This window comes from Camellia sinensis, chromosome 6 (genome assembly GCF_055761805.1).
Source record: "Camellia sinensis isolate YWXY chromosome 6, ASM5576180v1, whole genome shotgun sequence".
In the NCBI taxonomy this organism is placed as follows: domain Eukaryota; kingdom Viridiplantae; phylum Streptophyta; class Magnoliopsida; order Ericales; family Theaceae; genus Camellia; species Camellia sinensis.
Window position 1 is genome coordinate 69,798,526 of NC_138966.1, and position 113,569 is coordinate 69,912,094.

General features: G+C 39.1%; 1 protein-coding gene and 1 long non-coding RNA gene across 2 annotated transcripts; both read left to right on the forward strand.

Moving 5' to 3' along the window:
• Positions 1-5,658: 5,658 nt before the first annotated feature.
• On the forward strand, positions 5,659-58,911 carry LOC114305096 (protein kinase and PP2C-like domain-containing protein). The gene is made up of 8 exons (XM_082873927.1): positions 5,659-6,221; positions 17,918-17,950; positions 18,767-18,854; positions 52,432-52,501; positions 52,610-52,829; positions 52,990-53,094; positions 56,015-56,110; positions 58,539-58,911. Exons 1-8 carry the CDS (start codon positions 6,006-6,008, stop codon positions 58,569-58,571), a joined length of 861 nt encoding a protein of 286 aa, XP_082730053.1. The 5' UTR covers positions 5,659-6,005; the 3' UTR covers positions 58,572-58,911.
• A 16,965-nt stretch (positions 58,912-75,876) lies between these two features.
• LOC145792685 (uncharacterized) lies at positions 75,877-87,272 on the forward strand. The gene is made up of 3 exons (XR_014332430.1): positions 75,877-76,449; positions 81,467-81,570; positions 86,497-87,272. It is a non-coding gene; the product is annotated as an uncharacterized LOC145792685 (long non-coding RNA).
• Positions 87,273-113,569: the final 26,297 nt, after the last annotated feature.

The window sequence follows — 113,569 nt, forward strand, 5'->3', positions numbered from 1 at the left end:
AAATTTACTGAGAATTTAATGATTAATTTACTGAGAATTTGTTGAGTAATTTACTGAGAATTTAATATGAATTTACTGATTAATTTACTGGGAATTTAATGAGTAATTTACTGAGAATTTAATGGGAATTCATTGATTAATTTACTGAGTTATTTAATGAGAATTTACTGATAATTTATTGAGTAATTTACTGAGAATTTATTGAGTAATTTACTAAAAATTTACTGGGAATGCACTGGGAATTTACTAAGTAATTTACTGAGAATTTCCTCGGAATTTACTAAGTAATTTTCTGGAAATTTACTGATAATTTATTGAAATTCACTGAGTAATTTACTAAAAATTTATTGGGAATGCACTGAGAATTTACTAAGTAATTTACTTTGAATTTACTTAGGAATTTACTGAGTAATTTACTGAGAATTTCCTCGGAATTTACTAAGTAATTTTCTAGAAATTTACTAAAAATTTATTGAAATTTACTAAGAATTTATTACGGATTTACTAAGTAATTTAATGAAATTTTACTGAGTAATTTAGTGAAAAATTACATGGGATTTACTAAGTAATTTTCTAAAAATTTTATGGGAATTTTCTGAGTAATTTTCTGAGTAATTTATTGGGAATTTACTAAGTTATTTACTGGAATTTATGTAGAATTTACTATGGATTTATGGAGTAATTTACTGGGAATTTACGTAGAATTTACTAAGAATTTATTGGTAATTTATTAAGTAAGATACTAAAAATTTACTAAGAATTTATGGAGAATTTACTGAGTAATTTACTTAGTAGTTTACTTAGAATTTACTGGAAATTTAGTGAGTAATTTATTGAGAATTTACTGCGAATTTACTGAGTAATTGACTGAGAATTTGCTGATTAATTTACTGAGAAGTTAATAGGAATTTACTGATTAATTTACTGAGTTATTTAATGAGAATTTATTAAGTAATTTATTAGAAATTTACAAGTAATTTACTGAAAATTTACTAAGTAATTTACTTATATTTTTTTGACAATTTACTAAGTAATTTACAGAGTATTTACTGGGAATTTACTGAGTAATTTACTTGGAATTTACTGAGTAATTTACTGGGAATTTACAACGAATTTACCAGGATTTACTAAGAATTTACTGCGGATTTACAAAATAATTTAATGAGAATTTACTGGAATTCATTGACTAATTTCCTAAAAAATTAATGAGAATTTACTGAGGAATTTACTGAGAATTTAACTGGAATTTACTGAGTAATTTACTAAGAATTTATGGAGTAAATTATTGAGAATATACTGAGAATTTACTGAGTAATATACTGAGGATTTACTGGAAATTTACAGAGTTATTTACAAGGAATTTACTGAGAATTTACAGGGAATTTACTGATTAATTTAATAAGAACTTACTGTGAATTTACTAAGTAATTTACGGAGAATTTAAAAGGAATTTAACGAGTAATTTTCTGAAAATTAACTTGGAATTTACTTAGTAATTTACTGAGAATTTACCTTGAATATTCTGTTAATTTTCTGAGTAATTTACTTAAAATTTATAGAGAATTTACAGGGAATTTACTAAGTAATTTTCTGAGAATTTACTGGGAATTTATGATAATTTACTGAGCAATTTACTTGGAATTTACAAAGCAATTTACTGAGAATTTACTTAGAATTTACTGAGAATTTTCTGGGAATTTACTCAGTAATTTACTGGGAATTTATAGGAAATCTACTGAGTAATTTATCAAAAATTTACTGGAAATTTATTGGGAATTTATAAGTAATTTATTGGAAATTTACTGAGAATTTACTTTAAATGTACTGAGTAATTTACGGAGAATTTCCTAGGAATTTACATAGAATTTACTGAGTGATTTACTAAAAATTTACTCAAAATTTATTGAGTAATTTAATGAGAATTTACTGAGTAATTTACTGAGAATTTATTAGGAATTTACTAAGTATTTAATGGTAATTTACTGAGAATTTACTTGGAATTTACTCAGTAATTTACTGAGAATTTACTGGGAATTTACTGAGAATTTATTGAAAATTTACTGAGTATTTTACTTGAAATTTGCTGTGCACTTTACCGAGAATTTACTGAGTAATTTAATGAGAATTTACTGGGAATTTACTGATTAATTTAATTAGAATTTACTAGGAAATTTACTAAGAATTTACTGAAAATTTACTGTGTAATTTAATGAGAATTTACTGATAATTTGTTGTATAATTTACTGAGAATTTACCGAAAATTTATTGAGTAATTTACTGAAAATTTACAGATGTTTTTACTGGGAATTTATTTAGAATTTTATGGGTAATTTACTAAATAATTTACTGAGAATTTATTGGGAATTTACTGTGTAATTTAATGAGAATTACCTTGTAATTTACTGAGAAATTTAATGAGAATTGCCTCGGAATTCATTGAGTAACTTATTAGAAATTTACTGAGAATTTACTGGGAATTTACTGAGAATTTCCTGAGAATTTTCTTAGTAATTTTCTCAGAATTTAATAAGAATTTTCTGAGTAATTTGCTGAGTAATTTACTGGAATTTACCTAGAATTTACTGCGGATTTACTAAGTAATTTAATGAGAATTTACTGAGAATTTAACGGGAATTTACTGAGCAATTTGCCGAGTAATTTACTCGAAATTTATTGAGTAATTTACTTAGAATTTAATGAGTAATTTATTTATAATTTACTGACAATGTAGTGAAAATTTACTGAGTAATTTACTGAGAATTTATCATGAATTTACTGAGTAATTTAATGAGAATATAGTGAGAATTTACTGGCAATTTACTGGAAATTTGCTGAGAATTTACTGGTAATTTACTGAGAATTTAATAAGAATTTATTGGGAATTTTCTGAGAGTTTACTGAGTAATTTACTGGGAATTTACTGATTAATTTACTTTGAATTTACTGGACATTTACTGAGTAATTTAATGGAATTTACTGAGAATTTTCTAAGTAATTTTATGAGAATTTACTGTAAATTTACTGAGTAATTTTTTGAGAATATTAGGAATTTTATGAGTAATTTATTAAGAATTCGCTGGGAATTTACAGAGTAATTTCCTTGTAATTTACTGAGTAATTTACTGTGAATTTTCTGGGAATTTACTGATTAATCAAGTGAGAATTTACTGGGAATTTACTCAGTAATTTACTGAGAATTTATTGGCAATCTACTACGTATTTGACAGAAAATTTATTGGAATTTTACTGAGTAATTTACTGGGAATTGACTGAGTAATTTAATTCGAATTTACTGAAAATTTACTGAGTAATTTATTAAAAATTTAACGAGAATTTACTGAAAATTTACTAAGTAATTTACTGAGAATTTAATTGAAATTTAATGAGTAATTTACTGAGAATTTACTTGGAATTTACTGAAATTTTTTTGGGAATTTACTGCGAATTTACTGAGTAATGTACTTAGAATTGACTGGGAATTTATTAAGTAATTTACTGAGAATTTACTTGAAATTTACTGAAAATTTACTGTGAATTTGAAGGAAATTTACTGAGTAATTTACTGAGAATTAACTTGGAATTTACAGAGTAATTTATTGAGAATTTATTGGGTAGTTTTCTAGGAATTTACTGAGTAATTTACTGAAAATTTGCCGAGTAATTTACTGAGAATTTACAGGGAATTTGGAGAGAAATTTACTGAGAATTTACAGGGAATTTATTGAGTAATTTAATGACAATTTACTCGAAATTTACTGTGAATTTACAAGGAATTTACTAAGTAATTTACTGAAACATGGAATTTACTGAGAATTTACAAAGTAATTTACTGGAAATTAACTAGGAATTTGCTAATTAATTTACTGAGAATTTAAATGGAATTTACTGAGAATTTACTGGGAATCTACGGCGTAATTTACTAAGAATTTATCGGGAATTTTCGGATTAATTTACTGTGAAATTACAGGGAATTTACTAAGTAATTTATTTTGAATTTACTGTGTAATTTACTAAGAATGCTGGTTTTTTGATTTTTTTAGTGACTTTTCGGCTTTTTGACTAAAATCACCACTTGCCAAACGAGACCTTAGTCTATGTAGGGATGCATATTCAGTATGCGTAGAGTGTGCAAGTCAAATCTGTGTAGTAGTGCAAGTCTAGTCTGTGTTGGCGTGTACGTTGAATCTGTGTAGAGGTGAAAGTTTAGTTACTGAGAAGTGCAAGTTTAATTTGTGAGGGGTGCAAGTTGAATCTGTGTAGGGATGCATGTCTAATCTATATAGGACACGAGTTTAATCTATGTAAGGTGTGGGGTGCAAGTCTAATATGTGTAGGGATGCAAGTCTAGTCTATGTGAAGTGTGAGTTTAGTTTGTGTGGGTGCAAGTCTTACTTTGTGTGTGGGATCAAACATGGCCCCTATTTTTTTATTATATTATTATTTTGGTTTGAGTTATTATTTGCGTGGTTTGAATTAATATATTTTTATTTACATTTGTATTATTCTAAACGTTTTCTCCTACCAATATATATATATATTAATTAGAAAAGTAATTTATTATTTATATTAACTTAAGTCATACAAATTATTTTAATTCTATAAATTTTTATATATTTTAGATTATTAATTTAAATTTTTATTAAATATGTGAAATATTAGTTGCATTTTAAAATTTTACATATATTTTTAGAACAATATCAATTTTATAAAAATAGAATTTGTATATTAAATATTAAATATATTTTAATAAATTTTAAAATACAAAGATAATTTTTTTTTTTTTTTTATTAAAAGAATGAGGTGAGTGCATGTGTGCTGGGATAAACCTAGGAGAAGATTATGAGGGGTCATGACCCTTCTGTCTCTGTGAAAATTTTATTTTCCATAGTACTTCTAAATATATATATATATATATATATGTATGCATTATTTTATAAATAAAATAGCATCTTAGTACAAAAGATATATACTTTATTCTTTTCTCATCTTTTATTCTCTATTATTTTTCTAGAAAAAAATTTATTCATTCTATTAGAGATTGTTTATATGATATTTAAATTTTTTGTTATTCTTTGGGCAAATTACAAACATCCCCTTCGAGGTTTGGTAAAAATACAGATTCCTCCTTAAAGTTTGAGAAATTACAAATTGCCCCCTAAAGGTCAAATTTGCATAACAAATTATGGGGAATCTGTATGAAAATAAAAACCTCAAGAGGCAATTTGTTATGGAAATATAAACTTCAAGGGGCGGGATGTAATTTTTCAAACCTCAGGGGGAATCTATATTTTCACCAAACCTCGAGGGGGTGTTTGTAATTCGCCCTTATTTTTTTAAGTATTGGCCAAATAATTTGTTATGGTTTAGATATATATGGCCATCCAAATTTTTTTGAAATTAAAAAAAATAAAATCATTATTTTAAAACATAAAATAAAAAATATTTTTAAAATTTTTTCTTTAAATAAAATTTTAAAAAAAGTTTAATTACGAGTTTTGAAAAGAATTTTAAATTAAATTTTGAGTTGTGCGCTTAGTTATACATTTGAAAAAGAATTTTGATTTTTTTTTATTAAAATTACAATTTCAAAAGAATTTGGTTACCAGAATTTTTATTAGTAGAATTTTGAGGGGTGTGTTTGGCACCCAACAACGGCTATATCTTTTTATCCTCCTCTCTCCTCATTTGCGATTACGCTCTCTGAAAAGTTTTGGTTAGGGTTTCTCTCTCTCTCTAGAATGGACAGTGAGAACCCCTCCTCCTCCTCCACTTTCTTCACATTCCCAACCAATCCGCCTCCATTCCTCGCCTTCTTCGGCAACGGAACCCCCAATTCAACGTCCTCTCCGTTCTCTTCTCCCCAACGATAGATCCAGCATCGTTCCCCGTCAAATTATGTGAATTCACCATGTCTCTCACTCCATAAACGTTGAAGATTCCCAAAACGGCTTCGAAGAAAGAGAGATTTGAAGAGAAACCTGCACAGAGAAGAGAGGTGAGAAGCCATGGGAGGGCAGGGAAACCCTAGAGAGAGAAACAGAGAGGGGGGAATGGGGGAGGGGAGAGAGAGACGTTTAGGGGAAAAAAAGTTTAAAAAAACGATTGGGAGGAGATCGCTTCTTCCTGCTGTGGCGGCATCCACCCGGATGTCGTCTGCGCTGATTCGGCGTCTGGGGATTGGGAGGTCACGGAACATGTCCATTTTCGCCACAATTGACAAGGTTAGTAATTTTACATACATAATATGTGCTATATATTTACATATATACATATTAATTGTGCCAAATTTAGTTGTTTGAATTCTCAACTTGTATCTGTAGAATTTGTGTGAAATTCTTGTAGAACATTCTGGTAATCTCGTAAATTCCCTACTCTGAAATTGATTGCACTGTGGTTTCCTTTTCATTGATTTTTTTTTTTCTTTGTTTCTTTGTGTCTGAAATTGATTGCAGTTTGCAAGTATCTTTTTCACCTTTATTTTGAATCCTGCAATCCCAAATCACATTGTTGTTAACCTAAGATAACATGGACATAATAAAAACGGAATAAAAACGATAGTTCATATATATACCGGAAATCTTGAATTACACTTGTTGTTGGTGCCATTGACTGCTCAAAGTTTGACAGGTTCAGCCCTTTGATCCCCACGCTGCTGTGTCTTTCTGAGAGTAGATTAACAAATTAATACACCATGGTTTTGTTTTTCCATATCAAATTCTGATAATATTCATCTTTTCAATGACAAAGCCCCAAAGGGTAATCTATCAACAATAGAAAATTTTCTGTGTTTTACATCCAATTTTTGTTTACATGATGGAAACAATCAAATCACACTAAGTTAGGTAAGCTACCAAATATCATACAAACCAAGCAGATAATGAAGATTTTAGTCTTTCAGTTTAATGGGTGCGTGGCTTGCACCCATTACACAAAGATTCAATTAGAAAACTGGCCCACCAATAAATATTATATCTATATTATGTTGTGGTTTGGCAAAAAAAATTTTAATTGGCTTTTTAGAATTGAGATTTATTTTAGTTGGGATTAAAAAGTTTGTTTGGGTTGATTATTTTAGTTTAATGGGCTTGGGGTATAGGCTTTTGAGAATCTAAAATGCTTTTGGTTTACTATGATTATCTCTTTTGTGACTTGAGGAAAAGTTGCAGACTTCAAGGATTGCATTAGGGGGACCAACCTTTCATAATTTGATTTTGGGGAATCCATTTCCTTGAAACCCTAATCTCAACCTTATGTACTTAGTACTAGTTTCCATAAATCCTAATCTCAACATTATGTCCTTTTGTTACATTATTTATTTATACAGCCGGATCTATTTAAAAATAAAAATTAAATCATGTTTCAAAAAAAAATGTATCAAAACTTGACATGGCACGATAATCAAACTTGCTCACCCTAATAATGGAAAATTTCGGTGGATACATATGTAAATATAAGTTGGTGTTAATTTTGCAATTTGATGTTGATGGCAGTGGTTTAATAGGCCCCCATCCTTATCAATAAATATGTGCTATATATTTACATATATACATATTAATTGACACAATTGACGGGGTTAGTAATTTTACATACATAATATGTGCTATATATTTACATATATACATATTAATTGTGCCAAATTTAGTTGTTTGAATTCTCAACTTGTATCTGTAGAATTTGTGTGAAATTCTCGTAGAACATTCTAGTATTCTCGTAAATTCCCGACTCTGAAATTGATTGCACTGTGGTTTCCTTTTCATTGAATTTTTTTTTCTTTCTTTCTTTCTTTGTGTCTGAAGGCAGTTTGCAAGTATCTTTTATCTATGTCTTGGCTGTTTAATTATCAGTGTTAAGTATTTAAGAGCTTGTTTAGTACATGATGTACATCGAATTCTGTTCTTTTATTTTTTTAGCAAGAGAAAAAAAGCTCTCGATATATATATATATATATATATTGCATGAGAAGAAGAACATGTTTTGTCCTCTTTTTGATAACCAAGTCTATTTATTTCATCCATGAAAGCCATTGACTTCCATTCTTAAATGAATGATCAAGTTATGTTGGCTTTTATTAGTGGGAGTTTTCAGAGGCCAACTGTTAATGGTGGACTGTGGAAGCGTATGTGCCTTTGTTACTGATCTGTCTGACGTAACTCATGCTGTATTTCCATTTGCATATGAAGTTGGCAACTAAGATGTAGTGACTTGTGACTCCTCCCTCATCCTTGTGTTGTTTCGTAAATAATCCCACATTTGGTACTGCAAAAGTTGCTCAGAATAGCTAATCCCACGTGACCCCTTTACGTACATATGAGGGATTATTTTGTCCTAGGGGTGGGACAGTTAAACCGGGGATAACTCTTTTGCATGTGAATGACTAAAATGCCTTTGCCTGGCTTACACATTCGGGGGTATCTTATCTGCCTAATCCAAACCGAAATCAAACATAGCCGGTGTAAAGTGGTGACTGTGCTCCTTTTTTTGGCACCTTGCTAATATATTTACTTGTCAAAAAAAAAAAGGGAAGAAGAAAGAAATGGGCCGGAGTCTTTAGTGATTTGTTTTTGGTGATGCATCTAGGAGCACAACAGGAGAATCTTTAATGGAGGTGCATTTTTTATTTTGGAGTCGAAACATTTGATATTGAGCCCTTTTTTGGATTACTATTGTGTTATGTCTTGATATTTTGGAAATTTCCTGTGTCGGCATGTTCGTATCATGCGTAGTTTATGGGCAATAACATGATCTTTACTGGTTTAGATAGTCTAGTTCCTTGAGTTGTTGGAGCTTCTGTATAATGGTGGCCCTAATTTTGTAGGCATCTCTTTTGAAAATGAGACTTTAAACAGTATGGTTTCAAAGCTTGGTCATATATGGCAATAGTGGACCAGAGTGATGGTCTCTATATTCATTTTAGCAGGGGAATTAGACAACGCATTTGACATCAAAGTTTCTTTGAATCTATTTTATCTGTACAGAAATGAAAATTCTCTTTGCATGGAATTAGCTGAACGTCTTTTCTTTCTAGTACAATAAAGCTTGGTTGCAAAACCAAAATGCTGATATTCATAAAAATAAACTTTTCATAAAAAACTGAAAGCTGCTCGTAAAATGTTTGGGATGGTTATTATTATTATTATTTTGAATTTATTGTCGACAGCAATATAGTCTAAAAAGAACAAAAGGTTATTATTCTTTTAGCCTTATTGTTGAGTTTTTAGAACCCAAAAGCACATGCATAAAAAATTCTCGAATTTCTTTGAGAATAAGTAGATAAGGAGAAGAGGTGAACCAATATCAGAATAACTGGAAGATCTTTTGGAATATTAGTTTCTAATTGCTATGACCTTTATTTTGAATTGTTTTACTTGTGTTAAAATGTTGAGTTCATATGACAACGTTATATTTTGTCTATGATTATTTTATAGTACAAAAGAATATCAGCTTTGAAACTGTTCTAAGTGTGCTTTTGCTGTAATAGGGCTGTTGGAAATTATTTTAATATGCATTAATAAATCTTCTTCTGTGCTTCAAGTGTTCACCTGTCTTTCAAAGTTTTTTTTGCTATTTCCATTGCATTTGGGGCATGTTTACTAGATATTCCTTTTTCGGAGTCTTTTTAAATGTCGTGCTGCAACAAAATTTTGATCCTTGTGCATGATATTGCATTAGAAAGCATTGCAATTTTAGGCTATTTACCTTTGTGGAGATGTTTTACTTATTTTTGTGTCGATTTTTAATTAAGAATTTGGATTATCTTCTTTATTTTTATTTTGTATATTCTTTTCAATGATGACCAAAATTCTTTCAAACCTGATAGTCTCTTGTACAAACTTTATGAGAAAACAGGATTTTATAACAATGGAAAAAGGAAATGACAATTGCAATTTCATTTTTAACATACGGTTCCCACCATACTTATAAAAGTAGCATGTGCAACCCTCTTCAAATTCTTTTGTCGACAGAATGTTCATTTTTTTGGATGTTGTACCAGTCTCAGTTACCATCCTTGTGCTATGTCTTGATAGTCTTCTTTTTTTAATCTTCTTTCCAAGAGGATGAAATAATGAATAAGCTGCGCATCTTTTGATTTGTCCTTTGAACTTTTTTTTGATAAATAATTTATCCTTTGAACTTTTCATCCTTGAGATCCCACTTATCTGCTAACTGGGGGTTGAAAAGTTGCATGGCCCATGGTTAGCCAAATTCTCCCCATGATTATTCTTAGGTGGATGACGGTGGCATGAATATGCAAGTGGTTATTGGATTAGGAGTTGTTTCTGGATTTTATTTTTTGTTTTGTGGAGATGCCTTTTCTTTCTGTGTTTTCTTACTTGTAGAGGATGCCTCATCCTTGCCTCTTTTTTGATCTATTCAATAAATTCTGTTTTTGCTGATCAAAAAAAAAAAAAAAGAGTTTTGTCATTTGTATTCAGAGGTGGTTGATTGGTTTTGAATGGTATAATTTCTTCTTTTCCTGATGTTTATTGTTTTTTACTATCCAAGGTGCATTCTTTACAGAAAGCTGTATAGGGTACAAGCTTCAGTTCACAAGTCAAGCTCACTTATAAATGGTGTAGAATTCAATTTATTTGATGAGCTTGCTAAGGCTTGGTTTGGCTTAGTAAGCCATGATTGCTTTGATGGTTTTATTTATATATTTAAGTCTTTATGTGGAATTTTATTTGTACCATTTAAGTAGGAAAAGATTGATGCTACTTTTTGCAGTGAAGCATTGTTGGAGGATAATTTAAGAACAACCCACCACTTGCCTTGATGAGTTTGGATCATTGAATATTATGCAAGCTGAGTCAGTTTATTATGCTAACTTGTGCTAGATGAAGGTGAAGGTTCCCACTTCATCTAGACTGTAAATGAGATGAAGCCGGCAAAGTACAAGGAGCTTGAGCTTGGTTCAGTCGCATAGGAGCTAGGCTCAATCTCAGCTTAGACTTGTTTTGACAAGTAAAATTCATACAAAGCCGGTTTTTGGAGATAAGCCACTACTAATTCGATATTTCCTGGAGACGTTTCTTTGATTGACTTGAGTGTAGTTTTTGATTCTCTCTTCTTCTTCTTCTTTTTTTTTTTTTTCACTTTTTATTTATTTTTTTACAAGATGTAGTTAAGAAGTTTAGTTTTTCTCTGCTTCTCTTTCTTTGGCTTCTTGCTTTGCACTTCAACTTTTCAATGAGAATCTTGAGGGTCCATTTGATTAAGTAAAAAATATGATGGAAAACAAAAGTGATAGATAGTGAAGTGAAAGAAAAGGTGAAAGGAAAATTTATTTTCTCATTTGCATTTGGTTTAATTTTTTGTGAGAAAGTTACAATAGTTGGCTACTTTAATGAGAGAAAAAAGTGACTGTATTTTTTTGTAAGAATCTAGAAGCAAAGTTGCCATTCTGGTGTGGGTTGTATAAGATATTTAACTTTGTTGTATTTTCCACCCTTCTGCTGCTAAACAAATGCGTGAAATTAAATAGTTGAATTTTTGTTCTCTTTCCCCATCTTCATCCTGTTCAAACTCAGTCTGAGTGATTGTTGTTTCTTCAGTAGTCACTTGCTTTGCTGACTTCAACTGTTCGTTTGAAATTATTTTGCAGTTGTATCCTCCTAATGATTGGCTAGTGGGGTCATCCTTGCCCCCCTAAATTCAGCCCAACCATTATTGAATCAACACTCAATGAGCTTACCCCAAACAATGTTAGGTGAGTTCATTGCTGCTCCGAGAAGCTCTAACTTACTATATTACTGATACATATGTTATGATTGACACTTCCTTCCCTTTATATATTTGTTTTGTCCAGGACGTACATTTAGTATCGATGATGCAAAATGTCCTTAATTTTGGCATTAGTAAACAGGCTAATGAAGTATCTGTTCAAAAACATGCTAATGAAGCATTTAGACTTCAGTTTACACAGAGCATACAAGATCACTCTGTGCATGCCTGCAATACTTGTTATACATTGCATGTTTGTTTTAGTTATTATTAGAGAGGTCCATTACGTGCTATGAACAAATAACAGAGACGGGAGTTTGCAGCTCAGATAAATAAATGATTGCATGTTGTTCTTATATACCTACTTTATTGAAAAGACACATGGAAAATGCTTCATCTTCAGTTGGATCAAAAACTATCTAGAGAGTAATGTGACTAATAAAGTTTCTGATAGAATTGTTGTCTTTGCGAGTTAAATATCGTAAGTGTCAATATAGTCAATAATAAGACAATTTGCATGTCGCTGTGCATACAGGATCCAAATGCCATTGTTTCAAGTATACTCGTAACATGTAGTTTGGCTGGCATAATATGAAAGCATGTTTATGGTGAATGTTCATTTATTTCATCTAGAAATTTAGGATGCTAGGAACTATCCAGAAAGGATGGGAAAACTGAAATTTAGGCAATCAACAATGTCTTGCCTTGCTACTTGAAGGTTTGATTTCAGTAGAATATTCAAAAACTTGATTAACGTCTGCTAATTTGTCATTGGATTTTACAGTAATTATGGGTATTGTGAGTGCTCAATTCATCTTTCCCTCCTCTCCGTTTAGTACATAGCTAGTGTATTTACTGGTAAAACTTTATTAGTACACTTGCCCAAATGGAAGGTAATGATATTGAGGACATTTCTTTCACTTGGCAATTTTGATGTTGAATAGATGTTTAGACAATAATGAATACTTGTTGACTATGCTCTTATGTCCATTCTTGCCCAACAATTGTTGGGGCACTTGCAAAAGTGTTCACCTTTATTGACTCAAGTGCGTGCAGTAGTCCAAGGGCATTACTCCTCCTTGTCAAAGAATTTTAATATGGTTATTATTTTAGGTTAAGTATGCTATATAAGTGAATTCACTTCCATTATTGTACATCACATTCCATCCCACATCGTCTAGGTAGGAGAAGTTCCTGGGCTATATAAATGAGTTCATATTCCTTCCAAATAACAACATGCTTTAAACCCTTGAGGGCCTAGCTCAAAGTGAACAATTGTTATGATTTGAGATGGGTGTTATAGTAGCAGAAGCTGTTAGAATATTTCCTTATTTAGATTAGATTGTGATTGTGATTGTGATTGATTGATTGTGATTCCTTAATCAGTCAGTCAATCAATCAATATAAAAGGTGATTCCTTAATCATTGCCTTAGGGCTTCCTTTTGTAATAGTTGATTGATTAATATAAAAGGTGATGATTTCATAATCATCACTCAAGCTTTGTATTCTCTTAAATTATATGGTAGCCAAAACCCTAAAAGTCGTCACTCATACAGCCGCTACCACCAACCAGCCATCACCTATCACCACCCATCCTGTATCGCTGGTCCCTGAGTCTCTGTCGGAACCAACCAAGGTCCCATATAGCTGTTTCGACTTCAGCCGAATGCCCCTCTGGCCTAGTTGACCCTCGTGAGGGTTGTCCTAGCCTCTCTTTATGTATTTTGGCTCCTGTAGATGAGTGTTTGGGGGTTGCCCATCTTTTGTTGCCTTTGAGTCTCTGTGGGAACCAGCCAAGGTCCCACAGAGCTGTTTCGACTTCAGCCGAAGGCTCCTCTGGCCTAGTCGACCCTTGTGAGGGTTGTCCTAGCCTCTATGTATTTCGGCTCCTGTGGATGAGTGTTTGTGGGTTGCCCATCTTCTGTTGCCTCAAGTTTCTTTCCCTCTACCTATGTTACACGGACTCTTTGGAATTTCGAAGGTACCTGTGTCGAGACAACACGGGTACGGGTGCGGGATACGGCCGGGATTCGGCTTCTTAGAAACGGATACGGCAGAAGAATCGAAAGAGAAGAGAGCAAGGAGAGAACCTGGCCTTCGACTTCAATCGGTTGCAGATCATCGATCGATCTGTGAAGTTGATCGATCTGCGAAGCTTGATCTGCGAAGTCGATGTACTGTGCTTCGTCGTCTTCCCCTTTGATCTCGATCTCGGACTCTCTTCGTCGTCTTCCCCTTCCGTCGTCTCTACGAAGTCATTGCTCTACCAACCAATTTTCTAGGTCTTCCCCTTCTGTCGTCTCTGCGAAGCTAACACAATTTTTATTTCTATAGGTCTCTGACTTTTCTTTTTAATATAATTTGAATTATATATAATATAAATTATATTTATATAATATTATTCATATTATATAATATTATTTATTCAAAAAAATATTATATAATATAATATATCATAAATAACTTAACTTTTATGTCTAAAATTAAAATAATTTATTTTATCATATATAATATAATTTATTTTATGTCTAAAATAATGTTTATAATTTTTATTCATTATTTATTTGTTATTTTTTTAATAAAATTTGTTATTCCTTAAACTTTTTAAACTCATCTTCATATAATAAATATATTTAAAAATAACTATTTAACGTATCTCCGTATTCGTATCCTAATTTGGATCCGTATCCACGTATTTTTAATTTTTAATTTAAAGTGTCCGACCCTTAGATGCACACCCGTACCCGATATCCGCACCCGAGTCCGTGTAATGTAGATTACTGTTAGGAATCTCTCTCTCTCTCTCTTTTGATAAATACTATTAGGAATCTCTTTCTTTTGTTTCTTGATTGATTTGCCGGAAGAATTTAGCTTATGGGTTGATGTATAGTTTGGCCTTTTTCCCTCTTATGTAATTTTTGCCCAGGATTTCTCCTTGTGTCTCGTTCTGGATTTTATCTACCCGGAAGAGGAAAATTCTCCTTCATTATTCCCCCTTGAGATACAACATGAACAAAATAAAGTTGGTTGTCTTAAGGCTGGTCATGTTGAATTCTCAGACTATTTAATCTTGGATTAGAAAACTTAGGCTGTCATTGATTTAGTAGTACAGGAGGGCCAACATCAATCATTATATTCTCCTATGTGTTGGAGGGCTAACAAGAATTTGAATCAAATGGAAATTGATTGGATGGGATTTTGGTGTGCTGAGAAGTTGATGTATAAATGCATAGGAGGACTAGCTCCAACCTTCAAAATCACAATTGAAGAAATAATACCTATTGGGAGCAAATATAAATCATTTTATTCCTCCTTTGTGTCTGCTTAGCAAAATCATAGAAGAAATAATAATACATATTGGGAGCAACTAGAATGGAAAGAACCCTCCTTGTGTGACTTGACTGCTTAGCAAAATCATAGAAGAAAAAATACATATGAGAGCAAGTCAAATCCAAACAAAAGTATAAAGAAAAATCGTAGCCACAACATATCCAATTTTTTATAGGAAAACTTTTGACTTGAAGGGTAGCTAAGGGACAAGCTTGAAAGAAAAAATCTTCCATTGTATGAAAATTGTGAGTTTTCAATCAACTTTGTTTCCATCTATTAAAAAACTGAGATCTCAAGTGGAAGCAGACACCCAATCTCTAGGGATTTTCATGGCTCGAGCAGTGGCCAACGATTTTGCAAAGTCTAAGGTGGTTTTAACTTGGATTTTGGATGGGATTGGTCTTCAAGTCATCTCATTTATAAATACTCGTTCCATCCCCAACTGTTTGTCAATTTTCAGCATTCATGCCTTTTAGTAGGGTCAATAAATAATGTATTTTTTTCCCTACAAATTGAAAGAAAGAATAAATAAAAAAACATAGATGATTTTTTTGGGATGTTTGGAATAGTTAAAATGGACCAGCAATTTCGTACGGGAGGAGAATTAAACTAGTTGTAACCAAAATAAATTTGTCAAATAAGAGAAGCATCCATATTCGCTTGCACTATCAATAGATTAATATGCGTTTTACATCACTTTAATACATTTCAAGTTTGTTTTGGTGATTTCCTAGTCAATGGTGGATCGCGTTTAATTTGTGGTGAATTCACAGAGTATCATAGATGCTTGATACTCTACCAACCATTAAGGAACAAACATCACCGATTTCTTGTGGTATAAGAAACACGCTAACAAGTTTTAGGATTCAACACCTAAGGCACATATGAACTGGGTTAGGGTTGGGTTCTTTCTTTTTTTTTTTTCCCTTACTAATGGTGAATTGGTTGGCTACGGGGTCCTGTGGTTTTTGTCCATTTAGATTTTCGACAGGAAGAAGCGAAAAAGAAAAGAAAAAGGGAATCCTTTTGTGTGTCTAATTGATTATTATATTGATTGCAGAATTGATTGGCATAAAGCAAATTTGTACTGGTTTAATTGAATAAAATGAACAATTCATAATCTCTGTCATGTTATGTTATCAATCCTAAGCAAATTCTTTTCCATTTGAAGGGCTAAATCTCCTCTAGACCTTATTCAAGTGCCAAACAACATTTTAAGTGTGAAGCATTAGCACTTTATCTGAATCACTAGATCTTTAGCATTGTCAAATTAATTTTTGATTTGAAATGTTACTGCAATAGTCGTTTGACCAAAAGATGTGAAATAAAACCCTATTTATAGATGAGGGCTTATTAGGGTTATATTTCAAGCCTGGCTAAGAAAGATTTATACAAGTCAACTAAAATTTGGGATATACGTAGATCATGGGATATACGTAGATTTTGATCCCTAGGAATGGCACTGTATAGTTACCAAAAAGCATGACATTTTGCATTTCAACTGCAGGAAACTTTCACCAGAGTAAATGTTCCCATAGAGTGGCTGCGATGATTTTTTCCACGGCGAAGCATGGCTGGTATTAAGGGCGATACATGTTAGATTAGCACAATGTAAGAATGGAGTGTCCGTGTCGTGTCCGTGTCATGTCTCGTGTCCGTGTCCGTGCTACATTTTGCCTCTGTTAGATGGCGTGTTTTATGCCAAAGTTTGTGTTAAGAGTTGTTGGACTCCAGTTGCTGGTCTAGAGTGAGCAAGTGAGGATGTAGTTTAAGAAGTGTGTCCTTAATGCCTCTTTTGTTGTCTATGGAAGGAGAGGTATAGGACTTCATTTCAAGGAGTGAGGTGTTTGTGACCATGGAAGCATTTTTTTCCCTTCTTTTAAGCAGTTTATTTGTGTGGCCTATAGGGGTTTGCTGCAATCATTGGACTTTTTTGGTCAATTCTAAAGATATTTTTTGTGTGTCATTTTTGCTTCTCTGCATGTACTCCGGTTTGCACCCTGTTGAAGCTCTTTTGGATTTTTCTTATTTACAAAACTATGTATATTTTTTGTTGGCTCTTCATGAGACTCATTGCCTTTTACGATTTTCAATAAAAAATGATCTTCTTAAAGTTGTAGATTGCTGTTTATTCTTCCATCCTTGGTCCATGCAAGGTAATACGGGACATTGGGACGTATATCACCTAAGTATGCATCTCTAAAAGTTCCCAACATGGTTTATTCAACAGGGAATGATCTCACAAGGTTGGATCTTCCTGTTTAAATTAAACTACGTAAAAATGTTTTTACTTCTCTTGTCACCCTGTTCAAACTGCGTAAAAATGTTTTTACTACTCTTATCACTCCTTCCGTTTTTGAGAGACGCAGCTAGTTGTTTTCTGAAAGTCAACATTGTAGATCCATTATAATTTGAATTGAGATTTTTTGGCATGGCAGTAAATGCAGTAGTTTTGACTATTAAGTTTCATACATTGTCAGTCTTGTACTCTTGTTATGTTCTTTCGAGGCTGGCTATTATTTGGGATCAATATTTATGCATCAAGTGGCATACCATGTCCATTGAAGGTATGCAAGGAACTAGTTATGTCCTAAGGCATAAACATTTTTTCATTAAAAGGAAGGCCATAAACATAAGATTAGTGCGAATGTTGCTGCTAACTATAACATGTGTTTTGATTCATTCCAATATAGGAAGTGAATGCTTGGTAATAATGTATAAACTTGTTTCTAGATGATAGAATTTCCTGATCATTATCTTTGTTAGTAATTGATGCATATCTACTTATTTTTCATTTTACGTTAGAATTGCAAGCTGGATTCATATGTTCGTTATTAATCTGTTACCCAATTATTTATTTTGCAGAAAGCAATCTGCAAGGACCCAACTGATGCAAAGGTTAGTATTGAACTACTCTTCATGTATCATTCGTTAATGTGTTAATTTTTTTAGAACTTTTTTTTTTTGAGTCTATAATCTATATTTTCTTTCTGAAGGCACTAGGGGAAGAAAAGGAGATAAAATATTGAATTTTATTTAATATATATTTATTTATTTTCTAAAAAATGGAGAGTTGTTTCAACAATGACGTAATAGTCATATAAGCACTGTTGACTGGAAGTTGTTTTCTCAGCCGTCAATAATATGAATCTTATGATTCCAACGTTTATTGTAATCCTTTTCCTACATCCTATGTTTGAGTTGTTAGTTGGATGATATGTGGTTGTACTCATCAGTTGGGAGGGTCATGTCCTGTTGGAGTTCATGCTGCTGTAGTTGTGCAGACTGAAAGGCTAGCATTGTGTTTCATTCTTCAGGGAAAACAAATTTTTTTGCAATATGGTGTTTGTATTGGACATAAATGCCATTTTTCTTCTTCGTCTTCTTCTTTTATCAAAGGTGGTTGTGTTCAACACCATTTTGTTATGGATATTGACACGCCATTGTGTCCTTGATATGTGTTTCATGTTGCAATATTTATCACATTCTAACATCTCACGTACGTAGATGCCTAAACCTCAGGCCTAGGTTTAATTATAGACCAATAGGCATAGTCAAAATTTCATATGTGGTGGTGTAGTATGTTTGTTCCTTAGGATTGATTGACATTTGTCATAGATTGGATATATTGATGATTCTAGTTTCCTACAATCTATATAATACACTATGCTGAATGTTTTCTTTTCTTCTGCTTTTCTTATATATCTGATGTAGGAAGTTCCACCGCTCGATGTACCAGAACTTTTGGCATATTTAGTTAGGCAATCTGGGCCATTCTTGGATCAAATTGGTGTTAGAAGAGGTAAGCAATTCTCTTGAGTTTTGATTTTGATCTTATAATGAAGTGATCAATAAAGGTATATATATATATATATATATATTTATATATAGAAATACACATAGTTTAGTTCCTATTAATGGGGTTCTAGGTATAGAGCTGACCTTTAATCATTATGTACAAAGTAGCTGCCTTGTATTCACACTCACTACTTGAAGGTTATTAGGCCTGCATTTAAAACCACTAAACCAATCGTCCCCTTTAAAGTACACCCACTTCAGTCCCAATTAGTGGAATATGTATATATGTTTGTCACGATAATTTGTATTGAGGATGATTGATGTAGTTTCATATATGTCATGTGACAAAATCTTTGCTTCACAACTTTAGATGGTCCTTTAGATAAGCTTTACTGCACCAATTGAAACTAGTTTGGCAGAAGTAAAATTCAGGACTGCAGCCTTATGTAATACAGATGCCTTACAATTGAAGTTATCAGAAATGTGCTACAAATTTAAACACCAGAACTACATTACAAAATGGTTTTTTTCTTTATCAATGTATGATTGTCTGCTTTTTGCTATATTCTGGAACTATCTGATGCTTTAAGAAAATTAACGATGTGGATTTGGTATATAGATAGATTCAGGGGAATAACTGACCTGTTGGTTCCCCTTATTTAGATGGTTGGGTTATGTGAGTTCACAGGTATTAGATAAGCAGGCAACAAGTATCAAAACTTGAATTTTTTTATCTAGAACTGTCTTTGAGGGTCCGTTTGGGGTTGCTAGACCTATTTGAAGGTGCTTATTTAGGTACACTGACAAAATCAGTTGGGAATGTGTTAGGCAAAGGTTGTTTAAAAAGTGCTACAATTGGGTCACATATAGAATTATAACTTTTGCCAGGGGCCAAGTTTTAAAGTTAATATACTACAATGCAAGTATTTTTTTTAATTTTTTTTTGTTGATAAATTGTTTTTTTGTTGTTGATAAATTCAATGCAAGTATCAGGGGGCCCAAAACAACCAATAAGCTAAGAGGCATGATTGGATGTTTTTATGAAAAAAGCTAACTTTTTGTTTAATTTGAAGTAGATCCACTTTAACCAAATGCCACAAATGGAGTTATCTTGGTTCTAGTGTGGTTTGACTTGGAAAATTTTAAATTGTTCCAATTGACAATATGGAAGCAGCGTGTCATTTGGAGGTCTGAAGCGCTGTTCTTATATTAAGTATTCCACATGCTATTTGTAATATTTGGTTTATTTTCAAGGAATAGTTCCATGGTTTATAGCATATAATCTCTATCACTTAATTATTGACAAAAATGTTAGGACAACTAACAAGCGTACCAACTAGACAAAATATTTGGTGAATCCCATACCAAGTGGTGGGACCTATGTACAAGCGCTCTGTTGGTATTTTTTTTTTAAGTGTTTCTAGCATTTTGGTATTATTGATAGTTCAGATGTTTCTTATACTCCAATGTACTGAACTCAGACTAATCATGGTTACTTGGGTTGAGGTTGGCAACATGGTTCCTCTTGCGTGTGGTTGTTCTTAGAGTACACACACACACACACACATATATATATATATATGTACATATATATTTTTTTCAATGTTAGAATAACTATGTCCTTTCTCATGGTCTCAATTCTCATTTTTTTTTTTGTGTTTTTCTTCTGTCTTTGAGGCACCTATAACTTAGTTTCTGTTATTCCTTCTTGACAATATTTTTTGGCTTCGTTGCTACTCTTAAACCATACTGTGCTCCTTCACCTCATATTGTCTATGCTTCATGCCTACTTGTAGCTCTAGAGAAATGTAGCACCTCATATTGTCTATGCATCGTGCTACTTATAGCTTTAGAGAAATGTAGTCATTTCTTATTGTTGTGCCCCCCCCTGTCTGTGTCTGTGTCTGTGTCTATATCCTCATTTTTACATTTGCTTTTTATTGTCATCCAACATTTTGTGCGGTTTAGCATATGCCATGCAGTCGTCTTATGGAGATTTTCCAGGGAATACCTCAAACACCTTGCGAAGGACCAATAGAAGTTGTGGAAACTTACGGAACTAGCACGGGACTCCCGGTTTGAAAACTAAGACAAAAAAGACACCTTTTTCTCACTTAAGCTTGAAAATAGTCCATTAGGGGCCAAAATCGTGTAACAGTCATGAGAAGGCCTAGGGAATACCTTGAACACCTTGGGAAGGACCAATGTAAATTGTGGAAACTTATGGAACTGGCACGAGGTTCCGGTTTGAAAACTAAGTCAAAAAATGTAATTTTTTCACACTTAAGGTTGAAAATAGGCCATCGGAGGCTAAAATCGTGTAACAGTCATGAGAAGGGCCGGGGAACACCTCAAAGGAACTAGCACGGGACTCCCGATTTGAAAAATAAGTCCAAAAAGGAAATTTTCTCAAACTTAATTGTGAAAATAGGCCATCGCGGGCCAAAATCGTGTAACAGTCATGACAAGGCCCAAGGAACACATCAAACAACTCGGGAGGCACCAATGTAAGTTGTGGAAACTTATGGAACTAGCACGAGACTTCCGGTTTGAAAACTAAGTCGAGAAAGACACTTTTTTCATACTTAAGCTTGAAAATAGGCCATCGGGTGTCAAAATCGTGTAACAGTCACGAGAAGGCCCAATGTCGCCTTGAACACCTTGGGAGGGACCAATGTAAGTTGTGAAAACTTACAGAACTAGCACGGGACTTCCGGTTTGAAAACAATGTAGCAATCACGAGAATGTCCGAGGAATACCTCAAACACCTCAGGAGAGACCATTGTAAGTTGTGGAAACTTACGGAACTTCAACGGGACTCCCGACTTGAAAACGAAGCCAAAAAATGCACTTTTTTTCACACTTAATCCTGAAAATAGGCCATCGAGGGCCAAAATTGTGTAACAGTCACGAGAAGGCCCGGGGAACGCCTCACATCTCGAGAGCGACCAATGTAAGTTGTGGGAACTCACCGAACTAGCATTGCGCTCCCGATTTGAAAACTATGTCGGAAAAGTCACTTTTTTCACACTTAAGCTTAAAAATAGGACATCGAGAGCCAAAATCGTGTAACAGTCACGGGAAGGCCCATGAAACGCATCAAACACGTCGGGAAGGACCAATATAAGTTGTGGAAGCTTATGAAACTAGCACGGGACTTCCGGTTTGAAATCTAAGTAAAAAAAATGCACTTTCTTTCACACTTAGGCTTGAAAATAGACCATCAGTGGCCAAATTCGTGTAACAGTCACGAGAAGGCCCAAGCAACACCTCAAACACCTCGGGGGGACCAATGCAGGTTGTGAAAATTTACGGAACTTGCAGGGGACTCGCCGTTTCAAAACGAAATCAAAAATTGCACTTTTTTCACACTTAATCTTGAAAATAGGCCATCAGGGGCCAAAATTGTGTAACAGTCACGAGAACCCTAGCGAAACCCCTCAAACACCTCAAGAGGGACGAATATAAGTGGTAGAAATTTACAGAACTAGCACGGGAGTCCCGGTTTGAAAACTAAGTGGAAAAAGACACTTTTTTCAAACTTAAGTTCGAAAATAGGCCATCAGGGGGCCAAAATCGCGTAACGGTCACGAGAAGGCGTGAGGAACACGTCAAACACCTCGGTAGGGACCAATGTAAGTTGTGCAAACTTACGGAATTGGCACAGGACTCCCGGCTTGAAAACTAAGTCAAAAAATGCACTTTTTTCACACTTAAGGTTAAAAATGTCATCGGGGGCCAAAATCGTGTAGCATTCAGTAGGACACCCGGGGATCACCTTGGGAGGGATCAATGTATGTTGTTGAAACTTACAGAACTAGCACGGGACTGGCGGTTATAAAACTAAGCCGAAAAAGGCACGTTTTTCACACTTAAGTTTGAAAATTGGCCATCAGGGGGCCAAAATCGTGTAATAGTCTTGAGAAGGCCCATTGAACACATTAAACAACTTGGGAGGGACCAGTGTAAGTTGTGGAAACTTACGGAACTAGCACGGGACTTCCGGTTTGAAAACTAATTTGAAAAAGACATTTTTCTCACACTTAAGCTACAAAATAGGCCATCGGGGACCAAAATCGTGCAACAGTCACGAGTAGGCCCGTGGAACGCCTCAAACACCTCGGGAGGGACCGATGTAAGTTGAAAAAATTTACGGAACTAGTACGGGACTCCTGGTTTGAAAACTATATCAAAAAGTGCACTTTTTTTTCACATTTAAGCTTGTAAATAGGCCATCGGGGGCCAAAATCGGGTAACTATCACGAGAAGGCCCGGGGAACACTGCAAACACCTCGGGATGGACTAATGCAAGTTGTGAAAGCTTACGGAATTTGCACGGGACTCCTGGTTTGAAAATTAAGTCAAAAAATGCACTGTTTCCCACTAAATCATGAAAATAGGCCATTGGGCGCCAAAGTTGTGTAACAATCACGAGAAAGCCCAGAGAATACCTTGAACACCTCCAGGGGGACCAATGTAAGTTGTGGAAACTTACAGAACTAGCACAGGACTACCGGTTTGAAAACTAAGTCGAAAAAGGCACTTTTTTCACACTTAAGCTTGAAAATAGGCCATCATGGAACGAAATCGATTAACAGTCAGGAGAAGTCCCGGGGAACACCTCAAACTCCTCGGGAGAGACCAATGTAAGTTGTGGAAACTTATGAAACTGCCACTGGACTCCCCGATTTGAAAACTAAACCAAAACAAGCACTTTTTTCACACTTAAGGTTGAAAATAGGCCATCGATGGCCAAAATCGATTAACAGTTACGAGAAGGCTCGGGGAACACCTCAAACACCTCGGGAGGGACCAATATAAGTTTTGGAAACTTACGGAATTACCCCGGAACTTTCGGTTTGAAAACTAAGTCCAAAAAGCCACTTTTCTCGCATTTAAGCTTGAAAATTGGCTATCAGGGGCCAACATCATGTAACAGTCATGAGAAGGCACAGGAAACACATCAAACACCTCGGAAGGGACCAATGTATGTTGTGGAAACTTACGAAACTAGCACGGGACTCCCGGTTTCAAAACTAAGTCAAAAGATGTATTTTTTTCACACTTAAGCTTGAGAATAGGTCATCGGGAGCCAAAATCGTGTAACAGTCTCGAGTAGGTGTGGGGAACACCTCAAATACCTCAAGAGGGACCAATGTAAGTTGTGGAAACCTACAGAACTGGCACGGGACTCCCGGTTTGAAAACTAAGACAAAAAAGACACCTTTTTCACACTTAAGCTTGAAAATAGTCCATTAGGGGCCAAAATCGTGTAACAGTCACGAGAAGGCCCAGGGAATACCTCAAACACCTTGGGAAGGACCAATGTAAATTGTGGAAACTTATGGAACTGGCACGAGATTCCGGTTTGAAAACTAAGTCAAAAAATGTAATTTTGTTCACACTTAAGGTTGAAAATAGGCCATCGGAGGCTAAAATCGTGTAACAGTCATGAGAAGGGCCGGGGAACACCTCAAAGGAACTAGCACGGGACTTCCGATTTGAAAAATAAGTCCAAAAAGGAAATTTTCTCAAACTTAATTGTGAAAATAGGCCATCGCGGGCCAAAATCGTGTAACAGTCACGACAAGGCCCAAGGAACACATCAAACAACTCGGGAGGCACCAATGTAAGTTGTGGAAACTTATGGAACTAGCACGAGAATTCCGGTTTGAAAACTAAGTCGAGAAAGACACTTTTTTCATACTTAAAGCTTGAAAATAGGCCATCGGGTGCCAAAATCGTGTAACAGTCACGAGAAGGCCCAATGAACGCCTTGAACACCTTGGGAGGGACCAATGTAAGTTGTGAAAACTTACAGAATTAGCACGGGACTTCCGGTTTGAAAACAATGTAGCAATCACGAGAATGTCCGAGGAATACCTCAAACACCTCAGGAGAAACCATTGTAAGTTGTGGAAACTTGCGGAACTTCAACGGGACTCCCGACTTGAAAACGAAGCCAAAAAATGCACTTTTTTTCACACTTAATCCTGAAAATTGGCCATCGAGGGCCAAAATTGTGTAACAGTCACGAGAAGGCCCGGGGAACACCTCACACCTCGAGAGCGACCAATGTAAGTTGTGGGAACTCACCGAACTAGCATGGGGCTCCCGGTTTGAAAACTATGTCGGAAAAGTCACTTTTTTCACACTTAAGCTTAAAAATAGGACATCGGGAGCCAAAATCGTGTAACAGTCACGGGAAGGCCCAGGAAACGCATCAAACACCTCGGGAAGGACCAATAGAAGTTGTGGAAACTTACGGAACTAGCACGGGACTTCCGGTTTGAAATCTAAGTAAAAAAAATGCACTTTTTTTCACACTTAGGCTTGAATATAGACCATCAGTGGCCAAATTCGTGTAACAGTCACGAGAAGGCCCAAGCAACACCTCAAACACCTCGGGGGGGGACCAATGCAAGTTGTGAAAATTTACGGAACTTGCGCGGGACTCCTCGTTTCAAAACTAAGTCAAAAATTGCACTTTTTTCACACTTAATCTTGAAAATAGGCCATCAGGGGCCAAAATTGTGTAACAGTCACGAGAACCCTAGCGAAACCCCTCAAACACCTCAAGAGGGACGAATATAAGTGGTAGAAATTTACAGAACTAGCACGGGAGTCCCGGTTTGAAAACTAAGTGGAAAAAGACACTTTTTTCAAACTTAAGTTCGAAAATAGGCCATCAGGGGGGCCAAAATCGCGTAACGGTCACGAGAAGGCGTGGGGAACACGTCAAACACCTCGGTAGGGACCAATGTAAGTTGTGCAAACTTACGGAACTGGCACAGGACTCCCGGCTTGAAAACTAAGTCAAAAAATGCATTTTTTTCACACTTAAGGTTAGAAATAAGCCATCGGGGGCCAAAATCGTGTAGCATTCTGTAGAACACCCGGGGAACACCTTGGGAGGGATCAATGTATGTTATTGAAACTTACAGAACTAGCACGGGACTGCCGGTTTGAAAACTAAGCCGAAAAAGGCACGTTTCTCACACTTAAGCTTGAAAATTGGCCATCAGGGGGCCAAAATCGTGTAATAGTCACGAGAAGGCCCATGGAACACATCAAACAACTTGGGAGGGACCAATGTAAGTTGTGGAAACTTACGGAACTAGCACGGGACTTCCGGTTTGAAAACTAATTTGAAAAAGACATTTTTCTCACACTTAAGCTACAAAATAGGGGACCAAAATCGTGCAACAGTCACGAGTAGGCCCGTGGAACGCCTCAAACACCTCGGGAGGGACCGATGTAAGTTGAGAAAACTTACGGAACTAGTACGGGACTCCTGGTTTGAAAACTATATCAAAAAATGCACTTTTTTTCACATTTAAGCTTGTAAATAGGCCATCGGGGGCCAAAATCGGGTAACTATCACGAGAAGGCCCGGGGAACACTGCAAACACCTCGGGATGGACTAATGCAAGTTGTGAAAGCTTACGGAACTTGCACGGGACTCGTGGTTTGAAAATTAAGTCAAAAAATGCACTGTTTCCCACTGAATTATGAAAATAGGCCATTGGGCGCCAAAGTTGTGTAACAATCACGGGAAAGCCCAGAGAATACCTTGAACACCTCCAGGGGGACCAATGTAAGTTGTGGAAACTTACAGAACTAGCACAGGACTACCGGTTTGAAAACTAAGTCGAAAAAGGCACTTTTTTCACACTTAAGCTTGAAAATAGGCATCGGGGGCCAAAATCGTGTAACAGTCACGAGATGGCCCGGGGAACACATGAAACACCTTAGGACGGACCAATGTAAGTTGTGGAAATTTACGGAACTAGCACGACACTTCCGGTTTGAAAACTAAGTCGAAAAAGCCACTTTTTTCACACTTAAGCTTGAAAATAGGCCGTCGGCGGCCAAAATCGTATAACAGGCGCGCGCCTTTTCGGGGAATACCTCAAACACCTCTAGAGGGACCAATGTAAGTTGTGGAAAGTTACAGAACAAGCATGGGACTCCCAGTTTGAAAACTAAGTCAAAAAATGCATGTTTTTCACTTAAAGTTTGAAAATAGGCCATCGGGGGCCAAATTTTTGTAACAGTCACGAGAAGGCCCGGGGAACACCTCAGACGCCTCGAGAGGGACTAATGTAAGTTTTGAAAACTTACAGAACAGGCGCAGGACTCCCGGTTTGAAAACTGAGTCGAAAAAGACACTTTTTTTCACACTTAACCTTGAAAATAGGCCATCAGGGAACGAAATCGATTAACAGTCAGGAGAAGTCCCGGGGAACACCTCAAACACCTCGGGAGGGACCAATATAAGTTTTGGAAACTTACGGAATTACCCCGGAACTTCCGGTTTGAAAACTAAGTCTAAAAAGCCACTTTTCTCGCATTTAAGCTTGAAAATTGGCTATCAGGGGCCCACATCATGTAACAGTCATGAGAAGGCACAGGAAACACATCAAACACCTCGGAAGGGACCAATGTATGTTGTGGAAACTTACGAAACTAGCACGGGACTCCCGGTTTCAAAACTAAGTCAAAAGATGCATTTTTTTCACACTTAAGCTTGAGAATAGGCCATCGGGAGCCAAAATCGTGTAACAGTCTCGAGTAGGTGTGGGGAACACCTCAAATACCTCAAGAGGGACCAATGTAAGTTTTGGAAACTTACAGAACTAGCACGGGACTCCCGGTTTGAAAACTAAGACAAAGAAGACACCTTTTTCACACTTAAGCTTGAAAATAGTCCATTAGGGGCCAAAATCGTGTAACAGTCACGAGAAGGCCCAGGGAATACCTCAAACACCTTGGGAAGGACCAATGTAAATTGTGGAAACTTATGGAACTGGCACGAGATTCCGGTTTGAAAACTAAGTCAAAAAATGTAATTTTGTTCACACTTAAGGTTGAAAATAGGCCATCGGAGGCTAAAATCGTGTAACAGTCATGAGAAGGGCCGGGGAACACCTCAAAGGAACTAGCACGGGACTCCCGATTTGAAAAATAAGTCCAAAAAGGAAATTTTCTCAAACTTAATTGTGAAAATAGGCCATCGCGGGCCAAAATCGTGTAACAGTCACGACAAGGCCCAAGGAACACATCAAACAACTCGGGAGGCACCAATGTAAGTTGTGGAAACTTATGGAACTAGCACGAGAATTCCGGTTTGAAAACTAAGTCGAGAAAGACACTTTTTTCATACTTAAAGCTTGAAAATAGGCCATCGGGTGCCAAAATCGTGTAACAGTCACGAGAAGGCCCAATGAACGCCTTGAACACCTTGGGAGGGACCAATGTAAGTTGTGAAAACTTACAGAATTAGCACGGGACTTCCGGTTTGAAAACAATGTAGCAATCACGAGAATGTCCGAGGAATACCTCAAACACCTCAGGAGAAACCATTGTAAGTTGTGGAAACTTGCGGAACTTCAACGGGACTCCCGACTTGAAAACGAAGCCAAAAAATGCACTTTTTTTCACACTTAATCCTGAAAATTGGCCATCGAGGGCCAAAATTGTGTAACAGTCACGAGAAGGCCCGGGGAACACCTCACACCTCGAGAGCGACCAATGTAAGTTGTGGGAACTCACCGAACTAGCATGGGGCTCCCGGTTTGAAAACTATGTCGGAAAAGTCACTTTTTTCACACTTAAGCTTAAAAATAGGACATCGGGAGCCAAAATCGTGTAACAGTCACGGGAAGGCCCAGGAAACGCATCAAACACCTCGGGAAGGACCAATAGAAGTTGTGGAAACTTACGGAACTAGCACGGGACTTCCGGTTTGAAATCTAAGTAAAAAAAATGCACTTTTTTTCACACTTAGGCTTGAATATAGACCATCAGTGGCCAAATTCGTGTAACAGTCACGAGAAGGCCCAAGTAACACCTCAAACACCTCGGGGGGGACCAATGCAGGTTGTGAAAATTTACGGAACTTGCGCGGGACTCCTCGTTTCAAAACTAAGTCAAAAATTGCACTTTTTTCACACTTAATCTTGAAAATAGGCCATCAGGGGCCAAAATTGTGTAACAGTCACGAGAACCCTAGCGAAACCCCTCAAACACCTCAAGAGGGACGAATATAAGTGGTAGAAATTTACAGAACTAGCACGGGAGTCCCGGTTTGAAAACTAAGTGGAAAAAGACACTTTTTTCAAACTTAAGTTCGAAAATAGGCCATCAGGGGGCCAAAATCGCGTAACGGTCACGAGAAGGCGTGGGGAACACGTCAAACACCTCGGTAGGGACCAATGTAAGTTGTGCAAACTTACGGAACTGGCACAGGACTCCCGGCTTGAAAACTAAGTCAAAAAATGCACTTTTTTCACACTTAAGGTTAGAAATAAGCCATCGGGGGCCAAAATCGTGTAGCATTCTGTAGAACACCCGGGGAACACCTTGGGAGGGATCAATGTATGTTATTGAAACTTACAGAACTAGCACGGGACTGCCGGTTTGAAAACTAAGCCGAAAAAGGCACGTTTCTCACACTTAAGCTTGAAAATTGGCCATCAGGGGGCCAAAATCGTGTAATAGTCACGAGAAGGCCCATGGAACACATCAAACAACTTGGGAGGGACCAATGTAAGTTGTGGAAACTTACGGAACTAGCACGGGACTTCCGGTTTGAAAACTAATTTGAAAAAGACATTTTTCTCACACTTAAGCTACAAAATAGGCCATCGGGGACCAAAATCGTGCAACAGTCACGAGTAGGCCCGTGGAACGCCTCAAACACCTCGGGAGGGACCGATTTAAGTTGAGAAAACTTACGGAACTAGTACGGGACTCCTGGTTTGATAACTATATCAAAAAATGCACTTTTTTTCACATTTAAGCTTGTAAATAGGCCATCGGGGGCCAAAATCGGGTAACTATCACGAGAAGGCCCGGGGAACACTGCAAACACCTCGGGATGGACTAATGCAAGTTGTGAAAGCTTACGGAACTTGCACGGGACTCGTGGTTTGAAAATTAAGTCAAAAAATGCACTGTTTCCCACTTAATCATGAAAATAGGCCATTGGGCGCCAAAGTTGTGTAACAATCACGAGAAAGCCCAGAGAATACCTTGAACACCTCCAGGGGGACCAATGTAAGTTGTGGAAACTTACAGAACTAGCACAGGACTACCGGTTTGAAAACTAAGTCGAAAAAGGCACTTTTTTCACACTTAAGCTTGAAAATAGGCATCGGGGGCCAAAATCGTGTAACAGTCACGAGATGGCCCGGAGAACACATGAAACACCTTAGGACGGACCAATGTAAGTTGTGGAAATTTACGGAACTAGCACGACACTTCCGGTTTGAAAACTAAGTCGAAAAAGCCACTTTTTTCACACTTAAGCTTGAAAATAGGCCGTCGGCGGCCAAAATCGTATAACAGGCGCGCGCCTTTTCGGGGAACACCTCAAACACCTCTAGAGGGACCAATGTAAGTTGTGGAAAGTTACAGAACAAGCATGGGACTCCCAGTTTGAAAACTAAGTCAAAAAATGCATGTTTTTCACTTAAAGTTTGAAAATAGGCCATCGGGGGCCAAATTTTTGTAACAGTCACGAGAAGGCCCGGGGAACACCTCAGACGCCTCGAGAGGGACTAATGTAAGTTTTGAAAACTTACAGAACAGGCGCAGGACTCCCGGTTTGAAAACTGAGTCGAAAAAGACACTTTTTTTCACACTTAACCTTGAAAATAGGCCATCAGGGAACGAAATCGATTAACAGTCAGGAGAAGTCCCGGGGAACACCTCAAACACCTCGGGAGGGACCAATATAAGTTTTGGAAACTTACGGAATTACCCCGGAACTTCCGGTTTGAAAACTAAGTCTAAAAAGCCACTTTTCTCGCATTTAAGCTTGAAAATTGGCTATCAGGGGCCCACATCATGTAACAGTCATGAGAAGGCACAGGAAACACATCAAACACCTCGGAAGGGACCAATGTATGTTGTGGAAACTTACGAAACTAGCACGGGACTCCCGGTTTCAAAACTAAGTCAAAAGATGCATTTTTTTCACACTTAAGCTTGAGAATAGGCCATCGGGAGCCAAAATCGTGTAACAGTCTCGAGTAGGTGTGGGGAACACCTCAAATACCTCAAGAGGGACCAATGTAAGTTTTGGAAACTTACAGAACTAGCACGGGACTCCCGGTTTGAAAACTAAGACAAAGAAGACACCTTTTTCACACTTAAGCTTGAAAATAGTCCATTAGGGGCCAAAATCGTGTAACAGTCACGAGAAGGCCCAGGGAATACCTCAAACACCTTGGGAAGGACCAATGTAAATTGTGGAAACTTATGGAACTGGCACGAGATTCCGGTTTGAAAACTAAGTCAAAAAATGTAATTTTGTTCACACTTAAGGTTGAAAATAGGCCATCGGAGGCTAAAATCGTGTAACAGTCATGAGAAGGGCCGGGGAACACCTCAAAGGAACTTGCACGAGACTCCCGATTTGAAAAATAAGTCCAAAAGGGAAATTTTCTCAAACTTAATTGTGAAAATAGGCCATCGCGGGCCAAAATCGTGTAACAGTCACGACAAGGCCCAAGGAACACATCAAACAACTCGGGAGGCACCAATGTAAGTTGTGGAAACTTATGGAACTAGCACGAGAATTCCGGTTTGAAAACTAAGTCGAGAAAGACACTTTTTTCATACTTAAAGCTTGAAAATAGGCCATCGGGTGCCAAAATCGTATAACAGTCACGAGAAGGCCCAATGAACGCCTTGAACACCTTGGGAGGGACCAATGTAAGTTGTGAAAACTTACAGAATTAGCACGGGACTTCCGGTTTGAAAACAATGTAGCAATCACGAGAATGTCCGAGGAATACCTCAAACACCTCAGGAGAGACTATTGTAAGTTGTGGAAACTTACGGAACTTCAACGGGACTCCCGACTTGAAAACGAAGCCAAAAAATGCACTTTTTTTCACACTTAATCCTGAAAATTGGCCATCGAGGGCCAAAATTGTGTAAAAGTCACGAGAAGGCCCGGGGAACACCTCACACCTCGAGAGCGACCAATGTAAGTTGTGGGAACTCACTGAACTAGCATGGGGCTCCCGGTTTGAAAACTATGTCGGAAAAGTCACTTTTTTCACACTTAAGCTTAAAAATAGGACATCGGGAGCCAAAATCGTGTAACAGTCACGGGAAGGCCCAGGAAACGCATCAAACACCTCGGGAAGGACCAATAGAAGTTGTGGAAACTTACGGAACTAGCACTGGACTTCCGGTTTGAAATCTAAGTCAAAAAAATGCACTTTTTTTCACACTTAGGCTTGAATATAGACCATCAGTGGCCAAATTCGTGTACCAGTCACGAGAAGGCCCAAGAAACACCTCAAACACCTCGGGGGGGACCAATGCAGGTTGTGAAAATTTACGGAACTTGCGCGGGACTCCTCGTTTCAAAACTAAGTCAAAAATTGCACTTTTTTCACACTTAATCTTGAAAATAGGCCATCAGGGGCCAAAATTGTGTAACAGTCACGAGAACCCTAGCGAAACCCCTCAAACACCTCAAGAGGGACGAATATAAGTGGTAGAAATTTACAGAACTAGCACGGGAGTCCCGGTTTGAAAACTAAGTGGAAAAAGACACTTTTTTCAAACTTAAGTTCGAAAATAGGCCATCTGGGGGCCAAAATCGCGTAACAGTCACGAGAAGGCGTGGGGAACACGTCAAGCACCTCGGTAGGGACCAATGTAAGTTGTGCAAACTTACGGAACTGGCACAGGACTCCCGGCTTGAAAACTAAGTCAAAAAATGCACTTTTTTCACACTTAAGGTTAGAAATAAGCCATCGGGGCCAAAATCGTGTAGCATTCAGTAGAACACCCGGGGAACACCTTGGTTGGGATCAATGTATATTATTGAAACTTACAGAACTAGCACGGGACTGCCGGTTTGAAAACTAAGCCGAAAAAGGCACGTTTCTCACACTTAAGCTTGAAAATTGGCCATCAGGGGGCCAAAATCGTGTAATAGTCACGGGAAGGCCCATGGAACACATCAAACAACTTGGGAGGGACCAATGTAAGTTGTGGAAACTTACGGAACTAGCACGGGACTTCCGGTTTGAAAACTAATTTGAAAAAGACATTTTTCTCACACTTAAGCTACAAAATAGGCCATCGGGGACCAAAATCGTGCAACAGTCACGAGTAGGCCCGTGGAACGCCTCAAACACCTCGGGAGGGACCGATGTAAGTTGAAAAAACTTACGGAACTAGTACGGGACTCCTGGTTTGAAAACTATATCAAAAAATGCACTTTTTTTCACATTTAAGCTTGTAAATAGGCCATCGGGGGCCAAAATCGGGTAACTATCACGAGAAGGCCCGGGGAACACTGCAAACACCTCGGGATGGACTAATGCAAGTTGTGAAAGCTTACGGAACTTGCACGGGACTCGTGGTTTGAAAATTAAGTCAAAAAATGCACTGTTTCCCACTTAATTATGAAAATAGGCCATTGGGCGCCAAAGTTGTGTAACAATCACGGGAAAGCCCAGAGAATACCTTGAACACCTCCAGGGGGACCAATGTAAGTTGTGGAAACTTACAGAACTAGCACAGGACTACCGGTTTGAAAACTAAGTCGAAAAAGGCACTTTTTTCACAGTTAAGCTTGAAAATAGGCATCGGGGGCCAAAATCGTGTAACAGTCACGAGATGGCCCCGGGAACACATGAAACACCTTAGGACGGACCAATGTAAGTTGTGGAAATTTACGGAACTAGCACGACACTTCCGGTTTGAAAACTAAGTCGAAAAAGCTACTTTTTTCACACTTAAGCTTGAAAATAGGCCATCGGGGGCCAAAATCGTATAACAGGCGCGAGACTTTCCGGGGAACACCTCAAACACCTCTAGAGGGACCAATGTAAGTTGTGGAAAGTTACAGAACAAGCATGGGACTCCCAGTTTGAAAACTAAGTCAAAAAATGCATGTTTTTCACTTAAAGCTTGAAAATAGGCCATCGAGGGCCAAATTTTTGTAACAGTCACGAGAAGGCCTGGGGAACACCTCAGACGCCTCGAGAGGGACTAATGTAAGTTTTGAAAACTTACAGAACAGGCGCAGGACTCCCGGTTTGAAAACTGAGTCGAAAAAGACACTTTTTTTCACACTTAACCTTGAAAATAGGCCATCGGGGAACGAAATCGATTAACAGTCAGGAGAAGTCCCGGGGAACACCTCAAACACCTCGGGAGATACCAATGTAAGTTGTGGAAACTTATGAAACTGCCACTGGACTCTCCGATTTGAAAACTAAACCAAAACAAGCACTTTTTTCACACTTAAGGTTGAAAATAGGCCATCGATGGCCAAAATCGATTAACAGTCACGAGAAGGCTCGGGGAACACCTCAAACACCTCGGGTTACGGAATTACCCCGGAACTTCCGGTTTGAAAACTAAGTCCAAAGAGCCACTTTTCTCGCATTTAAGCTTGAAAATTGGCTATCAGGGGCCAACATCATGTAACAGTCATGAGAAGGCACAGGAAACACATCAAACACCTCGGAAGGGACCAATGTAAGTTGTGGAAACTTACGAAACTAGCACGGGACTTCCGGTTTCAAAACTAAGTCAAAAGATGCATTTTTTTCACACTTAAGCTTGAAAATAGGCCATCGAGAGCCAAAATCGTGTAACAGTCTCGAGTAGGTGTGGGGAACACCTCAAATACCTCAAGAGGGACCAATGTAAGTTGTGGAAACTTACAGAACTAGCACGGGACTCCCGGTTTGAAAACTTAGACAAAAAAGACACATTATTCACACTTAAGCTTGAAAATAGTCCATTAGGGGCCAAAATCGTGTAACAGTCACGAGAAGGCCCAGGGAATACCTCGAACACCTTGGGAAGGACCAATGTAAGGTTTGGAAACTTATGGAACTGGCACGAGATTCCGGTTTGAAAACTAAGTCAAAAAATGTAAATTTTTCACACTTAAGGTTGAAAATAGGCCATCGGAGGCTAAAATCGTGTAACAGTCATGAGAAGGGCCGGGGAACACCTCAAAGGAACTAGCACGGGACTCCCGATTTGAAAAATAAGTCCAAAAAGGCAATTTTCTCAAACTTAATTGTGAAAATAGGCCATCGCGGGCCAAAATCCTGTAACAGTCACGACAAAGCCCAAGGAACACATCAAACAACTCGGGAGGCACCAATGTAAGTTGTGGAAACTTATGGAACACGAGACTTCCGGTTTGAAAACTAAGTCGAGAAAGACACTTTTTTCATATTTAAGCTTGAAAATAGGCCATCGGGTGCCAAAATCGTGTAACAGTCACGAGAAGGCCCAATGAACGGCTTGAACACATTGGGAGGGACCAATGTAAGTTGTGAAAACTTACAGAACTAGCACGGGACTTCCGGTTTGAAAACAATGTAGCAATCACGAGAATGTCCGAGGAATACCTCAAACACCTCAGGAGAGACCATTGTAAGTTGTGGAAACTTACGGAACTTCAACGGGACTCCCGACTTGAAAACGAAACCAAAAAATGCACTTTTTTTCACACTTAATCCTGAAAATTGGCCATCGAGGGACAAAATTGTGTAAAAGTCACGAGAAGGACCGGGGAACACCTCACACCTCGAGAGCGACCAGTGTAAGTTGTGGGAACTCACCGAACTAGCATGGGGCTCCCGGTTTGAAAACTATGTCGGAAAAGTCACTTTTTTCACACTTAAGCTTAAAAATAGGACATCGGGAGCCAAAATCGTGTAACAGTCACGGGAAGGCCCAGGAAACGAATCAAACACCTCGGGAAGGACCAATAGAAGTTGTGGAAGCTTACGGAACTGGCACGGGACTTCCGGTTTGAAATCTGAGTAAAAAAAATGCATTTTTTTTCACACTTAGGCTTGAATATAGACCATCAGTGGCCAAATTCGTGTAACAGTCACGAGAAGGCCCAAGCAACACCTCAAACACCTCGGGGGGGGACCAATGCAAGTTGTGAAAATTTACGGAACTTGCGCGGGACTCCTCGTTTCAAAACTAAGTCAAAAATTGCACTTTTTTCACACTTAATCTTGAAAATAGGCCATCAGGGGCCAAAATTGTGTAACAGTCACGAGAACCCTAGCGAAACCCCTCAAACACCTCAAGAGGGACGAATATAAGTGGTAGAAATTTACAGAACTAGCACGGGAGTCCCGGTTTGAAAACTAAGTGGAAAAAGACACTTTTTTCAAACTTAAGTTCGAAAATAGGCCATCAGGGGGCCAAAATCGCGTAACGGTCACGAGAAGGCGTGGGGAACACGTCAAACACCTCGGTAGGGACCAATGTAAGTTGTGCAAACTTACGGAACTGGCACAGGACTCCCGGCTTGAAAACTAAGTCAAAAAATGCATTTTTTTCACACTTAAGGTTAGAAATAAGCCATCGGGGGCCAAAATCGTGTAGCATTCTGTAGAACACCCGGGGAACACCTTGGGAGGGATCAATGTATGTTATTGAAACTTACAGAACTAGCACGGGACTGCCGGTTTGAAAACTAAGCCGAAAAAGGCACGTTTCTCACACTTAAGCTTGAAAATTGGCCATCAGGGGGCCAAAATCGTGTAATAGTCACGAGAAGGCCCATGGAACACATCAAACAACTTGGGAGGGACCAATGTAAGTTGTGGAAACTTACGGAACTAGCACGGGACTTCCGGTTTGAAAACTAATTTGAAAAAGACATTTTTCTCACACTTAAGCTACAAAATAGGCCATCGGGGACCAAAATCGTGCAACAGTCACGAGTAGGCCCGTGGAACGCCTCAAACACCTCGGGAGGGACCGATTTAAGTTGAGAAAACTTACGGAACTAGTACGGGACTCCTGGTTTGAAAACTATATCAAAAAATGCACTTTTTTTCACATTTAAGCTTGTAAATTGGCCATCGGGGGCCAAAATCGGGTAACTATCACGAGAAGGCCCGGGGAACACTGCAAACACCTCGGGATGGACTAATGCAAGTTGTGAAAGTTTACGGAACTTGCACGGGACTCGTGGTTTGAAAATTAAGTCAAAAAATGCACTGTTTCCCACTTAATCATGAAAATAGGCCATTGGGCGCCAAAGTTGTGTAACAATCACGAGAAAGCCCAGAGAATACCTTGAACACCTCCAGGGGGACCAATGTAAGTTGTGGAAACTTACAGAACTAGCACAGGACTACCGGTTTGAAAACTAAGTCGAAAAAGGCACTTTTTTCACACTTAAGCTTGAAAATAGGCATCGGGGGCCAAAATCGTGTAACAGTCACGAGATGGCCCGGAGAACACATGAAACACCTTAGGACGGACCAATGTAAGTTGTGGAAATTTACGGAACTAGCACGACACTTCCGGTTTGAAAACTAAGTCGAAAAAGCCACTTTTTTCACACTTAAGCTTGAAAATAGGCCGTCGGCGGCCAAAATCGTATAACAGGCGCGCGCCTTTTCGGGGAACACCTCAAACACCTCTAGAGGGACCAATGTAAGTTGTGGAAAGTTACAGAACAAGCATGGGACTCCCAGTTTGAAAACTAAGTCAAAAAATGCATGTTTTTCACTTAAAGTTTGAAAATAGGCCATCGGGGGCCAAATTTTTGTAACAGTCACGAGAAGGCCCGGGGAACACCTCAGACGCCTCGAGAGGGACTAATGTAAGTTTTGAAAACTTACAGAACAGGCGCAGGACTCCCGGTTTGAAAATTGAGTCGAAAAAGACACTTTTTTTCACACTTAACCTTGAAAATAGGCCATCAGGGAACGAAATCGATTAACAGTCAGGAGAAGTCCCGGGGAATACCTCAAACACCTCGGGAGGGACCAATATAAGTTTTGAAAACTTACGGAATTACCCTGGAACTTCCGGTTTGAAAACTAAGTCCAAAAAGCCACTTTTCTCGCATTTAAGCTTGAAAATTGGCTATCAGGGGCCCACATCATGTAACAGTCATGAGAAGGCACAGGAAACACATCAAACACCTCGGAAGGGACCAATGTATGTTGTGGAAACTTACGAAACTAGCACGGGACTCCCGGTTTCAAAACTAAGTCAAAAGATGCATTTTTTTCACACTTAAGCTTGAGAATAGGCCATCGGGAGCCAAAATCGTGTAACAGTCTCGAGTAGGTGTGGGGAACACCTCAAATACCTCAAGAGGGACCAATGTAAGTTGTGGAAACTTACAGAACTAGCACGGGACTCCCGGTTTGAAAACTAAGACAAAGAAGACACCTTTTTCACACTTAAGCTTGAAAATAGTCCATTAGGGGCCAAAATCGTGTAACAGTCACGAGAAGGCCCAGGGAATACCTCAAACACCTTGGGAAGGACCAATGTAAATTGTGGAAACTTATGGAACTGGCACGAGATTCCGGTTTGAAAACTAAGTCAAAAAATGTAATTTTGTTCACACTTAAGGTTGAAAATAGGCCATCGGAGGCTAAAATCGTGTAACAGTCATGAGAAGGGCCGGGGAACACCTCAAAGGAACTAGCACGGGACTCCCGATTTGAAAAATAAGTCCAAAAAGGAAATTTTCTCAAACTTAATTGTGAAAATAGGTCATCGCGGGCCAAAATCGTGTAACAGTCACGACAAGGCCCAAGGAACACATCAAACAACTCGGGAGGCACCAATGTAAGTTGTGGAAACTTATGGAACTAGCACGAGAATTCCGGTTTGAAAACTAAGTCGAGAAAGACACTTTTTTCATACTTAAAGCTTGAAAATAGGCCATCGAGTGCCAAAATCGTGTAACAGTCACGAGAAGGCCCAATGAACGCCTTGAACACCTTGGGAGGGACCAATGTAAGTTGTGAAAACTTACAGAATTAGCACGGGACTTCCGGTTTGAAAACAATGTAGCAATCACGAGAATGTCCGAGGAATACCTCAAACACCTAATCCTGAAGGAACTTACGGAACTTCCGGTTTGAAAACAATGTAGCAATCACGAGAAGGTCCTTCCCGAGGTGTTTTGTTCCAGGGGGACCAATGTAAGTTGTGGAAACTTACGGAACTTCAACGGGACTCCCGACTTGAAAACGAAGCCAAAAAATGCACTTTTTTTCACACTTAATCCTGAAAATTGGCCATCGAGGGCCAAAATTGTGTAACAGTCACGAGAATGCCCGGGGAACACCTCACACCTCGAGAGCGACCAATGTAAGTTGTGGGAACTCACCGAACTAGCATGGGGCTCCCGGTTTGAAAACTATGTCGGAAAAGTCACATTTTTCACACTTAAGCTTAAAAATAGGACATCGGGAGCCAAAATCGTGTAACAGTCACGGGAAGGCCCAGGAAACGCATCAAACACCTCGGGAAGGACCAATAGAAGTTGTGGAAACTTACGGAACTTGCACGGGACTTCCGGTTTGAAATCTAAGTCAAAAAAATGCACTTTTTTTCACACTTAGGCTTGAATATAGACCATCAGTGGCCAAATTCGTGTAACAGTCACGAGAAGGCCCAAGCAACACCTCAAACACCTCGGGGGGGACCAATGCAGGTTGTGAAAATTTACGGAACTTGCCCGAGACTCCTCGTTTCAAAACTAAGTCAAAAATTGCACTTTTTTCACACTTAATCTTGAAAATAGGCCATCAGGGGCCAAAATTGTGTAACAGTCACGAGAACCCTAGCGAAACCCCTCAAACACCTCAAGAGGGACGAATATAAGTGGTAGAAATTTACAGAACTAGCACGGGAGTCCCGGTTTGAAAACTAAGTGGAAAAAGACACTTTTTTCAAACTTAAGTTCGAAAATAGGCCATCAGGTGGCCAAAATCGCGTAACGGTCACGAGAAGGCGTGGGGAACTCGTCAAACACCTCGGTAGGGACCAATGTAAGTTGTGCAAACTTACGGAACTGGCACAGGACTCCCGGCTTGAAAACTAAGTCAAAAAATGCACTTTTTTCACACTTAAGGTTAGAAATAAGCCATCGGGGCCAAAATCGTGTAGCATTCAGTAGAACACCCGGGGAACACCTTGGTTGGGATCAATGTATATTATTGAAACTTACAGAACTAGCACGGGACTGCCGGTTTGAAAACTAAGCCGAAAAAGGCACGTTTCTCACACTTAAGCTTGAAAATTGGCCATCAGGGGGCCAAAATCGTGTAATAGTCACGAGAAGGCCCATGGAACACATCAGACAACTTGGGAGGGACCAATGTAAGTTGTGGAAACTTACGGAACTAGCACGGGACTTCCGGTTTGAAAACTAATTTGAAAAAGACATTTTTCTCACACTTAAGCTACAAAATAGGCCATCGGGGACCAAAATCGTGTAACAGTCACGAGTAGGCCCGTGGAACGCCTCAAACACCTCGGGAGGGACCGATGTAAGTTGAGAAAACTTACGGAACTAGTACGGGACTCCTGGTTTCAAAACATGCACGTTTCTAATAGTTAAAAAATGCACGAGATTCCGGTTTGAAAACTAAGTCAAAAAATGCACTTTTTTCACACTTAAGGTTGAAAATTGGCCATCGGAGGCCAAAATCGTATAACAGTCAAGAGAAGGCCCGGGGAACACCTCAAAAAATAAACATCGGGAGTGACCAATGTAAGTTGTGAAAACTTACGGAACTTGCACGAGACTCCCGATTTGAAAATTAAGTCCAAAAAGGCAATTTTCTCACACTTAAGCTTTAAAATAGGCCATCAGGGGCCAAAATCGTGTAACAGTCACGAAAAGGCCCAGGGAACGCAACAAACAACTCGGGAGGCACCAATGTAAGTTGTGGAAACTTACGGAACTAGCACAAGACTTCTGGTTTGAAAACTAAGTCGAGAAAGGCACTTTTTTCACACTTAAGCTTGAAAATAGGTCATCGGGTGCCAAAATCGTGAAACAATCACGAGAAGGTCCAAAGAACACCTCGAACACCTCGGGAGGGACCAATGTAATTTGTGAAAACTTATAGAACTAGCACGGGACTCCCGGTTTGAAAACAATGTCAAAAAATGCACTTTTTCACATTTAAGCCTGTAAATAGGTTATCGGGGTCCAAAATCGTGTAGAATCTCCGGGGTACACCTCAAACACCTCAAGAGCGACCAATGTAAGTTGTGGTAACTTACAGAACTTCAATGAGACTCCCGGTTTGAAAATTAAGTCAAAAAATCAACTTTTTCCACACTTAATCGTGAAAATAGGCCATCGGGGGCCAAAATATTGTAACAATCGCGAGAAGGCCAGGGGAACAACTCAAACACCTCGAGAACGACCAATGTAAGTTGTGGCAACTTACCGAACTTGCACGGGACTCCCAGTTTGAAAACTATGTCGAAAAAGTCGCTTTTCTCATACTTATGCTTAAAAATAGGATATTGGGGGCCAAAATCGTGTATTTTTCGACATAGTTTTCAAATCAGGAGTCCCGTGCCTTTTCGTTAAGTTTTCACAACTCAAATTGGTCCCTCCTAAGATGCTCGAGGTGTTTCCCGGGCCTTCTCGTGATTGTTACACGATTTCGGCGCACCGAGGTCTATTTTCAAGCTTAAGTTTGAAAAAAGTACCTTTTTCGACCTAGTTTTCCAACCGGAAGTCCCGTGCTATTTTCGTAAGTTTCGACAACTTACATTGGTTTCTCTCGAGGTGATGGAGTTGTTCCACGAGCCTTCTCGGGACTATTACAGGATTTTTGGCCCCCGATGGCCTATTTTCAAACTTAAGTGTTTAGGAAGTGCATTTTTTGACTTAGTTTTCAAACCGAGAGTCCCGTGCTAGTTTCGTAAGTCTCCGCAACTGACCTTGGACCTTCCCGAGGTGTTTGGGGCATTTCCCGGTCCTTCTCGTGACTGTTACACGGTTTTGGCCCCCCCGATGTCCTATTTCCAAGCTTAAGTGTGGAAAAAGTGTCTCTTTCCAACTTAGTTTCCAAACCGGGAGTCCTGTGCTAGTTCCGAAAATTTTCACAACTTACATCGGTCCCTCCCGGGGTGTTTGACGTGTTCCTCGGGCCTTCTCGTGACTGTTACACGATTTTGGCTTCCGATGGCTTATTTTCGAGCGCAAGTGTGAAAAAAATGAATTTTTTGATTTAGTTCTCAAACCCAGAGTCCCGTGCTAGTTCCGTAAGTCTCCGCAACTTACCTTGGACCCTCCCGAGGTGTTTGGGGCATATCCCGGTCCTTCTGGTGACTGTTCCCCGGTTTTGGCCCCCCCGGTGTCCTCTTTCTAGGCTTAAGTGTGGAAAAAGTGTCTCTTTCCAACTTCGTTTTCAGACCGGGAGTCCCCGTGCTAGTTCCGTATATTTTCACAACTCACGTTGGTCACTCCCGAGGTTTTTGCGGTGTTCCCAGCCCTTCTTGCGACTGTTCATGATTTTGGGCCCCCGATGGCCTACTTCCAAGCTTAAGTGTTAGAAAATTGTATTTTCCGATCTAGTTTACAAATCGGGAGTCCCATGCCTGTTCTTTAAGTTTTCACAACTCAAATTGGTCCCTCCTAAGATGTTCAAGGTGTTCCCCTGGCCTTTTTGTTATTGTTACACGATTTGTGCCCGCCGAGGCCTATTTTCAAGCTTAAGTGTGAAAAAAGTACTTTTTTCGACCTAGTTTTCAAACGAGAAGTCCCACGCTAGTTCCGTAAGTTTCCACAAGTTGCAATGGTTTCTGCCGTGGTGTTAGAGGTGTTCCACGAGCCTTCTCGGCACTGTTAGAGGATTTTTTGGCCCCCGATGGCCTATTTTCAAACTTAAGTGTTTAGGAAGTGCATTTTTTGACATAGTTTCCAAACCGGGAGTCCCATGCGAGTTCCGTAAGTTTTCACAACTCACGTTGGTCCCTCTCTAGGTGTTTGAGGTGTTCCCTGGATCTTCTCTTGACTGTCACACGATTTTGGCTCGCCGATGGACTATTTTCAAGCTTAGGCGCGAGAAAAGTGCCGTTTCGGACCTAGTTTTCAAACCGGGAGTCCCGTGATAGTTCCGTAAGTTTTCACAACTTACATCGGTCCTTCCCGGGGTGTTTGACGTGATCTTTGGGCCTTCTCGTGACTGTTACACGATTTTGGCCCCCGATGGCTTATTTTCGAGCTTAAGTGTGAAAAAAGTGCATTTTTTGATTTAGTTCTCAAACCCAGAGTCCCGTGCTAGTTCCGTTAGTCTCCGCAACTTACCTTAAACCCTCCCGAGGTGTTTGGGGCATTTCCCGGTCCTTCTCGTGACTGTTAACCGGTTTTGGCCCCCCCGGTGTCCAATTTCAAGCTTAAGTATGGAAAAAGTGTCTCTTTCCAACTTAGTTTTCAAATCGGGAGTGCTAGTTCCGTAAGTTTTCACAACTAGCGTTGGTCACTTCCGAGGTGTTTGAGGTGTTCCGGGCCTTTCTTGCGACTGTTACATGATTTTGGCCCCCCGATGGCCTACTTCCAAACTTAAGTGTTAGAAAAGGGTGTGTTCCGTCCTAGTTTTCAAATCGGGAGTCTCGTGCCTGTTCGTTAAGTTTTCACAACTCAAATTGGTCCCTCCTGAGATGTTCGAGGTGTTTCCCGGGCCTTCTCGTGATTGTTAAACGATTTCGGCGCGCCGAGGCCTTTTTCCAAGCTTAAGTGTGAAAAAAGTACCTTTTCCGACCTAGTTTTCAAACCGTAAGTCCCATGCTACTTCCGTAAGTTTCCACAACTTACATTGGTTTCTTCTGAGGTGTTGTAGGTGTTCCACGGCCCTTCTCGGGACTGTTACCGGATTTTTTTGGACCCCGATGGCCTATTTTCAAACTTAAGTGTTTAGGAAGTGCATTTTTTGACTTAGCTTCCAAACCGGGAGTCCCATGCGAGTTCCGTAAGTTTCCACAACTCACGTTGGTCCCTCCCTAGGTGTTTGAGGTGTTCCTTGGACCTTCTCTTAACTGTCACGTGATTTTGGCCTCCCGATGGACTATTTTCAAGCTTAGGTGCGAGAAAAGTGTCGTTTCGAACTTAGTTTTTAAACCGGAAGTTTTGTGCTAGTTTCGTAAGTTTTCACAACTTACATCGGTCCCTCCCGAGGCGTTTGACGTATTCCCTGGTCCTTTTCGTGTCTGTTACATGATTTTGGCCCCCGACGGCTTATTTTCGAGCTCAAGTGTGAAAAAAGTGTATTTTTTTATTTAGTTCTCAAACCCGAGAGTCTCGTGCTAGTTCCGTAAGTCTCCGCAACTTGCCTTGGACCCTCCCGAGGTGTTTGGGGCATTTCCTGGTCCTTCTCGTGACTGTTACCCGGTTTTGGCCCCCTCGGTGTCCTATTTCCAAGCTTAAGTGTCAAAAAAGTGTCTCTTTCCAACTTAGTTTTCAAACCGGGAGTCTCCGTGCTAGTTCCGTAAGTTTTCACAACTCGCGGTGGTCACTCCCGAAGTGTTTGAGGTGTTCCCGACCCTTCTTGCGATTGTTACATGATTTTGGCCCCCCGATGGCCTACTTCCAAGCTTAAGTGTTAGAAAAGTGTAATTTCCGATCTAGTTTTCAAATCGGGAGCCCTGTGCCTGTTCGTTAAGTTTTCACAACTCAAATTGGTCCCTCCTGAGATGTTCGAGGTGTTTCCCGGGCCTTCTCGTGATTGTTACATGATTTCGGCCCGCCGAGGTTTATTTTCAAGCTTAAGTGTGAAAAAAGTACCTTTTCCGATCTAGTTTTCAAATCGAAAGTCCCGCGCTAGTTCCGTAAGTTTTCACAACTTACGCAAGTGTTTCACGGAATTGTTGGAGGTGTTCCACAGGCCTTCTCGGGACTGTTACATGATTTTTTGGGCCCCCGATGGCCTATTTTCAAACTTAAGTGTTTAGGAAGTGCATTTTTTGACTTTGTTTCCGAACCGGGAGTCCCATGCGAGTATTTGGGAGGCTTAGCTTGATTTAGGTTGGAGTTTTCTATTTATTCGGGAGGCTTTTCTAGGAACAAATGAAATTACAATGGGCTTCATTTGATTGAAGGGTTGATATCATGTCTTTAACAAATTAGGAGCAATTGAAATAGGCGCATGCCTCGGATGCGCTTCGTTAATGTCATCTCACCTCAGGGATGGCAATGGATCGGGTTTTGAATGTGATTTCTTGCTTTTAAACTTAATTAATTTAGTGATACAATTTTATACTTTACTATAAACCTGACAATTTTGACCTACCTACCGCTATAGTTTACCCTACCATGGCACAAATACAATCGGGCCGAGGAATTTTGCCATCCCTCAGGTGCACCTTACTGCACTTTGTGCCTAAGTGCGTGCCTAAGCACGCTTTTGATGGCATTGGCTTAGATTTTACACACATTCCATAAAACATACTGTGTTAATGATTAAGGATGTGCAGTCTACTACCATGTTGTGTTCTTAGGTTTTGTTTTTTTCAACATATAGGAATTAGTAGTATTTTTTGTCAATTTTGAATAGATTATTCCTGATGCATCTAGAGAAGGGAACCCAAGCTTAGATTAGGTTATTGACCATTGACCAAAATAAAATAAAGAGATTAACTTATTGGTAAGTTTTTGCATGTTGCACAAGATTTATAAGAATGTCTAAACATATGAGTGATGATAATGAAGTATTTATGTCACGATGGACATAATGCTCTTCAAAAAATTTGATAAATATCCTTGAATTTCTGTAAAACATGGGAATAGCTAACGTGGAATATGATTTCAATTTTTAAAACATTTATGAATAAATAATGCAAATAATATTAATTTTTCTAAATTATTTCCAACATCTCACCAATTTAACCTGCATGGATAGCCTAGTTGTCAAAGGAGTGAACTCTTGGATGAGATATAAACTCAGATGCTTTGGGTTCAGCTCTTGCTGGCATCTAGACCCTGTCTTGGAGAGGTTCTTCATCATCCAAAAGGAAAAAAACCTCGCCAATTTTAAAATTTGGTATTGCTACTCAACATCTTAGGTAGACGTCCTAATTAGATACCTCTTTTAAGTTTCAGCTGAAAGTTCTTGGAATTACTTTATGGATTTAATGGCAACTACTGAACCTCTTCAAATTACTCAGTCTCATTAATTTAGAAATTTCAAATTTGTTTTGGTTTCAGCTCTCGCTTCTGTTTCTTTCTCTCAACATCTTCTGCTTCCTTTGTCTCTCTCTTCTCTGCATATTCTTCTCTTTTCTGCATAGCTTAGCTTCGCTTCTTCTTCCTCTTCTTTACTGCTTTCTTCTTTTTCATCTTCCCAGCTGGTTTCTTCTTCCTCTCCTCAGCTGGTTTCTTCTTCCTCTCCTCTGTTGCTTTCTTTTTCTTCTTCTTCACTGATGTTGCTTCTATTCTCTACTTCCCCGCGTCTGCTACTACTCCTACTACTGCTGATCTGTCTGTTCTCTACTGTAGCTGTTGTTTTCTCTTCTCCCTAACTGTTGTTGGATCTTTCCTCTGTCACTGATGTTGCCTTCTCTCTTGAAGCTGCTGATGATGAGGATTTCATCCGTGTCCAATTACTTAATTTGTTTACTCTTTGCTTGGTGCCACATATCTGTTTTGATGGAATTCCTGTGAGAAACCAGTTTACTTGTTTGGGAGTTTGGGCTGAATGTAGTAAAGTTCTCCATTTGAGTTATATCACTTGAAATTTTTTCTAACCAAAGTACCAAACTAAGCTAAATCCGAGAGTACATAGGAAGGAGAAACTTTGGAGCAATTTTTTGAAACGTAAACATCTCTTCAAACTCGAGATGGGTTTTCTTCGACAAGAGGGGTTTGATGTAATGTGGTCCCATAGGAAAAGATTGATTGCTTATTACTGGCATTGGATAAGCTTATTGCTGTATGTCTGTTCCTTTGCTTTGATTCTCTGTTTTATGAACGTATCTCTGCAACATCTACATAAACTTGGGATTGTACACAGGGATGTAAAACCAGCAAATATTCTTGTAAACATCATCACCATTTTCTAATTTGTTTTGTTTTGTTTTGTTTCTGATCTTTTTGTGGGTAAGATTTTGTGTTTCCTATTCAAGTGGTTGAATAATATGCTGCTGCCGCCTCTGTTTTTTTATTTGTTGGCAGCTTGATGAAAACCTTCGTCCACATCTGGCAGACTTTGGTTTAGCAGAATATAAGAAAGATCTTAAACAGGTTTCTATGGAGAACTGGAGAGCATCTTGAAAGCCAACTGGTGGTTTCCATGAAAAGAATATGGTCGGCACACTCATATATGGCACCTGAAATATTGAGAAAGGAGATACATAATGAAAAGTCATATGTATATAGTTTCGGTGTGACAATAAAGTAAGAGTTTGACATAAAATTAATGATTTTTCTATGCTCTCTGCCACTTTGAATAATAGCAAATCAAAATGTTGTTTTATCCTTTGTACCTGATGATGTTTTACGAGACGGACAAGAAGTTTTTTGAAATGCTATATGTTGATGACAAGTTAGTGATCGTAGAACCATGCTTTGATACTGAAATATATAGCCTGCACCTGTGCTTGTGGACTCTGGTTGCTCCAAAAGGTTTATTGAGTTTGCTCTACTAATTTTTGCCAGAAATTGCAATCTTTAGTAGCTAGTACCTTGTCAGTTAACATTCTTGAGAAGTTGATGACAGATCCAATGATACATGTTGGACATTCCTTCATGTTAGATGCATGTCCAAATATGTCAATATTTTTTTAGATCCGGACACATTTTGGACACTCGGGGGACACGTGTGTCCATCACTTAGGAAAGGTGATAGGATTTTGTTAATTAAATTAGTTATTGGACAAAATATAGTAAACGTTATTAGTGCTTACGCCCTCTAAGTAGGATTAGATGATCAGACTAAGAGAGATGATTAGATGATCGGACTAAGAGAGATTTTTTGGACCAAATGGATGAGGTATTACAGAAAATACCCGTATGAGAGAACCTTATTATAGGTGAATATTTGAACAGCCATGCAGGAATAGATAAATTAGGTTATGAGAGGGTGCATGGTGGGTATGGTTTTGGTGAAATAATAAGACTGGAGAGAATATTTTAGTTTTCGCATTGGCTTCTGACCTAGTGGTAGCCAATACTATGTATAAGAAGAGAGCCTTTAAGAGTGCGTCAATTAGGAGCCAAATAGATTACTTTCTAGTAAGAAAAGTGGACCACTTAAAATGCAACAACTGTAAGTTGATTCCTAGAGAGAGCCTAACGTCTCAACATAGGATTTTTGGTACCAGATTTATGCTTTAAAGGGAAACACCAAGCTAGGAAGAATATTGGGCGCTGTAGGATGAGATGGTGGGTCCTAAAAGGGGATAAACTAGAAATATTTAAGAATAGAATGGACGATGAAGGTATTTGGGACTTGGAAGAAGATGCTAACATTATGTGGAACTCAATGGCCAATTTTATGAGGAGAATCTCAAGGGAAGTCCTTGGAGAGTCGAAAGGAAAGAGATCCAACTCTATGGAAAGGAGGAAGAGAAAAGAATAAACAAACTTACTAAGATAAGAGAAAGGAAAATAAGAGATTTTAATCAGGTTAAGTGCATCAGAAGTGAGGACTCTAAGGTGTTGGTAAAGGATAAAGAGATTAAGAAGAGGTGGAAGAGCTATTTTAATAAGTTGTTAAATGAAGAACATGGAGGAAGGTCGAAAGGGGAGGAAGTAACCAGTAATAAGGAAAATCAAAACTAAGGCTTTAGGGCATTTGAAGTGGAGATTGCACTTAAGAAGATGAAATTGAATAAGGCTTTAGGACCCATTGATATCCATGTTGAAGCTTGGATATGTTTGGGTGTGAAGAGGGTTGCTTGGTTGAATAGGTTATTTAGCAAAATTTTGTTGACTAGGAAAATGGAGTCGTGGAAGAGTATTTTAGTGCCAATTTATAAGAATAAAGGAGATGGTCTAGAATTGTAACAACTATAGAGGATTCAAGCTGATGTGTCATATAATGAAAGTGTGGGAGAGAGTAATGGAACGTTGATTGCGAGATATAATAGAGATGTCAGATAATTAATTTGGATTTATGCTCGGTAGGTCAATAATGGAAGTGATCTATTTTTCAAGGAGAGTAATAGAAAAGTATAGAGCAAAGAAAAGATACATTTATATGTATTTTGATCTTGAAAAAGCATATAATAGAGTCTCTCGGGATATAATCTAGTGGGTGTTAGAGAAGAAAAGAGTGGCAAAATGTTATATTGATGTGATTAGGGATATGTATGAAGGTGTGGTGACCACTATTAGATTGTCGGTTGGAGAGACAAGTGAATTTCCAATTATTGCGGAGTTACACCAAGGATCAACCTTAAATCCTTATCTTTTTGCTTTAGTCATGGATGAGTTGACGAGAAATATTCAAAACGATGTGCCATGGTATATATTTTTTTGCAGATGATATCGTGTTAGTGGATGAGAGTAGAGGAGTTAACACTAAGTTGAAGACTTGGAGAGAAGCATTTGAATCTAAAGGATTTAGGATAAGCAGAAATAAGACAGGGTACATGGAGTATAATTTTAGTAATAGTAACGATGGAAATAGAGGAGAAGTGAATATTAAGAACCAAGAACTACCTAAGAGTGAACATTTTTATTATTTATGATCGATTATCACAACAACTAGGAAAGTTGGAGAAGATGTGGTTCATACAATTAAGACAGGGTGGCTTAAGTGGAGGAATGCGTATGGGGTACTGTGTGATAAATGAGTACCCACTAGATTAAAAGGAAGGTTCTATAGAATGACTACTAAAATAGCGATATTGTATGGGATGGAATGTTGGGCAACTAAGAAACAACATATAGATAAGATGAGTGTTGATGAGATGAGGATGCCAAGGTAGATGTGTGGCAAGATTAGAAAAGACAGAGTTAGGAATGAGTATATTCGTGAGTGGGTAGGAGTTTATACCGATAGAAGATAAACTGAGAGATAATAGATTAAGATGGTTTGGTCATATACAATGAAGACTAACAGAGGCAGCAGTGAAAAGATGCAATATAGTAACGGTTGAGGGAAGTGTTAGGGGAAGGGGAAAACCTAAATTGACGTGGGCTAGTATAGTAAATAGAGATATGAATCTCCTTAATTTGACTAACCAAATGGCTGTTGATAGACTCGAGTGGAGAAAAAAGATTCATGTAGCTGACCCTATTTGATGAGACTTAAGGCTTGGCTTGGTTTGGTTTGATTTGGTATTAATTAAAGTATTCATATACATGACATATAATAAATATATAAAACTATTTATTTTGCAGGTGTCCTTCACATGTTGCATCTTGCATTTTTTGAAATTTGTTGTGCTAGCGTGTCCATGTCATGTCTCTATCGTGTCTCTTGTCCATGTCCATACTTCTTAGAGTGTCTAATAATGGATTAAACACTATTTTCTTGGGCTGACTATTTTCATGTCGTACTTGTCAAAAAGCAAATAGAATGATTGGTCATCTTGATCATTCATGAATGCCTTAATTCACTTTATCTAACAAATTTCATTTCGTGGCAATGTAATAACAAGAAGGGTATGCATGTACTTTATATTGTTAGATTCGGGGATAACATTTCAATGCTAGATAGTATGTATAGACCAGTCTTTTGCTTTGTTATCTAGGTAGCTTATTTCTCTTATCTAGGTAGTGGAGTGGTGGCGATAGTAGTAGTAATGGTAGTCGTAGAGGTGAAGTGGCGACAGTGGAAGTAGTGGTGGTGGTGGAATGGCGTTTGCAGTAGTGGTGAAGGTGGTAGAGGAGATGGGTGGTGAGAGAGAGAAATGAGTGAGAGACAGATAGAGAAGAGAGAGGAGAGAGAGAGAGACAGAGTGATGAGCGAGAGAGAGACAAAGTGGTCGCTAAAAGTGCATTTTCTTGTAGTGGATCGATAAATCGAGAGGGAGCTCAGTAAATAGAGAAGACGGGAGTGGGAGAGTGAGCAACGCAAACACAGTGGGAGAGAGAGAGAAAAAAAGAGAAAGAGATAGAGAGTGAGAGACAGAAAAGAGACATAGAGAAAAGAGAGATGGATGAGAGAGACAGAGAAAGATAGAGAGGAGAGATGAGCGAGAGACATAAAGAGAAGAGAGATGAACGAGAGAGACAGAGAGAAGGATAGAGAGAAGAGAGATGACGAAAGAGACAGAGAGAGAAAAGAGATGAGAGAAGAGATAGATGAGTGAGACACAGAGAGAGAAGAGTGATGAAGATGAAAAAATGGATGAAAAGATATAGACAGAGAGAGAGAGAGAGAGCGAAAAGAGATAAACGAGAGAGAGACAGAGAGAGATGAGCGAGATAGCGAGAGAGATAAAGAGAAGAGAGAAAAGAAAGACAGAGAGAGAAGAGAGACAAAGAGAGAAGAGAGATAGAGAGAGAAGAAAGATGGACGAGAGACACAGAGAAAGAGAGAGACAGACAAACAGACAGACAGACAGAGAAGAGTGATGAGTGAGAGAGAGAGAGAAGAGAGACAGAGACATAGAGACAGAAAGAGACAGACAGAGAAAGAAGAGTGATGAGTGAGAGAGAGAGAGAGAGAGAGAGATAAAAGAGACGGAGACACATAGAGAAAGAGAGAGACAGACAGACAGACAGAGATGAGTGAGAGAGAGAGAGAAGAGAGACAGAGAGATAGAAAGATGAAAAAATGGGTGAAAAGAGAAATGTTCAAAAGAGTAAGACGACGTCGTTTTTATTTTTTTATTTTTTTTGTAACAGAAAAATACCGTTGCATTTATTTAAACCATTTTATGACTATATATATATGAAGCCGTCTCATATTTTTTTTTTTAATTTTTAATTTTTTTTGCAACGGTACGTATTACAATCGCAAAAACCTCTTCCGTTTTCTTTTTTTTTTTTGCGACTGCAGCTGGTACCTTTTTTTTTTTGCGACAGCAATTTCTGTCGTCAGAAATACTCTTTTTTTTGCGACAGCAAGTTGTGCCGTCTCAAAAAGTCACATTTTTTTAGACGGGAATTGTGCCGTCTCCAAAAGTCACATTTTTGGCGACAGCAAGTTGTGCCGTCTCAAAAAGTCACTTTTTTTGAGACGGCAAGTAGTGCCGTCGCAAAAAGTCACATTTGTTGCGACGGCAAGTTGTGTCGTCTCAAAAAGTCACATTTTTTGAGACGACAAGTTGTGTCGTCGCAAAAAGTTCCGTCTCATAAGCCCACTTTTCTTGTAGTGATACCATCTAGTGTTGTCTTGGGGATCCTTCGGTACTTGTGGGAGAAGGGAGACAATGGAGGACACACACTTTCTTATGCCCCAATGTGCGGTGAGAAGGATATCCATGTGTTTGGAATCTTTGATGGTCATCGAGGTGCGTCATAAATTAAGAGCTACTTATTTTCATCCTATTGGTGTATTTGGTACCAAACTCAAGCAACAGTGGATTTTAATGAGAACTAAAGCTCATGTGGGTGATCACAATATTAATTAATAAACAATTGCTTGGGCATCACTTGAAGTGTTTCTTAATGAAACCAAAATGACATAATGAGCGTTACAAAGCCCAACTATTACAAAATGGAATTATTTTGGAAATTAGTTTTAAGAAATAAATGTTTAAATTCTTGAAGAATTCCTTTTTTTTTTCTTTTTTTTTATAATTCTTTTTGGTTGTTTCCAAACATAGCCTATGTGTCGTGCATTAGTTGCTCTAGATTACAATAAAAATGGCAAGATCAAATGCAGGTGCAGCAGCTGCTGAGTTTTCTGCTCGAGCTCTACCAGGATTTTTGCAAAGTCTTGGTTCCATAAAAAGGTTTCTTCCATTCTATTATTCTTGTGGGCTCTTTACATTCTATAATCTATATATGAATCTATTTAATAAGAAGTACATATTTTTATTTTGTATTTGATAACAATGCAGTCCGTCCGATGCATTACTAGAAGCATTTGTCAAGACAGATGTTGCATTCAGGAATGAATTGGATTCCCATCGTAAATCTAAGGGAGTTATTCAGAAAGACTGGCATCCTGGTTGCACAGCCATTGTGGCTCTTATAGTCAGAAACAAGCTTTTTGTTGCTAATGCTGGCGATTGCAGGGCAATGCTATGCCGAGCTGGCAGTGCTTATGCTCTAAGTAAGGTGAGATCGGACTTGATTTATCAACTAAATGACTCTGTAGTTGAAACATTCTATTAGAATAAAACATGGACCTTTTTAAACTTATTTTATTAAAAATTGTCTCCTTTGCTTACCCAAATGGGTTAAATTGTTCTCCAACTAATTCAACTTGATGCTGTAGGATCATGTTGCAAGTTGTCCCAAGGAGAGAGAACATATTATCAGTGAAGGGGGACAGGTCAAATGGCAAGTTGACACGTGGAGGGTTGGGCAGGCTGCTCTCCAGGTTTTCTTCTTATCCTTTGCTTAACGATATTCTAGAAAAATGTGTAGACTATTGTCTTCTAATATGGTTGTCTATTGTGAGGAAGTATATAATATAAACTTGTTTCGTCAAATTCTTTTTGCACCAAGTGTTAAGACACATGGACCACCACTACAACCCATATCTAGGGATATCTTGAGCATTATGATTACCAAAAATACTTATGATCACTAAAACATGAGAGAAAATATAAAAGGTAAGGAGTTGGTCCTCGCATCCTACTCCAACTTCTGAGCGTAGCGAGGATGCTCCTTGTGTCCTGCATCGGCTGGTAGTTGTATGGAGGGTTCATCAGTTGTCACCATGAATGAAGAGGAACATTATGCAAGTTGGGCTGAAAGCATTCGATGTGGTTGTTGACGAGGTTGATCGCAAGAAGATGTGGGTCGCGAAAAAGGGTAGATCTCTGGAAAGATCCCTGATGTTGGGATTTGAAGTTCCTTTGTTGGCTCAAAAGACGCTTCTTAATTCCTGAAGAGAGGTCTTTTGGGCAGTCTCAACCTCTCAGAGGGCGCATAGGCTTTTGGAGGTCTAGAGACTGGTGAATAGGAGTGGTTGCTCCTTGAGGTTAGGATTTTTGGGGCAAATCAGTGGCAGGTTGTCACACCCCACCCCAATTTCATATTAGAAATCTAAGGCATGATGGTTAAGGGTTTAAGGCTAGTTAAGATTATTAAGTTAAAATAGTGAGATCTTCTATTGTAAGTTCATATTAGATTATTCACCCAAAAAAAAAAGTTCATATTAGATGTGGACTGATTCAAAAGAGTAGGGTGATTGATGTATGATGTATGTTTTAAAGCCTAATTTAGCGTTCAAGGGTTCAACAACAAAAATGGAAACGAATAACAAAGCAAATGATTTAGATTTCAATAACCAGACTTGCTTCATATTATGTGTGTTTATAAAAGTAGCACACACCGAACTCTCTTTCCTCCCTACTCAAATCCCATTACATTACACAAAAGAAATAGTACAGGTACAACTTTCAGGTATATACATTACACTTTACAATCAGCTCACAACAGTACAGTAAAAAATTAGGGTAAATTACATTAAACCCCCCTCAACTATGACCTATTTTTGAGTTGCCCCCTTAATGTTTTAAAGGCAACACTTACCCCCCTTGAAGTATATGAATTGCAAAAGTCATTAACACTGTTAACAGAAATTATTAAGTTACCCTTTTACCCTTCAATTGTATTGCTACCAGACTACCATTATCTTCTTCAACCACTACCTAATTTCTTCCAAACCCTAATCAAATCAATTCAATCCCAAACCCTTAATTCCACAGTGTCTCCACAATTCCGATTAACAAACACAACAAATTCATTTGACAAAGGGAGTAAAGTCAGCCACTGTGAATCACCACAACAATCCCATATTTTTGCAGGACCTAATGATCAACAAAGGGAGTGAAGTTTGGGGGTGGCAATGGAGATGGGGGTGTTGTTTAAGGGCTTGGGGTTTTGAACTCATTGAAGAGAGAGAGAGAGAGAGAGAGAGAGAGAGATGAGGGGTTGGCAATGGCTACAACAGCTTACGGCAATGGCAATGGCAATGGCAACAACGGTGGTTGAAGACAATGGCCCACCTCTCTTCATCTCACTTGCCACATGCAACCCCTCTTCCAGCCTACACCAACTCCTTTTTTTTTCTTTCTTTAACCAATGGCATCTCCTTCATTGTTCCTCCCTCCTCCCATCTCTGCACCACCACCTTATTTCCCCCACCACTCACCACCTCCCCTTTCGATTCCCACCAAGCCGAAACCCCTTCCCCACAGCCTCCCTCCCACTGATCAAACACCCCAATACACTAAAAGCCCTATATTAATTCAACATATGTCCACTAAAATCCCCTCACCTAATCAACGTATCACCATCAAAACCCTCAATTCTTTTGCTGTGGAACTTTTTTATCAAATCATAATGGCTTGGCTAATAAGGGTTCTCTAGTTGGTATTAGCCATGAGAGTTTCTGGTTATGGCTTGGCATTTCTGGCCATGTAGAGTTGCTGGTTGTGTATATATATACGATGTATGTATATATAATAAGGCTTTTTTAGTCATAAATTTTTAATTACAGTATGATACATTTATGCCAAATGACTACCGGTGTGATGACAGAAAAGGTGTGATGACAGAAGAGGTTTAGAGTTACAAAACAAAACTATAAGCGGGTTGAGTGTTGAATTTTTAAACATTGATTTTTAACTTGACAATGGGTCATTGTTGAGGGGGGTTTACTGTAATTTACCCTAAAAATATATATGTTGTTAGAATAGGAAATTGATCAGAATTATCAATATAAAAGGGAATGAAGTCTAACTCATTCCCTAACTGTTTCTTTTCTCTAAACCTACATATGTGTATATATATGTATGCATGTATATATATTAATATGATTTACCCTAAAACATTGATTTTGGTTCTCTGTGTGGTGTAGCTAAAATTAAATACAACAATAGGTTGAGTATAGGAAGATTCATAGTTCTCAACCAAACTTGCTAGCATGTCCACCAACAAAGCACACCTACAGTAGGCAAACATTTTTTCTTTAATTTGTTAAAGTTATATATTCCTTTATTTTTATTTTTCCTTCATGTCTTGGGAGGGCCTGAACCTTGCACCTTATCTTTTTGGGTATTAAGAGATAAATAATGAATTAGAAACAAAAGGTTGGTTTCTATTTAATGAGGTTTCTGTAAACTAGATTTAAAAAATAAAGAAACAAGAAGAGGGTGGGTAAACAGGAACACATGGTCCCTGCCCGGCCCCACTCTTTGCCCGTGCTTCCAGTATTCAACATGATGTGAAAGCAATAATCAATAATTTGTGGTTGAATTTGAAGTTTATTAATCACATATTTTTTATAGGTTACGCTGTCTATTGGTGACGATGATATGAAGCCTGTTGTGACTGCAGAACCTGAGATAACTGAGACCATACTGTATGTAGAAGATGAATACTTGGTAAGGTCCTTTGATCTGATAATCTTCTGTTATCTGGGGTTTGTTATTTGTGTACTACGACAAACTAATAAATGGATTTGTGGCTTCTAAATAGACATTTATGTACAGTTTCTAGGGAAATCAGAAATTTTAAATAACTGCAGTTGCATCTGCTTTAATCACTTTAAAAGCATTTGTTCTATATGCCATTACCAAACACAATTTTCTGTAGTGCCTGGATGATCATAGCACAATTCATGTTCTTGCAATTTGAAATTTGTAGGCCCCCAATTTAGGAGGTCCCATACTTGGAAATGTTATTAGCAATACAATAGAATAATCCTGAGATATATTATTGAAGTTTGAGATCTGTAGCCTTACAGAACAAGATTTTCTCCAAGTGTTTCCCACAAACACTCCATTAATCCCAATAGTTTAAAAACCCTTTTACGAATGATGTGGAAAAGAAGTAACACAAGGTTTTAGAACAATAAACTCTTTAAGGAGTTGAATTTAAACAACAAAGCTCAAATGCAAAAGAATATGGAAGTTGAAGCTCAAAACTTGAAAGATCTTGATGGGTATTACATTTAATCTTTCATCCCATGTTTGTAGACATGTAAAAATCTTGTTTTTATTGCCCTTCATCTCATTTTGGTCGTTCCAGTGCAGTAAATGCGTCTCTAGCAGTTGAAACGAAGTAGCTGTTGCATATTTTAGAATTTAAATTTTGCGAAGGAGTCAACTTATTTTGAATCTAGGTGAAATCTGAAGCTCTCAGAACTTTTCTTAAGGGATTCGATTTATTTTGTCAAGGAGTTGACTAATCCTTTTATCTGCATGACAATTGGAGTTCAGGGTCGACTCATTTATTTGAGGTCGACTCAAGACCTTCAATGTTTTTAAGATTTTCACGTGTTAAGAATCTCAAACTCATCCAAAACCCTTTCTAACTCCAAAATAATTTAGATAATGAACATTTAATCATATGACAAAATCATGTTACATTCTCATATTTCATTAAGCTATCCAATACCTAACACCAAAGGATATTGACAATTCAAAGTACAAGTTTATCATTTGCTAGCCACTCACTAATTTTGTATTGTGAAATATCAAACATATATCACTGTAAAACACAACCAACAAAAGCATCATAGACAATATCAAAACTAAACCATAGGTCTAATTTCTCTTTCATTTGAAGCATTTTGAGGCTTCTTGAATTCAACCCTTTTTCTTTTGTTATGTTTACGGTTAAAAATAGAATACAAGTATCTTGGCAGACTAACCCCAAGGGGTTGGCCTAGTGGTCAAGACCTGAGCCTAGGGTGTGCTCCCTTCAAAATCTACTAAAGTGCAAACAATTTCTCGAGACCAGTTCATATGGGACTTTGCCCGACCCCCCACTAGTGGATGGTGGGATTGGTCTTCCGGAGTAGTCGGTCTAGTGGGCCAGATGCTGAGTTATAAAAAAAAAAAAAAAATTATCTTGGCAGACTTGTAATTATTCTAATTTGTATTATGCTTTTCGTTTGTTAGTGCATAACATAGGTAGGCACTCAGATCAAACTTATTCAAAAGAGATCGTATACCACAATTTGAACGATTATGGTTTATGCCTTTGTTTTTCGGTTCTAAAAATAAAAAAATTCTAGCGACCTTGCCCTATCTCTTCCCTCCCCATTCACACCTCATGGTTTCAAAGCATTGAAATAAGACAAAACAAGGAGGGTGTGGAGTAAGCCTAGAATGAGAGAGTGTTCTGACGATTGAACTTCCATAGAACTACATGTAAAGTGATACAGTCCATACCTAATATTAGGAAGATAACCTCTCTAGTATATTTGGGACTGGTTAAGTTTGAGATAATATTATAGTGTTAAAGATATCAGAATATATGAAGATCCATAATTGAAGGGATTTGATTGTATCTCCCACTATATATATGGTGTACCATGTAATCAAGAGGATTAACTAGTGTGAATAAAAGATGTAGCCCATAGGGCTTTGTATGTGTGGACGTAGGCCAAGATTGACTGAACCACGTTAACTTTTTGTGTTCTTTCTTCTCTCTTTTCTATTTTTATTATCTCTTCATATTCAACCTTCTTGTCATATTACCAATATCAACTGTTAACACCTCCCTTCACATGCTTCTCATATTTCTAAACTTGGAGTTATATTATTTAGTTTAGTGATCTCTAAAAAATGATCTTTTGAAAAAAATTACAGTGGCTGAAAAGGGGGGTGGGAAGTAAAACCCTAGATAATTTTGCGACCTTTATGCTTTTCCCAATAATTCTTATTTAATTCAAATGCTTATGATGTATGTTTCATTTGTAATAAGACCATTTTCAAAATTTTGCTTTATTTATGACGGATGGTTGTGACTTGTTAGCATATCACATTTTTATAGAGAGAGTAACAATATGTGTTCGACTATCAGGTTATGGCTAGCGATGGCTCTAGGATGTTATGAGCAACGCAGAGATTGTTTGCATAATAAAGGACACAGTGAAAGAGCCTGGGATGTGCTCAAAGAGATTGGCAACCGAGGCTGCTGAACGTGGAAGCAAAGATAATATAACTATTATTGTCGTTTTCTTGCATCCTGTATCTACTGCAGAGAGGATTTACTAGGTTTGATGGTATTCTTATACAAATTGTTTTGTATGTATGAAATTAATTTTAGTGAGACATGGAAATGAACCAGAGGTGGTAGGAAAAGGTTTACCTCCTCGTCTTGTGGAAATTATATGCGTACATTTATTTTTAGTGGGAAACTACACAAAGCATATGCTTGCATTATTGGATTTCAATGTGCATATATGGAATAATATTGCTAATAGATGTTTAATGTGTTCACAGTGCGCGCGCGCACACACACTCTCTCTCCCCAAAAAGGCATGAACACTTCATTAAAATTAAACTGCACTACATGATTAAGGCAGGAATTTTTGATATGATAATACGATTCAAATCTACATGAATATGTATATGGCACAACTCGTTAGCACGAATATTAAATAGGTTGGATTACTGTCAAATTTGTATAGAACAAAGCTGACACGAATAATTGCTATAATGAAAAATTAGTTACATATTTAATATTATTGCTATTAAAGGGTGTTATGACATTTTTTAATCTCTTATATAACTCCCATCTAACTAAGAAAAAAGCATGTAAAATAGGATTTGAAAGCTAATAAAGGTTTTGTTTTTGTTTTCAATTGAAAATTTATTTGTCTACTGTTTGAGTTAATTTAGTAAAAATATATATATATATATATATATAATAATAAGCTATTGTTTTTGTAAATTAAGAAAATCAAATTGAATTGAAATCAAATATTCTTATAAATAATTTCATTCAATATAGATTAGTTTCATAAAAATTAAATTGTGAAGAATTTTTTTTTTATATATTTTTTGTACACTTGATATTTTTAGCTTATGGTAAAATATTTTTACATGACACATTAATACTATACAAATCGGATACAAATTAGAAATGACATGACACAATAACACGAAATAATACATGAGTTAGGTTATTATTAAGATAATTTTGACACATTCAAAATATCACGACACGAACACGACCCCGAAAGCATGCGAAGAAAGCAAGAAAACCTATATAACTATATTAGTAAAGCGTAAAGAGATTTTCTCTTCTTATTATCTTAGTATTGACCCTGAAACATTTGTACTAACCCAAATCCGGTTCATCCCTCTTTTGATTTATTAACTAGAGTTTCAGGCTTGTTGATATTATTATGGCCGTGAAAGGCCTCAAATGAGAGATTTTTCTTGCTTCACTCCCAGCATTGAAAATAGGCAGCCTTATGTCAATATGAGCTCGTCCGAAGATTGTGATTTAGCTGTTGCGAACTCCTCAGCTTTCCGCTAGACCCACCCTCTAGCTGTAAAAATTAATGTCTGCCATTTATTTGTTTCATAGCCATCACTACTATATCATAATCTAGGATCACAAAATTTCGAAACCAAGACAACTACTATACACAATTCTAAAAATAAAAAACAAAAAATAACAACCACCACTATTCGTGATAATCAAACACAACTATAAATCATTAACCAAACATTCCTAATATTATTTTGGTTAATAAATTTGGTTGGAGATTTAGCAAATGAAAGGGGAAAAGTATGTAAAATGCGAATAAAATATAGTTACATTTTATCGACATTTCACACAACTTTTTCTTTTTCTTTTCAAATCCTTACTAAAATTTATCAACAGAATACAACCTAAATATTTGGGGGAAATCAAAACAGTACACTTTTGGGATATTCTAAATAAATGCACTTTTTGACTTTTTATAAAATATGAGTTGGGTATGGGTTGGGTTTGAAGTGATGTGATAGAGAGGTGATATGACTTAAATAAGATGATATGACTTGAATAAGATAGTAACTTTTTGACTTTTTAATTTTTTTAGAGGATGACAAACAAGGACGGCAAGATTTTTCCTTACTCTAACCAGGGGCACGGCTATAGATTTTCTTGTAATTTTATTGTGCATAGCTTTAAACTATAAACGAACGAAATGATATTTGCAATGCTTTATGATCGGGGAGAAGTTTGGTATTAAAATAGTTAAAAACTTATTCAAAAATCAAAAAGCTTAAAACTCATATAAAAAATAAAAACTCATTTTTTATTTTTTTGCATATTTTCCATAAAAAATAAAATAAAAATTAGAGTCATTTACAAACACTTTCATTTTTCACTTCATATTTTAATCAAAAATTTACTAAAAATAAATCACTTCCCAAAAGAAAATTAAAAGATGGGAAGACAAGTAATGGTATTTGATTGTATTTGTACCAATGTAGTCACTATGTTAAACCACTTGCGTGGCTAGTCCTTTGGTCACTAAGTCTCTCTTAAGGAGAAATTTTGAGTTACACTCTTAGGAGTATAATAGGAGGCAAGACTTTAGTGTTTGTTAGGAGAAGGTGTGAGTTCAACTCCCTTAGATGTTAATCTAATAACTAATTACTAATTTTTGCTAATTAGAAAATAAAAAATAAAAGCAGAAAAACAATGAAAAAATAAGGGTTGAAGATGGAAGAAAAAGTAAAAGGTGTGAGTTTAACTCCCTTAGATGTTAATCTAATAACTAATTACTAATTTTTGCTAATAAGAAAATAAAAAATAAAAGCAGAAAAATAATGAAAAAAGAAGGGTTGAAGATGGAAGAAAAAGTAAAATAAATGAGAAGAGAGGGGAAGGAAATAGCGAAAATATTGTACGTAAATATATTAAAATATACATTTTTATAATTATAAAAAAAAATTAAAAAAAGAATATCATTAAATATGCAATAATTTTCCCAATCAATATTAAAATAGATGTATATTTGCAAAACAAAAAATAGAAAAGAAAATAATATTATATAGATACTTTTTTCATATTATAGAACAAGTAGTGCTATATAAAAAATAAAAATAAAAAATTGTACGCAAATATTGCAATAAAAACAAAATAAGTAATGCTATATGGGTGTAATTTTTATCATTGTTACATCATTTTGAGAGTAAATTTTATATAAAAATTATGGCGACATATCATTTTTCTTGTAAAAACATTATGTTAATTTGGACCTAAACATCTAAAAATTCAAGAAATGACTAGTGTACACACCCTTTAAAAAAAAATAATCACACCATAAGAATCTCTAATTCTGACCCTTAAATATTTGAAAATTAATGTGTCCATTTATGTGTTTCACAACTATCACCACTATATCATAATCTAGCATCACTAAATTTAAAAACAAAGACGACCACTACACTCAAATAAAAAAATAAAATAAAAAAAAGGCAACCAATACACGTGATAATCAAACACCACTATAAATCATTAACAAAACATTCTTATGTATTTGGGGAAAAAAAAAGATTGGGAACTCTAAATTAAGAGTTTTAATAGTTTTAATTGGTGTGTAAGTCTCATGTGATGTGATGTTTTGATTTTGCTTTTTTTTTTCTTTTTTTTTTTATTTCTCACATTATTAGTGCTCTTTTAGAACTCCCAAATTAAAGGGATGTATCATTACTGATTTGGGAAAAACCAAATCTGTACATTTAATAATGTAGAATTTTCTTTACTCTAGCAGGGCCCACAACTATAAATCAGCCAAATAATGTTTGCAATGCTTTTGTGATTGAAAAGAAATTGTTTTGTGTTAAAATAGTTAAAAACATATTTAAAAAAATAAAAAAGTTAAAAAATCATATAAAAAAATTTAAAATTCTTTTTCATTTCTTTTACACATTTATTCTAAAAATAAAATAAAAATTGAAGTGCTTTAATTTTCCAAATACTTTAATTTTTTCACATCATATTTTAACTTAAAAAATCACTTGACAAAAGAAAATTGAAAGATGGGAAGATAAGATTAATGGTATTTGGTTGTATTTATACCAAGTCATTGGTTAAACCATTAATCTAATCAAGGAGAGGGTGTGAGTTCTCCATGGTGTCAATCTAACAATTAATCACTAACTTTTGCAAATAAATAAATAAAAGCAAAAAAAACAATTAAAAATTAAAATTAAAGCAAAAGTAAAATAAATAAGGAGAGGGGGAAGGGAATGAGTGTAAAAATGGTCTGCCAGCCCGATATTCGACACAACCCGACCCCCCAGTCTAGGGCTTGGTCCATGCTTTTTTGGGCTTGACCTAGCCTGAACAGCCCAACCTGAGGCCCAAACTGTCTGACGCCCAACATCACTTGCAAGCTAAGCCCAAGACCAGGTCCAAACCCTGGCCCGAGGTCTGATTAACCCTAGGATTGGACTTGGGCCTAGGCCTAAATTTTTTGGAACTGGACTAGCCCCGGTCTGACCCTAATTTTTGGCAAGAGCCCGAGCAGGACCAAGCTAGACGGGCCAAGCCAGGCCGATTTTACACCCCTAGCAAAGGGTCGTTATCTGTATATCTGTCACGACCCAAACCCGGCCCTATGGGTTTAGCACCGTAACCGGCCAATAATCCGGGATTACCGAAGGCCTACAGAACAGTAATACAGTAAAACAGAGTACAGGGCCTGGCGGAAGCCAATACAGTAAGTAAATAGTGTCCATTGAGCTGTGACAGTCTGTATGCCAAAAGATTTTTCATGCATTCACATACAACAGTACAGTCTATACAAAATTTACAGTCACACAGTACGGGGACCTAATCCCCTGATAACAGTACGGTAAGCAGTCAGTCTATACAATCCATTCAGTTATTACAGAACAGTAAGACAGTGCAGAAGGGGGAATTGTAAAACACCCCTAAGCCTTAACAGATAGGCTCGGAACCTCGCAGTGAGGCACAAAGGCTGGTTTGACAAAACTGGAGTAACCCTGACGCTCCTAGCCGCGGTCTGGTGCCTGTACACCTACATATATATATATATGAGCAGTGAGCTAAAGCCCAGTGAATAACATAAAGCGTAAAGAGGTTAAGGATGAATGTCCTTACAGTATGAAAACAGTTCATTTCAATCAGTCATTCAGTTGTTCAGTACAGTAAACAGTCATATGTGGTACATCCGTTAGCATAGCAGTAAACAGTAGGTCTAGAAGACCGAACAGTAATGATGGCCATCAGTCAGTAAACAGTAGTGGTTCCACGAGGGAACCGACAGAGATCTCTGTAACAGTAACAGTAAACAGTAGGTGCTAAGGATGCCACGGTACAGTTCAGAAATGAAGGACATACATTCATTCAGTAAATAATACCAGTTCAGTAAACAGTTCAGTTCAATATTCAAAAGATAATCAGTTGAACATATCTTTACACAATTGTTACTCACTGAGTTCTGGGCTACAGTAGCCTAGAGCGTCTCCTTGAAAAGCCAACCCTAAACAGTTAACAGATTGAACACACTCTAAGTTTCACAGTTGGGAAAAGTAATAATTAAATCCCTAAATTTGTCTCGGTGTGTTCTACATCTATATCCTCATTACCTCATTAAGATGTCTACAACTAGGCCTAAGAATGCCTAGGATGAAATGAGGATGCAAGGATGCACTTAGAAAACATTTTCAGAAATTTCAGTGAAACAGGGTCCCGCTCGAGCTCAGGTTCCCCGCTCGAGCATAAAGGCAAACAAAGGTACACGCTCGAGCGTAAACTTTCCCGCTCGAGCGTACTGTGAAAGTACTGGAAGGGTGAAATCTCCGCTCGACGCCCGCTCGAGCGTGTCATCCAGTCCTCCGCTCGAGCGCTCAATACTCCGCTCGAGCGGACTGTTCTACAGTGCAAGATGCTGGAAGCTCGATTTCCCGCTCGAGCGGCACTTCCCCCGCTCGAGCGGACGACTGAAATCTAGAAATCCCAGATTTGAGCTCCAGGTTTAAAACCAAGCTTAGATGCATAAAATTCGATCCTCTTGGGCCAATTTTCTGGAAAACATTTATAAACACATAGCATAACATGTTTTAACACTCAATTTAGAAAATCAAAGCCCAAGGGTGTTTAATTCAAACCCAATTTCAAGCCATTTTCCAAGAACAATATGAACATGCAAACATGCATGAATTTGAAACACTTTGAAGCTCCAATTTGTTGCTCTAATGAGCCAATTCTTTTTATAACAAGATGATTTCACGAACTATTCTCAAAACATGGACATGCATGTGAGGAATTATGCACTACAACCTCAAAACTTCAATATATGTACATGCATGCAACAATTAAGCTTCAACATAGCAATTTGAGCCATAGGGTGGCTCTAAACCTCAACTTAGCTCTAACCCATGCAAGAATCAACTCAAAACATGAATAAGAAGACAATGGAGCTACCTTTAGTCTTGTAGTTCAAGAAGGGAGCTCAAATATGCAATCAACCTTCAATTCTTCAAACACTTCTAGCCAATTCACAATGAAACAAGTTGAACTCAACTCTTCTAGCTCCTCTCTCTCTCTAAGGTCGGTTGTGTACAGGAAGTGGAAGAGGGAATGTTTTTTTGAGTGTAATAGGAGATCAAAAAGGGTTCAAGTAGTGGGCCACTCTAGTGGCAAAATGGTAAATAAGACCAACTATGCAATTTTAACTCATTTTAATCTAATTTAATCATACCAAATCAGTTTTTCAGATAATTATACCATAAAATCACATTAATTCTAAGGACCATAGAACACTAACCAATTCCCGGTTCGGCCGCCGATAAGGCCTTCAATTAGCAGTTTAATCAAATAATCAATCAACAGATAGAATGCAATTCAAACAGATGTACTATACATTTAAACAGATACAGTCAGTCAATTACTTCCAGATTCCAGTCAGTCAGTTCAGTACTTGATTCAGTTCAATTATTAGTCATAATCAGTTCAGTTTAACAGTAATCAATGGTTATCGGTAACCAATCAGTCATTAATCGGTAAACAGTACGAGGGTTGTTACAATATCTATTTCTAAGAAGCTTTTGATTACATCATATAAATATCTCTTTCAATTTATACATAAAAGTCATTCTTTATAAGGTACAACTATGTAATGTATAAAAAAAATTAACTATCATCGTCTTTTTTTTATTGAAATAACGCAATAGTGAAATATATATATATTAATCCACGATATCTCACGTTAGTTGTCTACTTCTAAATTCTCTTCTTTCTCTTTATCTTTTCTACATGACGGTCTGAAAGGGCTATGAATAACAAGAGACATCACATGCAAATGTTGTTAGGGTAATGCTAAAATATGTAGACCATATGCGCTTTTGTTATATATTTTTGTGATATATATATTACATATTTTTATGGCAAATATTATATATTTTTTGCCTCGAAGTGGCCAAAAATAAAATGGGGTTTAAAAAGCACCAAATGGGCTTAAAGAGCACCAAAGCCATACTGTTTGGCCCCATAACAAATTCGATTGTGCTCAGTAGGTGCCCCTTCTTCCTAAAAGTTTGGGAGATTCTATTCTATGAGGTATACACCCATGAAAAACAGAACTAATGGGAGCTCCATGGAGAAGAAGTGCGGGTGTTGATCATTTTTCATTTCCAAACCCTCTGGCTTCCAATGACACTGCCAACACCATCCCAACAGCTAGTCTTGTTTATCATCCATGTATCATATATAATATATACACATACATACTATATATATTGCAAAAAAATGCATGCCTGCCTGAGACCCAACCCGACCAGGCTCAAGGCCTAACCCCCCCAGGCTAGGGCTTGGGCCATGTTTTCTCTAGCCCTACTTAGCCCGAAGCACGAGCTGCTTGACACCCAATGATAGCTGGAAGCTATTTTGGCGAAAATAACTAAATAAATAAATTAGGCTGAACACAAGCCTATGCCCAGGCCTGAAGCCCGATTACACCTGGGCATGGGATTTGACCTAGGCCTAGATTTTTACGAACTAGACCGACTCAATCTGGCCTAATTTTTTTGCAAAAGCCCAAGCAGGGCCAGGTCAAATGGGCCTGGCTGGGATGATTTTAAACCCCTACTAAAGGGTCCTTATTTGTATATCTATTTCTAAGGAGCCTTTGATTACATCATATAAATATCTATTTACATTTCAACAGTGCTAAAGACCCCCACATAGGGGTGACCCTATCACCTCCACATACACGTGGGGGTCAAAGAGTGGAGAACAAAAAATAAAAAATAATTTTTTTTTGAGCCAATCAAAAATTAGTGGGGGTGGTGGGGGTCACCCCCACTGGAGGTCTAAGTCATTTTTTATTTACATTTATATATAAAAATCCTTTCTTTATAATGTACAACTATGATAATGTATAAAGAAAATAAAAATTTAACTATCATAGCCTCTCTTTATTATTGAAATGACATAATAGTAAAATATATATACATATATATTAACCCACAATATTTCATGTCAGTTACCTACTACTAAATTCTATTTCTCCTCTTTACCTTTTCTACATAATAGTCTAAAAAGGTTATGAATTGACTGAGACATCACATGCAAAAGTTGTTAGGGTAAATGCTAAAAGGTGTGTACCATATACGTTTTTGTCATGTATTTTTGCGAAATATAATATTTATTTTTATAGTAAATGTTACGTATTTTTAGCCCAAAGCGGCCAAAAATCCAAAAAAATAAATAAATAAATATCTTGAAAAGTACACCAAAGCATCACTGTTTGGCCCCATAGCAAATCTTGCTATACTCACAGGTACCCGCCCTCCCTATAAAGGTTGGGTGATTCTAGTCTATGAGGCTCACAACCCATGAAAAGTAGAAGTAGTGAGAGCTCCATGGAGAAGAAGCGTGGGCGTTGGTCATTTTTCACTTGCAAAACCCTTTGACTTCAAAAGACACTTCCAACAGTATCCCAATAGTCAGTCTTGTTTATGATCTAGGTCTAGTATATATTTATATTGCAAAACTGGCCTGACTAGGCCCGAGGCCCAGTCTAGCCCAACCCTTTCGGACTAAAGCTTGGACCATGTTTTTCTGACTCAACCCTCCCCGAAGCCTAGGCCCAATGACACCTACAAGCTATTTTGGTGAAGGAAATTAAAAAATTAAAAAATTAAAAAAATCAAGCTCAAACGAGAAATGACCAAAGCCGGTGCCCAGGCCCAAGCTGAGACCCAAAGCCTGATTATCCCTGAGCCTGGGCTTTGGCATGGGACTAGATTTTTAAGAACTGGACCTACTCGGTTCAACCCGATTTTTTGCATGAGCCCAAGCAAGGCCAGGCTGTGATGATTTTATACTCCTAGGAACGGGTTGTTACCTGTATATCTATTTTCTAGGGAGTCTTTGGTTACACCATATAAATATCTATTTTCATTTATATATAAAAGCTTTTCTTCATAATATACAACTATGATAATGTATAAAAATAAATAAATAAATAACTATTATAAAAAAATGACTTGTTAAATTTATTTAATTTTCTCCTTATGAATATAACATAATTTTCACAAAGTTTAAGTAAGAAATTATATTCGATTAATCATATACTAAAACTAATTCAATTTTTTTTATCCACACCCTGGCCCTCTAGACATAATTTTTTGTTCTGCCCCTACTAACATCTACCTTAATAGCTCATGTTAACAAACTTCACAAATCGAATGCTAGTCAATAATGGAATGCTAAGAAAAAGAAATGGAAAATTCACATAGAATTTGTTCAATTAAATACATACGGAGACCATGGACTTTTTGTAGAGAGTGATTAGACTAACAAAAAAAATTTGACATAGAATTTGTTCAATTGGATACATATAGAGACCACAGACCTTTGTATACAGTAATTCGATTAACAAAAGAATTTGTTCAATTAAATATCTATGGAGACCATGAACCTTTGTAGATGGCAATTTGACTAATAAAAAACTCACATACAATTTATTCAATTAAATACATGAGGAGACCAGTGACCTTTGTGGACACTAATTTGACTAACAAAAAAATTGAAATAGAATTTGTTCAATTAAATACATATGGAGACCATAGATCTTTATAGATAGTAATTTGACTAACAAAAGAATTGGCATAGAATTCGTTCAATTAAGTACATATGAAGAACACGAACCTTTGTAGACAGTAATTAGACTAACAAAAAAAATTGGCATAAAATTTGTTTAATTTTAGACGGTAATTTGACAAAAAAAAAAAATTGACATAAAATTTGTTCAACTAAATACATATGGAGACCATAGATCTTTATAGACGGTAATTTGACTGACAGAAAAATTGACATAGAATTTGTTCAATTAAATACATATGGAGACCACAAACCTTTCTAGACGATAATTTTTTATGCGACCTACAAAATATTGATATGGAATTGTTCAATTAGATGTATGCTATTAAGTATTAACCTATGTAACCCTTAGCTTGTTTATGGTTTGATTATCTATAAGGAATATGTGTAAATTTAAAGGTAATAAAAAGTTATATAATCTATCATAAGTGAAAATATTATGAGGGAAAGACTTTAACTAGGTTGCAAACGAGTAATAGTTTGTTCAACATTGGTTTGAAAACCTGTTCATTTTCAAAGCATATTCAAACTTGGTATATTTAAGCAACAAGTTTATCTCAAACAAATTTTTAACAAGTCAAATACGAGTTGAGCTCGAGTAACTTATTTGTTTTTATAGTGCACAAATATTTAACAACGATCAAACTTGGCTTATTTACATAACAAGTTAATCTTGAACAAATTTTTAACAAGTAGTAGAACAAGAGTCAAGCTCGAGCAGTTTTTTTTAATAGTGCATAGTCGACAATAGGTTGTTTAAGATTGATTTGAAAACTTAATAAGATTTAAAATGTGTTTATAATTGGCTTGATTACATAAGGAGTTCTCGAACGAACTTTTAACGAGTCAAATACTAGTCGAGCAGAAACAACTTTCTTTGTTTTACAATCCTAACTTTAATTAATATGTAACAAAAAAAAAATAGTTTAATTTGTTAAATCTAACTGGGGACTTTTACTTCCCTTTGGACTTGCCACTCTCCGAAACAAAAAGAGAAAGACAACTTATTTAATTTTTTAACTAAGTCCACGAAGAAGGAAAGTTACTACACCCACATAGAAAAGAAGGTGCAGAGAATACATTATAAGAATCCTAAATCTGCGAGAAAACTAAGAGCTAGTCGGAAGGAAAGAAAAGATATCCATTTGAATCCTTACTTGTGTACTCGTTGACAAAGTAGAATGATAACAAAAATAATACATGTAATTGACCTTACTTAATTGAGACACAACTAAGATTAATTTGGTTAAGATGTAAATTTATTTTATTTATTGTAATATAAGTGATAAATAAGTTATAAATAAATTGGTAGATAGTACTAGCTTACCCATTACAACCCAACATTAAACATGCTACACATGTCAAATTAACCCAACACAATTTATTTATTAATTAATTAATTAGTTAAGTTGCTATTGAACTATTTTGTGTAATATATTTGTAAGTCAACATGACCCTATAAACCAGTTAATCGAACAGGCTTGACATTCCTAGACTATTCCAAATGAATCAAATAATTAAATAAATTACATATATGAAGAGTATTTTTTAAAGATACAAATTAATATTTGGTTTGAAGTATTTATTTCAAGGGAAAAGGTGTTTTGAGGTTATGCTCAGACACGTGGCATGGTATGATGCACTTAGATGTATGAATATGGTCCAAATAGGCTTTAAGTGATCTGGCATATGAGGGCGGACTCAAGAAATTAAATCAGAAAGACACTTATTAATTATTACATTAAAAACTTTTACAAAAATATTTCACATAAATTTTTACGATTGACTTCAAGAAAAATAAAAAATAAATAAAATAACGTTATTTGTAACTAGTTTATCATGGACCAAAAAAAAAAAAAGTCGTGGATATAAGTTTTAAGATAAATTATATAATGATAAAGTAATTTTTATACCAAATGTGTGTAAAAATTCAATATAATAGTAATATTGCGTCATCATTGACATGTGATATCACCAATCAATAGTAAAGAAATACATGGAGGATGAACAACACATGTCAAAATGCAACTAACAATCCAATAAATTCCATATCTTTATTGAGATTAATTATTTTTCATGTCAATTATAATAGACATCACCACTATATTGAAATTTTCATAAACAATAATAAGACTTATTGTAGTCTCTTTATTTTCAATCAAAATAACCATTATTGTTATCATAATTTAAAAAATATCATTGACATTTCACTCTAAATAATATTTTTATAATTTTTTTTATTTAAAGTATTTTTTTATGTTTGTAAAAAAAAAAAAATCCAAAACTTAAGGGGGCACGTGACCCTTAGACCCTCTTTGCCTCCGCCGCTGACAACTACTGACAACTACCGATGTGGTTGGGCTTATGGGGCTTACTACTGGAGGTCATTGAGATGGTACTAAAAGGCTAATCTGGCATATCAAATTATATGTGGTTAGTTAATCCTTCTTAAGCAGAGTGTACAAATATCGTTAGAGTTGTTAGACAGTGTTCAGGAAGCTTGAAAGGCTAGCCAAAATGCCTTTGGAAGGTTCCTAAATTACTGCTGAAGAAACACCTTTGGGTTCAGATGGAGTTGAGCACGATTCTTATGATGTTAGAGAGGCATGTTTAACCCCTACCATCCTCTATTTTCATCTACGAAAGTGTACAGGTGGTCTTACGCCTCAAAGAATGTGAATAATGCAGTTATTTAGGCTAAATATAACATAATATTAACAGAATTAGTAGAAAAATAGCTGGTATAGTGTATTGTTAAGGACATATGTATAGAATATGTTACTGTTGAAAACTATAATGTAGTAGCAGAGATTTAGCTGTAAAACTCTCGTAGGAACAAGGAGACTAAGTTCAAAGATTAATTCAGATATAAAACATATGCAAAAAATGGTAAAAGGCTTTGTTTTGCTCAAAAAGAACTCTTAAAGCTAAATTTGTGAAGAACTGGAGCTTCTACTATGGAGATTTTCAAGAGAAAGAGCTTCCCCAATAAAAAAGAAGAAGAACCCCTTATTTATAGAGAAATAAAGCTTCTAAGATTTAGACAAATGTATAGACCCATAATTGCATATAGATACTAATATGCTATATGCAAAGTTTATTTCCATAATAGGAAAAGAAATTAATCTTACCATATATAGTAAATTTCAGGAGTAATAGTTGTCTGCCACTGCTACTGAACAAATTGAAAGATGGTTGAGATTACCTAATTAGACCCCCATCAATGAGAAAGTGACACTTAAGAGGTGACTACAGACACCTCTTTTTGACCGACCCGATGATAAAAATAGGAATGTATTTCTCGCATAATTCTCAGTAAGAAATATAGAATTTATGTTTTAGTTCCAACCCTAAGTCTATTTTGGCCTAAGTGTTTAAGTCTTGCTCAAAACTCTCATTCGAAACCTTCTTTCCGCTCTTTGTTCTGAATATTTTCGTAGTATTTCGAGGCTTACTTTTAAACTTCAAAATGAAACTTTTTTCTGAGGAAAACGAGCAAAGAACAGTGTAGAAATACGAGGAAATGATGATAACTCTGTCGAAAAATCTTGTTTCGTGCAAAATAGTCAACCACAGCTAACTTTTTTGGCCGGCCAGCCAATTAATCGGCCAACCAGCCGATTAGTTTGCCAGCCAGCCAAGGTTTTTTGGCCGATCGGCTAATTTGCCCAGGAGTAGGGCAATTTCGACAAAATTCTTGTTGAAAGCGTATAGGTCATGCCATTTTAGATCTTTTGTTGATACATTCATGCACGATGTACGCACCCACCCCCTTTATTATCCTCATTTGGCCTCTATTGTCAAAGGGTGATTGTCTTCTTCCCAAAAGAGAGCATCCAATACAACCACCCTTGTCACCCCATTATACTTGTCTCTCACCTTGTCTCCCACTTCCTTGACTTGGCTTTCCATCATTGGCTATATGGAGGAACAAAGGAATGAATGAAAGGGAAGAGGAATGAATTAAGAGAAAAAGAGAGATGTATAGAGAGAAAGAGAGAAGTCTTCAACATTTGAGCTATAAGCTTCCATACACTGATATACCATTTTCTATATATCAAAACTAGCCCAGAAATTCTGTAAGAGACATATTCTTGAGCCTTAATCGAAAAGAGAGTGAGTGTTGTTGAAATTGAGAAAAACAGAAAGTTATATAACTCCCTACACACACACAGTGTTAAACAACCCAAAAATACCATTCTAACTAGAATTTCAAATTTTCGAACTGAGAATTGAGAACACACTTCATAAACTTGAAAAGGAAGTTTGGAAATCAAATTCTTCTTTGGAAGGTAAATTTTACATAATTTTCATTTTCTTTACTTTCTTGCATTTTCTTTCTTATATTGCTTTTCTTGCTTCAATTTCATGTCATAAACCTGTTGTAAGTTAACTGGAAGTGGTTAGTTGAGCCACTTGCATATTTTTCATTTGTTTTTCTGGTGTTTGAACAAAATAGAGTTTTTTTGTCCTGATCTGATTGGCTGGCCGGCTAACTTTTGGTTGGCTAGCCACCTCTTCTAGACAAAACCCAACAGCCTCCCGATGTCAAGAAAAACAGTCTTCGATGGTCTCAAAGGCCCCCTGAAGCTCCTATTTTTCTTTTATTTTAGTTAGAGAGAGTTGTGAGAATATTTTGCTGTAACATTTTTGTTGCTCTTCCCCCCAAATCTTATTTGTAATATTCAAAGCGTTGTAATAATTCCCTACTCCCACTTCTTTCTATCACGTTCTTTTATTTGCTTTCCCTATCTGTACATATGTAGTATATCAAGCTTGTTATCATATCCATGCTTTGCATCCATGTTTTATACCTTAAGATCTGGCTAAATTTGCATATATGAGTTTAATCTTATTATGTGATTTTGTGCGCTATCTCATGTCTTGAGATGATTCATATGTCATATATTTTAGAAGTCGGATCTTTAGTTGAATTTTATGAATGAATTGCATTAGGATCTTGTATATAAGATCTTGTATATAGGATCATGCATGTTTTATTAATTTTATTTTATAATTATTTGCAGGATGTCGGTAAATATGCAAGTTTTTGTGCTTTAGCATCCCGCTTGTGTATTTTTCTTACTATGTTTAGTTAGTTGTGAAGGTGAAAGTTTAGTTAGTGTGAAGTGCAAGTTTAATTTGTGAGGGGTGCAAGTTGAATCTGTGTAGGGATGCAAGTCTAATCTATGTAAGACACGAGTTTAATGTATGTAGGGTGTGGGGTGCAAGTCTAATATGTGTAGGGATACAAGTGTAGTCTATGTGAAGTGTAAGTTTAGTTTGTGTGGGGACAAATCTTACTTTGTGTGTGAGATCAAACATGGCCACTATTTTTTTTTTTATATTATTTTTCGGTTTGAGTTATTATTTGCGTGGTTTGAATTAATATATTTTTATTTACAATTGTATTATTCTAAACGTTTTCTCCTACCAATATATATATATATATATTAATTAGAAAAGTAATTTATTATTTATATTAACTTAAGTCATACAAATTATTTTAATTCTATAAATTTTTATATATTTTAGATTATTAATTTAAATTTTTATTAAATATGTGAAATATTAGTTGCATTTTAAAATTTTAAATATATTTTTAGAACAATATCAATTTTATAAAAATAGAATTTGTATATTAAATATTAAATATATTTTAATAAAATAAAATAAATTTAAAAATATAAAGATAATTTTTATTTTTATTTTTATTCAAAGAATGAGGTGAGTGTACGTGTGCTGGGATAGAACTAGGAGAAGATTATGAGGGGTCATGACTTTCTGTCTCTGTGAAAATTTTATTTTCCATAGTACTTCTAAATATATATATATATATATATATATATATGTATGTATTATTTTATAAATAAAATAGCATCTTAGTATAAAAGATATATACTTCATTCTTTTCTCATCTTTTATTCTCTATTATTTTTCTAGAAAAAAATTTATTCATTCTATTAGAGATTGTTTACATGATATTTAAATTTTTTTATGTGTATATGTATAATTTATATATCATATTGTACATATATGTGTATTTGTCTATACGGTAAAAAAATATTATTTATCTTTTAACCCCTGTAGTAATAAAATCATAATTTCATCTCTGTATGAGAGAGAGAGAGAGAGAGAGGGCATATTAGTGAGTGTAAGAGTTAAAGGTAAAATCCATTTAGTTTAATTTTATAATTATGATTTAAATTGTGATTTTAAGTGTGGAGTTGTGAGTTCAGTTTAAAAAAAATAAAAATTTATTTAGTTATGAGTTTTGAAAATATTTTTGATTTTTTGAATTTTGAATTTTGAAAAGAATTTTGAGTTTTGAAAAGAGTTTTAAGTTGTATTTTGAGTTTTAAATTTTTGAATTTTGAGTTGTATTTTGAAAATTTTCGAATTTATTTCTTTTAAATATTTAAAAACGTTTTAAGAAAAAATTATTTTTCATTTAAAATATTTTATTTCATTTTTCTAAAATTTTTAAATTCAAAACACAACTCCACACTCAAATCATAAGCAGACACATAACTCTCTAAACTCAATTCAAAAACTATTTTTAAAACTTATAACCAGACATATAACTCAAAACTCAAAACTCAATTCAAAAACTTTTTAATCAAAATATATATTTTTTATTTTTATATTTTACTGAAAAATATTTTTTGTTATTTTTTGGGCAAATTACAAACACCCCTCGAGATTTGGTGAAAATATAGATTCCCCCTAAGGTTTGAGAAATTACAAATTGCCCCTTGAAGGTCAAATTTGCATAACAAATTAAGAGAAAATCTGTATGAAAATAAAAACCTCAGGGGGTAATTTGTTATGGAAATATAAATCTCAAGGGGCGGGATGCAATTTCTCAAACCTCAGGGAGAATTTGTATTTTCACCAAACCTCGATGGGTGTTTGTAATTTGCCCTTATTTTTTTAAGTATTGGCCAAATAATTTGTTATGGTTTAGATATATATATATGGCCATCCAAATTTTTTTGAAATTAAAAAAAAATTAAATATTTTAAAAAATAAAATCATTATTTTAAAACATAAAATAAAAAATATTTTTTTAATTTTTTCTTTAAATAAAATTTTAAAAAGAGTTTAGTTACGAATTTTGAAAAAAATTTTAAATTAAATTTTGAATTGTGTGTTTGATTACACAATTAGAAAAGAATTTTGAATTTTTTTATTCAAATTACAATTTCAAAAGAATTTGGTTATCGGAATTTTTATTAGAATTTTGAGGTGTGTTTTTGGTACCAACAACGGCTATATCTTTTTATCCTCCTCTCCTCATTTGCGATTAAGCTCACATCCCGAACCCACTATCGCTCTGTGAAAAGTTTTGGTTAGGGTTTCTCTCTCTCTCTAGAATGGACAGTGAGAAACCCTCTTCCTCCTCCACGTTCTTCACATTCCCAACCAATCCGCCTCCATTCCTCGCCTTCTTCGGCAACGGAACCCCCAATTCAACGTCCTCTCCGTTCTCTTCTCCCCAACGATAGATCCATCATCGTCCCCCGTCAAATTATGTGAATTCACCATGTCTCTCACTCCATAAACGTTGAAGATTCCCAAAACGGCTTCGAAGAAAGAGAGATTTGAAGAGAAACCTGCACAGAGAAGAGAGGTGAGAAGCCATGGGAGGGCAGGGAAACCCTAGAGAGAGAAACAGAGAGGGGGAGAGAGAGAGAGGGGGGAATGGGGGAGGGGAGAGAGAGACGTTTAGGGGAAAAAAAAATTTAAAAACACGATTGGGAGGAAATCGCTTCTTCCTGCTGTGGCAGCATCCACCCGGATGGGGATTGGGAGGTCACGGAACATGTCCATTTTCGCCACAGTTGACAAGGTTAGTAATTTTACATACATAATATGTGCTATATATTTACATATATACATATTAATTGTGCCAAATTTAGTTGTTTGAATTCTCGACTTGTATCTGTAGAATTTGTGTGAAATTCTCGTAGAACATTCTGGTAATCTCGTAAATTCCCAACTCTGAAATTGATTGCACTGTGGTTTCCTTTTCATTGATTTATTTATTTATTTTTCTTTTTTTCTTTGTGTCTGAAGGCAGTTTGCAAATATCTTTTATCTATGTCTTGGCTGTTTAATTATCAGTGTTAAGTATTTAAGAGCTTGTTTAGTACATGATGTACATGATGACTCTAGTTTTGAATGATTCACCATATTAGATGTCTCTATCTTTTGAAATGATCTTTGTTTAATTTGAAAGTGGTATTGCATTGCAGTTCTCTTTTTAGTTTGGTTTATACACTGTTTAACCCACATTACTTTCATATTCTGATCTGTTTTAGTGGCATTTGTTTCGTGTTTCTATGGTACTTTAATTTTTTTTTTTTTTTTTTTTGGGAATCTTGAAACATTTATGTTTTTCATCTCAAAAGAATGATATGCTATGATTCTTCGAACGTTTTGGCTCATACTTGGCTGTTGAAGTTGGGGAGATCTTTAATTGTGCTGTGCTTACAATACTAGGCAGCATAGCCATATCATTGTGTTATTACTGCTTTTTTATGCGGAGGAAATTATTTATTTCGAGGCCTTTCTAGTTATGATTTTCTTATTTTTTAGATTGTGCTTTGATTTTCTGCATACGAGAATGGATACTATGCCCTGTTACTTGTATGGGTTATGATGTGGGTAATTTCATCCAGCAGATCAGGAAAGCTTTTGATCTTTGTTTTTATTTTTGTCTAATTTGTGTTCACTTTGATAATTCTCTCTGTTGACCATCTTGATGTTTAAAGTGTTGTTGTTTCATAGTATTAGTTAAAATGACATGAATGAAAAATGTTGTCTTCTAGTATTATTGTGAACATTCGAAGGGTAGTTTTTGACTCGCTAAAATGAACCTATTAAATTCCACAAATAGGGTCTTGTACCATGTTAGAGTTGTGCCGGCTTTTGTGATTGATTTTTGTGAAAATAGAACTGCTCTTTAAAATGCCATTGTTAGTGAGCCCCTCTTTGATTCGCACCATTTTGAATTTTTTTTTTTTCTTTCTTTCTTTCTTTGTGTCTGAAGGCAGTTTGCAAGTATCTTTTATCTATGTCTTGTCTGTTTAATTATCAGTGTTAAGTATTTGAGAGCTTGTTTAGTACATGATGTACATCGAATTCTGTTCTTTTATTTTTTTAGCAAGAGAAAAAAAGCTTGATATATATATATATATATATTGCATGAGAAGAACAACATGCTTTGTCCTCTTTTTGATAACCAAGTCTATTTATTTCATCCATGAAAGCCATTGACTTCCATTCTTAAATGAATGATCAAGTTATGTTGGCTTTCATTAGTGGGAGTTTTCAGAGGCCAACTGTTAATGGTGGACTGTGGAAGCATATGTGCCTTTGTTACTGATCTGTCTGATGTAACTCATGCTGTATTTCCATTTGCATATGAAGTTGGCAACTAAGATGTAGTGACTTGTGACTCCTCCCTCATCCTTGTGTTGTTTCGTAAATAATCCCACATTTGGTACTGCAAAAGTTGCTCAGAATAGCTAATCCCACGTGACCCCTTTACCTACATATGAGGGATTATTTTGTCCTAGGGGTGGGATAGTTAAACCGGGGATAACTCTTTTGCATGTGAATGACTAAAATGCCTTTGCCTGGCTTACACATTCGGGGGTATCTTATCTGCCTAATCCAAACCGAAATCAAACATAGCCGGTGTAAAGTGGTGACTGTGCTCCTTTTTTTGGCACCTTTCTAATATATTTACTTGTCAAAAAAAAAGGGAAGAAGAAAGAAATGGGCCGGAGTCTTCAGTGATTTGTTTTTGGTGATGCATCTAGGAGCACAACAGGAGAATCTTTAATGGAGGTGTAGTTTTTATTTTGGAGTCGAAACATTTGATATTGATCCCTTTTTTGGATTACTAATGTGTTATGTCTTGATATTTTGAAAATTTCCTGTGTCGGCATGTTCGTATCATGCGTAGTTTATGGGCAATAACATGATCTTTACTGGTTTAGATAGTCTAGTTCCTTGAGTTGTTGGAGCTTCTGTATAATGGTGGCCCTAATTTTGTAGGTATCTCTTTTGAAAATGAGACTTTAAACAGTATGGTTTCAAAGCTTGGTCATATATGGCAATAGTGGACCAGAGTGATGGTCTCTATATTCATTTTAGCAGGGGAATTAGACAACGCATTTGACATCAAAGTTTCTTTGAATCTATTTTATCTGCACATAAATGAAAATTCTCTTTGCATGGAATTAGCTGAATGTCTTTGCTTTCTAGTACAATAAAGCTTGGTTGCAAAACCAAAATGCTGATATTCATAAAAGTAAACTTTTCATAAAAAACTGAAAACTGCTCGTAAAATGTTTGGGATGGTTATTATTATTATTATTTTGAATTTATTGCCGACAGCAATATAGTCTAAAAAGAACAAAAGGCTATTATTCTTTTAGCCTTATTGTTGAGTTTTTAGAACCCAAAAGCATATGCATAAAAAATTCTCGAATTTCTTTGAGAATAAGTAGATAAGGAGAAGAGGTGAACCAACATCAGAATAACTGGAAGATCTTTTGGAATATTAGTTTCTAATTGCTATGACCTTTATTTTGAATTGTTTTACTTGTGTTAAAATGTTGAGTTCATATGACAATGTCATATTTTGTCTATGATTATTTTATAGTACAAAAGAATATCAGCTTTGAAACTGTTCTAAGTGTGCTTTTGCCGTAATAGCGCTGTTGGAAATTATTTTAATATGCATTAATAAATCTTCTTCTGTGCTTCAAGTGTTCACCCGTCTTTCAAAGTTTTTTTTGCTATTTCCATTGCATTTGCGGCATGTTTACTAGATATTCCTTTTTCGGAGTCTTTTTAAATGTCATGCTGCAACAAAATTTTGATCCTTGTGCATGATATTGCATTAGAAAGCATTGCAATTTTAGGCTATTTACCTTTGTGGAGATGTTTTTCTTCTTATTTTTGTGTCGATTTTTAATTAAGAATTTGGATTATCTTCTTTATTTTTATTTTGTATATTCTTTTCAATGATGACCAAAATTCTTTCAAACCTGATAGTCTCTTGTACAAACTTTATGAGAAAACAGGATTTTATAACAATGGAAAAAGGAAATGACAATTGCAATTTCATTTTTAACATACGGTTCCCACCATACTTATAAAAGTAGCATGTGCAACCCTCTTCAAATTCTTTTGTCGACAGAATGTTCATTTTTTTGGATGTTGTACCAGTCTCGGTTACCATCCTTGTGCTATGTCTTGATAGTCTTCTTCTTTTTTTAATCTTCTTTCCAAGAGGATGAAATAATGAATAAGCTGCGCATCTTTTGATTTGTCCTTTGAATTTTTTTTTTGATAAATAATTTATCCTTTGAACTTTTCATCCTTGAGATCCCACTTATCTGCTAACTGGGGGTTGAAAAGTTGCATGGCCCATGGTTAGCCAAATTCTCCCCGTGATTATTCTTAGATGGATGACGGTGGCATGAATATGCAAGTGGTTATTGGATTAGGAGTTGTTTCTGGATTTTATTTTTTGTTTTGTTGGAGATGCATTTTCTTTCTGTGTTTTCTTACTTGTAGAGGATGCCTCATCCTTGCCTCTTTTTTGATCTATTCAATAAATTCTGTTTTTGCTGATAAAAAAAAAAAAAAAGTCCTGTCATTTGAATTCAGAGGTGGTTGATTGGTTTTGAATGGTATAATTTCTTCTTATCCTGATGTTTGTTGTTTTTTACTGTCTGAGGTGCATTCTTTACAGAAAGCTGTATAGGGTACAAGCTTCAGTTCACAAGTCAAGCTCACTTATAAATGGTGTAGAATTCAATTTATTTGATGAGCTTGCTAAGGCTTGGTTTGGCTTAGTAAGCCATGATTGCTTTGATGGTTTTATTTATATATTTAAGTCTTTATGTGGAATTTTCTTTGTACCATTTAAGTAGGAAAAGATTGATGCTACTTTTTTGCAGTGAAGCATTGTTGGAGGATAATTTAAGAGCAACCCACCACTTGCCTTGATGAGTTTGGATCATTGAATATTAAGCAAGCTGAGTCAGTTTATTATGCTAACATGTGCTAGATGAAGGTGAAAGTTCCCACTTCATCTAGACTGTAAATGAGATGAAGCTAGCCAAGTACAAGGAGCTTGAGCTTGGTTCAGTAGCATAGGAGCTAGGCTCAATCTCAGCTTAGACTTGTTTTGACAAGTAAAATTCATACAAAGCCGGTTTTTGGAGATAAGCCACTACTAATTCGATATTTCCTGGAGACGTTTCTTTGATTGACTTGAGTGTAGTTTTTGATTCTCTCTTCTTCTTCTTCTTTTTTTTTTTTTTTTTCACTTTTTATTTATTTTTTTACAAGATGTAGTTAAGAAGTTCAGCTTTTCTTTGCTTCTCTTTCTTTGGCTTCTTGCTTTGCACTTCAACTTTTCAATGAGAATCTTGAGGGTCCATTTGATTAGAGTAAAAAATATGATGGAAAACAAAAGTGATAGATAGTGAAGTGAAAGAAAAGGTGAAAGGAAAATTTATTTTCTCGTTTGCATTTGGTTTAATTTTTTGTGAGAAAGTTACAATAGTTGGCTACTTTAATGAGAGAAAAAAGTGACTGTATTTTTTTGTAAGAATCTAGAAGCAAAGTTGCCATTCTGGTGTGGGTTGTATAAGATATTTAACTTTGTTGTATTTTCCACCCTTCTCTTGCTAAACAAATACATGAAATTAAATAGTTGAATTTTTGTTCTCTTTCCCCATCTTCATCCTGTTCAAACTCAGTCTGAGTGATTGTATGTTGTTTCTTCAGCAGTCACTTGCTTTGCTGACATCAACTGTTTGTTTGAAATTATTTTGCAGTTGTATCCTCCTAATGATTGGCTAGTGGGTTCATCCTTGCCCTCTAAATTCAGCCCAACCATTATTGAATCAGCACTCAATGAGCTTACCCCAAACAATGTTAGGTGAGTTCATTGCTGCTCCGAGAAGCTCTAGCTTACTATATTACTGATACATATGCTATTATTGACACGTCCTTCCCTTTATATATTTGTTTTGTCCTGGATGTACATTTAGTATCGATGATGCAAAATGTCCTTAATTTTGGCATTAGTAAACAGGCTAATGAAGTATCTGTTCAAAAACATGCTAATGAAGCATTTAGACTTCAGTTTACACAGAGCACACAAGATCACTCTGTGCATGCCTGCAATACTTGTTATACATTGCATGTTTGTTTTAGTTATTATTAGAGAGGTCCATTACATGCTATGAACAAATAACAGAGACAGGAGTTCGCAGCTCAAATAAATAAATGATTGTATGTTGTTCTTATATACCTACTTTATTGAAAAGACACATGGAAAATGCTTCATCTTCAGTTGGATCAGAAATTATCCAGAGAGTAATGTGACTAATAAAGTTTCTGATAGAATTGTTGTCTTTGCGAGTTAAATATCGTAAGTGTCAATATAGTCAATAATAAGACAATTTGCATGTCGCTGTGCATACAGGATCCAAATGCCATTGTTTCAAGCATACTCATAACGTGTGGTTTGGCTGGCATAATATGAAAGCATGTTTAAGGTGAATGTTCATTTATTTCATCTAGAAATTTAGGATGCTAGGAACTATCCAGAAAGGATGGGAAAACTGAAATTTAGGCAATCAACAATGTCTTGCCTTGCTACTTGAAGGTTTGATTTCAGTAGAATATTCAAAAACTTGATTAACGTCTGCTAATTTGTCATTGGATTTTACAGTAATTATGGGTATTGTGAGTACTCGATTCATCTTTCCCTCCTCTCCGTTTAGTACATAGCTAGTGCATTTACTGGTAAAACTTCATTAGTACACTTGCCCAAATGGAAGGTAATGATATTGAGGACATTCCTTTCACTTGGCAATTTTGATGTTGAATAGATGTTTAGACAATAATGAATACTTGTTGACTATGCTCTTATGTCCATTCTTGCCCAACAATTGTTGGGACACTTGCAAAAGTGTTCACCTTTATTGACTTAAGTACGTGCAGAAGTCCAAGGGCATTACTCCTCCTTGTCAAAGAATTTTTATATGGTTATTATTTTTGGTTAAGTATGCTATATAAGTGAATTCACTTTCATTATTGTACATCACATTCCATCCCACATCGTCTAGGTGGGAAAAGTTCCTGGGCTATATAAATGAGTTCATATTCCTTCCAAGTAACAACATGCTTTAAACCCTTGAGGGCCTAGCTCAAAGTGAACAATTGTTATGATTTGAGATGGGGGTGTTATAGTAGCAGAAGCTGTTAGAATATTTCCTTATTTCCTTATTTAGATTAGATTGTGATTGTGATTGTGATTGTGATTGATTGATTGTGATTCTTTAATCAGTCAATCAATCAATCAATATAAAAGGTGATTCCTTAATCAGTGCCTTAGGGCTTCCTTTTGTAATAGTTGATTGATTAATATAAAAGGTGATGATATCATAATCATCACTCAAGCTTTGTATTCTCTTAAATTATATGGTATTAGAGCCAAAACCCTAAAAACCGTCACTCACACAGCCGCTACCACCAACCAGCCATCACCTATCACCACCCATCCTATATCGCTGGTCCTTGAGTCTCTGTCGGAACCAACCAAGGTCCCATAGAGCTGTTTCGACTTCAGCCGAATGCCCCTCTGGCCTAGTCGACCCTCATGAGGGTTGTCCTGGCCTCTCTTTATGTATTTTGGCTCCTGTGGATGAGTGTTTGTGGGTTGCCCATCTTTTGTTGCCTCTGAGTCTCTGTCGGAACCAGCTAAGGTCCCACAGAGCTGTTTCGACTTCAGCCGAAGGCTCCTCTGGCCTAGTCGACCCTTGTGAGGGTTGTCCTAGCCTCTCTTTATGTATTTCTGCTCCTGTGGATGAGTGTTTGTGGATTGCCCATCTTCTGTTGCCTCAAGTTTCTTTCCCTCTACCTATGTTACACGGACTCTTTGGAATTTAGAAGGTACCTGTGTCGACACGACACGACACGGGTACAGGTGCGGGATACGGCCGGGATACGGCTCCTTAGAAACGGATACGGCAGAAGAATCGAAAGAGAAGAGAGCAAGGAGAGAACCTGGCCTTCGACTTCAATCGGTTGCAGAGCATCGATCGATCTATGAAGTTGATCGATCTGTGAAGCTTGATCTGCGAAGTTGATCGATCTGCGAAGTCGATGTACTGTGCTTCGTCGTCTTCCCCTTTGAGCTCGATCTCGGACTCTCTTCGTCGTCTTCCCCTTCCGTCGTCTCTGCGAAGTCATTGCTCTACCAACCAATTTTCTAGGTCTTCCTCTTCCGTCGTCTCTGCGAAGCTAACACAATTTTTATTTCTATAGGTCTCTGACTTTTCTTTTTAATATAATTTGAATTATATATAATATAAATTATATTAATATAATATTATTCATATTATATAATATTATTTATTCAAAAAAATATTATATAATATAATATATCATAAATAACATAACTTTTATGTCTAAAATTAAAATAATTTATTTTATCATATATAATATAATTTATTTTATGTCTGAAATAATGTTTATAATTTTTATTTATTATTTATTTGTTATTTTTTTAATAAAATTTGTTATTCCTTAAACTTTTTAAACTCATCTTCATATAATAAATATATTTAAAAATAACTATTTAACGTATCTCCATACCCGTATCCTAATTTGGATCCGTATCCACGTATCCTTAATTTTTAATTTTAAAGTGTCCGATCCTTAGATACACACCCTGTACCCGTTACCCGCACCCGAGTCCGTGTAACGTAGATTACTATTAGGAATCTCTCTCTCTCTCTCTATTACTATTAGGAATCTCTTTCTTTTGTTTCTTGATTGATTTGCCGGAAGAATTTAGCTTATGGGCTGATGTATAGTTTGGCCTTTTTCCCTCTTATGTAATTTTTGCCCAGGATTTCTCCTTGTGTCTCGTTCTGGATTTTATCTACCAGGAAGAGGAAAATTCTCCTTCATTATTCCCCCTTGAGATACAACATGAACAAAATAAAGTTGGTTGTCTTAAGGCTGGTCAGGTTGAATTCTCAGACTATTTAATCTTGGATTAGAAAACTTAGGCTGTCATTGATTTAGTAGTATTGGAGGGCCAACATCAATCATTATATTCTCCTATGTGTTGGAGGGCTAACAAGAATTTGAATCAAATGGAAATTGATTGGATGGGATTTTGGTGTGCTGAGAAGTTGATGTACAAATGCCTAGGAGGACTAGCTCCAACCTTCAAAATCACAATTGAAGAAATAATACCTATTGGGAGCAAATATCAATCATTTTATTCCTCCTTTGTGTCTGCTTAGCAAAATCATAGAAGAAATAATAATACATATTGGGAGCAACTAGAATGGAAAGAACCCTCCTTGTGTGACTTGACTACTTAACAAAATCATAGAAGAAAAAATACATATGAAAGCAAGTCAAATCCAAACAAAAGTATAAAGAAAAATCTTAGCCACAACATATCCAATTTTTTATAGGAAAACTTTTGACTTGAAGGATAGCTAAGGGACAAGCTTGAAAGAAAAAATCTTCCATTGTATGAAAATTGTGAGTTTTCAATCAACTTTGTTTCCATCTATTAAAAAACTGAGATCTCAAGTGGAAGTAGACACCCAATCTATTAAAAAACTGAGATCTCAAGTGGAAGCAGTCTCTAGGGATTTTCATGGCTCGAGCAGTGGCCAACGATTTTGCAAAGTCTAAGGTGGTTTTAACTTGGATTTTGGATGGGATTGGTCTTCAAGTCATCTCATTTATAAATACTCGTTCCATCCCCAACTGTTTGTCAATTTTCAGCATTCATGCCTTTTAGTAGGGTCAATAAATAATGTATTTTTTTCCCTACAAATTGAAAGAAAGAATAAATAAAAAAACATAGATGATTTTTTTGGGATGTTTGGAATAGTTAAAATGGACCAGCAATTTCGTACGGGAGGAGAATTAAACTAGTTTTAACCAAAATAAATTTGTCAAATAAGAGAAGCATCCATATTCGCTTGCACTATCAATTGATTAATATGCGTTTTATATCACTTTAATACATTTTAAGTTTGTTTTGGTGATTTCCTAGTCAATGGTGGATCGTGTTTAATTTGTGGTGAATTCACAGAGTATCATGGATGCTTGATACTCTACCAACCATTCAGGAACAAACATCACCGATTTCCAGTGGTATAAGAAACACGCTAACAAGTTTTAGGATTCAACACCTAAGGCACATGAACTGGGTTAGGGTTGGGTTGTTTCTATTTTTTTTTTCCCTTACTAATGGTGAATTGGTTGGCTACGGGGTCCTGTGGTTTTTGTCCGTTTTGATTTTCGACAAGAAGAAGGAAAAAAGAAAAGAAAAAGGGAATCCTTTTGCGTGTCTAATTGATTATTATATTGATTGCAGAATTGATTGGCATAAAGCAAATTCGTATTGGTTTAATTGAATAAAATGAACAATTCATAATCTCTGTCATGTTATGTTATCAATCCTAAGCAAATTCTTTTCCATTTTGAGGGCTAAATCTCCTCTAGACCTTATTCAAGTGCCAAACAACATTTTAAGTATGAAGCATTAGCACTTTATCTGAATCACTAGATCTTTAGCATTGTCAAATTAATTTTTTATTTGAAATGTTACTGCAATAGTCGTTTGACCATTAGATGTGAAATAAAACCCTGTTTATAGATGAGGGCTTATTAGGGTTATATTTTAAGCCTGGCTAAGAAAGATTTATACAAGTCAACTAAAATTTGGGATATACGTAGATCATGGGATATACGTAGATTTTGTTCCCTAGGAATGGCACTGTATAGTTACCAAAAAGCATGACATTTTGCATTTCAACTGCAGGAAACTTTCACCAGAGTAAATGTTCCCATAGAGTGGCTGCGATGATTTTTTCCACGGCAAAGCATGGCTGGTATTAAGGGCGATACATGTTAGATTAGCACAATGTAAGAATGGAGTGTCCGTGTCGTGTCCGTGTCATGTCCCGTGTCTGTGTCCGTGTCCGTGCTACATTTTGCCTCTGTCAGATGGCGTGTTTTATGCCAAAGTTTGTGTTAAGAGTTCTTGGACTCCAGTTGCTGGTCTAGAGTGAGCAAGTGAGGATGCAGTTTAAGAAGTGTGTCCTTAATGCCTCTTTTGTTGTCTATGGAAGGAGAGGTATAGGACTTCATTTCAAGGAGTGAGGTGTTTGTGACCATGGAAGCATTTTTTTCCCTTCTTTTAAGCAGTTTATTTGTGTGGCCTATAGGGGTTTGCTGCAATCATTGGACTTTTTTGGTTAATTCTAAAGATATTTTTTGTGTCATTTTTGCTTCTCTGCATGTACTCCGGTTTGCACCCTGTTGAAGCTCTTTTGGATTTTTCTTATTTACAAAACTATGTATATTTTTTGTTGGCTCTTCATGAGACTCATTGCCTTTTACGATTTTCTATAAAAAATGATCTTCTTAAAGTTGTAGATTGCTGTTTATTCTTCCATCCTTGGTCCATGCAAGTTAATACGGGACATTGGGACGTATATCACCTAAGTATGCATCTCTAAAAGTTCCCAACATGGTTTATTCAACAGGGAATGATCTCACAAGGTTGGATCTTCCTGTTTAAATTAAACTACGTAAAAATGTTTTTACTTCTCTTGTCACCCTGTTCAAACTGCGTAAAAATGTTTTTACTACTCTTTATCACTCCTTCCGTTTTTGAGAGACGCAACTAGTTGTTTTCTGAAAGTCAACATTGCAGATCCATTATCATTTGAATTGAGATTTTTTGGCATGGCAGTAAATGCAGTAGTTTTGACTATTAAGTTTCATACATTGTCAGTCTTGTACTCTTGTTATGTTCTTTCGAGGCTGGCTATTATTTGGGATCAAATATTTATGCATCAAGTGGCATACCATGTCCATTGAAGGTAAGCAAGGAACTAGTTATGTGCTAAGGCATAAACATTTTTTCATTAAAAGGAAGGCCGTAAACATAAGATTAGTGCGAATGTTGCTGCTAACTATAACATGTGTTTTGATTCATTCCAATATAGGAAGTGAATGCTTGGTAATAATGTATATACTTGTTTCTAGATGATAGAATTTCCTGATCATTATCTTTGTTAGTAATTGATGCGTATCTACTTATTTTTCATTTCACGTTAGAATTGCAAGCTGGATTCATATGTTCGTTATTAATCTGTTACCCAATTATTTATTTTGCAGAAAGCAATTTGCAAGGACCCAACTGATTTAAAGGTTAGTATTGAACTACTCTTCATGTATCATTCATTATTGTGTTAATTTTTTTAGAACTTTTTTTTTTGAGTCTATAATCTATATTTTCTTTCTGAAGGCACTAGGGGAAGAAAAGGAGATAAAATATTGAATTTTATTTAATATATATCTATATTTATTTATTTTCTAAAAAATGGAGAGTTGTTTCAACAATGACGTAATAGTCATATAAGCACTGTTGACTGGAAGTTGTTTTCTCAGCCGTCAATAATATGAATCTTATGATTCCAACGTTTATTGTAATCCTTTTCCTACATCCTATGTTTGAGTTGTTAGTTGGATGATATGTGGTTTGTACTCATTAATTGGGAGGGTCATGTCCTGTTGGAGTTCATGTTGCTGTAGTTGTGCATACTGAAAGGCTAGCATTGTGTTTCATTCTTCAGGGAAAACAAATTTTTTTGCAATGTGGTGTTTGTATTGGACATGAATGCCATTCTTCTTCTTCTTCTTCTTCTTCTTCTTCTTCTTTTATCAAGGTGGTTCTGTTAAACACCATTTTGTAACGGATATTGACATGCCATTGTGTCCTTGATATGTGTTTCATGTTGCAGTATTTATCACATTCTAACATCTCACGTACGTAGATGCCTGAACCTCAGGCCTAGGTTTAATTACAGACCAATAGGCATAGTCAAAATTTCATATGTGGTGGTGTAGTATGTTTGTTCCTTAGGATTGATTGACATTTGTCATAGATTGGATATATTGATGATTCTAGTTTCCTACAATCTATAATACACTATGCTGAATGTTTTCTTTTCTTCTGCTTTTCTTATATATATGATGTAGGAAGTTCCACCGCTCGATGTACCAGAACTTTTGGCATTTTTAGTTAGGCAATCTGGGCCATTCTTGGATCAAATTGGTGTTAGAAGAGGTAAGCAATTCTCTTGAGTTTTGATTTTGATTTTATAATGAAGTGATCAATAATATTTTGAACTTTATATTGATAAAATAAAGGTATATATACATATTTATATATAGAAATACACATAGTTTAGTTCCTATTAATGGGGTTCTAGGCACAAAGCTGACCTTTAATCATTATGTACAAAGTAGCTGCCTTGTATTCACACTCACTACTTCAAGGTTATTAGGCCTGAATTTAAAACCACTAAACCAATCGTCCCCTTTAAAGTACACCCACTTCAGTCCCAATTAATGGAATATATATATATATATATGTTTGTCACGATAATTTGTATTGAGGATGATTGATGTAGTTTCATATATGTCATGTGACAAAATCTTTGCTTCACAACTTTAGATGGTCCTTTAGATAAGCTTTACTACACCAATTGAAACTAGTTTGCAATTCTTAGGCAGAAGTAAAATTCAGGACTGCAGCCTTATGTAATACAGATGCCTTACAATTGAAATTATCAGAAATGTGCTACAAATCTAAACACCAGAACTACATTACAAAATGGTTTTTTTCTTTATCAATGTATGATTGTCTGCTTTTTGCTATATTCTAGAACTATCTGATGCTTTAAGAAAATTAACGATGTGGATTTGGTATATAGAAAGGTTCAGGGGAATAACTGACCTGTTGGTTCCCCTTATTTAGATGGTTGGGTTATGTGAGTTCACATGATAAGCAGGCAACAAGTATCAAAACTTGAAATTTTTTATCTAGAACTGTCTTTGAGGGTCCGTTTGGGGTTGCTAGACCTATTTGAAGGTGCTTATTTAGGTACGCTGACAAAATCAGCTGGGAATGTGTTAGGCAAAGGTTGTTTAAAAAGTGCTACAATTGGGTCACATATAGAATTATAACTTTTGCCAGGGGCCAAGTTTTAAAGTTAATATACTACAATGCAAGTATTTTTTTTTTATTTTTTTTTGTTGATAAATTCTTTTTTTGTTGTTGATAAATTCAATGCAAGTATCAGTGGGCCCAAAACAACCAATAAGCTAAGAGGCATGATTGGATGTTTTTTTGAAAAAAGCTAACTTTTTGTTTAATTTGAAGTAGATCCACTTTAACCAAATGCCACAAATGGAGTTGTCTTGGTTCTATTGTGGTTTGACTTGGAAAATTTTAAATTGTTCCAATTGACAATATGGAAGCAGCGTGTCATTTGGAGGTCTGAAGGGCTGTTCTTATATTAAGTATTCCACATGCTATTTGTAATATTTGGTTTATTTTCAAGGAATAGTTCCATGGTTTATAGCATATAATCTCTATTACTTAATTATTGACAAAAATGTTAGGACAACTAACAAGCATACCAACTAGACAAAATATTTGGTGAATCCCATACCAAATGGTGGGACCTATGTACAAGCGCTCTGTTGGTATTTTTTTTTTTTAAGTGTTTCTAGCATTTTTGTATTATTGATAGTTCAGATGTTTCTTATACTCCAATGTATTGAACTCAGACTAATCATGGTTACTTGGGTTGAGGTTGGCAACATGGTTCCTCTTGCGTATGGTTGTTCTTAGAGTACACACACATACATACATATATATATATATACATATATATTTTTTTCAATTTTAGAATAACTATGCCCTTTCTCATGGTCTCAATTCTCATTTTTTTTGTGTGTGTTTTTCTTCTGTCTTTGAGGCACCTATAACTTAGTTTCTGTTATTCCTTCTTGACAATATTTTATGCCTTCGTTGCTACTCTTAAACCATCCTGTGCTCCTTCACCTCATATTGTCTATGCTTCATGTTACTTGTAGCTCTAGAGAAATGTAGCACCTCATATTGTCTATGCTTCGTGCTACTTGTAGCTTTAGAGAAATGTAGTCATTTCTTATTGTTGTGCCCCCCTCCTGTCTGTGTCTGTGTCTATATCCTCATTTTTACATTTACTTTTTATTGTCATCCAACATTTTGTACGGTATAGCATATGCCATGCAGCAGTCTTATGGAGATTTTCCATAAATTCCTATCCAATTACATGACTGCTTCAGAAGCACTTCTCCTTATCATCCACTTGTTATAGCTTTAGGACCATAATGACCTGGAGTTGGCACAGAGCCTGCTTGTTCAGCCTGGGACTGGGGTTAAGCGTTAAATAATTTGGGGTTGAGGCAAGATACGTGTGCTTGGCTTAAGTAGATTTGGTTCAAATTAGAAAGCTATAATTGGTTCAATAAGGTGTGTTGGTGATGTACAAGAAAGCACTTAATTAATCTGAACATTATGGATTAGTTCTCTCTCTCTCTCTCTCTCTCCCTCCCTCCACCAGACAAAGTGAATCAAAAGCATAGCAAGCAAACCAAATTGTATGTGTGTTTTCGACAGCCTCCAAAATATCCGTCCATCATCAAGGTGAACTACCATTATATCACCATCCTATTATCTCCAATTAAACCACCATTAATAACATAATCAACGATAGGTCACTACTCACATTCATGTCTCTATTCTTTGCTACCTACACTGATAGAGGGCTCTTCCTTCTTTATACTAAATAAGTATGTATGTATCTCTCTACTTACGTATATTGATAGAGGGCTCGTGCTTAAGTGTTAGAAAAGTGTGTTTTCCGACCTAGTTTTCAAATCGGGAGTCCCGTGCTAGTTTCGTAAGTTTTTACAACTTACATCGGTCCCTCCCGGGGTGTTTGACGTGTTCCCTGGGCCTTCTCGTGACTGTTACACGATTTTGGCCCCCGACGGCTTATTTTCGAGCTTAAGTGTGAAAAAAGTGCATTTTTTGATTTAGTTCTCAAGCCGAGAGTCCCGTACTACTTCCGTAAGGCTCCGCAACTTACCTCTTGGACCCTCCCGAGGTGTTTTTGGCATTTCTCGGTCCTTCTTGCGACTGTGACACGTTTTTGGCTTCCTCCCCGGTGTCCTATTTCCAAGCCTAAGCGTGGAAAAAGTGTCTCTTTTCAACTTAGTTTTCAAACCGGGAGTCCCCGTGCTAGTTCCGTAAGCTTTCACAACTTGCGTCTGTCACTCCCGAGGTGTTTGAGGTGTTCCCGGCCCTTGTTGCGACTGTTACATAATTTTGGCCCCCCGATGGCCTACTTCCAAGCTTAATTGTTAGAAAAGTGTGTTTTCCGACCTAGTTTTCAAATCGAGAGTCCCCGTGCCTGTTCGTTATGTTTTCACGGCTCCAATTGGTCCCTCCTGGGATGTTCGGGGTGTCCCCCGGGCCTTCTCGTGATTGTTACACGATTCCGGCCCGCCGAGGCCCTTTTTCAAGCTTCGGTGTGAAAAGAGTACCTTTTCCGACCTAGTTTTCAAACCGGAAGTCCCGCGCTAGTTTCCACAACTTACTTTAGTTTCTCTCGAGGTGTTGGAGGTGTTCCACGGGCCTTCTCGGGACTGGTAGAAGATTTTTTTGGCGCCCGATGGCCTATTTTCAAACTTAAGTGTTTAGGAAGTGCATTTTTTGACTAAGTTTCCAAACCGGGAGTCCCATGCGAGTTTCGTTAGTTTCCACAACCCACGTTTGTCCCTCCCTAGGTGTTTTGAGGTGTTCCCCAGACCTTCTCTTGGCTGTCACCCGATTTTGGCCCACCCGATGCACTATTTTCAAGCTTAGGTGCGAGAAAAGCGCCGTTTCGGACTTAGTTTCCAAACCGGGAGTCCCGTGCTAGTTCCGTAAGTTTGCACAACTTACATTGGTCCCTCCTGGGGTGTGTGACGTGTTCCCCGGGCCTTCTCGTGACTGTTACACGATTTTGGCCCTCGACGGCTTATTTTCGAGCTTAAGTGCGAAAAAAGTGCATTTTTTGATTTAGTTCTCAAGCCGAGAGTCCCGTGCTAGTTCCGTAAGTCTCCGCAACTTACCTCTTGGACCCTCCCGAGGTGTTTTGGGCATTTCTCGGTCCTTCTCGCGACTGTGACACGTTTTTGGTCTCCCCCCGGTGTCCTATTTCCAAGCCTAAGCGTGGAAAAAGTGTCCCTTTCCAACTTAGTTTTCAAACCGGGAGTCCCCGTGCTAGTTCCGTAAGCTTTCACAACTCGCGTCTATCACTCCCGAGGTGTTTGAGGCGCTCCCGGCCCTTGTTGCGACTGTTACATGATTTTAGGCCCCCAATGGCCTACTTCCAAGCTTAAGTGTTAGAAAAGTGTGTTTTCCGACCTAGTTTTCAAATCGGGAGTCCCCGTGCCTGTTCGTTATGTTTTCACGTCTCAAATTGGCCCCTCCTGAGATGTTCGGGGTGTTCCCCGGGCCTTCTCGTGATTGTTACACGATTCTGGCCCGCCGGAGCCTGTTTTCAAGCTTCGGTGTGAAAAGAGTACCTTTTCCGACCTAGTTTTCAAACCAGTAGTCCCGCGCTAGTTTCCACAACTTGCGTTGGTTTCTCTCGATGTGTTGGAGGTAATCCACGGGCCTTCTCGGGACTGTTGTAGGATTTTCTTGGGCCCCGATTGCCTATTTTCAAACTTAAGTGTTTAGGAAGTGCATTTTTTGACTTAGTTTCCAAACCGTCAGTCCCATGCGAGTTCCGTAAGTTTTCAAAGCTCACGTTGGTCCCTCCCTAGGTGTTTTGAGGTGTTCCCCGGACCTTCTCTTGGCTGTCACCCGATTTTGGCCCCCCCGATGGGCTATTTTGAAGCTTAGATGCGAGAAAAGTGCCGTTTCGGACTTAGTTTCCAAACCGGGAGTCCCGTGCTAGTTCCGTAAGTTTTCACAAACTTACATCGGTCCCTCCCGGGGTGTTTGACGTGTTCCCTGGGCCTTCTCGTGACTGTTACACGATTTTGGCCCCCGACGGCTTATTTTCGAGCTTAAGTGTGAAAAAAGTGCATTTTTTGATTTAGTTTTCAAGCCGAGTGTCCCGTGCTAGTTCCGTAAGTCTCCGCAACTTACCTCTTGGACCCTCTGGAGGTGTTTGGTGCATTTCTCGGTCCTTTTCGCGACTGTGACACGGTTTTGGCCCCCCCCCAAGCTTAAGTGTTCGAAAAGTGTGTTTTCTGACCTAGTTTTCAAATCGGGAGTCCCCGTGCCTGTTCGTTGTGTTTTCACGGCTTAAATTGGTCCCTCCTGAGATGTTCGGGGTGTTCCCCGGGCCTTCTCGTGATTGTTACACGATTCCGGCCCGCCGAGGCCTGTTTTCAAGCTTCATTGTGAAAAAAGTACATTTTCTGACCTAGTTTTCAAACCGGAAGTCCCGCGCTAGTTTCCATAACTTACATTGGTTTCTCTCGAGGTGTTGGAGGTGTTCCACGGGCCTTCTCAGGACTGTTACAGGGTTTTTTTGGCCCCCGATGGCCTATTTTCAAACGTAAGTGTTTAGGAAGTGTATTTTTTGAGTTAGTTTCCAAACCGAGTGTCCCGTGCGAGTTTCGTTAGTTTCCACAACTCACGTTTGTCCCTCCCTAGGTGTTTTGAGGTGTTCCCCGGACCTTCTCTTGGCTGTCACCCGATTTTGGCCCCCCCGATGCACTATTTTCAAGCTTAGGTGCGAGAAATGTGCCGTTTAGGACTTAGTTTCCAAACCGGGAGTCCCGTGCTAGTTTCGTAAGTTTTTACAACTTACATCGGTCCCTCCCGGGGTGTTTGACGTGTTCCCTGGGCCTTCTCGTGACTGTTACACGATTTTGGCCCCCGACGGCTTATTTTCGAGCTTAAGTGTGAAAAAAGTGCATTTTTTGATTTAGTTCTCAAGCCGAGAGTCCCGTGCTAGTTCCGTAAGGCTCCGCAACTTACCTCTTGGACCCTCCCGAGGTGTTTTTGGCATTTCTCGGTCCTTCTTGCGACTGTGACACGTTTTTGGCCTCCTCCCCGGTGTCTTATTTCCAAGCCTAAGCGTGGAAAAAGTGTCTCTTTTCAACTTAGTTTTCAAACCGGGAGTCCCCGTGCTAGTTCCGTAAGCTTTCACAACTTGCGTCTGTCACTCCCGAGGTGTTTGAGGTGTTCCCAGCCCTTGTTGCGACTGTTACATAATTTTGGACCCCCGATGGCCTACTTCCAAGCTTAATTGTTAGAAAAGCGTGTTTTCCGACCTAGTTTTCAAATCGAGAGTCCCCGTGCCTGTTCGTTATGTTTTCACGGCTCCAATTGGTCCCTTCTGGGATGTTCGGGGTGTCCCCCGGGCCTTCTCGTGATTGTTACACGATTCCGGCCCGCCGAGGCCTGTTTTCAAGCTTCGGTGTGAAAAGAGTACCTTTTCCGACCTAGTTTTCAAACCGGAAGTCCCGCGCTAGTTTCCACAACTTACTTTAGTTTCTCTCGAGGTGTTGGAGGTGTTCCACGGGCCTTCTCGGGACTGGTAAAGATTTTTTTGGCGCCCGATGGCCTATTTTCAAACTTAAGTGTTTAGGAAGTGCATTTTTTGATTAAGTTTCCAAACCGGGAGTCCCATGCGAGTTTCGTTAGTTTCCACAACCGACGTTTGTCCCTCCCTAGGTGTTTTGAGGTGTTCCCCGGACCTTCTCTTGGCTGTCACCCGATCCACTATTTTCAAGCTTAGGTGCGAGAAAAGTGCCGTTTCGGACTTAGTTTCCAAACCGGGAGTCCCGTGCTAGTTCCGTAAGTTTTCACAACTTACATCGGTCCCTCCCGGGGTGTGTGACGTGTTCCCCGGGCCTTCTCGTGGCTGTTACACGATTTTGGCCCTCGACGGCTTATTTTCGAGCTTAAGTGCGAAAAAAGTGCATTTTTTGATTTAGTTCTCAAGCCGAGAGTCCCGTGCTAGTTCCGTAAGTCTCCGCAGCTTACCTCTTGGACCCTCCCGAGGTGTTTTGGGCATTTCTCGGTCCTTCTCGCGACTGTGACACGTTTTTGGTCTCCCCCCCGGTGTCCTATTTCCAAGCCTAAGCGTGGAAAAAGTGTCCCTTTCCAACTTAGTTTTCAAACCGGGAGTCCCCGTTCTAGTTCCGTAAGCTTTCACAACTCGCGTCTGTCACTCCCGAGGTGTTTGAGGCGCTCCCGGCCCTTGTTGCGACTGTTACATGATTTTAGGCCCCCGATGGCCTGCTTCCAAGCTTAAGTGTTAGAAAAGTATGTTTTCCGACCTAGTTTTCAAATCGGGAGTCCCCGTGCCTGTTCGTTATGTTTTCACGTCTCAAATTGGCCCCTCCTGAGATGTTCGGGGTGTTCCCCGGGCCTTCTCGTGATTGTTACACGATTCCGGCCCGTCGGGGCCTGTTTTCAAGCTTCGGTGTGAAAAGAGTACCTTTTCCGACCTAGTTTTCAAACCAGTAGTCCCGCGCTAGTTTCCACAACTTGCGTTGGTTTCTCTCGATGTGTTGGAGGTAATCCACGGGCCTTCTCGGGACTGTTGTAGGATTTTCTTGGGCCCCGATTGCCTATTTTCAAACTTAAGTGTTTAGGAAGTGCATTTTTTGACTTAGCTTCCAAACCGTCAGTCCCATGCGAGTTCCGTAAGTTTTCAAAGCTCACGTTGGTCCCTCCCTAGGTGTTTTGAGGTGTTCCCCGGACCTTCTCTTGGCTGTCACCCGATTTTGGCCCCCCCGATGGGCTATTTTGAAGCTTAGATGCGAGAAAAGTGCCGTTTCGGACTTAGTTTCCAAACCGGGAGTCCCGTGCTAGTTCCGTAAGTTTTCACAACTTACATCGGTCCCTCCCGGGGTGTTTGACGTGTTCCCTGGGCCTTCTCGTGACTGTTACACGATTTTGGCCCCCGACGGCTTATTTTCGAGCTTAAGTGTGAAAAAAGTGCATTTTTTGATTTAGTTCTCAAGCCGAGTGTCCCGTGCTAGTTCCGTAAGTCTCCGCAACTTACCTCTTGGACCCTCTGGAGGTGTTTGGGGCATTTCTCGGTCCTTCTCGCGACTGTGACACGGTTTTGGCCCCCCCCAAGCTTAAGTGTTCGAAAAGTGTGTTTTCTGACCTAGTTTTCAAATCGGGAGTCCCCGTGCCTGTTCGTTGTGTTTTCACGGCTTAAATTGGTCCCTCCTGAGATGTTCGGGGTGTTCCCCGGGCCTTCTCGTGATTGTTACACGATTCCGGCCCACCAAGGCCTGTTTTCAAGCTTCAGTGTGAAAAAAGTACATTTTCTGACCTAGTTTTCAAACCGGAAGTCCCGCGCTAGTTTCCATAACTTACATTGGTTTCTCTCGAGGTGTTGGAGGTGTTCCACGGGCCTTCTCAGGACTGTTACAGGGTTTTTTTGGCCCCCGATGGCCTATTTTCAAACGTAAGTGTTTAGGAAGTGTATTTTTTGAGTTAGTTTCCAAACCGAGTGTCCCGTGCGAGTTTCGTTAGTTTCCACAACTCACGTTTGTCCCTCCCTAGGTGTTTTGAGGTGTTCCCCGGACCTTCTCTTGGCTGTCACCCGATTTTGGCCCCCCCGATGCACTATTTTCAAGCTTAGGTGCGAGAAATGTGCCGTTTAGGACTTAGTTTCCAAACCGGGAGTCCCGTGCTAGTTTCGTAAGTTTTTACAACTTACATCGGTCCCTCCCGGGGTGTTTGACGTGTTCCCTGGGCCTTCTCGTGACTGTTACACGATTTTGGCCCCCGACGGCTTATTTTCGAGCTTAAGTGTGAAAAAAGTGCATTTTTTGATTTAGTTCTTAAGCCGAGAGTCCCGTGCTAGTTCCGTAAGGCTCCGCAACTTACCTCTTGGACCCTCCCGAGGTGTTTTTGGCATTTCTCGGTCCTTCTTGCGACTGTGACACGTTTTTGGCCTCCTCCCCGGTGTCCTATTTCCAAGCCTAAGCGTGGAAAAAGTGTCTCTTTTCAACTTAGTTTTCAAACCGGGAGTCCCCGTGCTAGTTCCGTAAGCTTTCACAACTTGCGTCTGTCACTCCCGAGGTGTTTGAGGTGTTCCCGGCCCTTGTTGCGACTGTTACATAATTTTGGCCCCCCGATGGCCTACTTCCAAGCTTAATTGTTAGAAAAGTGTGTTTTCCGACCTAGTTTTCAAATCGAGAGTCCTCGTGCCTGTTCGTTATGTTTTCACGGCTCCAATTGGTCCCTCCTGGGATGTTCGGGGTGACCCCCGGGCCTTCTCGTGATTGTTACACGATTCCGGCCCGCCGAGGCCTGTTTTCAAGCTTCGGTGTGAAAAGAGTACCTTTTCCGACCTAGTTTTCAAACCGGAAGTCCCGCGCTAGTTTCCACAACTTACTTTAGTTTCTCTCGAGGTGTTGGAGGTGTTCCACGGGCCTTCTCGGGACTGGTAGAAGATTTTTTTGGCGCCCGATGGCCTATTTTCAAACTCAAATGTTTAGGAAGTGCATTTTTTGACTAAGTTTCCAAACCGGGAGTCCCATGCGAGTTTCGTTAGTTTCCACAACCCACGTTTGTCCCTCCCTAGGTGTTTTGAGGTGTTCCCCGGACCTTCTCTTGGCTGTCACCCGATGCACTATTTTCAAGCTTAGGTGCGAGAAAAGTGCCGTTTCGGACTTAGTTTCCAAACCGGGAGTCCCGTGCTAGTTCCGTAAGTTTTCACAACTTACATCGGTCCCTCCCGGGGTGTGTGACGTGTTCCCCGGGCCTTCTCGTGACTGTTACACGATTTTGGCCCTCGACGGCTTATTTTCGAGCTTAAGTGCGAAAAAAGTGCATTTTTTGATTTAGTTCTCAAGCCGAGAGTCCCGTGCTAGTTCCGTAAGTCTCCGCAGCTTACCTCTTGGACCCTCCCGAGGTGTTTTGGGCATTTCTCGGTCCTTCTCGCGACTGTGACACGTTTTTGGTCTCCCCCCCGGTGTCCTATTTCCAAGCCTAAGCGTGGAAAAAGTGTCCCTTTCCAACTTAGTTTTCAAACCGGGAGTCCCCGTGCTAGTTCCGTAAGCTTTCACAACTCGCGTCTGTCACTCCCGAGGTGTTTGAGGCGCTCCCGGCCCTTGTTGCGACTGTTACATGATTTTAGGCCCCCGATGGCCTGCTTCCAAGATTAAGTGTTAGAAAAGTGTGTTTTCCGACCTAGTTTTCAAATCGGGAGTCCCCGTGCCTGTTCGTTATGTTTTCACGTCTCAAATTGGCCCCTCCTGAGATGTTCGGGGTGTTCCCCGGGCCTTCTCGTGATTGTTACACGATTCCGGCCCGCCGGGACCTGTTTTCAAGCTTCGGTGTGAAAAGAGTACCTTTTCCGACCTAGTTTTCAAACCAGTAGTCCCGCGCTAGTTTCCACAACTTGCGTTGGTTTCTCTCGATGTGTTGGAGGTAATCCACGGGCCTTCTCGGGACTGTTGTAGGATTTTCTTGGGCCCCGATTGCCTATTTTCAAACTTAAGTGTTTAGGAAGTGCATTTTTTGACTTAGTTTCCAAACCGTCAGTCCCATGCGAGTTCCGTAAGTTTTCAAAGCTCACGTTGGTCCCTCCCTAGGTGTTTTGAGGTGTTCCCCGAACCTTCTCTTGGCTGTCACCCGATTTTGGCCCCCCCGATGGGCTATTTTGAAGCTTAGATGCGAGAAAAGTGCCGTTTCGGACTTAGTTTCCAAACCGGGAGTCCCGTGCTAGTTCCGTAAGTTTTCACAACTTACATCGGTCCCTCCCGGGGTGTTTGACGTGTTCCCTGGGCCTTCTCGTGACTGTTACACGATTTTGGCCCCCGACGGCTTATTTTCGAGCTTAAGTGTGAAAAAAGTGCATTTTTTGATTTAGTTCTCAAGCCGAGTGTCCCGTGCTAGTTCCGTAAGTCTCCGCAACTTACCTCTTGGACCCTCTGGAGGTGTTTGGGGCATTTCTCGGTCCTTCTCGCGACTGTGACACGGTTTTGGCCCCCCCCAAGCTTAAGTGTTCGAAAAGTGTGTTTTCTGACCTAGTTTTCAAATCGGGAGTCCCCGTGCCTGTTCGTTGTGTTTTCACGGCTTAAATTGGTCCCTCCTGAGATGTTCGGGGTGTTCCCCAGGCCTTCTCGTGATTGTTACACGATTCCGGCCCGCCAAGGCCTGTTTTCAAGCTTCAGTGTGAAAAAAGTACATTTTCTGACCTAGTTTTCAAACCGGAAGTCCCGCGCTAGTTTCCATAACTTACATTGGTTTCTCTCGAGGTGTTGGAGGTGTTCCACGGGCCTTCTCAGGACTGTTACAGGGTTTTTTTGGCCCCCGATGGCCTATTTTCAAACGTAAGTGTTTAGGAAGTGTATTTTTTGAGTTAGTTTCCAAACCGAGTGTCCTGTGCGAGTTTCGTTAGTTTCCACAACTCACGTTTGTCCCTCCCTAGGTGTTTTGAGGTGTTCCCCGGACCTTCTCTTGGCTGTCACCCGATTTTGGCCCCCCCGATGCACTATTTTCAAGCTTAGGTGCGAGAAATGTGCCGTTTAGGACTTAGTTTCCAAACCGGGAGTCCCGTGCTAGTTTCGTAAGTTTTTACAACTTACATCGGTCCCTCCCGGGGTGTTTGACGTGTTCCCTGGGCCTTCTCGTGACTGTTACACGATTTTGGCCCCCGACGGCTTATTTTCGAGCTTAAGTGTGAAAAAAGTGCATTTTTTGATTTAGTTCTCAAGCCGAGAGTCCCGTGCTAGTTCCGTAAGGCTCCGCAACTTACCTCTTGGACCCTCCCGAGGTGTTTTTGGCGTTTCTCGGTCCTTCTTGCGACTGTGACACGTTTTTGGCCTCCTCCCCGGTGTCCTATTTCCAAGCCTAAGCGTGGAAAAAGTGTCTCTTTTCAATTAGTTTTCAAACCGGGAGCCCCCGTGCTAGTTCCGTAAGCTTTCACAACTTGCGTCTGTCACTCCCGAGGTGTTTGAGGTGTTCCCGGCCCTTGTTGCGACTGTTACATAATTTTGGCCCCCCGATGGCCTACTTCCAAGCTTAATTGTTAGAAAAGTGTGTTTTCCGACCTAGTTTTCAAATCGAGAGTCCTCGTGCCTGTTCGTTATGTTTTCACGGCTCCAATTGGTCCCTCCTGGGATGTTCGGGGTGTCCCCCGGGCCTTCTCGTGATTGTTACACGATTCCGGCCCGCCGAGGCCTGTTTTCAAGCTTCGGTGTGAAAAGAGTACCTTTTCCGACCTAGTTTTCAAACCGGAAGTCCCGCGCTAGTTTCCACAACTTACTTTAGTTTCTCTCGAGGTGTTGGAGGTGTTCCACGGGCCTTCTCGGGACTGGTAGAAGATTTTTTTGGCGCCCGATGGCCTATTTTCAAACTCAAGTGTTTAGGAAGTGCATTTTTTGACTAAGTTTCCAAACCGGGAGTCCCATGCGAGTTTCGTTAGTTTCCACAACCCACGTTTGTCCCTCCCTAGGTGTTTTGAGGTGTTCCCCAGACCTTCTCTTGGCTGTCACCCGATTTTGGCCCACCCGATGCACTATTTTCAAGCTTAGGTGCGAGAAAAGCGCCGTTTCGGACTTAGTTTCCAAACCGGGAGTCCCGTGCTAGTTCCGTAAGTTTGCACAACTTACATCGGTCCCTCCCGGGGTGTGTGACGTGTTCCCCGGGCCTTCTCGTGACTGTTACACGATTTTGGCCCTCGACGGCTTATTTTCGAGCATAAGTGCGAAAAAAGTGCATTTTTTGATTTAGTTCTCAAGCCGAGAGTCCCGTGCTAGTTCCGTAAGTCTCCGCAGCTTACCTCTTGGACCCTCCCGAGGTGTTTTGGGCATTTCTCGGTCCTTCTCGCGACTGTGACACGTTTTTGGTCTCCCCCCGGTGTCCTATTTCCAAGCCTAAGCGTGGAAAAAGTGTCCCTTTCCAACTTAGTTTTCAAACCGGGAGTCCCCGTGCTAGTTCCGTAAGCTTTCACAACTCGCGTCTATCACTCCCGAGGTGTTTGAGGCGCTCCCGGCCCTTGTTGCGACTGTTACATGATTTTAGGCCCCCGATGGCCTACTTCCAAGCTTAAGTGTTAGAAAAGTGTGTTTTCCGACCTAGTTTTCAAATCGGGAGTCCCCGTGCCTGTTCGTTATGTTTTCACGTCTCAAATTGGCCCCTCCTGAGATGTTCGGGGTGTTCCCCGGGCCTTCTCGTGATTGTTACACGATTCCGGCCCGCCGGAGCCTGTTTTCAAGCTTCGGTGTGAAAAGAGTACCTTTTCCGACCTAGTTTTCAAACCAGTAGTCCCGCGCTAGTTTCCACAACTTGCGTTGGTTTCTCTCGATGTGTTGGAGGTAATCCACGGGCCTTCTCGGGACTGTTGTAGGATTTTCTTGGGCCCCGATTGCCTATTTTCAAACTTAAGTGTTTAGAAAGTGCATTTTTTGACTTAGTTTCCAAACCGTCAGTCCCATGCGAGTTCCGTAAGTTTTCAAAGCTCACGTTGGTCCCTCCCTAGGTGTTTTGAGGTGTTCCCCGGACCTTCTCTTGGCTGTCACCCGATTTTGGCCCCCCCGATGGGCTATTTTGAAGCTTAGATGCGAGAAAAGTGCCGTTTCGGACTTAGTTTCCAAACCGGGAGTCCCGTGCTAGTTCCGTAAGTTTTCACAAACTTACATCGGTCCCTCCCGGGGTGTTTGACGTGTTCCCTGGGCATTCTCGTGACTGTTACACGATTTTGGCCCCCGACGGCTTATTTTCGAGCTTAAGTGTGAAAAAAGTGCATTTTTTGATTTAGTTCTCAAGCCGAGTGTCCCGTGCTAGTTCCGTAAGTCTCCGCAACTTACCTCTTGGACCCTCTGGAGGTGTTTGGTGCATTTCTCGGTCCTTCTCGCGACTGTGACACGGTTTTGGCCCCCCCCAAGCTTAAGTGTTCGAAAAGTGTGTTTTCTGACCTAGTTTTCAAATCGGGAGTCCCCGTGCCTGTTCGTTGTGTTTTCACGGCTTAAATTGGTCCCTCCTGAGATGTTCGGGGTGTTCCCCGGGCCTTCTCGTGATTGTTACACGATTCCGGCCCGCCGAGGCCTGTTTTCAAGCTTCAGTGTGAAAAAAGTACATTTTCTGACCTAGTTTTCAAACCGGAAGTCCCGCGCTAGTTTCCATAACTTACATTGGTTTCTCTCGAGGTGTTGGAGGTGTTCCACGGGCCTTCTCAGGACTGTTACAGGGTTTTTTTGGCCCCCGATGGCCTATTTTCAAACGTAAGTGTTTAGGAAGTGTATTTTTTGAGTTAGTTTCCAAACTGAGTGTCCCGTGCGAGTTTCGTTAGTTTCCACAACTCACGTTTGTCCCTCCCTAGGTGTTTTGAGGTGTTCCCCGGACCTTCTCTTGGCTGTCACCCGATTTTGGCCCCCCCGATGCACTATTTTCAAGCTTAGGTGCGAGAAATTTGCCGTTTAGGACTTAGTTTCCAAACCGGGAGTCCCGTGCTAGTTTCGTAAGTTTTTACAACTTACATCGGTCCCTCCCGGGGTGTTTGACGTGTTCCCTGGGCCTTCTCGTGACTGTTACACGATTTTGGCCCCCGACGGCTTATTTTCGAGCTTAAGTGTGAAAAAAGTGCATTTTTTGATTTAGTTCTCAACCCGAGAGTCCCGTGCTAGTTCCGTAAGGCTCCGCAACTTACCTCTTGGACCCTCCCGAGGTGTTTATGGCATTTCTCGGTCCTTCTTGCGACTGTGACACGTTTTTGGCCTCCTCCCCGGTGTCCTATTTCCAAGCCTAAGCGTGGAAAAAGTGTCTCTTTTCAACTTAGTTTTCAAACCGGGAGTCCCCGTGCTAGTTCCGTAAGCTTTCACAACTTGCGTCTGTCACTCCCGAGGTGTTTGAGGTGTTCCCGGCCCTTGTTGCGACTGTTACATAATTTTGGACCCCCGATGGCCTACTTCCAAGCTTAATTGTTAGAAAAACGTGTTTTCCGACCTAGTTTTCAAATCGAGAGTCCCCGTGCCTGTTCGTTATGTTTTCACGGCTCCAATTGGTCCCTCCTGGGATGTTCGGGGTGTCCCCCGGGCCTTCTCGTGATTGTTACACGATTCCGGCCCGCCGAGGCCTGTTTTCAAGCTTCGGTGTGAAAAGAGTACCTTTTCCGACCTACTTTTCAAACCGGAAGTCCCGCGCTAGTTTCCACAACTTACTTTAGTTTCTCTCGAGGTGTTGGAGGTGTTCCACGGGCCTTCTCGGGACTGGTAAAGATTTTTTTGGCGCCCGATGGCCTATTTTCAAACTTAAGTGTTTAGGAAGTGCATTTTTTGATTAAGTTTCCAAACCGGGAGTCCCATGCGAGTTTCGTTAGTTTCCACAACCCACGTTTGTCCCTCCCTAGGTGTTTTGAGGTGTTCCGCGGACCTTCTCTTGGCTGTCACCCGATCCACTATTTTCAAGCTTAGGTGCGAGAAAAGTGCCGTTTCGGACTTAGTTTCCAAACCGGGAGTCCCGTGCTAGTTCCGTAAGTTTTCACAACTTACATCGGTCCCTCCCGGGGTGTGTGACGTGTTCCCCGGGCCTTCTCGTGGCTGTTACACGATTTTGGCCCTCGACGGCTTATTTTCGAGCTTAAGTGCGAAAAAAGTGCATTTTTTGATTTAGTTCTCAAGCCGAGAGTCCCGTGCTAGTTCCGTAAGTCTCCGCAGCTTACCTCTTGGACCCTCCCGAGGTGTTTTGGGCATTTCTCGGTCCTTCTCGCGACTGTGACACGTTTTTGGTCTCCCCCCCGGTGTCCTATTTCCAAGCCTAAGCGTGGAAAAAGTATCCCTTTCCAACTTAGTTTTCAAACCGGGAGTCCCCGTTCTAGTTCCGTAAGCTTTCACAACTCGCGTCTGTCACTCCCGAGGTGTTTGAGGCGCTCCCGGCCCTTGTTGCGACTGTTACATGATTTTAGGCCCCCGATGGCCTGCTTCCAAGCTTAAGTGTTAGAAAAGTGTGTTTTCCGACCTAGTTTTCAAATCGGGAGTCCCCGTGCCTGTTCGTTATGTTTTCACGTCTCAAATTGGCCCCTCCTGAGATGTTCGGGGTGTTCCCCGGGCCTTCTCGTGATTGTTACACGATTCCGGCCCGTCGGGGCCTGTTTTCAAGCTTCGGTGTGAAAAGAGTACCTTTTCCGACCTAGTTTTCAAACCAGTAGTCCCGCGCTAGTTTCCACAACTTGCGTTGGTTTCTCTCGATGTGTTGGAGGTAATCCACGGGCCTTCTCGGGACTGTTGTAGGATTTTCTTGGGCCCCGATTGCCTATTTTCAAACTTAAGTGTTTAGGAAGTGCATTTTTTGACTTAGTTTCCAAACCGTCAGTCCCATGCGAGTTCCGTAAGTTTTCAAAGCTCACGTTGGTCCCTCCCTAGGTGTTTTGAGGTGTTCCCCGGACCTTCTCTTGGCTGTCACCCGATTTTGGCCCCCCCGATGGGCTATTTTGAAGCTTAGATGCGAGAAAAGTGCCGTTTCGGACTTAGTTTCCAAACCGGGAGTCCCGTGCTAGTTCCGTAAGTTTTCACAAACTTACATCGGTCCCTCCCGGGGTGTTTGACGTGTTCCCTGGGCATTCTCGTGACTGTTACACGATTTTGGCCCCCGACGGCTTATTTTCGAGCTTAAGTGTGAAAAAAGTGCATTTTTTGATTTAGTTCTCAAGCCGAGTGTCCCGTGCTAGTTCCGTAAGTCTCCGCAACTTACCTCTTGGACCCTCTGGAGGTGTTTGGTGCATTTCTCGGTCCTTCTCGCGACTGTGACACGGTTTTGGCCCCCCCCCCAAGCTTAAGTGTTCGAAAAGTGTGTTTTCTGACCTAGTTTTCAAATCGGGAGTCCCCGTGCCTGTTCGTTGTGTTTTCACGGCTTAAATTGGTCCCTCCTGAGATGTTCGGGGTGTTCCCCGGGCCTTCTCGTGATTGTTACACGATTCCGGCCCGCCGAGGCCTGTTTTCAAGCTTCAGTGTGAAAAAGTACATTTTCTGACCTAGTTTTCAAACCGGAAGTCCCGCGCTAGTTTCCATAACTTACATTGGTTTCTCTCGAGGTGTTGGAGGTGTTCCACGGGCCTTCTCAGGACTGTTACAGGGTTTTTTTGGCCCCCGATGGCCTATTTTCAAACGTAAGTGTTTAGGAAGTGTATTTTTTGAGTTAGTTTCCAAACTGAGTGTCCCGTGCGAGTTTCGTTAGTTTCCACAACTCACGTTTGTCCCTCCCTAGGTGTTTTGAGGTGTTCCCCGGACCTTCTCTTGGCTGTCACCCGATTTTGGCCCCCCCGATGCACTATTTTCAAGCTTAGGTGCGAGAAATTTGCCGTTTAGGACTTAGTTTCCAAACCGGGAGTCCCGTGCTAGTTTCGTAAGTTTTTACAACTTACATCGGTCCCTCCCGGGGTGTTTGACGTGTTCCCTGGGCCTTCTCGTGACTGTTACACGATTTTGGCCCCCGACGGCTTATTTTCGAGCTTAAGTGTGAAAAAAGTGCATTTTTTGATTTAGTTCTCAACCCGAGAGTCCCGTGCTAGTTCCGTAAGGCTCCGCAACTTACCTCTTGGACCCTCCCGAGGTGTTTATGGCATTTCTCGGTCCTTCTTGCGACTGTGACACGTTTTTGGCCTCCTCCCCGGTGTCCTATTTCCAAGCCTAAGCGTGGAAAAAGTGTCTCTTTTCAACTTAGTTTTCAAACCGGGAGTCCCCGTGCTAGTTCCGTAAGCTTTCACAACTTGCGTCTGTCACTCCCGAGGTGTTTGAGGTGTTCCCGGCCCTTGTTGCGACTGTTACATAATTTTGGACCCCCGATGGCCTACTTCCAAGCTTAATTGTTAGAAAAGCGTGTTTTCCGACCTAGTTTTCAAATCGAGAGTCCCCGTGCCTGTTCGTTATGTTTTCACGGCTCCAATTGGTCCCTCCTGGGATGTTCGGGGTGTCCCCCGGGCCTTCTCGTGATTGTTACACGATTCCGGCCCGCCGAGGCCTGTTTTCAAGCTTCGGTGTGAAAAGAGTACCTTTTCCGACCTAGTTTTCAAACCGGAAGTCCCGCGCTAGTTTCCACAACTTACTTTAGTTTCTCTCGAGGTGTTGGAGGTGTTCCACGGGCCTTCTCGGGACTGGTAGAAGATTTTTTTGGCGCCCGATGGCCTATTTTCAAACTTAAGTGTTTAGGAAGTGCATTTTTTGACTAAGTTTCCAAACCGGGAGTCCCATGCGAGTTTCGTTAGTTTCCACAACCCACGTTTGTCCCTCCCTAGGTGTTTTGAGGTGTTCCCCGGACCCTCTCTTGGCTGTCACCCGATCCACTATTTTCAAGCTTAGGTGCGAGAAAAGTGCCGTTTCGGACTTAGTTTCCAAACCGGGAGTCCCGTGCTAGTTCCGTAAGTTTTCACAACTTACATCGGTCCCTCCCGGGGTGTGTGACGTGTTCCCCGGGCCTTCTCGTGGCTGTTACACGATTTTGGCCCTCGACGGCTTATTTTCGAGCTTAAGTGCGAAAAAAGTGCATTTTTTGATTTAGTTCTCAAGCCGAGAGTCCCGTGCTAGTTCCGTAAGTCTCCGCAGCTTACCTCTTGGACCCTCCCGAGGTGTTTTGGGCATTTCTCGGTCCTTCTCGCGACTGTGACACGTTTTTGGTCTCCCCCCGGTGTCCTATTTCCAAGCCTAAGCGTGGAAAAAGTATCCCTTTCCAACTTAGTTTTCAAACCGGGAGTCCCCGTTCTAGTTCCGTAAGCTTTCACAACTCGCGTCTGTCACTCCCGAGGTGTTTGAGGCGCTCCCGGCCCTTGTTGCGACTGTTACATTATTTTAGGCCCCCGATGGCCTGCTTCCAAGCTTAAGTGTTAGAAAAGTGTGTTTTCCGACCTAGTTTTCAAATCGGGAGTCCCCGTGCCTGTTCGTTATGTTTTCACGTCTCAAATTGGCCCCTCCTGAGATGTTCGGGGTGTTCCCCGGGCCTTCTCGTGATTGTTACACGATTCCGGCCCGTCGGGGCCTGTTTTCAAGCTTCGGTGTGAAAAGAGTACCTTTTCCGACCTAGTTTTCAAACCAGTAGTCCCGCGCTAGTTTCCACAACTTGCGTTGGTTTCTCTCGATGTGTTGGAGGTAATCCACGGGCCTTCTCGGGACTGTTGTAGGATTTTCTTGGGCCCCGATTGCCTATTTTCAAACTTAAGTGTTTAGGAAGTGCATTTTTTGACTTAGTTTCCAAACCGTCAGTCCCATGCGAGTTCCGTAAGTTTTCAAAGCTCACGTTGGTCCCTCCCTAGGTGTTTTGAGGTGTTCCCCGGACCTTCTCTTGGCTGTCACCCGATTTTGGCCCCCACGATGGGCTATTTTGAAGCTTAGATGCGAGAAAAGTGCCGTTTCGGACTTAGTTTCCAAACCGGGAGTCCCGTGCTAGTTCCGTAAGTTTTCACAAACTTACATCGGTCCCTCCCGGGGTGTTTGACGTGTTCCCTGGGCATTCTCGTGACTGTTACACGATTTTGGCCCCCGACGGCTTATTTTCGAGCTTAAGTGTGAAAAAAGTGCATTTTTTGATTTAGTTCTCAAGCCGAGTGTCCCGTGCTAGTTCCGTAAGTCTCCGCAACTTACCTCTTGGACCCTCTGGAGGTGTTTGGTGCATTTCTCGGTCCTTCTCGCGACTGTGACACGGTTTTGGCCCCCCCCCCCAAGCTTAAGTGTTCGAAAAGTGTGTTTTCTGACCTAGTTTTCAAATCGGGAGTCCCCGTGCCTGTTCGTTGTGTTTTCACGGCTTAAATTGGTCCCTCCTGAGATGTTCGGGGTGTTCCCCGGGCCTTCTCGTGATTGTTACACGATTCCGGCCCGCCGAGGCCTGTTTTCAAGCTTCAGTGTGAAAAAGTACATTTTCTGACCTAGTTTTCAAACCGGAAGTCCCGCGCTAGTTTCCATAACTTACATTGGTTTCTCTCGAGGTGTTGGAGGTGTTCCACGGGCCTTCTCAGGACTGTTACAGGGTTTTTTTGGCCCCCGATGGCCTATTTTCAAACGTAAGTGTTTAGGAAGTGTATTTTTTGAGTTAGTTTCCAAACTGAGTGTCCCGTGCGAGTTTCGTTAGTTTCCACAACTCACGTTTGTCCCTCCCTAGGTGTTTTGAGGTGTTCCCCGGACCTTCTCTTGGCTGTCACCCGATTTTGGCCCCCCCGATGCACTATTTTCAAGCTTAGGTGCGAGAAATTTGCCGTTTAGGACTTAGTTTCCAAACCGGGAGTCCCGTGCTAGTTTCGTAAGTTTTTACAACTTACATCGGTCCCTCCCGGGGTGTTTGACGTGTTCCCTGGGCCTTCTCGTGACTGTTACACGATTTTGGCCCCCGACGGCTTATTTTCGAGCTTAAGTGTGAAAAAAGTGCATTTTTTGATTTAGTTCTCAACCCGAGAGTCCCGTGCTAGTTCCGTAAGGCTCCGCAACTTACCTCTTGGACCCTCCCGAGGTGTTTATGGCATTTCTCGGTCCTTCTTGCGACTGTGACACGTTTTTGGCCTCCTCCCCGGTGTCCTATTTCCAAGCCTAAGCGTGGAAAAAGTGTCTCTTTTCAACTTAGTTTTCAAACCGGGAGTCCCCGTGCTAGTTCCGTAAGCTTTCACAACTTGCGTCTGTCACTCCCGAGGTGTTTGAGGTGTTCCCGGCCCTTGTTGCGACTGTTACATAATTTTGGACCCCCGATGGCCTACTTCCAAGCTTAATTGTTAGAAAAGCGTGTTTTCCGACCTAGTTTTCAAATCGAGAGTCCCCGTGCCTGTTCGTTATGTTTTCACGGCTCCAATTGGTCCCTCCTGGGATGTTCGGGGTGTCCCCCGGGCCTTCTCGTGATTGTTACACGATTCCGGCCCGCCGAGGCCTGTTTTCAAGCTTCGGTGTGAAAAGAGTACCTTTTCCGACCTACTTTTCAAACCGGAAGTCCCGCGCTAGTTTCCACAACTTACTTTAGTTTCTCTCGAGGTGTTGGAGGTGTTCCACGGGCCTTCTCGGGACTGGTAGAAGATTTTTTTGGCGCCCGATGGCCTATTTTCAAACTTAAGTGTTTAGGAAGTGCATTTTTTGACTAAGTTTCCAAACCGGGAGTCCCATGCGAGTTTCGTTAGTTTCCACAACCCACGTTTGTCCCTCCCTAGGTGTTTTGAGGTGTTCCCCGGACCCTCTCTTGGCTGTCACCCGATCCACTATTTTCAAGCTTAGGTGCGAGAAAAGTGCCGTTTCGGACTTAGTTTCCAAACCGGGAGTCCCGTGCTAGTTCCGTAAGTTTTCACAACTTACATCGGTCCCTCCCGGGGTGTGTGACGTGTTCCCCGGGCCTTCTCGTGGCTGTTACACGATTTTGGCCCTCGACGGCTTATTTTCGAGCTTAAGTGCGAAAAAAGTGCATTTTTTGATTTAGTTCTCAAGCCGAGAGTCCCGTGCTAGTTCCGTAAGTCTCCGCAGCTTACCTCTTGGACCCTCCCGAGGTGTTTTGGGCATTTCTCGGTCCTTCTCGCGACTGTGACACGTTTTTGGTCTCCCCCCCGGTGTCCTATTTCCAAGCCTAAGCGTGGAAAAAGTATCCCTTTCCAACTTAGTTTTCAAACCGGGAGTCCCCGTTCTAGTTCCGTAAGCTTTCACAACTCGCGTCTGTCACTCCCGAGGTGTTTGAGGCGCTCCCGGCCCTTGTTGCGACTGTTACATGATTTTAGGCCCCCGATGGTCTGCTTCCAAGCTTAAGTGTTAGAAAAGTGTGTTTTCCGACCTAGTTTTCAAATCGGGAGTCCCCGTGCCTGTTCGTTATGTTTTCACGTCTCAAATTGGCCCCTCCTGAGATGTTCGGGGTGTTCCCCGGGCCTTCTCGTGATTGTTACACGATTCCGGCCCGTCGGGGCCTGTTTTCAAGCTTCGGTGTGAAAAGAGTACCTTTTCCGACCTAGTTTTCAAACCAGTAGTCCCGCGCTAGTTTCCACAACTTGCGTTGGTTTCTCTCGATGTGTTGGAGGTAATCCACGGGCCTTCTCGGGACTGTTGTAGGATTTTCTTGGGCCCCGATTGCCTATTTTCAAACTTAAGTGTTTAGGAAGTGCATTTTTTGACTTAGTTTCCAAACCGTCAGTCCCATGCGAGTTCCGTAAGTTTTCAAAGCTCACGTTGGTCCCTCCCTAGGTGTTTTGAGGTGTTCCCCGGACCTTCTCTTGGCTGTCACCCGATTTTGGCCCCCCCGATGGGCTATTTTGAAGCTTAGATGCGAGAAAAGTGCCGTTTCGGACTTAGTTTCCAAACCGGGAGTCCCGTGCTAGTTCCGTAAGTTTTCACAACTTACATCGGTCCCTCCCGGGGTGTTTGACGTGTTCCCTGGGCCTTCTCGTGACTGTTACACGATTTTGGCCCCCGACGGCTTATTTTCGAGCTTAAGTGTGAAAAAAGTGCATTTTTTGATTTAGTTCTCAAGCCGAGTGTCCCGTGCTAGTTCCGTAAGTCTCCGCAACTTACCTCTTGGACCCTCTGGAGGTGTTTGGTGCATTTCTCGGTCCTTCTCGCGACTGTGACACGGTTTTGGCCCCCCCCAAGCTTAAGTGTTCGAAAAGTGTGTTTTCTGACCTAGTTTTCAAATCGGGAGTCCCCGTGCCTGTTCGTTGTGTTTTCACGGCTTAAATTGGTCCCTCCTGAGATGTTCGGGGTGTTCCCCGGGCCTTCTCGTGATTGTTACACGATTCCGGCCCGCCGAGGCCTGTTTTCAAGCTTCAGTGTGAAAAAAGTACATTTTCTGACCTAGTTTTCAAACCGGAAGTCCCGCGCTAGTTTCCATAACTTACATTGGTTTCTCTCGAGGTGTTGGAGGTGTTCCACGGGCCTTCTCAGGACTGTTACAGGGTTTTTTTGGCCCCCGATGGCCTATTTTCAAACGTAAGTGTTTAGGAAGTGTATTTTTTGAGTTAGTTTCCAAACCGAGTGTCCCGTGCGAGTTTCGTTAGTTTCCACAACTCACGTTTGTCCCTCCCTAGGTGTTTTGAGGTGTTCCCCGGACCTTCTCTTGGCTGTCACCCGATTTTGGCCCCCCCGATGCACTATTTTCAAGCTTAGGTGCGAGAAATGTGCCGTTTAGGACTTAGTTTCCAAACCGGGAGTCCCGTGCTAGTTTCGTAAGTTTTTACAACTTACATCGGTCCCTCCCGGGGTGTTTGACGTGTTCCCTGGGCCTTCTCGTGACTGTTACACGATTTTGGCCCCCGACGGCTTATTTTCGAGCTTAAGTGTGAAAAAAGTGCATTTTTTGATTTAGTTCTCAAGCCGAGAGTCCCGTGCTAGTTCCGTAAGGCTCCGCAACTTACCTCTTGGACCCTCCCGAGGTGTTTTTGGCGTTTCTCGGTCCTTCTTGCGACTGTGACACGTTTTTGGCCTCCTCCCCGGTGTCCTATTTCCAAGCCTAAGCGTGGAAAAAGTGTCTCTTTTCAACTTAGTTTTCAAACCGGGAGTCCCCGTGCTAGTTCCGTAAGCTTTCACAACTTGCGTCTGTCACTCCCGAGGTGTTTGAGGTGTTCCCGGCCCTTGTTGCGACTGTTACATAATTTTGGACCCCCGATGGCCTACTTCCAAGCTTAATTGTTAGAAAAGCGTGTTTTCCGACCTAGTTTTCAAATCGAGAGTCCCCGTGCCTGTTCGTTATGTTTTCACGGCTCCAATTGGTCCCTCCTGGGATGTTCGGGGTGTCCCCCGGGCCTTCTCGTGATTGTTACACGATTCCGGCCCGCCGAGGCCTGTTTTCAAGCTTCGGTGTGAAAAGAGTACCTTTTCCGACCTAGTTTTCAAACCGGAAGTCCCGCGCTAGTTTCCACAACTTACTTTAGTTTCTCTCGAGGTGTTGGAGGTGTTCCACGGGCCTTCTCGGGACTGGTAGAAGATTTTTTTGGCGCCCGATGGCCTATTTTCAAACTTAAGTGTTTAGGAAGTGCATTTTTTGACTAAGTTTCCAAACCGGGAGTCCCATGCGAGTTTCGTTAGTTTCCACAACCCACGTTTGTCCCTCCCTAGGTGTTTTGAGGTGTTCCCCGGACCCTCTCTTGGCTGTCACCCGATGCACTATTTTCAAGCTTAGGTGCGAGAAAAGCGCCGTTTCGGACTTAGTTTCCAAACCGGGAGTCCCGTGCTAGTTCCGTAAGTTTTCACAACTTACATCGGTCCCTCCCGGGGTGTGTGACGTGTTCCCCGGGCCTTCTCGTGACTGTTACACGATTTTGGCCCTCGACGGCTTATTTTCGAGCTTAAGTGCGAAAAAAGTGCATTTTTTGATTTAGTTCTCAAGCCGAGAGTCCCGTGCTAGTTCCGTAAGTCTCCGCAGCCTACCTCTTGGACCCTCCCGAGGTGTTTTGGGCATTTCTTGGTCCTTCTCGCGACTGTGACACGTTTTTGGTCTCCCCCCCGGTGTCCTATTTCCAAGCCTAAGCGTGGAAAAAGTGTCCCTTTCCAACCTAGTTTTCAAACCGGGAGTCCCCGTGCTAGTTCCGTAAGCTTTCACAACTCGCGTCTGTCACTCCCGAGGTGTTTGAGGCGCTCCCGGCCCTTGTTGCGACTGTTCCATGATTTTAGGCCCCCGATGGCCTGCTTCCAAGCTTAAGTGTTAGAAAAGTGTGTTTTCCGACCTAGTTTTCAAATCGGGAGTCCCCGTGCCTGTTCGTTATGTTTTCACGTCTCAAATTGGCCCCTCCTGAGATGTTCGGGGTGTTCCCCGGGCCTTCTCGTGATTGTTACACGATTCCGGCCCGCCGGGACCTGTTTTCTAGCTTCGGTGTGAAAAGAGTACCTTTTCCGACCTAGTTTTCAAACCAGTAGTCCCGCGCTAGTTTCCACAACTTGCGTTGGTTTCTCTCGATGTGTTGGAGGTAATCCACGGGCCTTCTCGGGACTGTTGTAGGATTTTCTTGGGCCCCGATTGCCTATTTTCAAACTTAAGTGTTTAGGAAGTGCATTTTTTGACTTAGTTTCCAAACCGTCAGTCCCATGCGAGTTCCGTAAGTTTTCAAAGCTCACGTTGGTCCCTCCCTAGGTGTTTTGAG

What these genes read in the sequence shown, in the direction of transcription:
- LOC114305096 (XM_082873927.1), top strand. Translation starts at nt 6,006, where the DNA reads ATGGGAGGGCAGGGAAACCCTAGAGAGAGAAACAGAGAGGGGGGAATG. An exon ending in TCAAATTGGTGTTAGAAGAG is followed by an intron (nt 18,855 to 52,431) that starts GTAAGCAATTCT and finishes GATCAAATGCAG; the next exon opens with GTGCAGCAGCTGCTGAGTTT. An exon ending in TTGGGCAGGCTGCTCTCCAG is followed by an intron (nt 53,095 to 56,014) that starts GTTTTCTTCTTA and finishes TATTTTTTATAG; the next exon opens with GTTACGCTGTCTATTGGTGA.